Source organism: Ranitomeya imitator, chromosome 4 (assembly GCF_032444005.1).
Source record: "Ranitomeya imitator isolate aRanImi1 chromosome 4, aRanImi1.pri, whole genome shotgun sequence".
NCBI lineage: Eukaryota > Metazoa > Chordata > Amphibia > Anura > Dendrobatidae > Ranitomeya > Ranitomeya imitator.
Window position 1 is genome coordinate 322,268,773 of NC_091285.1, and position 144,179 is coordinate 322,412,951.

At 43.8% G+C, this 144,179-nt stretch overlaps 1 protein-coding gene across 1 annotated transcript; it reads right to left on the reverse strand.

The window, feature by feature from the left end:
* Positions 1 to 29,399: 29,399 nt before the first annotated feature.
* Positions 29,400 to 93,792, reverse strand: SLC13A1 (solute carrier family 13 member 1). The gene is made up of 16 exons (XM_069764896.1): positions 93,666 to 93,792; positions 56,288 to 56,416; positions 54,681 to 54,817; positions 54,332 to 54,519; positions 53,960 to 54,011; positions 53,823 to 53,868; positions 51,910 to 51,957; positions 46,636 to 46,790; positions 45,765 to 45,884; positions 38,653 to 38,751; positions 38,466 to 38,567; positions 37,500 to 37,603; positions 34,623 to 34,732; positions 33,240 to 33,401; positions 32,607 to 32,744; positions 29,400 to 30,938 (listed from the first exon to the last, which is right to left on the reverse strand). Exons 1-16 carry the CDS (start codon positions 93,765 to 93,767, stop codon positions 30,768 to 30,770), a joined length of 1,863 nt encoding a protein of 620 aa, XP_069620997.1. The 5' UTR covers positions 93,768 to 93,792; the 3' UTR covers positions 29,400 to 30,767.
* Between the last annotated feature and the right edge of the window lie 50,387 nt (positions 93,793 to 144,179).

Below are 144,179 nucleotides of genomic sequence, written 5' to 3' on the forward strand. Positions count from 1 at the left end.
TCCACACAGCACCGTGGCTTTCTGGTGCAATCGTGGACATCACACATTCAGTATTTTTTTGCATTGTCTCTGGCTATTACTTACTTTATTACTTACATTATACTTCCAATCCTTTTGCGGTATCACGGATACTCTGTTTTGCCTATATGCACATGCACTTTACCGCCACTTTGCTTTTCATATATGAAGCTTACATGTTTTATACTTTGAGGTTTTATGCCAGGATTATATTCTACCATATAGACATCTTTGTACTGACACACACGTATTTCTCTTTAGTATCAAATGCCTGTTGTTTACAACATCTGCAAATTATGTGATCTAGTGTTATTCATTGTTGATTATTTCTGCTATATAATACACCTGTAAAGCATTGCTGTCAGTGATACATTGGTTGTTCCTCTGGTCTGTTGTGTTTACGACAGATATACACTTCGTGTTGTCACTATCATGGTACCATCCTATGCTTCCTTGTTTTGTCTTAATTACTAAACAACGTTTTTTGTACTACATACATTTATTGTTTTTCATTTCTTCATACATTGGACCTTACAGTACGTTTTTTTCGAATGGTCTGCCATTCACTTTACAAGCAGGCATCTGGCCACCTTTGTTGTGTACCGTTATTGGATATCAACCATTCTCACACATGCTTGCTGCTTGCTAAGTCTGTAATCTCTTCTGATGCAGAAGATTGCGCCTTTGCGAGAGGTACCCCACCAATGACCCCAATCTGTTCGGAGGCCTGGTGCAAAGTCCGATCAGCGCTGAGGAAGATGGGTCCTGAGGATGATATGGAGTCTTTCCTCACCGTGTTCGAGCGCACTGCAGAGCAGAAGAGCTTGTCATTTTCCCAGTGGGATGAAGTGGTGGCCCCCTTCCTGATGGGAGATGCCCAGAAGGCCTACTTTGACCTTAGTCGGGACAATGCCATGGACTATGGGGAAATTGAGAGGTGAGATCCTTGGACAACTGGTGGATACTTATGTACAGGCTCAACGGGTGTTCAGTGGTCCTTTGTGGAAACTCGCCCTGCCAGGTCTCAGTCATATAACTTGGTACAGCTGGCAAAAAAAATGGCTTCAGCAGGAGACCTTAACCCCTTATCAGATGATGGAGAGGGTGGTGGTCGACCAGCTAGTAAGAACTCTGCCAACAGCTATTCAGTGTTGGGTAGGCCAAGGGGATCCCGACACTCTAGACCAGTTGGTCAGCCTGATTGAACAGTATAAGGCCTCTCAGCACTTTATATGGGACTCTGCTCTACTAAGGTTAACACGTCGGGCCCCACCAGCCCAGGAGCCCGGGAAAGGTCCATGAACCTCTGCTGCGGCCAATTAGGCCTGAGCCGGTACTGAGTGGGTACCATGAAGTGAGAGTGGCCAACGACCTGGTACACCTAAATCAGCACCAAGGTCCAGTCATGCCTCCACTCTCAAGCATTGCCAAGGGCCAGAACATGTAGCTGCCAACTGCCCCCTGACAGTTGAACCCATGGACTGCGGGTATACTTACAGTATGTCGATGTATGCCAGGCCATTTTCACTGCGGCTCAGTTTGTCCTAGCAGGTGATCTGCATCTGTGCCTGTTGCGCATCAATGGATAGCAGGCCGAGGTCTTCCTGGGCTCGGCGAACCTGGTGACACTTGTGCACGGTTCATTAATCTCAGGCTTAGAACCCACTATGAATAATGTGGCTGTTGTGTATATACAGTTAGGTCCATATATATTTGGACAGAGACAACATTTTTCTAATTTTGGTTATAGACATTACCACAATGAGTTTTAAACAAAACAATTCAGATGCAGTTGAAGTTCAGACTTTCAGCTTTCATTTGAGGGTATCCACATTAAAATTGGATGAAGGGTTTAGGAGTTTCAGATCCTTAATATGTGCCACCCTGTTTTTAAAGGGACCAAAAGTTATTGGACAGATTCAATAATTTTCAATAAAATGTTCATTTTTAGTACTTGGGTTGAAAACCCTTTGTTGGCAATGACTGCCTGAAGTATTGAACTCATTGACATCACCAGACGCTGTGTTTCATCCTTTTTGATGCTCGGCCAGGCCTTCACTGCAGTGGTTTTCAGTTGCTGTTTGTTCGTGGGCCTTTCTGTCTGAAGTTTAGTCTTTAACAAGTGAAATGCATGCTCAATTGGGTTGGGATCAGGTGACTGACTTGGCCATTCAAGAATATTCCACTTCTTTGCTTTAATAAACTCCTGGGTTGCTTTGGCTTTATGTTTTGGCTCATTGTCCAACTGTAGTATGAAACGATGACCAATCAGTTTGGCTGCATTTGGCTGGATCTGAGCACAAATTATGGCTCTGAATACCTCAGAATTAATTCGGCTGCTTCTGTCCTGTGTCACATCATCAATAAACACAAGTGACCCAGTGCCACTGGCAGCCATGCATGCCCAAGCCATCACACTGCCTCCGCCGTGTTTTACAGATGATGTGGTATGCTTTGGATCATGAGCTGTACCACGCCTTCGCCATACTTTTCTCTTTCCATCATTCTGGTAGAGGTTGATGTTGGTTTCATCTGTCTAAAGAATGTTCTTCCAGAACTGTGCTGGCTTTTTTAGATGTTTTTTAGCAAAGTCCAGTCTAGCCTTTTTATTCTTGATGCTTATGAGTGGCTTGCACCGTGCAGTGAACCCTCTGTATTTACTTTCATGCAGTCTTCTCTTTATGGTAGATTTGGATATTGATACGCCGACCTCCTGGAGAGTGTTATTCACTTGTTTGGCTGTTGTGAAGGGGTTTCTCTTCACCATGGAGATTATTCTGCGATCATCCACCACTGTTGTCTTCCGTGGGCGCCCAGATCTTTTTGCATTGATGAGTTCACCAGTGCTTTCTTTCTTTCTCAGGAAGAACCAAACTGTAGATTTTGCCACTCCTAAAATTGCAGCAATTTCTCGGATGGTTTTTTTCTGTTTTCGCAGCTTAAGGATGGCTTGTTTCACCTGCATGGGGAGCTCCTTTGACCACATGTTTACTTCACAGCAAAACCTTCCAAATGCATGCACCACACCTCAAATCAACTTCAAGCCTTTTATCTGTTTCATTGAGAATGACATAACGAAGGGATTGCCCACACCTGTCCATGAAATAGCCTTGGAGTCAATTGTCCAATTACTTTTGGTCCCTTTAAAAACAGGGTGGCACATGTTAAGGAGCTGAAACTCCTAAACCCTTCATCCAATTTTAATGTGGATACCCTCAAATGAAAGCTGAAAGTCTGAACTTCAACTGCATCTGAATTGTTTTGTTTACAATTCATTGTGGTAATGTCTATAACCAAAATTAGAAAAAATGTTGTCTCTGTCCAAATATATATGGACCTAACTGTACATGGTGAACTTTGTGAGTATCCAGCAGTGGAGGTCTCATTTGTTATGCCCTGCAGGGAGATTAAACATGTGGTGGGGGTAGTGAAGACCCTTCCTTACGGGACTGTGCTGGGAAGTGATTTGCCCTCTTCTGGTCTCTGTGGAAAAATAAAATTAACCCTCCCAGGGTAAATGTCATTCTGGGCGTTGAACCCGAAGATCCCGAGTCAGGGATACCTACCGCAGGGGTTGAAAACCTAGGGACAGAGTGTAACCCCGATAGGTTTCCCCTAGAGGTGATGGCGGGAGAGATCGAGGAGACCCTGAAAATCTCCGAGCTGGAAGTTCTCCAGGGAATCTTTGGGACCACCCAGTTACAGGACCCAACACTGACCCAGGCATGGGAAAGAGTAATTGAGGTAAACAGGGTGGCTCAGCAACCGGTTGTAGAGATGGTGTTCCCACATATGGCGATCAACCAGGAGTTACTTTACAGGGTTGATGAAATCTGAGACGAGGTGGTAGAACAACTGATAGTGCCCCAATCCTACCGTCAGGTGGTATTCGAACTGGCTCACACCCATATGCTGGAAAGGCGCTGAAGTACAGAGGTATTGTGAAATGTGTCCTTCGTGCCAACTAACTTAACCCACTGCAAACTATCGGAGTCCAGTATAGAGGTATCTTTTGAGCGGATTGTGATAGATCTTGTAGGGCCGATAGTAAAATCCACTCAGGGACACCAACACATATTAATGGTCGTAGACTATACCACCCGGTGCCCAGAGGCCATTCTGCTTCGGCACACTTCGGCTAAGCTTATCGCCTTGGAGTTTTTTGTCATGTTCTGTCACCTTGGGCTCCCTTACTGATCAGGGGACTCCTTTTATGTCCAAGGTGACGAAGGAACTGTGCTTCTCAAAATAAAGCAGTTTCACACGTCATTGTATCACCCCCAGACTGACGGATTAGTTGAGTGCTTCAACAAAACCCTCAAGTCCATGTTGAAAAGGCTAGTTTCCAAGGATGGAAGGGACAGGGACATGTTGCTGTCCTACTTGATGTTTGCCATTCGTGAGGTACCGCAGACTTCCACAGGATTTTCACCCTTTGAGGTACTGTATGGCAGGCATTCTAAGGGTCTGCTGGACGTAGCCAAAGAGACATGGGAGCAGGAACCTACACCACATAAGAGTGTAATTGAGCACATGGCCAATATGCAGAACTGGATCACAGCAGTCATGCCTATCTTAAAAGAACATTAGGTGGATGCTCAGGTGGCACAGAGCCATGCATATAACAGAAAGGCTATGATATGCTCCTTTAAAGCCGAAGATCGAGTTTTAGTCCTGGTACCCACTGTACGCTTTTGGCCAAGTGGCAAGGGCCATATGAAGTTTGGGAAAAGGTTGAAGAGGTGAACTAACGATTCAACCTATAAAACTGTGCCACTAGTTAACCCTTTAGTGAACCTCATAAAAAAATAAGCAAGGCAAAAAAACAATGCTTTATCATCATACTGCCAAAAAAAAAGTGGAATAACACGCGATCAAAAAGATGGATATAAATAAACATGGTACCGCTGAAAATGTTATCTTGTCCCACAAAAACAAGCCGCCATACAATGTCATCAGCGAAAGAGTAAAAAAGTTATAGTTCTCAGAATAAAGCAATGCAAAACTAATTATTTTTCATTTAAAATAGTTTTGATTGGATATAAGCGCCAAAACATAAAAAAAATATTAATGAGGTATTGCTGTAATTATACTGACCCAAAGAATAAAACTGCTTTATAAATTTTACCACACGCAGAACGGTATAAATGCCCAAGCCAAAATAAATTCATGAGTTGCTGCTTTTTGTTCATTCTGCCTCCTAAAAATCATAATAAAAAGCGATCAAAAAATGTCATGTGCCTGAAAATGGTACCAGTAAAAGCGTCAACTCCTCCCACAAAAAACAAGACCTCTCATGACTCTGTGGGCCAAAATATGGAAAAATTATAGCTCTCAAAATGTGGTGATGCAAAAGCTATTTTTTGCAATAAAAAGCGTCTTTTAGCGTGTGACAGCTGCCAAACATAAAAACCCGCTATAAATAGTAAATCAAACCCCCCTTTATCACCTCCTTAGTTAGGGAAAAATAATAACATGAAAAAATGTATTTATTTCCATTTTCCCATTAGTGTTAGGGCTAAAGTTAGGGTTAGGGTTGGGGCTAAAGTTAGGGTAAGGGTTAGTGTTGGGGCTAAAGTTAGAGTTAGGGTTGAGGCTAAAGTTATGGTTAGGGTTGGGGCTAAAGTTAGGGTTAGGGTTGGGGCTAAAGTTAGGGTTAGGGTTGGGGAAAAAGTTAGGGTTAGGGTTGAGGCTAAAGTTAATGTTAGGATTTGAATTAGGGCTAGGGTTTGGATTGCGTTTACGGTTGGGATTAGGCTTAGGGGTGTGTCATTGTTAGTGGTGTGTCAGGGTTAGGTTTGTAGCTAGGGTTAGGGTTAGGGGTATATTTGGGTTAGGGTTATGGTTAGGGTTGGGATTAGGGTTAGGGGTGTGTTAGGATTAGGGATGGAGTTAGAATTGTGGGGTTCCCACTGTTCATGGGCTCTCCAAACGCGACATGGCATCTGATCTTGATTCCAGCCAATTCTGCGTTGAAAAAGTCAAATGGCTCTCCTTCCCTTCCGAGCTCTGCCGTATGCCCAAACAAGTGGTTTACCTCCACATTTGGGGTATCAGCATACTCAGGACAAATTGGACAACAACTTTTGTGGTCCAATTTCTCCTGTTTCCCTTGTGAAAATAAAAATTTGGGGGCTAAAAAATCATTTTTGTGGGAAAATAAATTATTTTTTATTTTCCCGGCTCTGTGCTATAAACTTTAGTGACACTCTTGGGGGTTCAAACTTCTCACAACACATCTAGATAAGTTCCTTAGGGGGTCTAGTTTCCAAAATGGTGTCAATTGTGGGGGGTTTCTATTGTTTGGGCACAGACCATTGCATCAAAGTCTGCATTCCAAAACGGCGCTCCTACCCTTCATAGCTCTGGCATGCACCCAAACGGTGGTTTTCCCCATATGTGGTGTATCAACGTACTCAGGACAAATTGCACAACAACAATTGTGGTCCAATTTCTCCAAATACCTTGGAGAAAATAAACAATTGTGGGCTAAAAGATAATTTTTGTGGAAAAATAAATTATTTTTTTATTTTCATGGCTCTACTCTATAAACTTTAGTGAAACAATTGGGGGTTTAAAGTGCTCACCACACATCTAGATAAGTTCCTTGGGTGGTCTTGTTTCTAAAATGGGGTCACTTGTGGGGGTTTCCGCTGTTTAGGCACATCAGGGGCTCTCCAAACACGACATAGCATCCAATCTCAATTCCAGTCAATTTTGCATTGAAAAGTCAAGCGGCGCTCCTTCCCTTCCGAGCTATTTTATGTGCCCAAACAGTGGTTTACCTGCATATATGGGGTATCAGCATACTCTGGACAAACTGAACAACGTTTGGGGTCCAATTTATTCTGTTACCCTTGGTAAAATAAAAAAATTTGCTCTAAAGTACATTTTTTGTGAAAATAAGTTAAATGTTGATTTTTTTTTTAAACATTCCAAAAATTCCTGTAAAGCACCTGGAGGGTTAATAAACTTCTTGAAAGTGGTTTTGAGCACCTTCAGGGGTGCAGATTTTAGAATGGTGTCCCTTTTGGGTATTTTCTATCATATAAACCCCTCAAAGTGACTTTAAATGTTATGTGGTCCCTAAAAAAAATGGTGTTGTAAAAATAAGAAATCGCTGGTCAACTTTTAACCCTTACAACTTCCTAACAAAAAAATGTTGATTTCAAAATTGTGCTGATGTAAAGTAGACATGTGGGAAATGTTACCCAATAAGTATTTTGTGTGACATATCTCTGTAATTTATTGGCATGAAAATTCAAATTTGTAAAATTGTGAAATTTTCTAAATTTTTGCTAAATTTCCATTTTTTGCACAAATAAATGCAAGTAATATCAAAGAAATTTTACCACTATCATGAAGTACAATATGTCATGAGAAAATAAAGTCAGAATCACCATGATCCATGGAAACGTTCCAGAGTTATAACCTCATAAAGGACAGTGGTCAGAATTGTAAAAATTGGCTTGGTCATTAACATGCAAACCACCCTTGGGGGTAAGAAGGTTAAGGGAAAAAGAAATCCAAACCTACAGGACCCAGTGGGAAAAAGTGATTACCTTACCTTAAAACATAAGTTAACTGTGGTTTATCACGTGTTTGGGAAGCTGATTTCAAATTCCCTATCCACACATAGGCCTGATTACTGCCACACCTGTTCTCAATCAAGAAATCACTTAAATAGGACCTGCCAGACAAAGTGAACTAGACCAAAAAATCATCAAAAGCTACACATTATGCCATGTTCAAAGGAAATTCTGGAACAAATGAGAAACAAAGTAATTGAGATTTATCAGTCTAGAAAAGGTTATAAAGCCATTTTCAGGCTCTTGGACTTCAGTAAACCACAGTGAGAGCCATTATCAACAAATGGAGAAAACATGGAACAGTGGTGATCTTTCCAAAATTACTCCAAAAGCGCAGGGAAGACTCATTCAAGAGGCCACAAATGACCCCACAACAACATCCAAAGGACTGCAGGCTTTACTTGTTTCAGTTAATGTCAGTGTTCCTGACTCCACCATAACAAAGAGACTGGGCAAAAATGGCCTGCATCGCAGAATTCCAAGACTAAAACTACTGCTGAGCAATAAGAACATTTAGACTCATCTCTCTTTTGCCAAAAGACACTTTGATGATCCATCAGAGTTTTGGGAGAATACTCTGTGCCTGACGAGACAAAAGTTGAACTTTTTGGAAGATATATGTTCCGCCATATACCAGCAATAAAATATGGTGGTAGTAGTGTGATGGTCTGGGCCTATTTTGCTGCTTCAGGACCTGGAAGACTTGCTGTGTTAAATACAACCATGAATTCTGGTGTTTACCAAAAAATCCCGAAGGATATGGTCCGGTCATCTGTTCATGACCTCAAGCTAAAGTACACTTGGGTTATACAGCAGGGCAATGATCCAAAGCACACCAGCAAGGCCACCTCTAAATGGCTTAAGAAAAACAAAATTATGTCTTTGGAGTGGGCTAGTTAAAGTCCTGACATTAATATGTTCGAGATGCTGTGGCATTACCTTAAAAACCCTCCAATGTGGCTTAATTACAACAATTCTGCAAAAGTGAGCAGGCCAAAATTCCTTCAGAGCGTTGTAAAAGAATCTGCCAGTTATTGCAAACTCCTGATTGCAGGTGTTGCTGCTAAGGGTGGCCCAACCATCTATTAGGTTTAGGGGGCAATCACTTTTTCACACAGGGCCCTGTAGGTCTGGATATTTTTTGTTCTTTAATAATAAAGACCTTCATTTATAAACTGCATTTTGTGTTTACTTGTGTTATCTTTGTCAAATATTTAATTTTGTTTGATAACGTCAAAAGTTAAAGATAAACAAACATGCAAAAGTATAGGAAATCAGGAAAGAGGCAAACACTTTTTCTCACAACTGTATAAGGTACTGTACGTCCAGGCTATAAGATGTACACCCTACTTGCACACTGCAGGGTTGTATTCATACTAAGTAATCCCTAAACAACACCTTAAACAACACACAGTGTGTACTCCAAAACAACAACACCAGAAAGTAGTGCACACAAGCAGAGGGAGAGAAGCAGGGCTAAGGCTCTGTCCTAGGACCCCTTCTCTTCTCAATCTATACACTCGGCTTGGGACAACTCACAAAGTCCTATCGCTTCCAGTACCACCTATATGCTGATGACACTCAGATCTACCTCTCTGGCTCAGATGTCACCTCTCTGCTGTCCAGAATCCCAGAGTGTCTACCAGCCATATCCTCCTTCTCCTCTCGCTTCCTGCAGCTCAATGTGGACAAATCTGAACTAATTGTCTTTCCTCCGTCTTGCATATCTTCCCTTCCTGATCTATCTATCAAAATAAATGAAATCACACTTTCCCCTGTCCCGGATATCCGCTGCCTCGGAGTAACTCTTGACTCTGCCCTGTCCTTCAAACCACACATTCAAACTCTCGCCACCTCCTGTCACCTCCAGCTCAAAAATATTTCCAGGATCCGTCATTTCCTCAACCCTCACTCTACCAAAATGCTTGTGCATGCCCTAATCATCTCCCGCCTCGACTACTGCAACATCCTCCTCTGTGGCCTACCTTCTAACAATCTCTCACCCCTCCAGTCTGTCCTTAACTCTGCTGCCCAACTAATTAATCTCTCTCTTCGCTACACTCCTGCTTCTCCTCTTTGCAAATCCCTTCAATGGCTCCCAATTTCCCAGCGGATCTAGTTTAAACTACTAACACTGACCTACAAAGCCATTCATAACCTTTCTCTTCTGTATATTTCTGAACTAATCTCCACTATATATTCCCTCTTGTAATCTCCGGTCCTCCCAAGATCTCCTTCTCTATTCCATGCTTATTCGCTCCTCACCCAATCACCTCCAAGATATCTCCTGAATATCCTCCATCCTCTGGAATTCTGGGTCCCAACACGTCCTGTTATCCACCACATTTGTATCCTTCAGATGGAACCTGAAAACCCATCTCTTAAAAAAGCTTACAACCTGTAATGACCACGCGGCCACCTGAACACCATCGGAGCTACTCCAATCCCGACCTACTGACGCCTTCCGTATAATCCTATAGAATGTAAGCCCACAATGGCATGGTCCTCTTCCCTCTGTACCAGTCTGTCATTGTTTGTTTGTTTACTGTAAGTGATATTTGTATTTTGATATAACCCCTTCTCATGTACAGCACCATGGAATTAATGGTGCTATATAAATAAATAATAATAAGAATGTGTTCACAAAGCCACACAAGATAGACAGAAGAAAATAAAAAAACAAACAACAAATGGAATACATGGAAAACCTCCCAAACAATAAAAGTAAACAAAAGGAAAGGGTACTAGGGAGGAAGACCCAAAAACAAACTATAGAAAAAGCAACAGAGATTAGTCAGAAAGATAATCTCTAGCTGAGAAGCTGGATCTGTAAACACAATCAAGCTTATAGCCAGCAAAGACTGCTAGTTCAAGGTGAGTATAAATAGTCACTTCTAAAATGTAATAGGACAAACTAAATGAGAAAGTGAAAACACCTTCATAGAACAAATAGAGCATGTCAAAGCAAAGACAAGAGTATTATCAGCAGTTGGACAGAAAACAACACAAGCTGTGGTCCAATTACTAGCCGGAGGACACCGATTTGAGCCTTGGAGCTGAGCCATCCACTGATGGTAGTTCTGATCCTGTACACATGTATTAATCAAAGACATGCTTTATGGCTATGTTAAAACTTTAAAAAAAATCTTCAAAACTTAGCGATTTCTGATTATAAGGAAGATTTGGCAAGTTTCTCCTTCAAAAACTCAGTTTAAGACAGTGTCTGTCCATGTAAGGTTCTAGCAGGAACGAGGGATGCAGTGACAGGCAGGAGACAGAGCAAGAGTTAACAGGTTCTTTATAACTAACAAATTCAGCAGTTACTCTCCACACAGGGAGAATGGGGGAACAAAATGTAAACAACACATAAACGGTAACGACAACAGGGTAATAGCAGAGGGTCAAGTAACGGGTTAACTTATCAGTCTCTTGTTCCTGGACGGTGGAGGCTGGAAAATCAAACGGGTGTAGGTGACACCAGAAGTCTCTGATCCGGTCCTGGATCTCTGCACGGCAGTTAAGTACCCAGTTCAGTTCTTCCAGCACGTGGTCTCCTTGTCTTTGAACGGGGAGCTGTCCACGAGCAAGTTTGTGGCACCGCTGGTGAAGTGCACAGTCGAGGAGGGTAGGCCGCAATCTCACTTCTGTACTCAGCGCGCACTGCTGGATCAGAACTGTGCGGTTTGTCTGCGGTTGTCAGAGGCGCAGTCCGGTAAGCACTCTCGGGGTCAGAGGGTGACGTGTAAATGTCCCTTTTGGAGACAAGGTCTTTCGGAGCCGAGACCGTAGTTGGATCATGCGGCCCCATCAATTGGCCTTGGTCAGCAGAGAGGGAGTCAACCTTCTCTTGTCGCACACGCTGGGTACTAGCCAAAAGCCCCGTCTTCCCGGGCTCAGTCCCTTTTTTACCCGATCCGCCCCCATCAGGCAGGTGCAAAGGTCTGCTCCAGTCAGAAAGTCTTTCCCCTGGCAACAATGATGACAGCCCCGATAGTTCCGGCCCAGACACACAAGAGGGACCCCTAGCCCATTCCTTCTTCCTGCATTCACACTGATTTTTTTAATATAACCTCTCCAAATACTCCTCAAATGCTCAAAACTTGGTTCTGGTGATTAATTAATGTACTAACGGTGGTCTTAATGATGTGTTCATGTAATTAGCCTTTAACTTTTTTTTTTTTTTTGCAGCCCTTGGGTTTCGTTCAGTATGGCAATGTGGCCCAAGGACCAAAAATATTGTGTACCCCTGATATAGACCATAAAAATATATAATTTCTTCATTCTTCAGTCAGTCCTTAGGCTGAATCCCTATCAATTTGAATGGTCTATCTTCTTTTTACAGTTTAACTTCATACTTATCTACTGCCATGCCAAGAAAGAATGCAAAGCTGACACTCTATCCAGGTCCTTAGTCGTATCTGATGCCTCTGAAGATGCACCCTCACATGTAATTGAACCTGAACATATCCTTGCACTGAGATATTGAACTGATAAACTTCTTTCTACTGTCTCTACTGGTGGCCCAAATGAATGCAAGATGTCACAGAATTAGGGACATCTTACCCTCAATGTGCATAATTCAAACCCTCACGTCAGGTACCTCTCTACAAAAGCTTTGGGCTGATATTTCTATGGACTTTATTACAGAAATTCCTGAGGTGCAAATATTCACTACTGTTTGGGTTGCAGTGGAAGTGCTCTACAGTTTGCCAAAGCGTTTTTCACAGACTTTTTTCAAATGCTATGGTCTTGGAGCTTGTATAGTGTCCAACCATAGTGATTATAGCAATTGTTTACAGGTTCTGCAGGGTGCTCTGCAAAAAATCTATACATCTCCTCAGACTTTTCCTCAGCGAATCACTCACCCTCTAAGGAACAAACTAAAAGAATCAATTAGTCAATAGAACAGTATCTGTAAATTTTCCTTCAAGATAATTGGACAGACTTGCCGATCTTCTGCGAAATCCTTGTTTGTTGCAGTGTTTGGCCTGGAACCTCATTTTCCTATGTCAATGTCATCTTAAAGTCATGTTCCTGCTGTGAACAGTGACTCTCAGGATATTCATAACATCTGGACTAAGGTGTAATCCAATATGGCTGGATGTGTGGCTAAAACAAAGAGTACAGATAGACACTTAACACCTTTCCCAGCCATGACATTTGGATTTCCACCTAAAACCTATATTTAATGACTTGTTGTTTAATTCCAGATTGTTCATGAAATTAGTCCTATCACTTTTTGTCCAAGGTTATCTTCCAAGATAAAAATTCCAAATATTTTTATTATCTGCTTACTACATTCTTTGGTCCTCAACAAATGGACTTCTACTCTTGAGACAGATCCTGCTAGTGTCTTTGATACTGAGTAGGGTTGAGCGAAACGGGTCGTTCATTTTCAAAAGTCGCCGACTTTTGGCAAAGTCGGGTTTCATGAAACCCGATCCGACCCCTGTGCGGGGTCGGCCATGCGGTACGCGACTTTTGCGCCAAAGTCGCGTTTCAATGACGTGAAAAGCGCCATTTCTCAGCCAATGAAGGTAAACGCAGAGTGTGGGCAGCGTGATGACATAGGTCCTGGTCCCCACCATCTTAGAGAAGGGCATTGCAGTGATTGGCTTGCTGTCTGCGGCGTCACAGGGGCTATAAAGGGGAGTTCCCACCGACCGCCATGTTACTGCTGCTGATCTGAGCTTAGGGAGAGGTTGCTGCCGCTTCGTCAGAAGCAGGGATAGCGTTAGGCAGGGTCCATTAACCACCAAACCGCTTGTGCTGTAGCGATTTCCACTGCCCAACACCACCTTCGGTGTGCAGGGACAGTGGAAGCTACATTTTTTTTTTTTTCCCCTCAGCGCTGTAGCTCATTGGGCTGCCCTAGAAGGCTCCCTGATAGCTGCATTGCTGTGTGTACGCCGCTGTGCAAACCAACTGCTTTTTTCAAAGCACAAATCCTCTTGTTCCTTCCTTTCTGCACAGCTATCTTTTTTGTTTGTACACACTTTTTATTTAATTTGTGCATCAGTCCACTCCTTATTGCTGCCTGCCATACCTGGCTGAGATTACTGCAGGGAGATAGTAATTGAAGGACACTCCCTGTTTTTTTTTTTTTTTTTTGTGGGAGATTAAGATTGACATTTCTGCTAGAGTGCCATCCCTGTCTGTGTCATCTCTCACTCAGTGGGCCATAGAAAGCCTATTTATTTTTTTGCTTGATTTGGGTTATAAAATCTACCTGAAAAAATCACTACATCAATCAGTGGGAGAAAAATATTGGCCTCAGGGCTTGTGTGCCACTCTTGACTCCTGTGTGTGCCATCTCTCACTCAGTGGGCCATAGAAAGCCTATTTATTTTTTTGCTTGATTTTGGTTCTAAAATCTACCTGAAAAAATCACTACATCAATCAGTGGGAGAAAAATATTGGTCTCAGGGCTTGTGTGCCACTCCTGACTCCTGTGTGCATCATCACTCACTCAGTGGGCCATAGAAAGCCCATTTTTTTTTTTTTTTTGCTTTATTTGGGTTCTAAATTCTACCTGAAAAAATCAATAAATCAATCAGTGGGAGATTAATATTGGCCTTTGGGCTTGTGTGCCAGTCCTAAGCGTGCCATCTCTCTCTCTCAGATAGTGGGCCATAGAAAGCCTATTTTTTTTTTTTTTATTGGGTTTATAAATTTTCCCTGGAACCAAAAAAAAAAAGTGGGAGATTAATATTGGCCTCAGGGCTTGTGTGCCAGTCCTGAGCGTGCCATCTCTCTCACAAATAGTGGGCCATAGAAAGCCTATTTATTTTTTTGCTTGATTTGGGTTCTAAAATGTACCTGAAAAAATCACTACATCAATCAGTGGGAGAAAAATATTGGCCTCAGGGCTTGTGTGCCACTCCTGACTCCTGTGTGCATCATCACTCACTCAGTGGGCCATAGAAAGCCCATTTTTGTTTTTTTTTGCTTTATTTGGGTTCTAAATTCTACCTGAAAAAATCAATAAATCAATCAGTGGGAGATTAATATTGGCCTTTGGGCTTGTGTGCCAGTCCTAAGCGTGCCATCTCTCTCTCTCAGATAGTGGGCCATAGAAAGCCTATTTATTTATTTTTTTTTTATTGGGTTTATAAATTTTCCCTGGAAAAAAAAAAAAAAGTGGGAGATTAATATTGGCCTCTGGGCTTGTGTGCCAGTCCTGAGCGTGCCATCTCTCTCACAAATAGTGGGCCATAGAAAGCCTATTTATTTATTTTTTTTTGGTATTATAAATTCTCCCTTAAAAAAAAAAGGGAGATTAATATTGGCCTTTGGGCTTGTGTGCCAGTCCTAAGCGTGCCATCTCTCTCTCTCTCTCAGATAGTGGGCCATAGAAAGTCTATTTATTATTTTTTTTATTGGGTTTATAAATTTTCCCTGGAACAAAAAAAAAAAAGTGGGAGATAAATATTGGCCTCTGGGCTTGTGTGCCACTCCTGACTCCTGTGTGCGTCATCTCTCACTCAGTGGGCCATAGAAAGCCTTTTTTTGTTTTATTTGTTTTCTAAATTCTCCCTGAAAAAATCATTTTATTTTATTTGGTTTCTAAATTCTTCCTGAAAAAATCATGTTATTCTATTTTTTTTTTTCCTAAAGTCTCCCTGAAAAAAAACCAAAAAAAAACAAATCAGTGGGAGATTAATATTGCCCTTTCTGCTTGTGTGCCAGTCTTGACTCCTGGGTGTGCCATCTCTCTCTCTCTCTCCAATTGTGGGCCATAGAAAGCCTATTATTTTTTTAGCTTGATTTGGGTTCCAAAATCTACCTGAAAAAATCACTACATCAATCAGTGGGAGATAAATATTGGCCTCTGGGCTTGTGTGCCACTCCTGACTCCTGTGTGCGTCATCTCTCACTCAGTGGGCCATAGAAAGCCTTTTTTTGTTTTATTTGTTTTCTAAATTCTCCCTGAAAAAATCATTTTATTTTATTTGGTTTCTAAATTCTTCCTGAAAAAATCATTTTATTCTATTTTTTTTTTCCTAAAGTCTCCCTGAAAAAAAAACAAAAAAAAACAAATCAGTGGGAGATTAATATTGCCCTTTCTGCTTGTGTGCCAGTCTTGACTCCTGGGTGTGCCATCTCTCTCTCTCTCTCCAATTGTGGGCCATAGAAAGCCTATTATTTTTTTAGCTTGATTTGGGTTTCAAAATCTACCTGAAAAAATCACTACATCAATCAGTGGGAGATAAATATTGGACTCTGGGCTTGTGTGCCACTCCTGACTCCTGTGTGCGTCATCTCTCACTCAGTGGGCCATAGAAAGCCTTTTTTTGTTTTATTTGTTTTCTAAATTCTCCCTGAAAAAATCATTTTATTTTATTTGGTTTCTAAATTCTTCCTGAAAAAATCATTTTATTCTATTTTTTTTTTCCTAAAGTCTCCCTGAAAAAAAAACAAAACAAAAACAAATCAGTGGGAGATTAATATTGCCCTTTCTGCTTGTGTGCCAGTCTTGACTCCTGGGTGTGCCATCTCTCTCTCTCTCTCCAATTGTGGGCCATAGAAAGCCTATTATTTTTTTAGCTTGATTTGGGTTCCAAAATCTACCTGAAAAAATCACTACATCAATCAGTGGGAGATAAATATTGGCCTCTGGGCTTGTGTGCCACTCCTGACTCCTGTGTGCGTCATCTCTCACTCAGTGGGCCATAGAAAGCCTTTTTTTGTTTTATTTGTTTTCTAAATTCTCCCTGAAAAAATCATTTTATTTTATTTGGTTTCTAATTTCTTCCTGAAAAAATCATTTTATTCTATTTTTTTTTCCTAAAGTCTCCCTTAAAAAAAAAAAAAATCAAATCAGTGGGAGATTAATATTTACATTTGTGCTTCAGTGACAGTCCTGCGTGTGTGGCATCTCTCTCATTTGTTGCCACCAACAACAGAGTGTGGAACATTGTGCCTGATTTTCGTTGTGGTCTGACTCACCTGTAAAGGGGTAGCTAAATCATACTGAAGTTATAGCTCACCGTGTAATTTGTGTGACAGCAACAAATACCGTTAGTTTGTTTACGTTTTTAAAACAATGAGGAAGTATGGTGGAAGAGGTCGTGGCCGGGGGCGTTCATTGTCAGCTGGTAATGAGGGTAGTGGTAGTGGTGGAGCATCAGCTGGTCGTGGGAAAAAAAATATTGCACCTAAGTCTGGAGCTGTGGAGCCAGGTTCGTCGTCAGGCTACACAAGGCCTCGAACGCTCCCTTTTCTGGGAGTAGGAAAACCGCTTTTAAAGCCGGAGCAGCAAGAGCAAGTTTTGGCTTATCTTGCTGACTCAGCCTCTAGCTCTTTTGCCTCCTCTCGTGAAACTGGTAAATGTCAAAGCAGCGCGTCGTTAGTGGATGTTCACGGTCAGGGACAAGTCGCTTCCTTGTCCTCTTCAGCAAAAACAACAACAGAGAAGAATGCAGCAGGCGACACAACGGGTTACTCCATGGAGCTCTTTACACATACCGTCCCTGGCTTAGAAAGTGAAGCAGTTAACAGTCCATGCCCATTACAAGTTGAATCTGACATGGAGTGCACTGATGCACAGCCACAGCCAGACTACTATGCTGGTCCTTTGACTCAGACCACAACATTGCCCTCGCAGGGTGCTGATCAAGAATCAGACCCTGATGAGACTATGTTGCCCCATCACGAACGCTATACCACCGACCGACACGGTGACACAGACGAAGTTGCACACGAGCTACAAGAAGAGGTAATAGATGACCCAGTTCTTGACCCCGATTGGCAGCCATTGGGGGAACAGGGTGCAGGCGGCAGCAGTTCTGAAGCGGAGGAGGAGGGGCCGCAGCAGGCATCAACATCGCAACAGGTTCCATCTTCCGGGCCCGTATCTTGCCCAAAACGCGTGGCAAAGCCAAAACCTGTTGGAGGACAGCGTGGCCATCCGGTTAAAGCTCAGTCTGCAATGCCTGAAAAGGTATCCGATGCTAGAAAGAGTGCAGTCTGGCATTTTTTTAAACAACATCCAATTGATCAGCGCAAAGTCATAAAAATGTTCAACTACCTTAAGCAGAGGACAGAATCTGAAAATTCTCAATACAAGTTGCATGCATAGACATTTAACCACCATGCATTTGCAAGCCTGGACTAACTACCAAACGTCCCTTAAGGTTGTAGCACCCTCGGCCAATGAAGCTAGTCAGCAACGCAACATCCCTTCCGGCAGTGTAGGGCCACCATTTTCCGCACCACCTGCAGTATCTGTGCAGGTTTCTTTGCCAGGCCAAAGCAGTCAGGGTCAGGGAATCACCAGTTTCGTAGTAGGAAACACTGCATCTAGGGCACCGGCGGCAACAATACCATCTCCCACCGTCTCTCAGTCTGCCATGTCCACCGGCACCCCCGCTAGTTCCACGATCTCCAGCTCTCCAGTCCAGCTCACCCTACATGAGACTATGGTTAGAAAAAGGAAGTACTTAGCCTCGCATCCGCGTACACAGGGTTTGAACGCACACATAGCTAGACTAATCTCGTTAGAGATGATGCCCTACCGGTTAGTTGAAAGCGAAGCTTTCAAAGCCCTGATGGACTACGCTGTACCACGCTACGAGCTACCCAGTCGACACTTTTTTTCCAGAAAAGCCATCCCAGCCCTCCACCAGCATGTTAAAGAGCGCATCGTCCATGCACTCAGGCAATCTGTGAGCACAAAGGTGCACCTGACAACAGATGCATGGACCAGTAGGCATGGCCAGGGACGTTACGTGTCCATCACGGCACACTGGGTAAATGTGGTGGATGCAGGGTCCACAGGGGACAGCAAGTTTGGGACAGTTCTGCCTAGCCCACGGTCTAGGAAACAATTGGCTGTAGCCGTTCGCACCCCCTCCTCCTCCTCTTCGTACTCCTGCAGAAGCGAGAGCTCGTCCACAGACCGCAGTCGCACAACCACTCCATCCGCAGCTGCCACTGTTGCACACCAGGTCTCCCATTATGGGGCAGCTACTGGCAAACGTCAGCAGCTGTATTGGCTATGAAGTGTTTGGGCGACAACAGACACACCGCGGAAGTTCTGTCCGAGTTCTTGCAGAAAGAAACGCAGTCGTGGCTGGGCACTGTAGATCTTGAGGCAGGCAAGGTAGTGAGTGATAACGGAAGGAATTTCATGGCTGCCATCTCCCTTTCCCAACTGAAACACATTCCTTGCCTGGCTCACACCTTAAACCTGGTGGTGCAGTGCTTCCTGAAAAGTTATCCGGGGTTATCCGACCTGCTCCTCAAAGTGCGTGGACTTTGCTCACATATCCGCCGTTCGCCCGTACACTCCAGCCGTATGCAGACCTATCAGCGTTCTTTGAACCTTCCCCAGCATCGCCTAATCATAGACGTTGCAACAAGGTGGAACTCAACACTGCACGTGCTTCAGAGACTGTGTGAACAGAGGCGGGCTGTTATGTTTTTGTGGGAGGATACACATACACGGGCAGGCAGTAGGATGGCAGACATGGAGTTGTCAGGTGTGCAGTGGTCGAAGATTCAAGACATGTGTCAAGTCCTTCAGTGTTTTGAGGAATGCACACGGCTGGTTAGTGCAGACAACGCCATAATAAGCATGAGCATCCCCCTAATGCGTCTGCTGATGCAAAGTTTGACGCACATAAAGGATCAGGCGTCTGCAGCTGAGGAAGAGGAAAGCCTTGATGACAGTCAGCCATTGTCTGGCCAGGGCAGTGTACAGGACGAGGTAGCGGGCGAAGAGGAGGAGGAGGACGAGGAGGATGATGGGGATGATTATATTTTTAATGAGGAAGCTTTTCCGGGGCCACTGGAAATTGGTGGCGCGGCAAGGCCGGGTTCTGGTTTTTTGAGGGACACAAATGACGTGGATTTGCCTGAAACTGCCCCTCAACCAAGCACAACCGCAGATTTGAGAACTGGAACTTTGGCCCACATGGCGGATTATGCCTTACGTATCCTCAAAAGGGACACACGCATAACTAAAATGATGAATGATGACGATTACTGGTTGGCCTGCCTCCTTGATCCTCGCTATAAAGGCAAATTGCAAAATATAATGCCACATGAGAACTTGGAACTAATATTAGCAACCAAACAATCAACTCTTGTTGACCGTTTGCTTCTGGCATTCCCTGCACACAGCGCCCGTGATCGTTCTCACACGAGCTGCAGGGGCCAGCAGACCAGAGGAGTTAGAGGGGCAGATATCAGAAGTGGCGTTGGCCAGAGGGGTTTTCTGACCAGGTTGTGGAGTGATTTTGCTATGACCGCAGACAGGACAGGTACTGCAGCATCAATTCAAAGTGACAGGAGACAACATTTGTCCAGTATGGTTACAAACTATTTTTCATCCCTTATCGATGTTCTCCCTCAACCGTCATTCCCATTTGATTACTGGGCATGAAAATTAGACACCTGGCCGGAATTGGCAGAATATGCATTGCAGGAGCTTGCTTGCCCGACAGCTAGTGTCCTATCAGAAAGAGTATTCAGTGCTGCAGGTTCAATACTAACAGAAAAAAGGACTCGTCTGGCTACCCAAAATGTAGATGATCTAACCTTCATTAAAATGAACCACAACTGGATTTCGAAATCTTTTGCCCCACCTTGCCCGGCTGACACCTAGCTTTCCTATGAAAAGGTCTTGCCTGTGGACTATTCTGAATGCCTTTTCCAATCTCGTAATTTTCTGCACCTGATTGTCCAGCATACGACATGTTTACACCTCACTAAATGGCCAAACTCCCCACACGGGGCCGTGGTATCGACACTTGGCGACAGCACCCGTGAGAGTGCAGTTTGTCTGAAGAGGTGGGTGAGCCCGCTTTTGGTCGACGGCACTGCCACTGGGTCCCTCCTAGTACAATAAAGTGTCTCTGGCGGTGGTGGTGCGCACCCAACGTCAGACACACCGTTGTAATATGAGGGGCCCTGGGCCTGTACCGCCGGCCAAAAGACAGTTCCCCCCCCAGCTCAAACAGTGCTCTACCACTTGCAAAATTATCTCACAGCTCCACCAATGTTTAGTCTATGCGCTGACATCCTTCAATGCCTGCCACTGACAATACCATTGTATTGACATTTTTGTTATGTTAGGCCTTCGATGCCTGTCTGTGGTCACTCCTTCCACTAGGCCTCCACTGACCACACCACTGCTGCCCGTGTACCCCTGGAACCAATTTAAAATTGCCTACAGCCATGTGTTATTATTTTAGGCCTTCGATGCCTGTCTGCGGTCACTCCTTCCACTAGGCCTCCACTGACCACACCACTGCTGCCCGTGTACCCCTGGAACCAATTTAAAATTGCCTACAGCCATGTGTTATTATTTTAGGCCTTCGATGCCTGTCTGCGGTCACTCCTTCCACTAGGCCTCCACTGACCACACCACTGCTGCCCGTGTACCCCTGGAACCAATTTAAAATTGCCTACAGCCATGTGTTATTATTTTAGGCCTTCGATGCCTGTCTGCGGTCACTCCTTCCACTAGGCCTCCACTGACCACACCACTGCTGCCCGTGTACCCCTGGAACCAATTTAAAATTGCCTACAGCCATGTGTTATTATTTTAGGCCTTCGATGCCTGTCTGCGGTCACTCCTTCCACTAGGCCTCCACTGACCACACCACTGCTGCCCGTGTAACCCTGGAACCAATTTAAAATTGCCTACAGCCATGTGTTATTATTTTAGGCCTTCGATGCCTGTCTGCGGTCACTCCTTCCACTAGGCCTCCACTGACCACACCACTGCTGCCCGTGTACCCCTGGAACCAATTTAAAATTGCCTACAGCCATGTGTTATTATTTTAGGCCTTCGATGCCTGTCTGCGGTCACTCCTTCCACTAGGCCTCCACTGACCACACCACTGCTGCCCGTGTACCCCTGGAACCAATTTAAAATTGCCTACAGCCATGTGTTATTATTTTAGGCCTTCGATGCCTGTCTGCGGTCACTCCTTCCACTAGGCCTCCACTGACCACACCACTGCTGCCCGTGTAACCCTGGAACCAATTTAAAATTGCCTACAGCCATGTGTTATTATTTTAGGCCTTCGATGCCTGTCTGCGGTCACTCCTTCCACTAGGCCTCCACTGACCACACCACTGCTGCCCGTGTACCCCTGGAACCAATTTAAAATTGCCTACAGCCATGTGTTATTATTTTAGGCCTTCGATGCCTGTCTGCGGTCACTCCTTCCACTAGGCCTCCACTGACCACACCACTGCTGCCCGTGTACCCCTGGAACCAATTTAAAATTGCCTACAGCCATGTGTTATTATTTTAGGCCTTCGATGCCTGTCTGCGGTCACTCCTTCCACTAGGCCTCCACTGACCACACCACTGCTGCCCATGTACCCCTGGAACCAATTTAAAATTGCCTACAGCCATGTGTTATTATTTTAGGCCTTCGATGCCTGTCTGCGGTCACTCCTTCCACTAGGCCTCCACTGACCACACCACTGCTGCCCGTGTACCCCTGGAACCAATTTAAAATTGCCTACAGCCATGTGTTATTATTTTAGGCCTTCGATGCCTGTCTGCGGTCACTCCTTCCACTAGGCCTCCACTGACCACACCACTGCTGCCCGTGTACCCCTGGAACCAATTTAAAATTGCCTACAGCCATGTGTTATTATTTTAGGCCTTCGATGCCTGTCTGCGGTCACTCCTTCCACTAGGCCTCCACTGACCACACCACTGCTGCCCGTGTACCCCTGGAACCAATTTAAAATTGCCTACAGCCATGTGTTATTATTTTAGGCCTTCGATGCCTGTCTGCGGTCACTCCTTCCACTAGGCCTCCACTGACCACACCACTGCTGCCCGTGTACCCCTGGAACCAATTTAAAATTGCCTACAGCCATGTGTTATTATTTTAGGCCTTCGATGCCTGTCTGCGGTCACTCCTTCCACTAGGCCTCCACTGACCACACCACTGCTGCCCATGTACCCCTGGAACCAATTTAAAATTGCCTACAGCCATGTGTTATTATTTTAGGCCTTCGATGCCTGTCTGCGGTCACTCCTTCCACTAGGCCTCCACTGACCACACCACTGCTGCCCGTGTACCCCTGGAACCAATTTAAAATTGCCTACAGCCATGTGTTATTATTTTAGGCCTTCGATGCCTGTCTGCGGTCACTCCTTCCACTAGGCCTCCACTGACCACACCACTGCTGCCCGTGTACCCCTGGAACCAATTTAAAATTGCCTACAGCCATGTGTTATTATTTTAGGCCTTCGATGCCTGTCTGCGGTCACTCCTTCCACTAGGCCTCCACTGACCACACCACTGCTGCCCGTGTACCCCTGGAACCAATTTAAAATTGCCTACAGCCATGTGTTATTATTTTAGGCCTTCGATGCCTGTCTGCGGTCACTCCTTCCACTAGGCCTCCACTGACCACACCACTGCTGCCCGTGTACCCCTGGAACCAATTTAAAATTGCCTACAGCCATGTGTTATTATTTTAGGCCTTCGATGCCTGTCTGCGGTCACTCCTTCCACTAGGCCTCCACTGACCACACCACTGCTGCCCGTGTACCCCTGGAACCAATTTAAAATTGCCTACAGCCATGTGTTATTATTTTAGGCCTTCGATGCCTGTCTGCGGTCACTCCTTCCACTAGGCCTCCACTGACCACACCACTGCTGCCCGTGTACCCCTGGAACCAATTTAAAATTGCCTACAGCCATGTGTTATTATTTTAGGCCTTCGATGCCTGTCTGCGGTCACTCCTTCCACTAGGCCTCTACTGACCACACCACTGCTGCCCGTGTACCCCTGGAACCAACATCAGAAAATATAAAAATAAGTATTTTGCTTATAAAAAAGAAAATACTGGAGAGATATCAAATGCAGACATTTTAACATTAAAAACAAACACATACAACAAAAATCTGGTACAGTACTAAAAATGGCCACCAGCTACAATAACTTTCTCCTGCAAGTAGTTAACTGAAAGGTTTTTTCAATTTTAAACACAGATATGGCATCCACCGAGTATTGTCCTGTCGCGTCTTCTTTATATTATTGCCAAGAAGATGCAAAACAATGAAAATAATAAAATCATTATTTACCAAAAAAATAGAGTAAGTCAAAACCACATTGCAAATAAACATTCATTATAAATAGAAGCAGGGCACGTCCGAGGGTGAGTATATACCTAATAAGAATATAATCACCCTCGGACGCGCCCTGCATCTTTCCGACAGCCTTCCTTCCTAAGAATCAGCCCTTCCGTGGTGTAGAGAGAGGGTTTGTTACACTCCAAGGTGTTCCCCAGGTTGCCTTTCCTGAGCTTCGATCTTCCGGCTCTCATTTAGTAGTTGTTGGAAACTACGCTGCATTAGGCCTACAAATTGGGTATGGGGTGTAGAGAGATGGTGTGTTCCACTCCAAGGTGTTCTCCAGGTTGCCTTTCCTGAGCTTCGATCTTCCGGCTCTCGTTTAGTAGTTGTTGGAAACTACGCTGCATTAGGCCTACAAATTGGGTATGGGGTGTAGAGAGATGGTGTGTTCCACTGTAGAGAGATGGTGTGTTCCACTCCAAGGTGTTCCCCAGGTTTCCTCGCCAATGCTTCGATCATCATGCTCTCGTTTAGTAGTTGTTGGAAACTACGCTGCATTAGGCCTACAAATTGGGTATGGGGTGTAGAGAGATGGTGTGTTCCACTCCAAGGTGTTCCCCAGGTTTCCTCGCCAATGCTTCGATCATCATGCTCTCGTTTAGTAGTTGTTGGAAACTACGCTGCATTGGGCCTACAAATTGGGTATGTGGTGTAGAGAGATGGTGTGTTCCACTGTAGAGAGATGGTGTGTTCCACTCCAAGGTGTTCCCCAGGTTTCCTCGCCAATGCTTCGATCATCATGCTCTCGTTTAGTAGTTGTTGGAAACTACGCTGCATTGGGCCTACAAATTGGGTATGGGGTGTAGAGAGATGGTGTGTTCCACTCCAAGGTGTTCCCCAGGTTGCCTTTCCTGAGCTTCGATCTTCCGGCTCTCGTTTAGTAGTTGTTGGAAACTACGCTGCATTAGGCCTACAAATTGGGTATGGGGTGTAGAGAGATGGTGTGTTCCACTCCAAGGTGTTCTCCAGGTTGCCTTTCCTGAGCTTCGATCTTCCGGCTCTCGTTTAGTTGTTGTTGGAAACTACGCTGCATTAGGCCTACAAATTGGGTATGGGGTGTAGAGAGATGGTGTGTTCCACTGTAGAGAGATGGTGTGTTCCACTCCAAGGTGTTCCCCAGGTTTCCTCGCCAATGCTTCGATCATCATGCTCTCGTTTAGTAGTTGTTGGAAACTACGCTGCATTAGGCCTACAAATTGGGTATGGGGTGTAGAGAGATGGTGTGTTCCACTCCAAGGTGTTCCCCAGGTTGCCTTTCCTGAGCTTCGATCTTCCGGCTCTCGTTTAGTAGTTGTTGGAAACTACGCTGCATTAGGCCTACAAATTGGGTATGGGGTGTAGAGAGATGGTGTGTTCCACTCCAAGGTGTTCTCCAGGTTGCCTTTCCTGAGCTTCCATCTTCCGGCTCTCGTTTAGTAGTTGTTGGAAACTACGCTGCATTAGGCCTACAAATTGGGTATGGGGTGTAGAGAGATGGTGTGTTCCACTCCAAGGTGTTCCCCAGGTTGCCTTTCCTGAGCTTCGATCTTCCGGCTCTCGTTTAGTAGTTGTTGGAAACTACGCTGCATTAGGCCTACAAATTGGGTATGGGGTGTAGAGAGATGGTGTGTTCCACTCCAAGGTGTTCTCCAGGTTGCCTTTCCTGAGCTTCGATCTTCCGGCTCTCGTTTAGTAGTTGTTGGAAACTACGCTGCATTAGGCCTACAAATTGGGTATGGGGTGTAGAGAGATGGTGTGTTCCACTGTAGAGAGATGGTGTGTTCCACTCCAAGGTGTTCCCCAGGTTTCCTCGCCAATGCTTCGATCATCATGCTCTCGTTTAGTAGTTGTTGGAAACTACGCTGCATTAGGCCTACAAATTGGGTATGGGGTGTAGAGAGATGGTGTGTTCCACTCCAAGGTGTTCCCCAGGTTGCCTTTCCTGAGCTTCGATCTTCCGGCTCTCGTTTAGTAGTTGTTGGAAACTACGCTGCATTAGGCCTACAAATTGGGTATGGGGTGTAGAGAGATGGTGTGTTCCACTCCAAGGTGTTCTCCAGGTTGCCTTTCCTGAGCTTCCATCTTCCGGCTCTCGTTTAGTAGTTGTTGGAAACTACGCTGCATTAGGCCTACAAATTGGGTATGGGGTGTAGAGAGATGGTGTGTTCCACTGTAGAGAGATGGTGTGTTCCACTCCAAGGTGTTCCCCAGGTTTCCTCGCCAATGCTTCGATCATCATGCTCTCGTTTAGTAGTTGTTGGAAACTACGCTGCATTAGGCCTACAAATTGGGTATGGGGTGTAGAGAGATGGTGTGTTCCACTCCAAGGTGTTCCCCAGGTTTCCTCGCCAATGCTTCGATCATCATGCTCTCGTTTAGTAGTTGTTGGAAACTACGCTGCATTAGGCCTACAAATTGGGTATGGGGTGTAGAGAGATGGTGTGTTCCACTCCAAGGTGTTCCCCAGGTTTCCTCGTCAATGCTTCGATCATCATGCTCTCGTTTAGTAGTTGTTGGAAACTACGCTGCATTAGACCTACAAATTGGGTATGGGGTGTAGAGAGATGGTGTGTTCCACTCCAAGGTGTTCTCCAGGTTGCCTTTCCTGAACTTCTATCTTCAGGCTCTCATTAAATTGTGGTTAAACGGAACAACTGCATTTGGCGTACTAGTTGGTTTGGGGCCTACTATCGGTGTCTGCCGCTCCTTGCTGTTCTCCTGGTTTCCTCTCCTGAAATTCCGTTTTCAGGCGCTCGTTAAGTAGTTGTTAATGTTAGACTGCATTTGGCCTACTAGTTGGGTTGGGGCCTACTATCGGTGTCTGCCACTCCTTGCTGTTCTCCTCCACTGAACAAAGCTGTGCCGGCTGTTTACTACTGTTGCCAATTTTGAACTGCATTTCGACTACTTACTGATTTGGGCCTACTCTCTGTGTCAGCCTCTCATTCCAGTTGTCCTCCACTGCAATGCCCCCTGATTAGTCCTGTGTTACCAATTTTGAACTGCATTTAGCCCACTTTATTCTTTGGGCCTATATCTGTGTTTCCTCCTCATCCTGCCCATTGCCCAGCCAGTGATAGATGAGTCTGCTGGTACATTGACCCATAACGCAACATTTCCCGTGCACGCTACACTGCAAGATTGTGACCCTGCTGAAAGTCAGGTCCCCCTTCCCGCATACCATACCACCTTACACGGGGACAAACAGGAAGGTGCAGATGAAAGTGCAGGTTCCTTCATCAGGTGGGGGGAGGAATACTAGTTGGCGACGTCACTGGCACAGGGCCTCTCATAGTACGCAAAAGTGTTGCTGCCGGTGGGAGGCGCCCCCGCCGTGCAAACACACCACTGTACTTTGAGGGGCCCTGTGCCAGTGCCAATGCCAATGCCAACGAGTGGGCCCCCCCTGCTTGCTCAGGTTCACAGCACTTGCAAAGTTGAAATACTTACCTCTCCCCGCTCCACTGCCGTGACGTGGTCCAGATTTCCTGGGCCCACTAATTACTTGAACCAGCCCTACCCACCACAACTTTAGCCAAATGACCCCCAATTTCAAATGCCTTCCAATTATTATAAGGTAAATTACGCTTGACAAGCTTCATTAAGAAGAATGGATGGTTTTGACATTAAAATGGGCACTCTAGGTGTTTTCCTGGCCCCCACTCACTGCCGACTATGCTGCCCCATTGACTTGCATTGGGTTTCGTGTTTCGGTCGATCCCGACTTTACGTCATAATCGGCCGATTTCACTCGACCCGACTTTTGAGATAGTCGGGTTTCGCGAAACCCGGCTCGACTCTAAAAAGGTCAAGGTCGCTCAACTCTAATACTGAGTATGTATGTACTGAGTACATGGAGTATGAGATCAACCAAATTCTGCACTACAGGAAGGTTCACGGGAACCTCTTTTACTTGATAGACAAAAAGGGATATAGTTCTGAAGAGAGATGCTGGGTCTCTAAGAAGGATATTAATGCCCAAGAGATTTCATACTTATCAATCTATTTTTTTTTCTGTTACAGACTTTTCTGAGGGGCTAAAAATAAAGGGATACTGTTCCTGTTATTCACCAGTCTTGTCTCCAGGGCCGGGCTTGCTCTGTTTTATTATGGCTGCCTTCTAGTGTTCTGGTCCATGTCAGGTTCCGCAGGAAGCCTTGTGAACCTATGTAAGATCATCATGCAAGGCCTTTTTAAGGCTGCCTCACTAAGCTGTGTGTATCTGAGTATTCAGTAAGTTTTGGATTCAGTTACTATGTGCTTTGGAGTTTGCCTTACTATCCATTTATTTCAGGTAGCAATCATCTCTTTATCATACTCCTGCTAATCAATTATCTGCATTACTTCTTGACTCGGGGCTGCTAATTAATTAATCCTTCATCTGCTGTAAGCATAACACACTGTTCTCTGGTCCTATCGACACTACAGCCGCTACTGTAACAGTGTGTATCTTCTCAAAAAGCAAGTGTTCAGGTTGCCTGCCCATCAGTGCTGCTTATGTCCTTGCAAAGGACCATCTGTCTGCTAATAGGATACAACTTTGTTTTAACCACTTGTTTGCTGCAAGTCTTGTACTGTATGGATAAGTACAATTGCTTTGCTTGGCTGCACACCTGCCTCTGTCATTTCTGAGGTTTCCTGTTCCCCTTGTCTGTCTGACATCCAGAATACCATGTTGCCCTGGTCCTCACTGATCCACATCACTTCTGGCAAGTCCTGACCCCTGTGCCATCACCTTCAGTACATGTTGCTTTCCCGACCGTTCAGTTAGACAATCTATTTGACCAGGTGAGCATATAACAATAATCATATTATATTATAACATTGAGTCTAAATGTGTCATTGCTAGTCTCAAGGATCACTTTGGTTCGCTCTCTGGTCTTGAGTTTTAGTACTATCTGTGCAAAAGTTCTACATTTTAGTCTAAGTTTTAATTATGTTGCAAGCTGATTAATTAGATCCATGACATTACATAGGTAACGGCTTGGCTTCGCATCTTGTTTTTGTCATTTCTGATTGGTGGCAGTTCCAGTTAGGTTGCAAGCTGATGAACTATATAATTGACCATATATAGGGAATGATATGTATCGACTCATCTCATTTTTCTCATTTCAGGTTGGTGGTTAAATGTCGTTAAACTCAAATGTCGTTAGTGACTGGCCACATCTATGTGATGCTCTTCCAACGGTTCTTCGTATAAATAAAGGGAAAGGCTCTTTTGGACCTCGCCATAACCACACAACTTGTCTATGTGCTTTTGTCTACACTAGCGAGTATTTACAGGGTATTGCTACATTAAGATAAGAATCATGTATAGGGTTTTGCCTATTCATCCCAAATTGAGAAGCATTATTCCAATACTATCCATATAAATCAAAACACTTCTTTTACCCGATGTGCCAAAAGAGTGTAGAATAACTTATGATTCAGAATTATTACATCAGTGATTTACATTTATAAATGAAATCACAGTTTATAGTCACGCATCATTTTACATGTGTTTAGTATAAAATGTTGCCATCATTTTCTCATGTGGTATATAGACGTGAGATTAATTCCGTTACATCGAAGGCCCAGCAAACAACAAAAATAATCTAAATGAACTCAGTTACGATGAATATAAACATTAATAGTAACAATACTGTCAAGCTACATATCAATAAAAGAAAGCTAACAAATATAATACAAGTTCTTTGATTTGTTAAACTGTTTATTTTTGTGCTTTTATATTTACTTACTAGCAATTATTCTGCCAATGGAAATTAGCATTCATCTACTACATTTTTAGATTGTGATAGAAAATACAGTATGTCATCTTAACATGAGAAGGCACATGCTATATAATCACATGATAGGTATGTAGCAATATTGGAGTATGCGGTATGCAAAATACAGAAATGTCTAGTATATGAATAGAGTATTATAACATGTGTGGTACATTACTAAATATGCACACAAATATTCAATAATTATCATGAAAAGTATGTACTTAAAAATATCTTGTTGACAATAATTCAAATATAATTATACTTTATAAAAGTAGGATTTATATAAAAATAAAAAAAAATTGTACACTAACATTATTTCTTGCATTAAACGTCAGCACCTTACTGATATCATCTGCTGTTTTACTTTTTTTTTTAATAATAATGTTTTTATACATTTTTGTAATTTATTATTCTAAAGTGACTTTGCCCTGAGTGCTTTAAAAACATGGCTTTTATATTTACATTAGCTTTATTTTACATGGTTTATGCTAAATTATAATAAATCCCTCCTCTATGTACATATATACATTATACACTATGTATTTTATAGGCAGTAAAAAGTCTATTTATTGGGGTTCTTAAACTACACTTGTATGAGTGTCTACGAACAAAATATCTATGAGGTAACCTACTGAGTTCATTGTGAAGCCCTCTCAACCATAGTTTGGGTTATGTGATGAATAACTGAATGTTAATGTTGTTTTCGGTTCCCTAAACCTTATAATTCAGGAAAATATAGGGGTTCTCTATATCTAACTATTTTGTCCAATAACCTAGCAGGAGCAAAAATAAGACTTATTTTCTACTGCTAGCATTGAGGTTGACTGAGGATGAGAAGTTCCAAGCTTCTGATTCTCTCTTTGGTTTACTTGTCAGAGGCCACTTGGTGAAAAAATATTTACCAGGAAGACGTGTTATAAGAGGTAGAAATAGAAGGCACGAGTATCTTGCATATACTTCACGAGGCATAGCAAATAATTTTTTCCTAATGTGTCTGGCAAGTTATAAGTTGAGCATAACTTACAGAGGTCACATACATATTTCCTTTTTATCAATAAATGCAAGATTTCAATAATATTTTTGTAGAAAATCTTCATAATAGACAAATTCCAGTTGACCAGCAGGCATCCAACAAAGAAAAATGGCTGATCTGGTCTTGTAGATTATCAATGAGGATAAGGCTCCCAAGGTTATAAGCTTCTCCTCAATGACTATTAAATTAACCAGTGTGGTATTTTCAGAATGTTGTAAAGATCGCAGTTCTTTTGTCGGTTTAAACTGGGTCACTTTTCATTTCACATTCCTGTCGTAAGAGCTGTGGCAACCAGCGCTGTAGTGTTTGTAGCCTCAATGATCGGAGCCCAGGATGGATAAATATTAAGTTTGAACATTGGGATCGCCCATGTTGATATACACAGCATTACTACAAGGACTCCTAAAATATTGATGCCTAGACCAGCTTTTACCTAGAATGAAAAACAAATAAAAACAATGGGTAAAAATCACAAGAAGTTGAAGGAAATGCTGAGAATATATTTTGGAAAATAAAATGAATAAAAAATGTTTTCTTTATAAAGATTTGCAAACTTATGACAACTCCTCCCTAAGTGTCTTTTCATTCTGTGGTTCTTCCCCATATTCGGTGACGGTGACTCAATTGGGGCTTACGTACGAAACCCCCTGAAAAATGGGATACAGGCGTAAGGCCATTGACTATGATGATTCAGAATGAATCACCAATTCTGTATTATTCTGTTTGAATGGGGCCATGCATTCCAGGATGGAGATAGGGGTCCTGCATACCAGGATACGGATAAAGGGGCCATGCATATCAGGATAGGGATGAGGGGGCCATGCGCAGCAGAATGGGGATGAGGGGGCAATGCCTACCAGGATAGGGATGAGGGGGTCATGCGTAGCAGAATGGGGATGGGGGGGACATATATACACCAGGATGTAGGATTTTAGTAAATAATTGACCACATTTTTTGCTTCAATTCTTTTCTATTTTCCTTTTTTAAAAATTAGGTGCGTCTTATGGTCCAAAAAATATGGCAGTTTAGTTATACAAAAATGTTCAGATTTTTGGAATGTATGCACCAATATTTTGAGAATAGAGTGGAGCTTTGTGGGAGTGAGTGTGTTCTAGTACAGCTCAACAAATTCATAATCTATGTAACAAAAGTGTAAATCACAGCAAAAATTGACTACAGTCCATAACTGCGGTACATTTTTAACTACAGCACATGGCAGCTCCAGCAGAATGTGCCTAAGTCTGGCATGCAAACACTACTCTTGAGAAAATGGCCTTACAGACTTACAGTGTCTAATGATTTTGATTACATGAACTGATTTTTATCAGTGTTTTGGATCTAAGTTTCAACCGTCTTTGGTCATTGTCCGTTTTTACAATCAATGTTTCATTAGGGATTTTCTCCAATACATTACAATGTTAACCATGGACAGCTCACGGTTTGCACACGCATGCCACCCACGGAAGATTTGTGGTTTTAATGGACCCATAGACTTTTGAGGGTAATCTCGAGCTGTGGCTCGGATCAAGCACAGACATGCCAGTGTGATACTCTTGCGGACAACTGAGTCTGCAAGACAAGACGTGTGAGCAGTTCCATGGATTATAATGCTTACGTGAAAAGCACAGATAAAACACGTACATGACTCATGGACATCTGAATAGAGCCTAAGTGTTTGTATTTGTTGTATTTTTTTACGCCTAATGTTTTCTATGGTCCCAAAATTTGGCCCAAGATAAATGTGTTGCACAAATGTTTTCTATCATTTCATAGTCATGCCAACCTTCCTCTTGAAGATGTAAGATTTGCAAAGTGAAATGGTACAATTGTAAATTAAATAACATGATTTTTGTTATTACTTATGATTTGTGAGATATAGGAACTAGCTGAAAAAAATAATTTGCCATTTTTTACTCGAAAGCTATATAAACTTTCTTCAAACCTTTCCACTGAACCTTCTTTTGCCGACATCACCATTGCTTCTACATACATAGCATGACGCACCAAATAGTTTTAGACATTTTGGGGTTGAGTACAATTATTGGATTTTGTTTTCCTTTTTTTACACATCATGAACACCACAGTGAAATATCTACTTACCATGTCTATGACTTTTAGATGACCATAAGAAAAGACAATTGCATTTGGTGGGTTTGCCACTGGAAGTAGGAATGCGAAAGAGGTGCAGAGAGTTGTGGGAATAAGGATATAGAGGGGATTCACAGATATTGCTTCAGCCTGTGCAAGAAACATTGAAAGAACAATCATTAATATGCCTGTTGTCATTACTCACATTTTTTTAAATCACATTAAGGAGGGCTCGCTCACTCCGCCGTATACATCGGACAAGTGTTATCCGATATAATTATCGGATAGCACTCGGACCAATGTTATGCAATGGGGCAGTGCTGACAGAAGCATGCTACAATTTCACTCTGCAATCGGATGGCGCTCACCCATTCAAGTCTATGGGTGCATGGAAAACATCACACTGCACTCAGATGACATTCAAGTGCCGTCCAATTTTCGCGCACTCACAAAATGGACAAGATGGAGAAATCTTGTTCTCCATCTTCTCCGACCAGTCTACTATGGTTCTCTCATCAGAGAGAATCAGATCACACCATGCTAACACTCTGTGCAGAGTTTGATCAGAATGTCATTAGGATAATCGCCCGATTCTCTGGGATGAGAGAAGGTACAGTCGTGGGACCCTGCCCTAATTATACTCACCAGGGGTGCTAATATAGGTAGGAATATTGTGATTGTTGCTGGATTGCTGGCTACTTCGGTCACTGACGTCACAATTACACAAGCAATGAGCACAATAGCCCATATGGGGAATGAGCCAAGTGGAGTCATCTTGTTCCCTATCCACTTGGACAGTCCAGAGACCTGAAAATGACGCACAGGTTACTATCATGCAATTTAAAGCGAATGTAGTAGGAAATATGTTTTTACTAATTAAAACAACATAATGAAACACATTTTTCTAATCTGTCTCAATTTTCTTTACATGAAGGCATAAAAAAGGGTCATCTTCATACAGTTTAAAGCATTTTTAGAGATGTTTTAGACACTCTCATGGACTTTAGGAGTCTGTAGCATGAGATATTCATTAACTTCTATGGGAGAACATAGAACATACTCCTTGATCTTTTCATAGCTTATTGTATGGGGAGAGGAATAATTAAGCCGTGACGATCAACTATTGTAAATGGTAAGCTACTGCGTTATCTAATGATATATGGAGGCATTTTCGATCATTGTAATTTTGTCTGTGGTGATAATAAAATAACTACTGAAAAGTGATCTGTACAGGACAGAAAGTGGCAGCCTAACCAAAGAAGAGAAGCATGCGAATTGAGGGATACGCCAAGCAATATAAAATATTACATATTTATTGAAATACAAATAAGCAAGCCAAGGTTTGTTTGTTGGTATTTCAACAAATATGCACTCTTTTATATTGCTTGATGTATACGTAATTCACATGCTTCTTCTATTCTTTCTTAATGCCTTATTTACTGGCATGAGAGAGGTTGATCCCAGTAGTTATTTATTTGAGCGGTGCCCTCCTACTTCTTCTTTGTTGTGCAGAAATGCTGAAGAAAATCTGCAACCTCAAAAACGCATCAAATTCTCATTGTGGGAACACAGCCTTACGCAGTTGTGAGAGTTAATGATCAGAGCATGAGACTAAAACGTATCAGTGCAGTAAGGCTTCTTTTACACATACCGGGTTTTTTGCGGCCCGTTATTGCTGGCTGTATTGCCGAAATTTTCAAGGTCTACGGATTGCGGAATCGCCATTTTTCAGGTTTCCAATACTACAGCATTCTGCAAAACCGGAAGCCATGGTGCACCACAAAAACAAGCTTCCGTTGTTTTTGCAGGCCCATTGATTTTCAATGGGGCCGTGTCCGTAAGTCGGGAAAAAGACCGAGCAGGCTCGATCTTTTATCACGGCCGTAAATACAGCCCTCACGGTCATCCGGCACATGGCGCACCATGAAATTATTGCAGCCCGCAAAAAACGGGCTGCAAAACAACGGTATGTGTAAAAGAAGCCTAACAAGCATATTTCTCCAATAAGATATTACACTGTTTCTTCACCTCACATCCTTCAGCCAGTGCAAATCCACCACCAACAAGAATTCCAATATCCCATGGCATGCAAGCTTGAAATTCCTTCCATGTAATCAGTGGCGCATAATCGAAAGAATCTATTACAAAAAAGTAATAAAAAAAAGTTCAGATATCTTTTGGATCATTTTGGCTTATCTTCACCACTAAGTTTGTTATTTTAACTTTGCAAATAGTCTTTATTATCTTTTTATAGAAAAAAACAAACTGGCCAGCAACACCGAACTGAATAAAGCAAGTGTGAACAGATGCCAGCTGCTATGGCTACATAATATACAAAAAGAAGAATACAGCAGCACTCTGTAAGCACTAAGATGTATGCAGAGATTGAATATATGAAATTTGGACTACATAATTGCAGGTTCGGCGGAGCTCTGTAGTGCGAGGGGCTCCGCTGTCATTTTGTGAAAGCCCGGAGCCCCCTGCACATCCATTACTGCGATGTAGTGGCATCCAGAAAACTGGCCGCCGGGGTCGGCACATGATCATATTGAGATCTCAGCAACAAAATCTTAACAAGATCTCGGGTACTAAGATCTCGTCTCAATTTTCCCGGAAGCCACCGCATCGGGGTATTGGATGAGCATGGTGGGGCTCCTGGAAAAGGGCAGGCGCATCCTCAGATTGAGATCTTGGCAACGAGATCTCGAGTGCCAAGATCTCGTCTCCTGAGATCTCGTTAGCAAGATCTCTATTTAAGCATGTGCCGCCCCCGGTGGCCATTTTCCCAGAGGCCACCGCATCGCAGTTATGGATGTGAGGGAAACTTCGGGCTTTCACAAAATGCCGGTGGAGCCCCCCGCACCACAGAGCACCGCTGAACTTGCCGTACCAGCCTGGGAATGGAGTGTGATCATTGCCCTCCAGCGTCAGACCACCGCAGAATTACCTGACTCCTGCTGCCACCACGCTACTTGTAAGTATATTCCGACTATAAGACACATCCCCATTTTCCCCAAAAAAAATATTGGGAAAAAAGTGCGTCTTATAGTCTGAAAAATACGGTATCTGCAGTGACTTCACTGAATGCCAGAAAACTGCTTGTTTTATAATGCAGTCATGAGTTTCAAGCCAACCTTGAAACATTCCATAGAACAGGTTGAATTAGATGGTCTTATATCTATTAACCCTGCTGTTCTGTTGGTCAAAAATGACCGACTTTGAACTTCAATATTCTTTAAAATATTCAAGATGCGGCTCTGAAACCCGTGGCCGACCGACCCATCCTCATTTAAGTCAATCAACCACAAGTTTCAGAACCGCATCTTGAACACCCCAAAAAATACCAAAGTTCAAAATAGGTCTCCCCAGACCGAACAGAACAGCAGGGTTAAACCATACTATATTACTAAAAGGACAAAAAACAAATTAACAAGGGAATTATCCCATCCCTATTGGCCAGAGCACCTTCAAATAGCTGCCATCATTTTGATGGACTTGATATATCTTCTACTTCATGTTTGGCAGGTCCATCTGACTAGTACAACAGTTGGACCCCTGACATTTAGCTTATCATTGCGGCATAAACCAAAAGTTTTTTTGTTATGTAAGAATTCCTGAAGCATACAACAGTGGCCTCATTCAGACATCCATGTTTTTCGTACATGTTCTTTTCTAGTTCTTTTACGCTCAGGTCACATACTTATTATACTCTAAGTGGCCTTATATATATGCGAGCATCCACAAAAAAAATTGTCATGTCCATTTTAGATCCAGGACACGGCTCAAACTTGCCAAAGTAATCTATACATGCATCTATACATACATGAACAACTCAAGACAAGATATGGATGAATTCTAGTTGCATCATACTTTCATCTTTCACTGTTTGACACAAGAGATGTTGTGAAGTCTTCAGCAGTTTTTTTTGCACATGAGAAAAACTGATGAAACACATAAAAAAACTGTACAATTTGACACAATGAAATGTGATACAAAGCACTGATGAAAATTGGTCAGTTTTTCATATAAGAAAAAAAACAGATCTCTGAATGAGGCCATAAATGGGACAACCCCTTCTAAATTTGAGATTTTGTCACTGTTAAAATAATGACACTCATTCTCCTCTCCAGTGCCAACACCATTTTAGCTACCTCGGCACTCGCTCTCCCAGGGCTTGCACAAGGTTATTATGACATGTGAGCCCTTCACGCAATCAGTGTTTGCTTCACTATTCCCTCCTTCAGTATTGACCATAAATAGGAAGTCAGGGCTGCGGTTGCGTTCTTACTTCCTCTTGATGTTCAATACGTCCAAACTTGGGGACACTGAAGCCATCGCTGATTAGATGCAGGGTTCAAGTCACATAACAACCTCATGTGAGCTCCCGGAGAGTGAGTGCCGACACCGCTGGATCAGCGATGGAGCCAAAGGTGGGTGTAGTTGTTTTTATTTTAACAGGGGCAAACACTAAGATTGAGAAGGGACTGTACAAATAGTGGACAACCCCTTTAATATGTGGATTGTCCACTGTATACATAATTGTGTATAAACCTAAACATGCTGTCCATGCAGCCCCATTGACACGAGGTCTTAGATTAAACAGAAAATATATAAAGTATATTGCAAAGTATTTGCGGCTGTAATTTTAAGCCCAATGTATTTTAAAATCTAAAATCCCAACAACAAGCCCTATAGATGCCTTATAACTAGAAACACCGCAATATCATAGCGGTGCATGGTTTCTAACAAAAAGATAATCAGCACTATAAATGTCATTTTCCTTTATTTACTTTTCTAATTGCTGCAAATTAACATATTTTAAAGTATATAAAGAGACCTGTTGTGTGTAATTGCTCAGCGCTACCCCAGGATTCAACGCAGTGAATTGTGCAGAGAATACTCAACTGATTTTTCCAGCAGTCTTTCTTTTCCAGGGATATGCAGGGATGATAAAGAAAAGAATGCCCAAAAGCAAAGCCGCTGTTGAATCAGTAGCAAAGCCCTTGTACCTAGAAATACAGATAGATATGATGTGGTTTTGACATTCCATACATCTACAGCACAATAAATGTTATGGGAAGTTTCAGTTGGGCTCCTCTTATATCACGTTAGGAGGAACACTTCTAATGTGTCTCTTTTATTAAAGCTCTATTCCTGTGGGGGGTTTTATTGCCGAGCTGGAGAGTTGCAAGTAACCTAAGTTCCCTGCCCCAAGACTCATACTTACCACCCGCCGTCTTCATTTGTTATCTGCACCACTCCAGTCAGCCTTCTGCAGATTGTGACCTGTTAGATCTCTCCAGTGTTTGCTGTGCGATACGGAAGTCACTACTCAATGTAAGTCTATCTGAGCCAGAATGAGACTGTCATGGACTTACATTGAGAGCTTGGGACCGTTACCTCTGACTTCCGGTCATTCAGAAGTTGAATTAAAAAAAATGGCAGACAGGGATTGGAATGACGCCGGGAACAGCTGAAGATGGTGGCTGGTAAGTATAATAGTAGGGTCAGGGAACTTAGATTAGTTGCACAACTTCAGCCCTGAAAATGTGGAGAAGGTGGCGAACAGTGAGTATGTTACTTTCTTCATGACACAAGGGGCAAATACAAAGTAGTCACTGGACTAGTCTTTTAAAATAGAAAGGGAATCTCCAACTTCCAGCAGCTCCTCTTGTCTTCTATATGTAATGATTTGCCTCATCTGCATTAGATATTTGCTATTTTCCTTTTATCTTAATTTTGTGGAGGTGACAGAGTATACCTCATGTTTTAAGTGGACAAATGTCAACTGTCTTCTGTAGCATGACATGTGATATACTGTATATTTAACATAAGGAAATAAGCTACTTCGTGGAAGAAGGTCATACTTACTGAGGAAATAGTTCAGACCATCCGGGTATAAATCCAGGGTCTCTGGTAAACCATAGCAGAGCCATCAGAAGGAAAAGGATGAAGGTCATAATTTCTTGATAGCTATAAAAGAATAACGTCATGTAATTTGAACTCTTCGTTTTTATAGACTTTATATTTGAACAAATAGTAATTTTTTTTGTCTTACCTCAGTGGGCCAAGTCTTTTGTATTCATCCACGATGACTTTAGCAGAAGCAATTTCTCTTTCGGTTTTAGTCTTGCCACATTTAAACAGTTCCTTAAAGCTTAAATAAAACAAAAAGATATAGATATTTTTTTTTTCAAGTAGTGTACTAACTTGTCTGTTATCTTCTAAAAGATCATTGAAATTAAACTAAGTCGGAAATGTACTCACTCAATACCTAACCATACCTGTTATAGAACTTCTAACATGCACATGCACTATTTGTTACACCTTGTCTTAACTGTCTTTTTCTCATGTTTTGTAAAAGAAATAAAGAAAGAAAACAGTCATTTTTTTGAGAATTTGATGATTAAAGGCAACCTAACAGTATATTCATGCTGCCTGTGGTGCAGAAAACATCTACTATGCATTTTACCATTAATATCTTCTGTACTGGCAATGTAAATCCCAAGTTACACTGTTTTTACACCAGGTATTTAATAAAAGGGTTTGTGACTTGATACATTGCTAGGACTTTGCAATATCTGTTTTATTTTAAGTGCAAGTATACAAAACAACAGTTTTGCTTCAAAAGAATATCTGAAACTAATTTCCTTGACCAGTGCCTTCAGCTGTTTTTTTGCATAATTCTTCACATACACTAGGTATTATAAAAAAATCTACATATTAACCCCTTCATGACCCAGCCTATTTTGACCTTAAAGACCTTGCCGTTTTTTGCAATTCTGACCAGTGTCCCTTTATGAGGTAATAACTCAGGAACGCTTCAACGGATCCTAGCGGTTCTGAGATTGTTTTTTCGTGACATATTGGGCTTCATGTTAGTGGTAAATTTAGGTCAATAAATTATGCGTTTATTTGTGATAAAAACGGAAATTTTTACATCAGCACAATTTTGGAAACAAAATTTTTTTTTGCTAGGAAGTTATAAGGGTTAAAATTTGACCAGCGATTTCCTCATTTTTACAACGAAATTTACAAAACCATTTTTTTAGGGAACACCTCACATTTGAAGTCAGTTTGAGGGGTCTATATGGCTGAAAATACCCAAAAGTGACACCATTCTAAAAACTGCACCCCTCAAGGTACTCAAAACCACATTCCAGAAGTTTATTAACCCTTCAGGTGCTTCACAGCAGCAGAAGCAACATGGAAGGAAAAAATGAACATTTAACTTTTTAGTCACAAAAATTATTTTTTAGCAACAATTTTTTTATTTTCCCAATGGTAAAAGGAGAAACTGAACCACGTAAGTTGTTGACCAATTTGTCCTGAGTATGCTGATACCTCATATGTGGGGGTAAACCACTGTTTGGGCGCACGGCAGGGCTTGGAAGGGAAGGAGCGCCATTTGACTTTTTGAATCAAAAATTGGCTCCACTCTTTAGCGGACACCATGTCACGTTTGGAGAGCCCCCGTGTGCCTAAAAATTGGAGCTCCCCCACAAGTGACCCCATTTTGGAAACTAGACGCCCCAGGGAACTTATATAGATGCATAGTGAGCACTTTGAACCCCCAGGTGCTTCACAAATTGATCCATAAAAATGAAAAAGTACTTTTTTTCACAAAAAAATTCTTTTAGCCTCAATTTTTTCATTTTCACATGGGCAACAGGATAAAATGGATCCTAAAATTTGTTTGGCAATTTCTCCTGAGTACACTGATACCTCATATGTGGGGGTAAACCACTGTTTGGGCACATGGTAAGGCTCGGAAGGGAAGGAGCGCCATTTGACTTTTTGAATGAAAAATTATCTCCATCGTTAGCGGACACCATGTCGTGTTTGGAGAGCCCCTGTGTGCCTAAACATTGGAGCTCCCCCACAAGTGACCCCATTTTGGAAACTAGACCCCCCAAGGAACTTATTTAGATGCCTAGTGAGCACTTTAAACCCTCAGGTGCTTCACAAATTGATCTGTAAAAATGAAAAAGTACTTTTTTTTCACAAAAAAATTCTTTTCGCCTCAATTTTTTCATTATCACATGGGCAATAGGATAAAATGGATCATAAAATTTGTTAGGCAATTTCTCCTGAGTACACCGATACCTCATATGTGGGGGTAAACCACTGTTTGGGCACTCGGCAGGGCTCGGAAGGGAAGGCGCGCCATTTGACTTTTTGAATGGAAAATTAGCTCCAATTGTTAGCGGACACCATGTCGCGTTTGGAGAGCCCCTGTGTGCCTAAACATTGGAGCTCCCCCACAAGTGACCCCATTTTGGAAACTAGACCCCCCAAGGAACTTATCTAGATGCATGTTGAGCACTTTAAACCCCCAGGTGCTTCACAGAAGTTTATAACGCAGAGCCATGAAAATAAAAAATAATTTTTCTATCCTCAAAAATGATTTTTTAGCCTGGAATTTCCAATTTTGCCAAGGGTAATAGGAGAAATTGGACCCCAAATGTTGTTGTCCAGTTTGTCCTGAGTACGCTGATACCCCATATGTGGGGGTAAACCACTGTTTGGGCGCACGGCAGGGCTCGGAAGGGAAGGCATGCCATTTGGCTTTTTAAATGGAAAATTAGCTCCAATCATTAGCGGACACCATGTCACGTTTGGAGAGCCCCTGTGTGCCTAAACATTGGAGATCCCCCAGAAATGACCCCATTTTGGAAACTAGTCCACCAAAGGAACTAATCTAGATGTGTGGTGAGGACTTTGAACCCCCAAGTGCTTCACAGAAGTTTATAACGCAGAGCCATGAAAATAAAAAAAAAAAATTATTTTCTCAAAAATGATCTTTTAGCCTGCAATTTTTTATTTTCCCAAGGGTATCAGGAGAAATTTGACCCCAAAAGTTGTTGTCCAGTTTCTCCTGAGTACGCTGATACCCCATATGTGGGGGTAAACCACTGTTTGGGCACATGCCGAGGCTCGGAAGTGAAGTAGTGACGTTTTGAAATGCAGACTTTGATGGAATGCTCTGTGGGCGTCACGTTGCGTTTACAGAGCCCCTGATGTGGCTTAACAGTAGAAACCCCCCACAAGTGACCCCATTTTGGAAACTAGACCCCGAAAGGAACTTATCTAGATGTGTGGTGAGCACTTTCAACCCCCAAGTGCTTCACAGAAGTTTATAATGCAGAGCCGTGAAAATAATAAATACGTTTTCTTTCCTCAAAAATAATTATTTAGCCCAGAATTTTTTAATTTTCCCAAGAGTAACAGGAGAAATTTGACCCCAATATTTGTTGTCCAGTTTCTCCTGAGTACGGTGATACCCCATATGTGGGGGTAAACTACTGTTTGGGCACATGCCGGGGCTCGGAATTGAAGTAGTGACGTTTTGAAATGCAGACTTTGATGGAATGCTCTGCGGGCGTCACGTTGCGTTTGCAGAGCCCCTGATGTGGCTGAACAGTAGAAACCCCCCACAAGTGACCCCATTTTGGAAACTAGACCCCGAAAGGAACTTATCTAGATGTGTGGTGAGCACTTTGAACCCCCAAGTGCTTCATAGAAGTATATAATGCAGAGCCGTGAAAATAATAAATACGTTTTCTGTCCTCAAAAATAATTATTTAGCCCAGAATTTTTTATTTTCCCAAGGGTTACAGGAGAAATTGGACCCGAAAAGTTGTTGTTCAGTTTCTCCTGAGTACGCTGATACCCCATGTGTGGAGGTAAACCACTGTTTGGGCACACGTCGGGGCTCAGAAGGGAAGTAGTGACTTTTGAAATGCAGACTTTGATGGAATGGTCTGCGGGCGTCACGTTGCGTTTGCAGAGCCCCTGGTGTGCCTAAACAGTAGAAACCCCCCACAAGTGACCCCATTTTAGAAACTAGACCCCCCAAGGAACTTATCTAGATATGTGGTGAGCACTTTGAACCCCCAAGTGCTTCACAGACGTTTACAACGTAGAGCCGTGAAAATAATAAATCATTTTTCTTTCCTCAAAAATGATGTTTTAGCAAGCATTTTTTTATTTTCACAAGGGTAACAGGAGAAATTGGACCCCAGTAATTGTTGCGCAGTTTATCCTGAGTATGCTGGTACCCCATATGTGGGGGTAAACCACTGTTTGGGCACACGTCAGGGCTCGGAATTGAGGGAGCACCATTTGACTTTTTGAATATGAGATTGGCTGGAATCAATGGTGGCGCCATGTTGCGTTTGGAGACCCCTGATGTGCCTAAACAGTGGTAACCCCTCAATTCTACCTCCAACACTAACCCCAACACACCCCTAACCCTAATCCCAACTGTAGCCATAACCCTAATCACAACCCTAACCCCAACACACCCCTAACCAAAACCCTAACCCCAACACATCCCTAACCCTAACCACAACCCTAATTCCAACTGTAGCCATAACCCTAATCACAGCCCTACCCCTAACCCTAACCCCAACACATCCCTAACCCTAATCCCAACTGTAGCCATAACCCTAATCACAGCCCTAACCCCAACACACCCCTAACCCTAATCCCAACTGTAGCCATAACCCTAACCACAACCCTAACCACAACACACCCCTAACCACAACCCTAATTCCAACCCTAACCCTAAGGCTATGTGCCCACGTTGCGGATTCGTGTGAGATTTTTCAGCATTTTTAAAAATCCGCGTGTAAAAGGCACTGCGTTTTACCTGCGGATTTTCCGCGGATTTCCAGTGTTTTTTGTGCGGATTTCACCTGCGGATTCCTATTGAGGAACAGGTGTAAAACGCTGCGGAATCCGCACAAAGAATTGACATGCTGCGGAAAATACAACGCAGCGTTCCCGCGCGGTATTTTCCGCACCATGGACACAGCGGATTTGGTTTCCATATGTTTACATGGTACTGTAAACCTGATGGAACACTGCTGCGAATCCGCAGCGGCCAATCCGCTGCGGATGCGCAGCCAAATCCGCACCGTGTGCACATGGCCTAATTCTAAAGGTATGTGCACACGCTGCGGAAAACGCTGCGGATCCGCAGCAGTTTCCCATGAGTTTACAGTTCAATGTAAACCTATGGGAAACAAAAATCGCTGTACACACGCTGCGGAAAAACTGCACGGAAATGCAGCGGTTTACATTCCGCAGCATGTCACTTCTTTGTGCGGATTCCGCAGCGGTTTTACAACTGCTCAAATAGAAAATCGCAGTTGTAAAACCGCAGTGAAATGCGCAGAAAAAACGCGGTAAATCCGCCATAAATCCGCAGCGGTTTAGCACTGCGGATTTATCAAATCCGCAGCGGAAAAATCCGCAGAGGACCAGAATACGTGTGCACATACCGAAACCCTAACCCTACCCCTAACCCTACCCCTAGCCCTACCCCTAACCCTACCCCTAACCCTAGCCCTAACCCTACCCCTAACCCTACCCCTAACCCTAGCCCTAACCCTACCCCTAACCCTAACCCTACCCCTAACCCTACCCCTAACCCTAGCCCTAACCCTACCCCTAACCCTACCCCTAACCCTAGCCCTAACCCTACCCCTAACCCTACCCCTAACCCTAACCCTATTCTAACATTAGTGGAAAAAAAAATTCTTTATTTTTTTTATTGTCCCTACCTATGGGACCTATTTTGATCACTGAGATAGATTATATCTCAGTGATCAAAATGCACTTTGGAACGAATCTGCCGGCCGGCAGATTCGGCGGGCGCACTGCGCATGCGCCCGCCATCTTGGAAGATGGCGGCGCCCGGGGAGAAGACGGACGGACCCCGGCAGGATCGGTAAGTATGATAGGGTGGGGGGAGCACGGGGGGGGGATCGGAGCATGGGGGGGTGAATCGGAGCGCGGGAGGGGTGGAACGGAGCACGGGGGGTAGAACGGAGCACGGGGGGGTGGAACGGAGCATGGGGGGGTGGAACGGAGCACGGAGGGGGGTGGATCGGAGTGCAGGGGGGGTGATCGGAGCACGGGGGGGTGATTGAAGCACGGGGGGAGCGGACAAGAGCACGGGGGGGAGCGGAGCACAGGACAGAGGGGAGCCGGAGCAGTGTACCGGACAGATCGGGGGGCTGGAGGGGCGATCGGTGGGGTGGGGTGGAGGCACATTAATGTTTCCAGCCATGGCCGATGATATTGCAGCATCGGCCATGGCTGGATTATAATATTTCACCCATTATAATAGGTGAAATATTACAAATCGCTCTGATTGGCAGTTTCACTTTCAACAGCCAATCAGAGCGATCGTAGCCACGAGGGGGTGAAGCCACCCCCCCTGGGCTAAACTACCACTCCCCCTGTCCCTGCAGATCGGGTGAAATGGGAGTTAACCCTCTCACCCGGCCTGCAGGGACGCGATCTTTCCATGACGCCACATAGGCGTCATGGGTCGGATTGGCACCGACTTTCATGACGCCTACGTGGCGTCAAAGGTCGGGAAGGGGTTAATAAATAAAATTAAAAATATAGGAGATGTAGCAAAGCCAGGTAGGCTAAGGTTGAAACTTAGCACTACAGGCTCTGAGTAGATGCACCTGGCTACCTCTGTACGTATACCGGCTAGATGTTCACCTTAGTCAGTAAGCTGGGGAAGCTGACCAGACTGGATTTGTGTTGGCACTAGAGAGAACGATAAGCCAGAATCTCTCTCTGAGAAGAGACTGCTCAGACTTGTGTGCACCAAACTGCAAGTGTCAGTGGTTGCTATGGACAATAGCCATTTTGTTTGACCAAACTGGGGCTAGCTCAGCTGTGTATGAATAGCCGGGGTCTATTTTGTTGAGTTAGTGCCTGGGCAAGGGTAGGGATTTGTGTTTATGGTTTTGTTTTGGTGCTGTGCAACCTGTGGAAATAACCGTCACACTGTATTGACACAAGAATTCAGCGCCTGTGTGAATGCTGCCTACTGCTGAACGTAAATCCTTACAGAGCCCATAACAGGTCAACTACAATGACCTTGTCTGTGAATTCTAATATTACTACAATGTACACTAACAGTTATATTACCTTAGCACAGTCACCTGAGCATATCTCACAGCACCAAAGTGGGGATGTCGGCACTCCCTGTAGAGCTAATTAATAGTAATTTAATACCTCCGCCTGCTATAATCAATTTTGTTGTAAGCCAGTTAGCCTAAGAATTCTCCTGAACTGTGGAATAAAAGTGGCTGAGTGACATTTAAATATTTTTCGACATAATAAAAATGGTCTCCTTACTTGAATCCCAGGAAGAGCCATTGAATCCATATCCAAGATAGTATCATCAAAATGATAGTGATTGGAATGCAGAGAAGAAACCATGTTCCAAAATTAATCTCTGTGCTCTTTGGATAGCGCCTAAAAGAAAAATCCATCATACTTACTGCAATGAGCCTAGTCTTAATAAGCAGACTTGTTGAATTATGATTTCCTAGTTCATTCAAGAGGCGCACGCCCCTTCATTAGTTAGGAGCATCTTTTAACTAGTATGTGCCAAAATGGTACTAGAAGGACTGGAGTGCATTTCAGGAGTAAGATACACCACTAAGGTTGTATAGGTTTTCATTAATTTGACGGGCGGGCATAGCTGCCCTCTGTCTCGCCCATGCCACGCTCATGCCCAGCCCAGATTGGTGTAGCTGGCTGATACTAGATTGTAAATGCCAAAAGTCAGGATAGTTTTGCAAACCAGTAGGTGATCTGCTGTTGTTCTTTATTACTTCTGGTTGGCTTGTGCAAACAGATGCTGTATTTGGATGAAAAGCTACGGCTGTGTGCCAACGATCAGGAATGGTAGCGTTTTGGACATAGCGTATTTTTGCTGGGTCAAAAACGCTGCGTTCTACATGACCAGCACAGTTGATGGGATTTATGGAAATACCATGCCCGCTGTGCTTTTTTTCACGCTGCGTAAACTGACCTGTGGTTTCCGAGCCACAGCATGTCAATTTCTGTGTATATTCCCCAATAGACTGTCATTCGATGCGGTAAATACGCATAGGTCCAAAGACAAGTGCGTAATGTAGAATGCAGTGAAAATATGCTGCTTCCAAACGCTACTATTCCTGATCGTGGGCACGTACCATTAGATGAATGCAACAGGTCTTACGTTTGAAACTGTTCTGCAAAAATCAAGTTAGTTGATGTTCCAGTTATGGTGGTCAGTCCTCCGATTGTTGATGAATATGCAATGCACAAACACATGGCTTTGCACATCATGTGGTCCTTTTTATTTCTGTATCTTTTTTCTGAAGCTGGCTGAATCTGCAACAAAACAAAAAGAGGTTAACATACGCCATGGTAAATGATAGTTGTTGCATTACTAATTTTTACTCACAATGCTGGAACATGGCAATAGGCTCTGCCAGCATTGCAAAAGTTGGAAAAAATATGGATTTACAAGTGGCTAAAAGTATGAGTATTTTTCAGACTCCATTGATTTTGGGAAGAAAATACAATACGAACAGTACAATAGTGAATCCTGTTTAGTATTTTTAACATCCAAAAATACAGCCATAGCAACACTCTGGACTGATAACAGCATTACTTACTAAGGAAGATGGCAGTGAAATAAGGATTGCAGATAGACACACTGTATGAGCCCAGTATAAGACTACTGGAGAACTGCACGCTATTTTTTGTGGGCACTGCATGTACTCTTTTTAAGTGCTGCCTAATATAAAGTGCACTATATGACACTATTTATCTTGGCATCATGTACCACTGCTCAAACTGTGTATGACACCATTTATAAGAATACCTTGGCAATATCTTAGTATTGCAGGTACTATTTTTCTGAGGACTGGCATTATGGTGTCATGTACTGTTTGTGGCACTATCATTTAGCTGGCTGTTGTGTAGTGCCATATGGATACTAAATAGCAATATTTATTTGAACTCTATTTAGCACCATTCAGTCATTGTATGAAATTATATGGGCACTAAGTGGCATCATTTTGTCAATGTATTTACTATTTTACTAATCTACTACTACTACACCTTTTTTTCACTACGACCTCTTATTTGTGACAGTTGTTTTGCCTGTAATACAATATATTTCAATATTGTTAACATCATTTAATGACCCTTACTTATTCTATGTAATTATTTTATTATTCTCCATTTTATTCAGGGAACATAATATCTGTAAAAATCTGTGTAATTGTAAAGAAATGTGTGAAGAATTTTTGAAAAAATACCAATGGATACAAGTGATATATTACATGCACAGCTTGTTATTGTTGTAAAAAATATATTTTTTTCTTTTTGGAAACATAAATAAAAATCTATTGAAACTAAAAAAAACAAACACCAATGCATTTATGTGCATATTTAAGGATATGATGATTTATCTGTAAAGTTCAGGCTCTCTGTATACTTACATATCATGTGTTTAATAATAAGTATTAAGTCAATTATCATGTAATACAGTAGCAGTGAAAGAATCATCTACCTGAAAGTCTGAATGTATATGAACTTGGTTAAGGTCTTAAAGGTCAATAACTCATACATGGACTTTGTCTATGACAGTAATGTTAAGGAAATTTAGTAATTGATAAAATGAGTTCATCATTAACATGTAATCTGCTTGTTAATACTGTCATAAAATAGCAGTTCACACGTGGAATATGTGCCAGCAAAATAAGCCTATCGTAAAGATAAGAAAACACTTCATAGGTCCCTCTAAAATATCCAATCCAGAATGTAAAATGAACAGTCTTTGGCCATCAAAATGCTATTTGTGAGTGTTTTGAGCGCAATCAATTTAGAATGGTTTGTTAAATATACTTTGTAGATTTTGCACCCGTGACAATAAGAAGTGTCATGTTAAAGTGAAATATCACTGCAGCCTGTAAGTGACAACTTTATGACAGCATAGTTGTCACATTAGTGACTCCACTAGTAACTGAGCCTGATATTCCACTTTCACAGTGAACATATCACTGATATATCAGAGGAGGAACCCAAAATAGAAGCTCCTAAAGATAACATAGGCGAAAACCGTGCACTGCATCCTACATGATCAGCACATGGCAAAACGGGAAATGGGTTTTATAACTGCTTGAAAAAATGAAAAGCAAATGTTCCACGTCAACAAAAATATTAATTTTACACATACAGTGCAAAGTGTCTGAAAAAGAGAACAGAACTGTTACGTCAAGTGGAACTATTTAGGTTGGAGAGATGAAGCCGTACAATATTAAGTGTCTGCAGACAGCAGTGAGGCATGAGAGAGATCGCGTGCAGGTTCGTGGCTGCATTTCTGCAAATGGTGTATGCAATGCTGAGAAATATAGGCAAATTCTTATCCATCAGGAAGCCTCTGATTGGCTTCAAATTTATTCTGCAGCAGGAAAGCAATCCAACACATTCAGCCAATGTCATTAAAGGGAACCTGTCACCCCCAAAATCGATGGTGAGGTAAGCTCACCGTCATCAGGGGCTTATCTACAGCATTCTGTAATGCTGTAGATAAGCCGCCGATGTTACCTGAAAGAGGAGAAAAAGACGTTAGATTATACTCACTTATCTATCTATCTATCTATCCAATCTATTTCTCTCTATCGATCTATCTATATCTATCTATGTAGTTCTTTATAAGTAGATAGCATTAATCTTAAAGAAACCCTCCCATCAAAATTTGTATCCTCCTAAAATATTGCAGTCATCATAATATACAGCACTGTGTACTTACAATTGCTCAATTTTCCCTTCTACCCAGTTAATTCATCTTTTTTTCATTAGGTCTTTGACATCACGTGATTAAATACTGACTGGCTGAATCCTTCTAAGTTCTAAGTAGAAATAGGGGGTCCCTGTCAGTTGGGTCAGAAGCTGAAGATGGGGATGACTCACGCAGGGAATAGAGACTTCCTGTTACTAAGTAGAGCAGAGAAAAGAGGAGAACTAGCCTGGTAGAAAGGCAACATGAGCAATTCAAAGTATACAGTGCTGTATAATATGATGACTGTATATTTAGAAGATAAAATCTTTTATGGGAGGGCTTCTTTAAAATAATTAAATAGCAGTTATTCTGGGACTATTATAGGCCTGTATCAGCTGCCTTATACTAGCAGTAAAATCTTCAGAACTATTGGAAAAAGATTACACATTTATGGTTATTGCTGATAAACATCTTATAAAGTGACTTTCTGTATTCTGCGTTCATCACTCTCACAGATAATCCAGTGTCATTCTCTTAGAAATGGCTTCTAGGTGATTGTGCTACTTTGCACTCAGCAGAGGTTATTCACTGTTAGGTCATGGGCCTGAAGTTCAAAGCTATCTATTTCTGGTCAGCTAGGTTCGTATGTCAGCAAAGAAAATGGTGAGAGTGGTGCCAATCTTTATGACGTCACCAGAGAACATTAACTCATGAACAGGTGCTTCAGACTCTAATACCAATTAGCTACTATATATGTCGAGACCCCAAATAATGGACAAAATAGTCAATAGATCTCTGCCTCAAACATTTCACATATCATATCAAATACCACTTTAAGTGTTGGATCGCCCTATTCTAGTCAAGTCCAATAAACATGTTGTATCACAACCTTAAAGAAAGTCTTTCACATACTTTTTGTCCATGAAATCAATACCAGCACTTGGCAGTAGAATGGAAATGATGTAAAAGTGTACTTGTGTGATCAAGGACATTTGTCTAATAGACAAGAAAATGAATTTTTAGGACCTTACAAAGTCCCATGGGAGGTGTCAAGTTCGGCAGGTGCTCTGGCTTATGTCAACAAATCCTACTCCATGCCTTCCCCTTTGTTTTAATTGATGGATCAAATGTTGTCAAACTTACTATCAGTAGTACTGAAATTTTGCATGTTTTATGTGAGCCAAAAATGGAGCATGACCTGTACTTTATCTACTGTTGTTCCAGCAGCAACAAAAGTACTGATCTACACTAAAGATTTAAGTTCTGAAGAGTTTAGGTAGGACAACTCCTAAGCCACAATCATGACCAAGGGTGAGACACTGGGTAAAGTTTGCTGATGAGAGGCTGAGCACTTTCCAGGAGTGGGACCACCCACGTGACACTTGCCCACCCAATAGCATATGCCATCAAAGTTCATTGTCTCTTCGACTAGCCCTTTCTCACCAGTCACTAAAGTATGTTACTACATCTGTACCAGTCCACATTGTATACCGCTGCAAGACCAGCTCTACCCTCACCTACTGTATCCTCACCCATCCCTTGTAGATTGTGAGCCCTCGCAGGCAGGGTCTTCTATATTACTGTACCCGTCGTGACTTGTATTGTTTAAGATTATTGTATTTGCTTTTGTTATGTATACCCCTCCTCACATGTAAAGTGCCATGGAATAAATGGCGCTATAACAATAAATAATAATAATAATAATTGTTATAAATATAAGAGTGGTTTAAACAACTGAAAATAGAATTACAAAAGAGCTTGGTAGGACTGCACTCAGCCGCACTTGGCTGTTTCTGCCATGGTTGAAACCAATGAAACTGCACATCCAATCTGAACGCATAGATATGTACTTGTTATTATTTTTCACCAATTTTTAATAACTTAAGAGTATATTTACACATAGAGCTATAGCACCATTGTTATGCTTTGCTGCATTTTTGTAAAAAATAAATTACTCCCCATTTTCTTTAAATAATTGATGCCAAATAAGTCCAAAACCGCATTTTAAAAGTAACACCTTTAAAAAGCACTTGCATCATCTAAATCCAAGTAAGGGAAAATCAAATCCCTGTATTTACCACAAGTTGAGTAGTTTTAGCAAATTTGAAGCAGATGCTATTTTACTGGGGTTAGAAGATACTAAGGCTATCACGACCAGAGACACTGGACTTTGTCAATGGACTTTACACATTAACCTGTTTGGAAAAATGCAATCAGAAATGTCATGCTCACTTAAGAACATGCTATAGTCTACTTTGACTGACTATTGCTGCTTGGTGATAAAAGCTGAAGTTTATGATGGGTGCCCTCTAGGGATGAGCGAATAGCTTCGGATAACTCCTTATCCGAATAGCTATAGTGCTTCATCGGTAACCAGGATACTTGGATCGCTCCCGATAATCAGCTGTCTGTGTCGCGGCTGTGTGACAGTCACAACATATGCATGGAGAGCTTGTTTGTTGTGACTGTCACACAGTCACGACACATGTAGCTGTGAAGCCGAACAGCTGATCAGCCGGAGCGATCCAAGTATCCAAGTTACCGATGAAGCTCATGCATGAAGTATGAATGATACTGCTTATCTCTATAGTAGATAATTAATAATCAGACAGATGGAATTAACCTTTGCCTGGTCCATATATTCCTTATTCGTGGGATTTTCTTATCCACCAATAGAGTGAGGAAAGGATTCCATTCCTAGTTAAAGTTAGATTTTACCTCTTTTTCTTGTTGACTGTAGGTTTCAGCTTGATGTTCTTCATCAGCCTTGTTAAAGAATAACAGTTGTTAATTTTATTCTGATCTGAATTATTCACAGATGTACAGTATATATCATTTTGAAAATAAACTAATAAAAAATAGGATGAGCTGTAAAACAATGGATCAGTAGCCTAAAAAACGTAATGATCAGGTCATAGATATTATAAAGGTATACCAAAAAGATCCTCTTTTGACATCAGTCTGTGCACTAGCAATACATGGATGCAGTGCACATCTGACTGACCAAAACGGTGCTATGAAGACGTACGGTAAATTCCATTTTTATAGTCCTGCTATCTGAAATTTTAGGTACAGTGTGAGTAGTGGCCCAAAAAATAATTACTTTTCTACATGTATAAATGGTGCAGCATTCATAAAAATTAACATGTAGTACAGTGTTCAAGTAGACAAATACACAATGAGGAATTATTAACACAAGACCTATTTCTCAAAGACAATTATGGCAATTACACGTGTTTTCTTATACACATGTGGAACAACACAAAAAAGTAGAGAAAAAAAGGAAAATTGGACATAATTTCATGCAAAACCCCAAAAATGGGTAGGATAAAATTGTTGGCACCCTCAACTTATCATTAGGTTGCACACCCGTTGGAATAAATAATTTCAACCAATCGCTTCCTAAAACCATCAACAAGCTTCTTAAACCTCTCAACTGGAGTTTTGGAACAATCCTTGTTTACAAACTGCTCCAGGTCTATCATTTTTGAAGGATGCCTTCTCCCAAAAGCAATTTTAAGATCTCTCTCCACAGGTGTTCAATGGGATTTAGATCTGTACTCGTTGCTGGCCACTTCAGAACTCTCCAGTGTTTTGTTTCCATCTATTTCTGGATGCTTCTTGAAGCATGTTTGGAGTCATTGTCCTTCTGGAAGACCCAAGACCTAAGATGCAAACCCAGGTTTCTGACACTGGGCACTACATTGTGACCTAAAATCCTTTGTTGATCTTCAGATTTCATGATGGCTTGCACACAGTCAAGGCACCTAGTGCTAAAGGCACCGAAGCAACCCCAAAACATGTTTGAACCTTTACAATATTTGCCGGTAGGCATTGTGTTATTTTCTTTGCAGTACTCATTCCGTTGTTGGTAAACAGTAGAATGAAGTCTACAAGTCTGAAGTCAAAATAGTCTATCTTGGTCTTATCTGTCCACAAGATGCTTTCCCAGAAGTATTTTGTCTTACGTACATTTTGGCAAACTGTAGTCTAGCTTTTTATTTCTGGGTCAGCAGTGGGGTCCTACTCAGTCTCCTGCCATAGTGTTTCATTTCATTTAAATATTGATGGATAGTTCGCGATGAGACTGATGCACCGTAAGGCTGCAAGATAACTTGAATTTCTTTGGCACTTGATTGGGGCTGCTTATCCACCATATGGACTATCATGTGTTGCAACATTTCATCAATTTCTCTCTGCCGTCCATGTCAAGGGAGATTAGGTACAGCGCCTTTGGTTGTAAACTTCTTGATGATATTGTGCACTGTGGATATAGGAACATCCAGATCTCCGGAGATTGACCTGTAATCTTGAGATTGTTTATATTGTTCAACAATTTTGGTTCTCAAGTCTCATATAATTCTCTTCTCCTCTTTCTGTTCTCCATGATTAGTGTGGCACACACAGACACACAATGTAAAGATTGAGTCAACGTCCCAATTGCCCATAGCAAGTGTCCCCTAAAAGCTTTGTGCAGGGTGCACAGCACAATGCCTATAGGTAAGCTTTCTTGCCCTTTGTACACTTTAGCTGAAGATTGCTTCCAGGTCAGGAATTGACATCATTGTTTGACTGATCCATATATAGGAGGACATTTTTGAACCATGGCTAGTATAGAAATATATACTCACCATGCATTTTTCATGATTATACGTTGCCATTGTGCCATTACCATACCTGTAAGAAATATTTAGCATTAATATAAGTCGTATTAGACAGAAATAAAGAGCAACTAATGTACTTGGAGCTGTGAAATTCTGACCCTTACCCATTAATATATTTCTCTGGATCACATTTTGCATTCTTTTCGGTGCAGTTCTCTGTAAGTCATTAACACAAAGGATAATATTGTGAATCACATAGAAAGTGATTTCTTTCGCACAAGCTGTGTGACTATAAAATAACTGTGCTTTGTTAGTTGGCGTCAGGTGGGTATTTAACATTGGTTTCTCGAAAATGTCATCAGCGAACAGCGAAGGCTGCGATCATCTTACATTAATCTAAACCTGTCATTTTAGAGCCAAAGTAGGAATATGTTGAAAAGCTCGCAATCCAGCGAAAAAATAAGAAATAGAGTGAATTAGATGCAACATAATGGTCACACATGCATACACTTATCTAAGTGGGAAATAGTATGTACCGTCAAGTTCAAATACTTCATTGTGAATTCCGTCTGATGAATTAATTTGCATGGCATCAACTTCAGCCTCGGCATTAATGATTTGCTGAGCTACAGCTTCTACTATTGGCATCACCATAGCAGCTGTAGAGGTGTTGCTAAGCCACATGGAAAGGAAGCCGGTGCTGAACATAAATCCCAGCATTAACCTACAGACAAGGTATAAATAAAAATGATTTACCGATCATTTCATATATTAGGTAGATAGTGGACTGAAAATGTGCTACAACTTGTGACCATCAAATAACAGGGAGGACAAGTGACCACCAGTCTCCATATCTAAATATATGACAGAGTAGTCTACACATACCATGCAGGATTTACTCCCACCAGCATCACCATCCTTAAGGCAATTCTTTTGTGTAAATTCCATTTTTCTATCGAGGTTGCCAAACAAATCACCCCCGTCAGCAAAAGATGAAAATCTTTAAAATATGTAGAGGCAATCTGAAGACAAAATACATACAAAATGATCTTCATGTAGACTTTACTTGATCTAATAAATCACTGCAGTGCATTTGTAAATTGGTGCTCTATATTTTGTTCAATCTTTGTGTGATTTCTTCTGTTTCCTTTTGCTTCCGCTGGGTAGGTCTGTGTCAGGAAGCCCGGTATAATTTTCCAATTTTTTTAACGAAATATTGTAATTAGTGCAGCAACTTTCCTATTGCATACAGATGCATCCAATGGAAAAAAAAAAACTTAGAAACCAGATCAGAGCAGGGAAGTGATGCTATAGTGGTTTTCAGTTTTAATATTGTTTGCCACCAACTGATTACAAACTCTTATTATTTATTTATTTTATTATTTTTATTTTTACTCACTTAGGCTAGTTTCACACTAGCATTTTGCTGATCTGCGGAGGGCTGCGGACTTCCTCCATGAAGCCCCGCCCTCAGCCGCACTTCTGCCACTAGCTCCGCCTACTTCTGCATGCGGCCGGCATGCGGCCTGCGTACCTATCTTTAACATTAGGTATGCAGGTCGTGCGGCTGTATGCGGATGCTTCTGCATGCGTCATTTTGACAAAAAAAAATTGCTACAAGTTGCGTCCTGCGCTGGTCGCCGCATCGTCAAAACGACGCATGCGGAAGCATCCACATATAGCGGCACGACCTTCGTACCTAATGTTAAAGATAGGTACGCAGGCCACATGCATGCCGCATGCAAAAGTAGGTGGAGCTAGCGGCGGAGGTGCGGCCAAGGGCGGGGCTTCACGGAGGAAGTCCACAGCCCTCCGCAGATCAGCAAAACGCGAATGTGAAACCGGCCTTATATAGCACCATTAATTTCACAGCCCTTTACAGACATTATCGGCTCTTACATAGTTATTGCTTCAGGAAAGTGACAGCATGACAGTTAATAGTTAGTTTCTGAAACTTTCTGTACTTTCTGTTTTCAATTTTGCAAATCATAGCCCTCTACAAACCGTAAAAACACCAACACATGGGTAAATTAAAAAATAAATTGGCAAATATTAGTATTGCTTTTCTTTCTGCTTTCTTGTATATGGTATAAATGTGTGTGAACATGGCCAGGAAGAATCAGTGAACTACCGGATCCTCTACTGGGCCTAGACTGGAACACAACACTAGGACTCTTGAAATCCAGTACAAGACAAAGGGCCCAATTCATCAATATTTTCAAACCAGAATTCTGGTGTAAAAGCTTTGAAAAATAGAAAAATGTAGGCGCAACTTGGAGTTGCACTTAAATTGGCAACTTATGGGGCTTTCACGACAGTTTCTCCCAATTTTGACAAAACGGAACAAAATGGGCAGAGCTGGGGTGGGATGCTACCGCTTGTCTAATTCATGACTTGGTATTATTTCTTTCTGTGGCTTCAAAGTAACTCAGCCCAACTGACTGTCAATATCAACTCATAGACAGTATAATCAATGCAAGTTGTGCACTTACTGTTTTAGATGGTAGGATCCCAAACAATGGAAACATTAAAGCTGGAATAAATGCAGTCACTGAAAGAGGCAAAGCTTCGGACAGCCAGAACACAGCTACTACAAAGAGCACAAACGCGCATTCTGCTTCCTGCAATCAGAACACAATATTTAAATTAATACCATGGAATGTAGATGTGTATGTTATATTGTATCTGTCATTTCAGGTAAGCTTTCATAATACGTCTTCATGAATGTATACAAGTATAATAACACCATTTCTAGCCATTATCTGACTTCTATCCAGCATTTTACACCATCTCTAATTTTAAGCGCTGTCTGAAATTGTGACTGGAGACCAGCTACGATGCTGTCTTCCATACACAGAGCAAAGAAGAGGGGTTTCTGCACTTCCTTTTCTATAAAACAAATGTTCAGAACTAGTAGTAGTAGCAGCATAGAAGAGATTATGCATTAGTACCAAGCTGTGCTGCTGTGAATCCAGCTCTGAGATAAGCCAACTCATTAAATAACTGCTGGACATCTGTTGTTCCTGTCAGGCATGTGTCCTCATTCTGCTTCTCACGCCTACATCTGTCCTCTTTCCATTGGCTGTAGATTGTAAGCTTATGAGCAGGACCCTTACTCCTCTTGGTTTCTGTTGAATGATGTGTTACTCTGTAATGTCTGATATTGTCTGTGCATGTCCCTTCTGAATTGTAAAGTGCTGCAGAATATGGTGAGATATATAGTTTTGAAGTAAGCAGTAGTGGTGATTAGTAGAGTTGAGCGACCTTGACCTTTTTAGAGTCGAGCCGGGTTTCGCGAAACCCGACTATCTCAAAAGTCGGGTCGAGTGAAATCGGCCTATTATGACGTAAAGTCGGGATCGACCGAAACACGAAACCCAATGCAAGTCAATGGGGCAGCATAGTCGGCAGTGAGTGGGGGCCAGGAAAACACCTAGAGTGCCCATTTTAATGTCAAAACCATCCATTCTTCTTAATGAAGCTTGTCAAGCGTAATTTACCTTATAATAATTGGAAGGCATTTGAAATTGGGGGTCATTTGGCTAAAGTTGTGGTGGGTAGGGCTGGTTCAAGTAATTAGTGGGCCCAGGAAATCTGGACCACGTCATGGCAGTGGAGCAGGGAGAGGTAAGTATTTCAACTTTGCAAGTGCTGTGAACCTGAGCAAGCAGGGGGGCCCACTCGTTGGCATTGGCACTGGCACAGGGCCCCTCAAAGTACAGCGGTGTGTTTGCACGGCGGGGGCGCCTCCCACCGGCAGCAACACTTTTGCGTACCATGAGAGGCCCTGTGCCAGTGACGTCGCCAACTAGTATTTCTCCCCCCACCTGATGAAGGAACCTGCACTTTCATCTGCACCTTCCTGTTTGTCCCCGTGTAAGGTGGTATGGTATGCGGGAAGGGGGACCTGACTTTCAGCAGGGTCACAATCTTGCAGTGTAGCGTGCACGGGAAATGTTGCGTTATGGGTCATTGGAACCAGCAGACTCATCTATCACTGGCTGGGCAATGGGCAGGATGAGGAGGAAACACAGATATAGGCCCAAAGAATAAAGTGGGCTAAATGCAGTTCAAAATTGGTAACACAGGACTAATCAGGGGGCATTGCAGTGGAGGACAACTGGAATGAGAGGCTGACACAGAGAGTAGGCCCAAATCAGTAAGTAGTCGAAATGCAGTTCAAAATTGGCAACAGTAGTAAACAGGCGGCACAGCTTTGTTCAGTGGAGGAGAACAGCAAGGAGTGGCAGACACCGATAGTAGGCCCCAACCCAACTAGTAGGCCAAATGCAGTTGTTCCGTTTAACCACAATTTAATGAGAGCCTGAAGATAGAAGTTCAGGAAAGGCAACCTGGAGAACACCTTGGAGTGGAACACACCATCTCTCTACACCCCATACCCAATTTGTAGGTCTAATGCAGCGTAGTTTCCAACAACTACTAAACGAGAGCATGATGATCGAAGCATTGGCGAGGAAACCTGGGGAACACCTTGGAGTGGAACACACCATCTCTCTACACCCCATACCCAATTTGTAGGCCTAATGCAGCGTAGTTTCCAACAACTACTAAACGAGAGCATGATGATCGAAGCATTGGCGAGGAAACCTGGGGAACACCTTGGAGTGGAACACACCATCTCTCTACAGTGGAACACACCATCTCTCTACACCCCATACCCAATTTGTAGGCCTAATGCAGCGTAGTTTCCAACAACTACTAAACGAGAGCCGGAAGATCGAAGCTCAGGAAAGGCAACCTGGAGAACACCTTGGAGTGGAACACACCATCTCTCTACACCCCATACCCAATTTGTAGGCCCAATGCAGCGTAGTTTCCAACAACTACTAAACGAAAGCCGGAAGATCGAAGCAATGGAGAGGAAACCTGGGGAACACCTTGGAGTGTAACACACAATCTCTCTACACCCCATACCCAATTTGTAGGCCTAATGCAGCGTAGTTTCCAACAACTACTAAACGAGAGCCGGAAGATCGAAGCAATGGAGAGGAAACCTGGGGAACACCTTGGAGTGTAACACACCATCTCTCTACACCCCATACCCAATTTGTAGGCCTAATGCGGCGTAGTTTCCAACAACTACTAAACGAGAGCATGAAGATCGAAGCAATGGAGAGGAAACCTGGGGAACACCTTGGAGTGGAACACACCATCTCTCTACACCTCATACCCAATTTGTAGGCCTAATGCAGCGTAGTTTCCAACAACTACTAAACGAGAGCATGATGATCGAAGCATTGGCGAGGAAACCTGGGGAACACCTTGGAGTGGAACACACCATCTCTCTACAGTGGAACACACCATCTCTCTACACCCCATACCCAATTTGTAGGCCTAATGCAGCGTAGTTTCCAACAACTACTAAACGAGAGCCGGAAGATCGAAGCTCAGGAAAGGCAACCTGGGGAACACCTTGGAGTGGAACACATCATCTCTCTACACCCCATACCCAATTTGTAGGCCTAATGCAGCGTAGTTTCCAACAACTACTAAACGAGAGCCGGAAGATCGAAGCAATGGAGAGGAAACCTGGGGAACACCTTGGAGTGTAACACACCATCTCTCTACACCCCATACCCAATTTGTAGGCCTAATGCAGCGTAGTTTCCAACAACTACTAAACGAGAGCCGGAAGATCGAAGCAATGGAGAGGAAACCTGGGGAACACCTTGGAGTGTAACACACCATCTCTCTACACCCCATACCCAATTTGTAGGCCTAATGCAGCGTAGTTTCCAACAACTACTAAACGAGAGCCGGAAGATCGAAGCTCAGGAAAGGCAACCTGGAGAACACCTTGGAGTGGAACACACCATCTCTCTACACCCCATACCCAATTTGTAGGCCCAATGCAGCGTAGTTTCCAACAACTACTAAACGAAAGCCGGAAGATCGAAGCAATGGAGAGGAAACCTGGGGAACACCTTGGAGTGTAACACACCATCTCTCTACACCCCATACCCAATTTGTAGGCCTAATGCGGCGTAGTTTCCAACAACTACTAAACGAGAGCCGGAAGATCGAAGCAATGGAGAGGAAACCTGGGGAACACCTTGGAGTGGAACACACCATCTCTCTACACCCCATACCCAATTTGTAGGCCTAATGCAGCGTAGTTTCCAACAACTACTAAACGAGAGCATGATGATCGAAGCATTGGCGAGGAAACCTGGGGAACACCTTGGAGTGGAACACACCATCTCTCTACAGTGGAACACACCATCTCTCTACACCCCATACCCAATTTGTAGGCCTAATGCAGCGTAGTTTCCAACAACTACTAAACGAGAGCATGAAGATCGAAGCAATGGAGAGGAAACCTGGGGAACACCTTGGAGTGGAACACACCATCTCTCTACACCCCATACCCAATTTGTAGGCCTAATGCAGCGTAGTTTCCAACAACTACTAAACGAGAGCATGATGATCAAAGCATTGGCGAGGAAACCTGGGGAACACCTTGGAGTGGAACACACCATCTCTCTACAGTGGAACACACCATCTCTCTACACCCCATACCCAATTTGTAGGCCTAATGCAGCGTAGTTTCCAACAACTACTAAACGAGAGCCGGAAGATCGAAGCTCAGGAAAGGCAACCTGGGGAACACCTTGGAGTGGAACACACCATCTCTCTACACCCCATACTGTTGTGAGTTCTGTTTTTGGGCTCCCTCTGGTGGTTACTGATGGTACTGGGTGACTTGTCTTTCCTGGGTTTCTGAGTTCCACCTGTTCCATCAGCATATGGGAGTTTCCTATTTAACCTGGCTTTGCTGGCATTTCCTCGCCGGTTATCAATGTATCCAGTGTGTCTTGTTACCTCTGCTCCCTGCTCCTAGAACCTTCTGGTCAAGCTAAGTTTGGATTTTCCTGTTTTGGTGTTTTGCTTTATTTGGTTTTTAGTCCAGCCTGCAGATATGTGATTCTTGCTGCTGGTTGCTCTAGTGGGCTGAAATTGCTCCTCATGTACCATGAGTTGGCACATGAGTTCAAGTAATTTCAGGATGGGTTTTTGAAGGGTTTTTCGCTGACCGCGCAGTTCACTTTTGTATCCTCTGCTATCTAGCTTTAGCGGGCCTCATTTTGCTGAAACTGTTTTCATACTGCGTATGTGCTTTCCTCTCATTTCACCGTCATTATATGTGGGGGGCTGCTATTTCTGTGGGGAATTTCTCTGGAGGCAAGAGAGGTCTGTGTTTCTTCTAATAGGGGAAGTTAGATCTTCGACTGGAGCGAGACGTGTAGGATCATCGTAGGCACGTTCCCCGGCTACTTTTATTTGTGTGTTAGGTTCAGGGTCGCGGTCAGCTCAGGTTCCATCGCCCTAGAGCTTGTTTGTATCTGTGCTTGTCCTTTAGTGATCCCCTGCCATTGGGATCATGACAGTATAACCGGCCCACAAAGTGTTAATTGTATTGGCTGAAGTAGGAGGATAAGTAGTCTGAGGAAGTTTTTTTTTTTTTTTTTTTTCTCTTTCTCTTTCCCTCAGAGTTTGCTGCCTAGCCTTATTGCAGCCTGGCTACTTCCTCCTCCTCTTAATCTTTGAATGGCTCTGATCCCAGCTGTTTATCATGGACGTCAAGAGTTTGGCTTCCAGCCTGAATAATCTTGCCACTAAGGTTCAAAATATACAGGATTTTGTTGTACATGCTCCTATGTCTGAACCTAGAATTCCTGTCCCAGAGTTTTTTTCTGGAGATAGATCTCGTTTTCTGAATTTTAGGAACAATTGCAAGTTGTTTCTTTCTTTGAAATCTCGCTCCTCTGGAGACCCTGCTCAGCAAGTCAAGATAATTATATCTTTCCTGCGGGGTGACCCTCAGGATTGGGAATTTGCATTGGCACCAGGGGACCCTGCGTTGCTTAATGCGGATGCGTTTTTTCTGGCATTGGGTTTGCTCTATGAGGAACCTAACCAAGAGATTCAGGCTGAAAAAGCTTTGTTGGCCCTCTCTCAGGGGCAAGATGAAGCAGAAATTTATTGTCAAAAATTTCGGAAGTCGTCGGTGCTTACTCAGTGGAATGAGTGCGCTCTGGCTGCAAAGTTTAGAGATGGCCTTTCTGAGGCCATTAAAGATGTTATGGTGGGGTTCCCTGCGCCTGCTGGTCTGAATGAGTCTATGACTATGGCTGTTCAGATTGATCGGCGTTTACGGGAGCGCAAACCTGTGCATCATTTGGCGGTGTCGTCTGAACCGTCACCTGAGATAATGCAATGTGATAGAATTCAGTCCAGAAGTGAACGGCAAAAGTATAGGCAGAAAAAAGGGTTGTGCTTTTATTGTGGTGATTCAGCTCATGTTATATCAGCATGCTCTAAACGCACAAAAAAGGTTGATAAGTCTGTTGCCATTAGTACTTTACAGTCTAAGTTCATTCTGTCTGTGACTCTGATTTGTTCATTATCATCCATTTCCGTCGATGCCTATGTGGATTCAGGCGCTGCCCTGAGTCTTATGGATTGGTCATTTGCCAATCGCTGTGGGTTTAGTCTGGAGCCTCTGGAAGTCCCTATTCCTTTGAAGGGAATTGACTCTACACCTTTGGCTATGAATAAACCTCAGTACTGGACACAAGTGACCATGTGTATGACTCCCGTTCATCAGGAGGTGATTCGCTTCCTGGTACTGTATAATTTGCATGATGTTCTAGTACTTGGTCTGCCATGGTTACAAACTCATAATCCAGTCCTTGACTGGAAATCAATGTCTGTGTTAAGCTGGGGTTGTCAGGGGGTTCATGATGATGCACCTCCGATTTCTATCGCTTCATCTACTCCTTCTGAGATTCCTGTGTTTTTGTCTGACTATCGGGATGTTTTTGAGGAGCCTAAGCTCAGTTCGCTTCCTCCTCACAGGGATTGCGATTGTGCTATAAATTTAATTCCAGGCAGTAAATTTCCTAAAGGTCGTTTGTTCAATCTGTCAGTGCCAGAGCATACTGCTATGCGGGATTATGTTAAGGAGTCCTTGGAAAAGGGACATATCCGTCCATCTTTGTCCCCTTTGGGAGCAGGTTTTTTTTTCGTGGCCAAAAAAGATGGTTCCTTGAGGCCTTGTATAGATTATCGTCTTTTGAATAAGATTACCGTAAAATATCAGTATCCTTTGCCATTGTTGACTGATTTGTTTGCTCGCATTAAGGGGGCTAAATGGTTCACTAAGATTGATCTTCGGGGTGCGTATAATCTTATACGAATAAAGCAAGGTGATGAGTGGAAAACCGCATTTAATACGCCTGAGGGCTATTTTGAGTATTTGGCAATGCCTTTTGGACTTTCTAATGCTCCTTCAGTCTTCCAGTCCTTTATGCACGATATTTTCCGTGAATATCTGGATAAATTTATGATTGTGTATTTGGATGATATTTTGGTTTTTTCTGATGTCTGGGAGTCTCATGTTCAGCAGGTCAGGAAGGTGTTTCAGGTCCTGCGGGCCAATTCCTTGTTTGTAAAAGGCTCAAAGTGTCTCTTTGGAGTCCAGAAGATTTCTTTCTTGGGGTATATTTTTTCCCCTTCTACTATTGAGATGGATCCCGTCAAGGTTCAGGCTATTTGTGACTGGACGCAGCCTACATCTCTTAAGAGTCTACAGAAGTTCTTGGGCTTTGCTAATTTCTATCGTCGTTTTATAACTAATTTTTCTAGTGTTGTTAAGCCTTTGACGGATTTGACTAAGAAGGGTGCTGATGTTGCTAATTGGTCTCCTGCGGCTGTGGAGGCCTTTCAGGAACTTAAGCGCCGGTTTTCTTCTGCTCCTGTGTTGCGTCAGCCAGATGTTTCGCTCCCTTTTCAGGTTGAGGTTGATGCTTCCGAGATTGGAGCGGGGGCGGTTTTGTCACAGAGAAGCTCCGATGGCTCAGTGATGAAGCCATGCGCGTTTTTTTCTAGAAAGTTTTCGCCGGCTGAGCGGCATTATGATGTTGGTAATCGGGAACTTTTGGCCATGAAGTGGGCATTTGAGGAGTGGCGTCATTGGCTAGAGGGTGCTAGACATCGTGTGGTGGTCTTGACTGATCACAAAAATTTGATTTACCTTGAGTCTGCCAGGCGTCTGAATCCTAGACAGGCTCGTTGGTCACTGTTTTTCTCTCGTTTCAATTTTGTGGTTTCATACCTGCCAGGTTCAAAGAATGTGAAGGCGGATGCTCTTTCTAGGAGTTTTGTGCCTGACTCCCTTGGAAATTCTGAGCCCTCTGGTATCCTTAGGGATGGGGTGATTTTGTCTGCTGTCTCCCCAGACTTGCGACGTGCTTTGCAGGAGTTTCAGGCGGGTAAACCTGATCGTTGTCCGCCTGAGAGACTGTTTGTTCCGGATAATTGGACCAGTAGAGTCATCTCCGAGGTCCATTTTTCTGCGTTGGCAGGTCATCCTGGAATATTTGGTACTAGAGACTTGGTGGCCAGGTCTTTTTGGTGGCCTTCCTTGTCGAGGGATGTGCGTTCTTTTGTGCAGTCTTGTGAGGTTTGTGCTCGGGCTAAGCCTTGCTGTTCTCGGGCCAGTGGATTGTTGTCGCCTTTGCCTATCCCGAAGAGGCCTTGGACGCACATTTCCATGGACTTTATTTCGGATTTCCCTGTCTCTCAAAAAATGTCCGTCATCTGGGTTGTGTGTGATCGCTTTTCTAAAATGGTTCATCTGGTACCCTTGCCTAAGTTGCCTTCCTCCTCTGAGTTGGTCCCTCTGTTTTTTCAGAATGTGGTTCGTTTGCATGGGATTCCTGAGAACATCGTTTCTGACAGGGGATCCCAGTTTGTGTCTAGATTTTGGCGGACGTTCTGTGCTAAGATGGGCATTGATTTGTCCTTTTCGTCTGCATTCCATCCTCAGACGAATGGCCAGACTGAACGAACTAATCAGACCTTGGAAACTTATTTAAGGTGTTTTGTTTCTGCTGATCAGGATGACTGGGTTACCTTTTTGCCGCTGGCCGAGTTTGCCCTTAATAATCGGGCTAGTTCTGCTACCTTGGTTTCTCCTTTCTTTTGTAATTCGGGGTTTCATCCTCGTTTTTCCTCTGGTCAGGTGGAACCTTCTGATTGTCCTGGAGTGGACATGGTGGTGGATAGGTTGCATCGGATTTGGAGTCATGTGGTGGACAATTTGAAGTTGTCCCAGGAGAAGGCTCAGCAGTTTGCTAATCGCCGTCGCCGCGTGGGTCCTCGACTTCTTGTTGGTGACTTGGTGTGGTTGTCTTCTCGTTTTGTTCCTATGAAGGTCTCTTCTCCTAAGTTCAAGCCTCGGTTCATCGGTCCCTATAGGATCTTGGAAATTCTTAACCCTGTGTCGTTTCGTTTGGATCTCCCGGCATCGTTTGCTATTCATAATGTGTTCCATCGGTCGTTGTTGCGGAGGTATGAGGTACCTGTTGTTCCTTCGCTTGAGCCTCCTGCTCCAGTGCTGGTGGAGGGAGAATTGGAGTATGTTGTGGAGAAGATCTTGGATTCTCGTGTTTCCAGACGGAAACTCCAGTATTTGGTCAAGTGGAAGGGTTATGGTCAGGAGGATAATTCTTGGGTGGTTGCCTCGGATGTTCATGCTGATGATTTGGTTCGCGCTTTTCATAGGGCTCATCCTGGTCGCCCTGGTGGTTCTCGTGAGGGTTCGGTGACCCCTCCTCAAGGGGGGGGTACTGTTGTGAGTTCTGTTTTTGGGCTCCCTCTGGTGGTTACTGATGGTACTGGGTGACTTGTCTTTCCTGGGTTTCTGAGTTTCACCTGTTCCATCAGCATATGGGAGTTTCCTATTTAACCTGGCTTTGCTGGCATTTCCTCGCCGGTTATCAATGTATCCAGTGTGTCTTGTTACCTCTGCTCCCTGCTCCTAGAACCTTCTGGTCAAGCTAAGTTTGGATTTTCCTGTTTTGGTGTTTTGCTTTATTTGGTTTTCAGTCCAGCCTGCAGATATGTGATTCTTGCTGCTGGTTGCTCTAGTGGGCTGAAATTGCTCCTCATGTACCATGAGTTGGCACATGAGTTCAAGTAATTTCAGGATGGGTTTTTGAAGGGTTTTTCGCTGACCGCGCAGTTCACTTTTGTATCCTCTGCTATCTAGCTTTAGCGGGCCTCATTTTGCTGAAACTGTTTTCATACTGCATATGTGCTTTCCTCTCATTTCACCGTCATTATATGTGGGGGGCTGCTATTTCTGTGGGGAATTTCTCTGGAGGCAAGAGAGGTCTGTGTTTCTTCTAATAGGGGAAGTTAGATCTTCGGCTGGAGCGAGACGTCTAGGATCATCGTAGGCACGTTCCCCGGCTACTTTTATTTGTGTGTTAGGTTCAGGGTCGCGGTCAGCTCAGGTTCCATCGCCCTAGAGCTTGTTTGTATCTGTGCTTGTCCTTTAGTGATCCCCTGCCATTGGGATCATGACACCATACCCAATTTGTAGGCCCAATGCAGCGTAGTTTCCAACAACTACTAAACGAGAGCCGGAAGATCGAAGCTCAGGAAAGGCAACCTGGGGAACACCTTGGAGTGTAACAAACCCTCTCTCTACACCATGGAAGGGCTGATTCTTAGGAAGGAAGGCTGTCGGAAAGAAGCAGGGCGCGTCCGAGGGTGATTATATTCTTATTAGGTATATACTCACCCTCGGACGCGCCCTGCTTCTTTATTTGTAATGAATGTTTATTTGCAATGTGGTTTTGACTTACTCTATTTTTTTGGTAAATAATGATTTTATTATTTTCATTGTTTTGCATCTTCTTGGCAATAATATAAAGAAGACGCGACAGGACAACACTCGGTGGATGACATATCTGTGTTTAAAATTGAAAAAACCTTTCAGTTAACTACTTGCAGGAGAAAGTTATTGTAGCTGGTGGCCATTTTTAGTACTGTACCAGATTTTTGTTGTATGTGTTTGTTTTTAATGTTAAAATGTCTGCATTTGATATCTCTCCAGTATTTTCTTTTTTATAAGCAAAATACTTATTTTTATATTTTCTGATGTTGGTTCCAGGGGTACACGGGCAGCAGTGGTGTGGTCAGTGGAGGCCTAGTGGTACGAGTGACCGCAGACAGGCATCGAAGGCCTAAAATAATAACACATGGCTGTAGGCAATTTTAAATTGGTTACAGGGGTACACGGGCAGCAGTGGTGTGGTCAGTGGAGGCCTAGTGGAAGGAGTGACCGCAGACAGGCATCGAAAGCCTAAAATAATAACACATGGCTGTAGGCAATTTTAAATTGGTTCCAGGGGTACACGGGCAGCAGTGGTGTGGTCAGTGGAGGCCTAGTGGAAGGAGTGACCGCAGACAGGCATCGAAGGCCTAAAATAATAACACATGGCTGTAGGCAATTTTAAATTGGTTCCAGGGGTACACGGGCAGCAGTGGTGTGGTCAGTGGAGGCCTAGTGGAAGGAGTGACCGCAGACAGGCATCGAAGGCCTAAAATAATAACACATGGCTGTAGGCAATTTTAAATTGGTTCCAGGGGTACACGGGCAGCAGTGGTGTGGTCAGTGGAGGCCTAGTGGAAGGAGTCACCACAGACAGGCATCGAAGGCCTAAAATAATAACACATGGCTGTAGGCAATTTTAAATTGGTTACAGGGGTACACGGGCAGCAGTGGTGTGGTCAGTGGAGGCCTAGTGGAAGGAGTGACCGCAGACAGGCATCGAAAGCCTAAAATAATAACACATGGCTGTAGGCAATTTTAAATTGGTTCCAGGGGTACACGGGCAGCAGTGGTGTGGTCAGTGGAGGCCTAGTGGAAGGAGTGACCGCAGACAGGCATCGAAGGCCTAAAATAATAACACATGGCTGTAGGCAATTTTAAATTGGTTCCAGGGGTACACGGGCAGCAGTGGTGTGGTCAGTGGAGGCCTAGTGGAAGGAGTGACCGCAGACAGGCATCGAAGGCCTAAAATAATAACACATGGCTGTAGGCAATTTTAAATTGGTTCCAGGGGTACACGGGCAGCAGTGGTGTGGTCAGTGGAGGCCTAGTGGAAGGAGTCACCACAGACAGGCATCGAAGGCCTAAAATAATAACACATGGCTGTAGGCAATTTTAAATTGGTTACAGGGGTACACGGGCAGCAGTGGTGTGGTCAGTGGAGGCCTAGTGGAAGGAGTGACCACAGACAGGCATCGAAGGCCTAACATAACAAAAATGTCAATACAATGGTATTGTCAGTGGCAGGCATTGAAGGATGTCAGCGCATAGACTAAACATTGGTGGAGCTGTGAGATAATTTTGCAAGTGGTAGAGCACTGTTTGAGCTGGGGTGGGGGGAACCTGTCTTGTGGCCGGCGGTACAGGCCCAGGGCCCCTCATATTACAACGGTGTGTCTGACGTTGGGTGCGCACCACCACCGCCAGAGACACTTTATTGTACTAGGAGGGACCCAGTGGCAGTGCCGTCGACCAAAAGCGGGCTCACCCACCTCTTCAGACAAACTGCACTCTCACGGGTGCTGTCGCCAAGTGTCGATACCACGGCCCCGTGTGGGGAGTTTGGCCATTTAGTGAGGTGTAAACATGTCGTATGCTGGACAATCAGGTGCAGAAAATTACGAGATTGGAAAAGGCATTCAGAATAGTCCACAGGCAAGACCTTTTCATAGGAAAGCTAGGTGTCAGCCGGGCAAGGTGGGGCAAAAGATTTCGAAATCCAGTTGTGGTTCATTTTAATGAAGGTTAGATCATCTACATTTTGGGTAGCCAGACGAGTCCTTTTTTCTGTTAGTATTGAACCTGCAGCACTGAATACTCTTTCTGATAGGACACTAGCTGCCGGGCAAGCAAGCTCCTGCAATGCATATTCTGCCAATTCTGGCCAGGTGTCTAATTTTGATGCCCAGTAATCAAATGGGAATGACGGTTGAGGGAGAACATCGATAAGGGATGAAAAATAGTTTGTAACCATACTGGACAAATGTTGTCTCCTGTCACTTTGAATTGATGCTGCAGTACCTGTCCTGTCTGCGGTCATAGCAAAATCACTCCACAACCTGGTCAGAAAACCCCTCTGGCCAACGCCACTTCTGATTTCTGCCCCTCTAACTCCTCTGGTCTGCTGGCCCCTGCAGCTCGTGTGAGAACGATCACGGGCGCTGTGTGCAGGGAATGCCAGAAGCAAACGGTCAACAAGAGTTGATTGTTTGGTTGCTAATATTAGTTCCAAGTTCTCATGTGGCATTATATTTTGCAATTTGCCTTTATAGCGAGGATCAAGGAGGCAGGCCAACCAGTAATCGTCATCATTCATCATTTTAGTTATGCGTGTGTCCCTTTTGAGGATACGTAAGGCATAATCCGCCATGTGGGCCAAAGTTCCAGTTCTCAAATCTGCGGTTGTGCTTGGTTGAGGGGCAGTTTCAGGCAAATCCACGTCACTTGTGTCCCTCAAAAAACCAGAACCCGGCCTTGCCGCGCCACCAATTTCCAGTGGCCCCGGAAAAGCTTCCTCATTAAAAATATAATCATCCCCATCATCCTCCTCATCCTCCTCCTCCTCTTCGCCCGCTACCTCGTCCTGTACACTGCCCTGGCCAGACAATGGCTGACTGTCATCAAGGCTTTCCTCTTCCTCAGCTGCAGACGCCTGATCCTTTATGTGCGTCAAACTTTGCATCAGCAGACGCATTAGGGGGATGCTCATGCTTATTATGGCGTTGTCTGCACTAACCAGCCGTGTGCATTCCTCAAAACACTGAAGGACTTGACACATGTCTTGAATCTTCGACCACTGCACACCTGACAACTCCATGTCTGCCATCCTACTGCCTGCCCGTGTATGTGTATCCTCCCACAAAAACATAACAGCCCGCCTCTGTTCAAACAGTCTCTGAAGCATGTGCAGTGTTGAGTTCCACCTTGTTGCAACGTCTATGATTAGGCGATGCTGGGGAAGGTTCAAAGAACGCTGATAGGTCTGCATACGGCTGGAGTGTACGGGCGAACGGCGGATATGTGAGCAAAGTCCACGCACTTTGAGGAGCAGGTCGGATAACCCCGGATAACTTTTCAGGAAGCACTGCACCACCAGGTTTAAGGTGTGAGCCAGGCAAGGAATGTGTTTCAGTTGGGAAAGGGAGATGGCAGCCATGAAATTCCTTCCGTTATCACTCACTACCTTGCCTGCCTCAAGATCTACAGTGCCCAGCCACGACTGCGTTTCTTTCTGCAAGAACTCGGACAGAACTTCCGCGGTGTGTCTGTTGTCGCCCAAACACTTCATAGCCAATACAGCCTGCTGACGTTTGCCAGTAGCTGCCCCATAATGGGAGACCTGGTGTGCAACAGTGGCAGCTGCGGATGGAGTGGTTGTGCAACTGCGGTCTGTGGACGAGCTCTCGCTTCTGCAGGAGGACGAAGAGGAGGAGGAGGGGGTGCGAATGGCTACAGCCAATTGTTTCCTAGACCGTGGGCTAGGCAGAACTGTCCCAAACTTGCTGTCCCCTGTGGACCCTGCATCCACCACATTTACCCAGTGTGCCGTGATGGACACGTAACGTCCCTGGCCATGCCTACTGGTCCATGCATCTGTTGTCAGGTGCACCTTTGTGCTCACAGATTGCCTGAGTGCATGGACGATGCACTCTTTAACATGCTGGTGGAGGGCTGGGATGGCTTTTCTGGAAAAAAAGTGTCGACTGGGTAGCTCGTAGCGTGGTACAGCGTAGTCCATCAGGGCTTTGAAAGCTTCGCTTTCAACTAACCGGTAGGGCATCATCTCTAACGAGATTAGTCTAGCTATGTGTGCGTTCAAACCCTGTGTACGCGGATGCGAGGCTAAGTACTTCCTTTTTCTAACCATAGTCTCATGTAGGGTGAGCTGGACTGGAGAGCTGGAGATCGTGGAACTAGCGGGGGTGCCGGTGGACATGGCAGACTGAGAGACGGTGGGAGATGGTATTGTTGCCACCGGTGCCCTAGATGCAGTGTTTCCTACTACGAAACTGGTGATTCCCTGACCCTGACTGCTTTGGCCTGGCAAAGAAACCTGCACAGATACTGCAGGTGGTGCGGAAAATGGTGGCCCTACACTGCCGGAAGGGATGTTGCGTTGCTGACTAGCTTCATTGGCCGAGGGTGCTACAACCTTAAGGGACGTTTGGTAGTTAGTCCAGGCTTGCAAATGCATGGTGGTTAATTGTCTATGCATGCAACTTGTATTGAGACTTTTCAGATTCTGTCCTCTGCTTAAGGTAGTTGAACATTTTTGACAGATGACTTTGCGCTGATCAATTGGATGTTGTTTAAAAAAATGCCAGACTGCACTCTTTCTAGCATCGGATACCTTTTCAGGCATTGCAGACTGAGCTTTAACCGGATGGCCACGCTGTCCTCCAACAGGTTTTGGCTTTGCCACGCGTTTTGTGCAAGATACGGGCCCGGCAGATGGAACCTGTTGCGATGTTGATGCCTGCTGCGGCCCCTCCTCCTCCGCTTCAGAACTGCTGCCGCCTGCACCCTGTTCCCCCAATGGCTGCCAATCGGGGTCAAGAACTGGGTCATCAATTACCTCTTCTTGTAGCTCGTGTGCAACTTCGTCTGTGTCACCGTGTCGGTCGGTGGTATAGCGTTCGTGATGGGGCAACATAGTCTCATCAGGGTCTGATTCTTGATCAGCACCCTGCGAGGGCAATGTTGTGGTCTGAGTCAAAGGACCAGCATAGTAGTCTGGCTGTGGCTGTGCATCAGTGCACTCCATGTCAGATTCAACTTGTAATGGGCATGGACTGTTAACTGCTTCACTTTCTAAGCCAGGGACGGTATGTGTAAAGAGCTCCATGGAGTAACCCGTTGTGTCGCCTGCTGCATTCTTCTCTGTTGTTGTTTTTGCTGAAGAGGACAAGGAAGCGACTTGTCCCTGACCGTGAACATCCACTAACGACGCGCTGCTTTGACATTTACCAGTTTCACGAGAGGAGGCAAAAGAGCTAGAGGCTGAGTCAGCAAGATAAGCCAAAACTTGCTCTTGCTGCTCCGGCTTTAAAAGCGGTTTTCCTACTCCCAGAAAAGGGAGCGTTCGAGGCCTTGTGTAGCCAGACGACGAACCTGGCTCCACAGCTCCAGACTTAGGTGCAATATTTTTTTTCCCACGACCAGCTGATGCTCCACCACTACCACTACCCTCATTACCAGCTGACAATGAACGCCCCCGGCCACGACCTCTTCCACCATACTTCCTCATTGTTTTAAAAACATAAACAAACTAACGGTATTTGTTGCTGTCACACAAATTACACGGTGAGCTATAACTTCAGTATGATTTAGCTACCCCTTTACAGGTGAGTGAGACCACAACGAAAATCAGGCACAATGTTACACACTCTGTTGTTGGTGGCAACAAATGAGAGAGATGCCACACACGCAGGACTGTCACTGAAGCACAAATGTAAATATTAATCTCCCACTGATTTGTTTTTTTTTTTTTTTTCTTTCAGGGAGACTTTAGGAAAAAAAAAATTGAATAAAATGATTTTTTCAGGAAGAATTTAGAAACCAAAGAAAATAAAATGATTTTTTCAGGGAGAATTTAGAAAACAAATAAAACAAAAAAAGGCTTTCTATGGCCCACTGAGTGAGAGATGACGCACACAGGAGTCAGGAGTGGCACACAAGCCCAGAGGCCAATATTTATCTCCCACCTTTTTTTTTTTGTTCCAGGGAAAATTTATAAACCCAATAAAAAAAATAATAAATAGGCCTTCTATGGCCCACTATCTGAGAGACAGAGAGAGATGGCACGCTTAGGACTGGCACACAAGCCCAAAGGCCAATATTAATCTCCCTTTTTTTTTTAAGGGAGAATTTATAAAACCAAAAAAAAATAAATAAATAGGCTTTCTATGGCCCACTATTTGTGAGAGAGATGGCACGCTCAGGACTGGCACACAAGCCCAGAGGCCAATATTAATCTCCCACTTTTTTTTTTTTTTCCAGGGAAAATTTAAAAAACCCAATAAAAAAAATAAAAAATAAATAGGCTTTCTATGGCCCACTATCTGAGAGAGAGAGATGGCACGCTTAGGACTGGCACACAAGCCCAAAGGCCAATATTAATCTCCCACTGATTGATTTATTGATTTTTTCAGGTAGAATTTAGAACCCAAATAAAGCAAAAAAAAAACAAAAACGGGCTTTCTATGGCCCACTGAGTGAGTGATGATGCACACAGGAGTCAGGAGTGGCACACAAGCCCTGAGGCCAATATTTTTCTCCCACTGATTGATGTAGTGATTTTTTCAGGTAGATTTTAGAACCAAAATCAAGCAAAAAAATAAATAGGCTTTCTATGGCCCACTGAGTGAGTGATGATGCACACAGGAGTCAAGAGTGGCACACAAGCCCTGAGGCCAATATTTTTCTCCCACTGATTGATGTAGTGATTTTTTCAGGTAGATTTTATAACCCAAATCAAGCAAAAAAAAAATAAATAGGCTTTCTATGGCCCACTGAGTGAGAGATGACACAGACAGGGATGGCACTCTAGCAGAAATGTCAATCTTAATCTCCCACAAAAAAAAACAAAAAAAAACAGGGAGTGTCCTTCAATTACTATCTCCCTGCAGTAATCTCAGCCAGGTATGGCAGGCAGCAATAAGGAGTGGACTGATGCACAAATTAAATAAAAAGTGTGTACAAACCAAAAAGATAGCTGTGCAGAAAGGAAGGAACAAGAGGATTTGTGCTTTGAAAAAAGCAGTTGGTTTGCACAGCGGCGTACACACAGCAATGCAGCTATCAGGGAGCCTTCTAAGGCAGCCCAATGAGCTACAGCGCTGAGGGGGAAAAAAAAAAAATGTAGCTTCCACTGTCCCTGCACACCGAAGGTGGTGTTGGGCAGTGGAAATCGCTACAGCACAAGCGGTTTGGTGGTTAATGGACCCTGCCTAACGCTATCCCTGCTTCTGACGAAGCGGCAGCAACCTCTCCCTAAGCTCAGATCAGCAGCAGTAACATGGCGGTCGGCGGGAACTCCCCTTTATAGCCCCTGTGACGCCGCAGACAGCAAGCCAATCACTGCAATGCCCTTCTCTAAGATGGTGGGGACCAGGACCTATGTCATCACGCTGCCCACACTCTGCGTTTACCTTCATTGGCTGAGAAATGGCGCTTTTCGCGTCATTGAAACGCGACTTTCGCGCGAAAGTCGCGTACCGCATGGCCGACCCCGCACAGGGGTCGGATCGGGTTTCATGAAACCCGACTTTGCCAAAAGTCGGCGACTTTTGAAAATGAACGACCCGTTTCGCTCAACCCTAGTGATTAGAGTTGAGCGACCTTGACCTTTTTAGAGTCGAGCCGGGTTTCGCGAAACCCGACTATCTCAAAAGTCGGGTCGAGTGAAATCGGCCGATTATGACGTAAAGTCGGGATCGACCGAAACACGAAACCCAATGCAAGTCAATGGGGCAGCATAGTCGGCAGTGAGTGGGGGCCAGGAAAACACCTAGAGTGCCCATTTTAATGTCAAAACCATCCATTCTTCTTAATGAAGCTTGTCAAGCGTAATTTACCTTATAATAATTGGAATGCATTTGAAATTGGGGGTCATTTGGCTAAAGTTGTGGTGGGTAGGGCTGGTTCAAGTAATTAGTGGGCCCAGGAAATCTGGACCACGTCACGGCAGTGGAGCAGGGAGAGGTAAGTATTTCAACTTTGCAAGTGCTGTGAACCTGAGCAAGCAGGGGGGGCCCACTCGTTGGCATTGGCACTGGCACAGGGCCCCTCAAAGTACAGCGGTGTGTTTGCACGGCGGGGGCGCCTCCCACCGGCAGCAACACTTTTGCATACCATGAGAGGCTCTGTGCCAGTGACGTCGCCAACTAGTATTCCTCCCCCCACCTGATGAAGGAACCTGCACTTTCATCTGCACCTTCCTGTTTGTCCCCGTGTAAGGTGGTATGGTATGCGGGAAGGGGGACCTGACTTTCAGCAGGGTCACAATCTTGCAGTGTAGCGTGCACGGGAAATGTTGCGTTATGGGTCAATGTACCAGCAGACTCATCTATCACTGGCTGGGCAATGGGCAGGATGAGGAGGAAACATATATAGGCCCAAAGAATAAAGTGGGCTAAATGCAGTTCAAAATTGGTAACACAGGACTAATCAGGGGGCATTGCAGTGGAGGACAACTGGAATGAGAGGCTGACACAGAGAGTAGGCCCAAATCAGTAAGTAGTCGAAATGCAGTTCAAAATTGGCAACAGTAGTAAACAGGCGGCACAGCTTTGTTCAGTGGAGGAGAACAGCAAGGAGTGGCAGACACCGATAGTAGGCCCCAACCCAACTAGTAGGCCAAATGCAGTCTAACATTAACAACTACTTAACGAGCGCCTGAAAACGGAATTTCAGGACAGGAAACCAGGAGAACAGCAAGGAGCGGCAGACACCGATAGTAGGCCCCAAACCAACTAGTACGCCAAATGCAGTTGTTCCGTTTAACCACAATTTAATGAGAGCCTGAAGATAGAAGTTCAGGAAAGGCAACCTGGAGAACACCTTGGAGTGGAACACACCATCTCTCTACACCCCATACCCAATTTGTAGGTCTAATGCAGCGTAGTTTCCAACAACTATTAAACGAGAGCATGATGATCGAAGCATTGGCGAGGAAATCTGGGGAACACCTTGGAGTGGAACACACCATCTCTCTACACCCCATACCCAATTTGTAGGCCTAATGCAGCGTAGTTTCCAACAACTACTAAACGAGAGCATGATGATCGAAGCATTGGCGAGGAAACCTGGGGAACACCTTGGAGTGGAACACACCATCTCTCTACAGTGGAACACACCATCTCTCTACACCCCATACCCAATTTGTAGGCCTAATGCAGCGTAGTTTCCAACAACTACTAAACGAGAGCCGGAAGATCGAAGCTCAGGAAAGGCAACCTGGAGAACACCTTGGAGTGGAACACACCATCTCTCTACACCCCATACCCAATTTGTAGGCCCAATGCAGCGTAGTTTCCAACAACTACTAAACGAGAGCCGGAAGATCGAAGCAATGGAGAGGAAACCTGGGGAACACCTTGTAGTGTAACACACCATCTCTCTACACCCCATACCCAATTTGTAGGCCTAATGCAGCGTAGTTTCCAACAACTACTAAACGAGAGCCGGAAGATCGAAGCAATGGAGAGGAAACCTGGGGAACACTTTGGAGTGTAACACACCATCTCTCTACACCCCATACCCAATTTGTAGGCCTAATGCAGCGTAGTTTCCAACAACTACTAAACGCGAGCCGGAAGATCGAAGCAATGGAGAGGAAACCTGGGGAACACCTTGGAGTGTAACACACCATCTCTCTACACCCCATACCCAATTTGTAGGCCTAATGCAGCGTAGTTTCCAACAACTACTAAACGAGAGCATGATGATCGAAGCATTGGCGAGGAAACCTGGGGAACACCTTGGAGTGGAACACACCATCTCTCTACAGTGGAACACACCATCTCTCTACACCCCATACCCAATTTGTAGGCCTAATGCAGTGTAGTTTCCAACAACTACTAAACGAGAGCCGGAAGATCGAAGCTCAGGAAAGGCAACCTGGAGAACACCTTGGAGTGGAACACACCATCTCTCTACACCCCATACCCAATTTGTAGGCCCAATGCAGCGTAGTTTCCAACAACTACTAAACGAGAGCCGGAAGATCGAAGCAATGGAGAGGAAACCTGGGGAACACCTTGGAGTGTAACACACCATCTCTCTACACCCCATACCCAATTTGTAGGCCTAATGCAGCGTAGATTCCAACAACTACTAAACGAGAGCATGAAGATCGAAGCAATGGAGAGGAAACCTGGGGAACACCTTGGAGTGTAACACACCATCTCTCTACACCCCATACCCAATTTGTAGGCCTAATGCAGCGTAGTTTCCAACAACTACTAAACGAGAGCCGGAAGATCGAAGCAATGGAGAGGAAACCTGGGGAACACCTTGGAGTGTAACACACCATCTCTCTACACCCCATACCCAATTTGTAGGCCTAATGCAGCGTAGTTTCCAACAACTACTAAACGAGAGCATGAAGATCGAAGCAATGGAGAGGAAACCTGGGGAACACTTTGGAGTGTAACACACCATCTCTCTACACCCCATACCCAATTTGTAGGCCTAATGCAGCGTAGTTTCCAACAACTACTAAACGAGAGCCGGAAGATCGAAGCAATGGAGAGGAAACCTGGGGAACACCTTGGAGTGTAACACACCATCTCTCTACACCCCATACCCAATTTGTAGGCCTAATGCAGCGTAGTTTCCAACAACTACTAAACGAGAGCATGAAGATCGAAGCAATGGAGAGGAAACCTGGGGAACACCTTGGAGTGGAACACACCATCTCTCTACACCCCATACCAAATTTGTAGGCCTAATGCAGCGTAGTTTCCAACAACTACTAAACGAGAGCATGATGATCGAAGCATTGGCGAGGAAACCTGGGGAACACCTTGGAGCGGAACACACCATCTCTCTACAGTGGAACACACCATCTCTCTACACCCCATACCCAATTTGTAGGCCTAATGCAGCGTAGTTTCCAACAACTACTAAACGAGAGCCGGAAGATCGAAGCTCAGGAAAGGCAACCTGGGGAACACCTTGGAGTGGAACACACCATCTCTCTACACCCCATACCCAATTTGTAGGCCTAATGCAGCGTAGTTTCCAACAACTACTAAACGATAGCCGGAAGATCGAAGCAATGGAGAGGAAACCTGGGGAACACCTTGGAGTGTAACACACCATCTCTCTACACCCCATACCCAATTTGTAGGCCTAATGCAGCGTAGTTTCCAACAACTACTAAACGAGAGCCGGAAGATCGAAGCAATGGAGAGGAAACCTGGGGAACACCTTGGAGTGTAACACACCATCTCTCTACACCCCATACCCAATTTGTAGGCCTAATGCAGCGTAGTTTCCAACAACTACTAAACGAGAGCATGAAGATCGAAGCAATGGAGAGGAAACCTGGGGAACACCTTGGAGTGGAACACACCATCTCTCTACACCCCATACCCAATTTGTAGGCCTAATGCAGCGTAGTTTCCAACAACTACTAAACGAGAGCCGGAAGATCGAAGCTCAGGAAAGGCAACCTGGGGAACACCTTGGAGTGGAACACACCATCTCTCTACAGTGGAACACACAATCTCTCTACACCCCATACCCAATTTGTAGGCCTAATGCAGCGTAGTTTCCAACAACTACTAAACGAGAGCTGGAAGATCGAAGCAATGGAGAGGAAACCTGGGGAACACCTTGGAGTGGAACACACCATCTCTCTACACCCCATACCCAATTTGTAGGCCTAATGCAGCGTAGTTTCCAACAACTACTAAACGAGAGCCGGAAGATCGAAGCAATGGAGAGGAAACCTGGGGAACACCTTGGAGTGGAACACACCATCTCTCTACACCCCATACCCAATTTGTAGGCCTAATGCAGCGTAGTTTCCAACAACTACTAAACGAGAGCCGGAAGATCGAAGCAATGGAGAGGAAACCTGGGGAACACCTTGGAGTGTAACACACCATCTCTCTACACCCCATACCCAATTTGTAGGCCTAATGCAGCGTAGTTTCCAACAACTACTAAACGAGAGCATGAAGATCGAAGCAATGGAGAGGAAACCTGGGGAACACCTTGGAGTGGAACACACCATCTCTCTACACCCCATACCCAATTTGTAGGCCTAATGCAGTGTAGTTTCCAACAACTACTAAACGAGAGCATGATGATCGAAGCATTGGCGAGGAAACCTGGGGAACACCTTGGAGTGGAACACACCATCTCTCTACAGTGGAACACACCATCTCTCTACACCCCATACCCAATTTGTAGGCCTAATGCAGCGTAGTTTCCAACAACTACTAAACGAGAGCCGGAAGATCGAAGCTCAGGAAAGGCAACCTGGGGAACACCTTGGAGTGGAACACACCATCTCTCTACACCCCATACCCAATTTGTAGGCCCAATGCAGCGTAGTTTCCAACAACTACTAAACGAGAGCCGGAAGATCGAAGCTCAGGAAAGGCAACCTGGGGAACACCTTGGAGTGTAACAAACCCTCTCTCTACACCACGGAAGGGCTGATTCTTAGGAAGGAAGGCTGTCGGAAAGAAGCAGGGCGCGTCCGAGGGTGATTATATTCTTATTAGGTATATACTCACCCTCGGACGCGCCCTGCTTCTTTATTTGTAATGAATGTTTATTTGCAATGTGGTTTTGACTTACTCTATTTTTTTGGTAAATAATGATTTTATTATTTTCATTGTTTTGCATCTTCTTGGCAATAATATAAAGAAGACGCGACAGGACAACACTCGGTGGATGCCATATCTGTGTTTAAAATTGAAAAAACCTTTCAGTTAACTACTTGCAGGAGAAAGTTATTGTAGCTGGTGGCCATTTTTAGTACTGTACCAGATTTTTGTTGAATGTGTTTGTTTTTAATGTTAAAATGTCTGCATTTGATATCTCTCCAGTATTTTCTTTTTTATAAGCAAAATACTTATTTTTATATTTTCTGATGTTGGTTCCAGGGGTACACGGGCAGCAGTGGTGTGGTCAGTGGAGGCCTAGTGGAAGGAGTGACCGCAGACAGGCATCGAAGGCCTAAAATAATAACACATGGCTGTAGGCAATTTTAAATTGGTTCCAGGGGTACACGGGCAGCAGTGGTGTGGTCAGTGGAGGCCTAGTGGAAGGAGTGACCGCAGACAGGCATCGAAGGCCTAAAATAATAACACATGGCTGTAGGCAATTTTAAATTGTTTCCAGGGGTACACGGGCAGCAGTGGTGTGGTCAGTGGAGGCCTAATGGAAGGAGTGACCGCAGACAGGCATCGAAGGCCTAAAATAATAACACATGGCTGTAGGCAATTTTAAATTGGTTCCAGGGGTACACGGGCAGCAGTGGTGTGGTCAGTGGAGGCCTAGTGGAAGGAGTGACCGCAGACAGGCATCGAAGGCCTAAAATAATAACACATGGCTGTAGGCAATTTTAAATTGGTTCCAGGGGTACACGGGCAGCAGTGGTGTGGTCAGTGGAGGCCTAGTGGAAGGAGTGACCGCAGACAGGCATCGAAGGCCTAAAATAATAACACATGGCTGTAGGCAATTTTAAATTGGTTCCAGGGGTACACGGGCAGCAGTGGTGTGGTCAGTGGAGGCCTAGTGGAAGGAGTCACCGCAGACAGGCATCGAAGGCCTAAAATAATAACACATGGCTGTAGGCAATTTTAAATTGGTTACAGGGGTACACGGGCAGCAGTGGTGTGGTCAGTGGAGGCCTAGTGGAAGGAGTGACCACAGACAGGCATCGAAGGCCTAACATAACAAAAATGTCAATACAATGGTATTGTCAGTGGCAGGCATTGAAGGATGTCAGCGCATAGACTAAACATTGGTGGAGCTGTGAGATAATTTTGCAAGTGGTAGAGCACTGTTTGAGCTGGGGTGGGGGGAAACTGTCTTGTGGCCGGCGGTACAGGCCCAGGGCCCCTCATATTACAACGGTGTGTCTGACGTTGGGTGCGCACCACCACCGCCAGAGACACTTTATTGTACTAGGAGGGACCCAGTGGCAGTGCCGTCGACCAAAAGCGGGCTCACCCACCTCTTCAGACAAACTGCACTCTCACGGGTGCTGTCGCCAAGTGTCGATACCACGGCCCCGTGTGGGGAGTTTGGCCATTTAGTGAGGTGTAAACATGTCGTATGCTGGACAATCAGGTGCAGAAAATTACGAGATTGGAAAAGGCATTCAGAATAGTCCACAGGCAAGACCTTTTCATAGGAAAGCTAGGTGTCAGCCGGGCAAGGTGGGGCAAAAGATTTCGAAATCCAGTTGTGGTTCATTTTAATGAAGGTTAGATCATCTACATTTTGGGTAGCCAGACGAGTCCTTTTTTCTGTTAGTATTGAACCTGCAGCACTGAATACTCTTTCTGATAGGACACTAGCTGCCGGGCAAGCAAGCTCCTGCAATGCATATTCTGCCAATTCTGTCCAGGTGTCTAATTTTGATGCCCAGTAATCAAATGGGAATGACGGTTGAGGGAGAACATCGATAAGGGATGAAAAATAGTTTGTAACCATACTGGACAAATGTTGTCTCCCGGCACTTTGAATTGATGCTGCAGTACCTGTCCTGTCTGCGGTCATAGCAAAATCACTCCACAACCTGGTCAGAAAACCCCTCTGGCCAACGCCACTTCTGATTTCTGCCCCTCTAACTCCTCTGGTCTGCTGGCCCCTGCAGCTCGTGTGAGAACGATCACGGGCGCTGTGTGCAGGGAATGCCAGAAGCAAACGGTCAACAAGAGTTGATTGTTTGGTTGCTAATATTAGTTCCAAGTTCTCATGTGGCATTATATTTTGCAATTTGCCTTTATAGCGAGGATCAAGGAGGCAGGCCAACCAGTAATCGTCATCATTCATCATTTTAGTTATGCGTGTGTCCCTTTTGAGGATACGTAAGGCATAATCCGCCATGTGGGCCAAAGTTCCAGTTCTCAAATCTGCGGTTGTGCTTGGTTGAGGGGCAGTTTCAGGCAAATCCACGTCACTTGTGTCCCTCAAAAAACCAGAACCCGGCCTTGCCGCGCCACCAATTTTCAGTGGCCCCGGAAAAGCTTCCTCATTAAAAATATAATCATCCCCATCATCCTCCTCGTCCTCCTCCTCCTCTTCGCCCGCTACCTCGTCCTGTACACTGCCCTGGCCAGACAATGGCTGACTGTCATCAAGGCTTTCCTCTTCCTCAGCTGCAGACGCCTGATCCTTTATGTGCGTCAAACTTTGCATCAGCAGACGCATTAGGGGGATGCTCATGCTTATTATGGCGTTGTCTGCACTAACCAGCCGTGTGCATTCCTCAAAACACTGAAGGACTTGACACATGTCTTGAATCTTCGACCACTGCACACCTGACAACTCCATGTCTGCCATCCTACTGCCTGCCCGTGTATGTGTATCCTCCCACAAAAACATAACAGCCCGCCTCTGTTCACACAGTCTCTGAGGCATGTGCAGTGTTGAGTTCCACCTTGTTGCAACGTCTATGATTAGGCGATGCTGGGGAAGGTTCAAAGAACGCTGATAGGTCTGCATACGGCTGGAGTGTACGGGCGAACGGCAGATATGTGAGCAAAGTCCACGCACTTTGAGGAGCAGGTCGGATAACCCCGGATAACTTTTCAGGAAGCACTGCACCACCAGGTTTAAGGTGTGAGCCAGGCAAGGAATGTGTTTCAGTTGGGAAAGGGAGATGGCAGCCATGAAATTCCTTCCGTTATCACTCACTACCTTGCCTGCCTCAAGATCTACAGTGCCCAGCCACGACTGCGTTTCTTTCTGCAAGAACTCGGACAGAACTTCCGCGGTGTGTCTGTTGTCGCCCAAACACTTCATAGCCAATACAGCCTGCTGACGTTTGCCAGTAGCTGCCCCATAATGGGAGACCTGGTGTGCAACAGTGGCAGCTGCGGATGGAGTGGTTGTGCGACTGCGGTCTGTGGACGAGCTCTCGCTTCTGCAGGAGGACGAAGAGGAGGAGGAGGGGGTGCGAACGGCTACAGCCAATTGTTTCCTAGACCGTGGGCTAGGCAGAACTGTCCCAAACTTGCTGTCCCCTGTGGACCCTGCATCCACCACATTTACCCAGTGTGCCGTGATGGACACGTAACGTCCCTGGCCATGCCTACTGGTCCATGCATCTGTTGTCAGGTGCACCTTTGTGCTCACAGATTGCCTGAGTGCATGGACGATGCGCTCTTTAACATGCTGGTGGAGGGCTGGGATGGCTTTTCTGGAAAAAAAGTGTCGACTGGGTAGCTCGTAGCGTGGTACAGCGTAGTCCATCAGGGCTTTGAAAGCTTTGCTTTCAACTAACCGGTAGGGCATCATCTCTAACGAGATTAGTCTAGCTATGTGTGCGTTCAAACCCTGTGTACGCGGATGTGAGGCTAAGTACTTCCTTTTTCTAACCATAGTCTCATGTAGGGTGAGCTGGACTGGAGAGCTGGAGATCGTGGAACTAGCGGGGGTGCCGGTGGACATGGCAGACTGAGAGACGGTGGGAGATGGTATTGTTGCCACCGGTGCCCTAGATGCAGTGTTTCCTACTACGAAACTGGTGATTCCCTGACCCTGACTGCTTTGGCCTGGCAAAGAAACCTGCACAGATACTGCAGGTGGTGCGGAAAATGGTGGCCCTACACTGCCGGAAGGGATGTTGCGTTGCTGACTAGCTTCATTGGCCGAGGGTGCTACAACCTTAAGGGACGTTTGGTAGTTAGTCCAGGCTTGCAAATGCATGGTGGTTAAATGTCTATGCATGCAACTTGTATTGAGACTTTTCAGATTCTGTCCTCTGCTTAAGGTAGTTGAACATTTTTGACAGATGACTTTGCGCTGATCAATTGGATGTTGTTTAAAAAAATGCCAGACTGCACTCTTTCTAGCATCGGATACCTTTTCAGGCATTGCAGACTGAGCTTTAACCGGATGGCCACGCTGTCCTCCAACAGGTTTTGGCTTTGCCACGCGTCTTGGGCAAGATACGGGCCCGGCAGATGGAACCTGTTGCGATGTTGATGCCTGCTGCGGCCCCTCCTCCTCCGCTTCAGAACTGCTGCCGCCTGCACCCTGTTCCCCCAATGGCTGCCAATCGGGGTCAAGAACTGGGTCATCTATTACCTCTTCTTGTAGCTCATGTGCAACTTCGTCTGTGTCACCGTGTCGGTCGGTGGTATAGCGTTCGTGATGGGGCAACATAGTCTCATCAGGGTCTGATTCTTGATCAGCACCCTGCGAGGGCAATGTTGTGGTCTGAGTCAAAGGACCAGCATAGTAGTCTGGCTGTGGCTGTGCATCAGTGCACTCCATGTCAGATTCAACTTGTAATGGGCATGGACTGTTAACTGCTTCACTTTCTAAGCCAGGGACGGTATGTGTAAAGAGCTCCATGGAGTAACCTGTTGTGTCGCCTGCTGCATTCTTCTCTGTTGTTGTTTTTGCTGAAGAGGACAAGGAAGCGACTTGTCCCTGACCGTGAACATCCACTAACGACGCGCTGCTTTGACATTTACCAGTTTCACGAGAGGAGGCAAAAGAGCTAGAGGCTGAGTCAGCAAGATAAGCCAAAACTTGCTCTTGCTGCTCCGGCTTTAAAAGCGGTTTTCCTACTCCCAGAAAAGGGAGCGTTCGAGGCCTTGTGTAGCCAGACGACGAACCTGGCTCCACAGCTCCAGACTTAGGTGCAATATTTTTTTCCCACGACCAGCTGATGCTCCACCACTACCACTACCCTCATTACCAGCTGACAATGAACGCCCCCGGCCACGACCTCTTCCACCATACTTCCTCATTGTTTTAAAAACGTAAACAAACTAACGGTATTTGTTGCTGTCACACAAATTACACGGTGAGCTATAACTTCAGTATGATTTAGCTACCCCTTTACAGGTGAGTGAGACCACAACGAAAATCAGGCACAATGTTACACACTCTGTTGTTGGTGGCAACAAATGAGAGAGATGCCACACACGCAGGACTGTCACTGAAGCACAAATGTAAATATTAATCTCCCACTGATTTGATTTTTTTTTTTTTTAAGGGAGACTTTAGGAAAAAAAAATAATAGAATAAAATGATTTTTTCAGGAAGAATTTAGAAACCAAATAAAATAAAATGATTTTTTCAGGGAGAATTTAGAAAACAAATAAAACAAAAAAAGGCTTTCTATGGCCCACTGAGTGAGAGATGACGCACACAGGAGTCAGGAGTGGCACACAAGCCCAGAGGCCAATATTTATCTCCCACTGATTGATGTAGTGATTTTTTCAGGTAGATTTTGGAACCCAAATCAAGCTAAAAAAAATAATAGGCTTTCTATGGCCCACAATTGGAGAGAGAGAGAGAGATGGCACACCCAGGAGTCAAGACTGGCACACAAGCAGAAAGGGCAATATTAATCTCCCACTGATTTGTTTTTTTTTTTTTTTTCAGGGAGACTTTAGGAAAAAAAAAAATAGAATAAAATGATTTTTTCAGGAAGAATTTAGAAACCAAATAAAATAAAATGATTTTTTCAGGGAGAATTTAGAAAACAAATAAAACAAAAAAAGGCTTTCTATGGCCCACTGAGTGAGAGATGACGCACACAGGAGTCAGGAGTGGCACACAAGCCCAGAGGCCAATATTTATCTCCCACTTATTGATGTAGTGATTTTTTCAGGTAGATTTTGGAACCCAAATCAAGCTAAAAAAATAATAGGCTTTCTATGGCCCACAATTGGAGAGAGAGAGAGAGAGAGATGGCACACCCAGGAGTCAAGACTGGCACACAAGCAGAAAGGGCAATGTTAATCTCCCACTGATTTGTTTTTTTTTGTTGTTTTTTTCAGGGAGACTTTAGAAAAAAAAAAAATAGAATAAAATGATTTTTTCAGGAAGAATTTAGAAAACAAATAAAACAAAAAAAGGCTTTCTATGGCCCACTGAGTGAGAGATGACGCACACAGGAGTCAGGAGTGGCACACAAGCCCAGAGGCCAATATTTATCTCCCACTTTTTTTTTTTTGTTCCAGGGAAAATTTATAAACCCAATAAAAAAAATAATAAATAGGCTTTCTATGGCCCACTATCTGAGAGACAGAGAGAGATGGCACGCTTAGGACTGGCACACAAGCCCAAAGGCCAATATTAATCTCCCTTTTTTTTTAAGGGAGAATTTATAAAACCCAAAAAAAATAAATAAATAGGCTTTCTATGGCCCACTATTTGTGAGAGAGATGGCACGCTCAGGACTGGCACACAAGCCCAGAGGCCAATATTAATCTCCCACTTTTTTTTTTTTTTTCCAGGGAAAATTTATAAACCCAATAAAAAAAAAAAAAATAAGTAGGCTTTCTATGGCCCACTATCTGAGAGAGAGAGATGGCACGCTTAGGACTGGCACACAAGCCCAAAGGCCAATATTAATCTCCCACTGATTGATTTATTGATTTTTTCAGGTAGAATTTAGAACCCAAATAAAGCAAAAAAAAAAAAAAAAATGGGTTTTCTATGGCCCACTGAGTGAGTGATGATGCACACAGGAGTCAGGAGTGGCACACAAGCCCTGAGGCCAATATTTTTCTCCCACTGATTGATGTAGTGATTTTTTCAGGTAGATTTTAGAACCAAAATCAAGCAAAAAAATAAATAGGCTTTCTATGGCCCACTGAGTGAGTGATGATGCACACAGGAGTCAAGAGTGGCACACAAGCCCTGAGGCCAATATTTTTCTCCCACTGATTGATGTAGTGATTTTTTCAGGTAGATTTTATAACCCAAATCAAGCAAAAAAATAAATAGGCTTTCTATGGCCCACTGAGTGAGAGATGACACAGACAGGGATGGCACTCTAGCAGAAATGTCAATCTTAATCTCCCACAAAAAAAAAAAAAAAAAAACAGGGAGTGTCCTTCAATTACTATCTCCCTGCAGTAATCTCAGCCAGGTATGGCAGGCAGCAATAAGGAGTGGACTGATGCACAAATTAAATAAAAAGTGTGTACAAACCAAAAAGATAGCTGTGCAGAAAGGAAGGAACAAGAGGATTTGTGCTTTGAAAAAAGCAGTTGGTTTGCACAGCGGCGTACACACAGCAATGCAGCTATCAGGGAGCCTTCTAGGGCAGCCCAATGAGCTACAGCGCTGAGGGGAAAAAAAAAAAATGTAGCTTCCACTGTCCCTGCACACCGAAGGTGGTGTTGGGCAGTGGAAATCGCTGCAGCACAAGCGGTTTGGTGGTTAATGGACCCTGCCTAACGCTATCCCTGCTTCTGACGAAGCGGCAGCAACCTCTCCCTAAGCTCAGATCAGCAGCAGTAACATGGCGGTCGGCGGGAACTCCCCTTTATAGCCCCTGTGACGCCGCAGACAGCAAGCCAATCACTGCAATGCCCTTCTCTAAGATGGTGGGGACCAGGACCTATGTCATCACGCTGCCCACACTCTGCGTTTACCTTCATTGGCTGAGAAATGGCGCTTTTCGCGTCATTGAAACGCGACTTTGGCGCGAAAGTCGCGTACCGCATGGCCGACCCCGCACAGGGGTCGGATCGGGTTTCATGAAACCCGACTTTGCCAAAAGTCGGCGACTTTTGAAAATGAACGACCCGTTTCGCTCAACCCTAGTGATTAGAGTTGAGCGACCTTGACCTTTTTAGAGTCGAGCCGGGTTTCGCGAAACCCGACTATCTCAAAAGTCGGGTCGAGTGAAATCGGCCGATTATGACGTAAAGTCGGGATCGACCGAAACACGAAACCCAATGCAAGTCAATGGGGCAGCATAGTCGGCAGTGAGTGGGGGCCAGGAAAACACCTAGAGTGCCCATTTTAATGTCAAAACCATCCATTCTTCTTAATGAAGCTTGTCAAGCGTAATTTACCTTATAATAATTGGAATGCATTTGAAATTGGGGGTCATTTGGCTAAAGTTGTGGTGGGTAGGGCTGGTTCAAGTAATTAGTGGGCCCAGGAAATCTGGACCACGTCACGGTAGAGACATAATTGGTATTTTTTGTGTTACAGGAGCATCAGACTACCAGTCCATGGGCAACTGTTAGCATTGCATCTACTAGAGTTATATACCTGAGCCTAAAGTTGCAAGTCTTTCTCCATGTTCGTATTTTAAAGCTTTTTAAGATATTTAGAAATTACGCAGTGGATTGTCTAAATAAGGGGAGTGCAAGGCAAGTTTAGAAAAGTGTCTAGAAAATGGGCACAATTAAGATGACCTATGTAATGCACCAAATTGAAAATATAAGGTTCATGCATAACAGTGGGGCAAATGTCTGTTGGCCTAACAGACTTAGTGACGCTTACCAGATATAATTTTTTTGCGCCATATTGATAATTCGATAAGTTTAGTTCAATGAAAATTATTTTCACCTTGTGATAAAACCGTTGCATCCTATGACACTAGAGCTTAATCTCAGTCACATGCAACATACCCCATTTTACTATTCAGTATGGGCTGGAAAATGAAGGCCTGAATTCAGATAACCTGTATGGATGCACTTACAGTATGAACTATATTACGTATATTCACATGTGGTGCGAGAGGAACAATACAAGGGCATAGCGTGGATGTTTCACAGCATGAAATAAATATTTCTATAATTTTGAAGCCATAAGTCATGTCGGATTTACAAATGTAAATAAGATATAATCTTCACCTCATATTCCACAGAAATGAAATTGGCTCTGTGAGGAAATACATAATGGAACATTACACAACCACCTACTGAAATTAAACAACTACCGTAGTTTATTAAGATTAAGAGATTAACATTTTCATAAGGTCACTAATCTGGTTTAGGCATTCTGGACATTAAAAAAGGCTACAATAAAACTTTCATGTTAAGTAGTTTCCTGTGAGATGCTGTGAGGGAATCTGACACTGATGGAAGCTGTGAGTTGGCCATAGCTGAGCGTTACGTCTTGTCACCAGGCAACGATAAAGCAATGATAAATCCCGACCTTGTACGCTGAGAAAAATCAACTTTTAACACATTATATTTAGGTCTGATATTCAGTGGTTTGGGATGGAAAATTACAGAAAGTTCATTAAAGCAAATGTCAGCAATACATATAAGGCTGTCAGATACCTAGTCAGAATGTAAGCTGCTGTAATATAATATTTGCTTCATTGATATTCAGAATATTATTAAAGTTTTGAGAATTCACAATACACATGTAGCAAAAATATGTAAGACGCGGAATCAACAAAATATTGTAATGACTGACTCACATCGGCACTGATTCTTAATTATTTACATTTTGGACTAAATGTGAGACTGATTAAGCAATTGAAGAGATAGGTCTGTGCTGGATTTGCTGAATATGAATCATGTGAGCTGACTGGCTTGGGGTTATGTTTGACTCAGATCTTAACTTCAGTCATCTAATCACTCATATGCTCCTCAAAAACATCTCCAGAATTCCATTTTTACTATAGAATTGGCAAAGTTCTCATTGTTGCTCTGATTTATTCACATCTTGATTATTACAAATCACTATTAGTCTGTCTTCTTAGTAATCACTAAACTTTCCACTCTCCAAACTATATCCTGAATGTATCGGCCAGGCTCATATTTCTGTCCAGCCACTACACCGATGCCTCCCCTCTTTGCCAGTCATTGCACTGGTTACCCATCCCCTACAAGTGTTTGCTCCACTAATGCTCACTCTCCTTTGCTATCCCCAAACCCCAGCACCCTCTAACCAAATAATCATCTCCCTTTCCCTTTTTCCTCCCCACCTGACCTCCTTTGTAACCTTCTCCTCCACCTTAGATCTCTCCAAGTAAAACATAAAACAAGCAGGTCACTTTCTTTCTTGCACCTGTTCTCCCTTTCTCTGCTTCTCCTCACTGCTGGCGACATATCTGCCAATCCTGGACCCCCACAGCTAATACTTCCCATTAATACCCCCTCCTACCGTTCCCTATCTAATAAGAACTACCGCAATCTCTCCAACGTAAAACACGTGCCCTTGATGCCCACCCCCCTGCTCCCTCTCTCTGGAACACTCTGGAATGCCGGCTCCATCTGCAATAAGCTTCATGTGATTCATGACATCTTTCTCTCTCACAAGCTTGCCTTCCTCAGCCTCACAGAAACACCTTCCTCACCCTCTGACACCACCTCCCCTGCTGCGCTGTGTTACAGTGGCCTCCATTGCACCCACACTCCTCGCCCCGGCAACAGACACGCTTTCGTTTCTGCTGCAATTTCACTCCAAAATCGGATGGGTGCAAGAAAAAAATCAGATGCCATTGAAGTTGCATCTGATTTTTACAGATACATTGCAATTCTGTAACATAGGAAACTGCAAATGGTCCTGTAAATGATTAATAACTACTGAGTACAAAAAATGGATTGCACACCTATAGCACACGGACAACACACAAATGAGAAAAAAACATCCCTCTTTTCTGGATGAAAATCGGACTGTTTTTTTTTTTTTAAATACGCACGTGTGACCCCAGCCTAAAACTAACATCCTCCATAACCTCAGCCTTCATGTTGCCCTCGTCTACTCTTGAGTCAGTATTTCCTAATTCCAACTCTCTTGACTTGTTGTAAGATAAATTACTCTATAATTCGAACTTCCCACTTTCATCTTCCGGAGTATTCTCAAGCTGCAGCAGTTCTCTTTAGTGCACTACCCCAGACAATCAGGTTATTTCTGAACATTCCCAGCACATCATTTAATCGAGCTCTCCTACATTTATCCTCCCTAATCCTTTTTTCATTAGTCCCCGATCCCTTTAATCAACAGTCTATCATACACTAAGGGTATGTGCACACGTTGTGGATTCTCTGCGGATCCGCAGCGTTTTTTGAGGCGCAGAAACGCTGCAGATTCGCAATTGATTTACAGTATAATGTAAATCAATGAGAAAAAAAATGCTGTGCACACTTTGCGGAAATCCACTGCAGAAATGCTGCGGTTTAAAAGAAGTAGCATGTCACTTCTTTTTTTGTGAATCTGCAGCGTTTTTGTACCCATTCCATTATAGAAAACCGCAGGGGTAAAAACCGCAGCAAATCCGCAAGAAAACCGCAGCCAAAACGCACAAAAAATGCTGCGGAACCGCACAAAAAGCGCGACAAATCCGCAGTTGCGTTTTCTGCCAGGAGAGGCAGAATCTGCACCAGAAATTCCTAAGCCTAATCCGCAACGTGTGCACATAGCCTAAATGCCCTCATATACATTTCATATCTGTACAGACACAAACTAGTTGGTGTTGGTCTCTTACAGCTTTATATGTAATACCAATTTTTTTATTAAAGGGAACCTTTCGTTCCCCCAGGCGTTTGAAACTAAAAGAGCCACCTTGTGCAGCAGTAATGCTGCATTCTGACAAGGTGGCTCTTTTAGTTATTGGTGCTGTAAATGCAGAAATAATCCGTTGTGTAATTTGTCCGAAATACCTTTCTTCAGTCCTGGAGGCGGGTCTTTCCCCCCTGCTGCAGACGCCTCACAGCCGTCACTCAAGTCTTCTTGTCGCCGGGCACCGCCTCCTCAGCGCTGTTTGCTTTGAAATCTGCCGGCGCCTGCGCTCTTTTGTCTTGCCTGGGGCAAGCGCAGTGAGTGCTGCCCGTCTGTCCTCATATGCAGTCTCGCTGACTGCGCCTGTGCGGACGCCCTGCCTGTGAATCCCAGCCCCTCAGTGTCTTATGATTTATGCACACTGCGGGGCTGGGATTCCTGGGCATGCGCACTGCGACCTGGGTGAGTGGCTTAGACATGCAGTGCGCATGCCCAGGAATCCCAGCCCCGCAGTGTGTTATGCATTATGCACAGTGCGGGGCTGGGATTCACAAGTTGGGTGGCCACACAGGCGCAGTCAACAAGACTGCATATGAGGACAGACGGGCAGCGCTCACTGCGCCTGCCCCAGTCAAGACAAAAGAGCGCAGGCGCCGGCAGATTTCAAAACAAACAGCGCTGAGGAGGCAGCGCCCGGCGACAAGAAGACTTGAGTGACGGCTGTGAGGCGTCTGCAGCAGGGGGGAAAGACCTGCCTCCAGAACTGAAGAAAGGTATTTCGGACAAATTACAAAACGGATTATTTCTGCATTTACAGCACCAATAACTAAAAGAGCCACCTTGTCAGAATGCAGCATTACTGCTGCACAAGGTGGCTCTTTTAGTTTCTAACGCCTGGGGGGGTGACAGGTTCCCTTTAAAAGATCTGGACAGCTGTTAAAAAATCCTTTTCTTTTATTACTATTTCCGCTTTGATAGTAAGCTGTTGTGAGCAGTGCCCTCACCCCTATTGTTGACTTTTTTATATATATTTCTGTGTAATGGCTGATATTGTTTGTACATATATCCTCTAATATGTGCTTGGAAATTAATATATTGGCACTGTATAAATAAAGATAATGATTAATATCATGACATTTTCTATATTAATAAATATGTCCTTGCTTACTGAGTAAATACAGTATTTACCTTGTAAATGAATATCTTGGCCCGTTGTAAATAACTATTATTATTATTATTATTATTATTATTTTTATTATGACACATACTATATTAATAAATGTTACCTTGGTTACTTAGTAACTGATATTACAGTTTACCATTTTGTATTGCTCTTTGAGTTTTCAAGATCTTACTGAGATCAACCTTTGACCATTTACAAAAAGTTTTCTAGATGTTTTCCTAGTTCATTCTTCAGTTTCTTATTTTACATATGCCACCTTTGGAACATTTGTACAAGGGGCTGATCTCCAGGTTAATTTGAAAGCCATTAAATTAATGGAATCATCATAATTTCTTTTAGCAAAATACATGTTAATCAGCATCAAAATGCCAGAGTGCCCTTGGGACCCTAGGAGCTGATTTATTAAGCCTGTAACTCCAGAAAATTGTACTAAACTGCATTAAATCAAATTTTTGCGCAACTTTCAGGGTTTTTTCATGCCACCCATGCCAATCTATTGGAAAGTGGGCATATCCGAATGGAAGCAGGCATGGCATAGCACAGCCCGGCATATTCAACATAATTTATGTCTCACAAGTGGCAAAGACCTACCTCTGGCTTCCCCAATCTTACTGTAAGAGCTCACTCACACTAGCGTATAGCACAGCCGAGTGCTGTGAGATGTTTGATCGGATAGCACTTGGCTCAGTGTTTTACTCTGGGGTAGTGCAGATCTGCGATTATTTTCTCATACTGATTCAGCATGAGAGAACAATCGCAAAATGCTGCGAGTGCTTCTAAGAATCAGATCACACTCATCCATTGAAGTCTGTGGGTGCATGTGAAACATCAGACTGCACTTTTATGTCAACTGAGTGCAGTCCAATATACGTGCACAATGGAGAAGATGGAGAAATTAATTTCTCCATCTTTTCCACACCTGTGCTGCCATTCTCTCAGACAATTGGATCACACTAAGCTGACACTGTGCTCAAACTCAGACAGGAAGAAAATACGCTGTGTGACCTCGGCCTTAGCAATAAAACTGACTCGTTAAAAATAGATTATGGGATAACCTTAGTTTGTTTGTTTTTTAAATTAGTATTTTGACAACCTAAGGTGAAGCCCATGCACCATCCTATACTGGTTGTATGGGTCCAGTAGAATAATATTGAGAAGCATTGTGCCATTTTATACCATATAGAGATATTGTCCCCTAGATGCATATATTTCATACATTCCTGTGTGCACAAACCCTTTGTTGTTTGAATTCTAAAGTAAGAAGTATAGACAAAACCTAAAGTGGACGTCCATCTTCAGAGCTGTTTTAGAAAAATGTGATGGAAACACATAAGTAGCAGCAATTCTACATCTATTGTTCCAGTAGTGGTCCTAGCGGAACGTTAATAGAATAAAGTGGGAAAATGTATGTTCATTTTTCCTGTACCTGCTCCAGGTTTTTGCTTACCAATTCAAATTAGTGGCCAATAAGTTTCCTTGTGAAAGTAGGGTTACACTCCAGGAACACTTAGATACTTTCCTCTTGCTTGTATTCCAACCCCACAAGCACCGATGTCACTGACGGATCTTCAGGTAATGTTGCGCTCAGTCATTTAAAATCTGACTTTACATTACTTTGGGAAGTTGCTAGTTATGTGATTCTTTCAAATACTGTCTCATTGATCTTTGCTGAAATCTAAGTACCTAGACCCTACAGGCAAAGTGTACACTCCTCTGATATAAGGTTTCCTTTGTAAAAAGTGAAATAATATGTCTTATATCTGACTTTTGAAGAACCACTATGTATCTACCATAAATGAATGAATAAAGGAAAAAAGCAGAAATGATGAAATAGAAAAATACTTACTTTTGTTTGTATGATGAGCGGTACAGGTAAAAGAAGTAGCGGAGTTAACACAATCACTAAAAGCCTGCGGTACATCCATATGTAATTGAGAAAAAGACGCATGGTTCTCGCGTGCTGGTTCAGCTTACCTATGAACAAAAAAGGCTTAGATGACCCTTAAATAATGGAGCTTGATTAATGTTTCTCTACAGAATCACCTTTAACCACTCACACAGGCATTTCTCAGACACAGTAACCAATAAAGTTTTATTGTTTTACTACAGGAATTTCAGTATTGATCAAGTGAAAAATATTTCCTAATAATGGATATAGACTTTCTTGTTAATCAAATATTGCAGTAAGGAAATCATTTAGAAGATCTGAATGGTGTTATAATCCTATTGAAAAAAAGAGAAACATAAAAGGGAAACATCAGTAAGGCTACATGGCCACGATCAGGAATTGGAGCGTTTTGGATGCAGCGTATCTTAGCTGAAATCCAATTACCACACTTGTGTTTAGCTACTTGCTGAATTACTGCCTGTAATGACATTCTATTGCTGAAAATATGTGGCGTCTCTGCTACAGAATTTCACATGCTGTGGCTCGTAAACCCGCACTGCCGGTGAGTTTCGGCAGCGGCAGATAGAAGCATAGTGGGCATGGGATTTCTATAAATCTGACCCACTGTGCTTGCAATGTAGAGCGCAGCATTTTCCAAAATGCTATTATTCTTGATCATGGACACCTAGCCTAAAAGAGGTTTTCAGGGCTAATACTGTCCTTAAGATACATCATCGATGAAACACCGGTAGGGATCTGACCTCAAGCACCGCTGCTACGCAGTTGACTGAAGAGGACATGGCTTTCCATCACATGCTTAATGCTAATTCTAAATATACAAGGTCGGATGACTCCTTTTGTTGACCCCATAATATTTTGAGGTGATGGAGTTGTGATTTTCCAGGTATTTCGGCAGCAAAATCCATGGCAGTCATATAACAATACATGTGAAGTGAACTCAATAGCTTTCAAGATGTTTAATTTCTGACCCTTTGGGATAGACTCATGCTAATCCTGGGTAACAGTTAAGCAGAGGGGGCATCCTCTGCGTTTGGAGGAAAAAAGGTTTAAGCATAATAACAGACGTGGATTCTTTACTGTAAGAGCAGTGAGACTATGGAACTCTCTGCCGTATGATGTTGTAATGAGTGATTCATTACTTAAATTTAAGAGGGGACTGGATACCTTTCTGGAAAAGTATAATGTTACAGGGTATATACACTAGATTCCTTGATAGGGCGTTGATCCAGGGAACTAGTCTGATTGCCGTATGTGGAGTCGGGAAGGAATTTTTTTCCCCAAGGTGCAGCTTACTCTTTGCCACATGGTTTTTTTTTGCCTTCCTCTGGATCAACATTTTAGAGCATGTTAGGTTAGGCTATAGGTTGAACTAGATGGACATATAGTCTTCCTTCAACCTTAATAACTATGTATCAGTTAAGCAGTTTAAAATATGGCAGATTTATTATGGGGGCTCATGTGGATCCTAAATTTTGGTGCATCTTTTAACTGTCTAGTCTGTGACCGAACCTCTTGGCTGGTTTACTGTCAAACCAATTTACAAGCCAAATACTGTCAGACATCATTAAAACATTTTGCAAATGTTCTCAGTCACACTTTTCTAGATATTGTCTAAAAGTCTAGTGAGGGGTAAGAAACTGTCTAAATCTGTTAATAAGTGTTGTATATAGCATGTGTGCCAAAATTCTTGCTCATTTTAGTTATCTCCCTCACTGTTTTAAATTTGAGATTAAAAGTCTGCCCTTATAGTTTGCTATTTGCAAAATAAATAAACCTCAAAGAGTATAAGTGGATTTTTCCCTTCGCTAACAGTTGGCAAGCATTTATAAAATAAAAAAAACAAAATACACAGTATTTCTATGAGATTGTATAACTTTATATGCAAAGATTTTCCTTTTTCTTTTTGGAATGTGCACATTGTTGATTTAGACTGAGGCCAGCAAAACCACAAAGATACAGATTGTGACAGAAAACCAGAATATGTATTAATGCTTAGATTCCTCAAAGTACCCTCCTTTACTGGATTGCAGCTTTACGTAGCCTTGGCTTTCTATAACATGTATATGAGGTAATCACTGGAATGGCTTTAAACAGTCTTAAATATATTCCCCAAGCTGCTGAATACTGGGCTGACTGTCTTCATTTTGTGGTCCAACTTATCCCAGAGCGTCTCAATTTGGCTGAGGTTGGATAACTGTGTATACCAAGTCAGCTGACGCTGCACTCTATCCCTCTCCTTATTGGTCACATAGCCTTTACATAGCCTGGAGATGTGTTTTTGGTCATTATGTTGTAACACAAATGATGGTCCCACCAAGTACAAATGGGATGGTATGGCATTGCAGAATGCTGGGTAAATGTGCCTTTATCTGGAAAATAACCACCTTTAGTGCCACCTGTAAAACACACCTCCCTGCCATGTTTCACAGTTTGGACTACACATGTAGAATTCATCTGCTCACCTTTGCTGCATCTAACATGATGGTTATGATGGTTGGTACGAAAAATCCCAAATTTTGACTCATCAGACTACAACACAGATCTTCACTGATCTAATGTCAAGTCCTTGTATTTCTTGACCCAAACAAGTCTCTTGTTATTATTTAGGATCCTCAGTAGTGACTTCTTTGTATATTCAACCATAAAGGCTTGATTCTTGCATTTTCATTTGGACACTTTTTGGATGTTGAGATGTGTTTGCTACTTCATATCTGCGTATCATCTATGTGGGTTGCTATTTGAAGCGCTGTAAATTTACAGTTTCGAAGTCTGGTAAAGCTGATGAATTTATCCTCTGGGCCAGAGGTAATTTTTGGTCTTCATTTCCTGGGGCAGTACTTTAGATATCAACTTTCATGATCTTTTCATGACTGCAGTTGAGGATACCTTCAAGGTTCTAACGATTTTTTTGGATTGACTGACCTTCATGTCTTAAAGTAATGATGGACTGTTGTTTATCTTTCCTTAGTTAATTTTTTTTGTCATATTCTGACTTAGAACAATTGTGGAATAGGAGTTGCACTGTACAGAAGTGTATACCAACCATACCTCTGCAAATCACACCTGATTGTTGCAAACACTTTCTGAAGGCTGGTAAATCCACAAATGATCACTTGATGAGGCATTCCTGTTCACTAGAAGATATTCCTGGTGACTACATGATGAAGTTGCGGGAGAGAATGCCAAGGCGGTGTAAAACTGGCATCAGCCTAAAATGAGGATAGGGTAAGGAATCTAAGATTTAATACACATTTTGGTCTGTTTCACACATTTCTTTTATCCTTATTTCCATTTGTGTTCCTTCATGGTTCTGCTGCCTTCAATCAGAATCTGCAAAGGGCACATTCCATTAAGAACAAGGAAAAGAGCTGCATGAACAGTTGTGCCCAAACTTTCTACTGGCCCTGTACATAAAACCAGAAAACCCCCTTATTTACCTCAGAAATAAATGCTGCCTAAAATATTTAATTTTAACTGACCGTTAAAAGGGAGTCTGTCAGCAGAAAATAACTGTTCAAGCTAAACACAACACCTTGCAGGAGACATAGCCCTAATAAAAATCATACCTTTTCATACCTCTTCTTATGCTTTGCTGCACTTGCCAGAAATTGCCTCTTTATTCAAATCTGCTAATATGAGATGCTCAGTGCAACCTTTGAATGGCCAAGCAATTCACTGCACCTTCCCACCTACCGGTACTTGTCTTCCATCTGTCTCTGCTGTCATTTTCATTGATTGACAACTCTATATTTACAAGAACCCAATCATGCCAAGAGTGTATTGAGCACCTCATTAGCATATTCGAATAAAGATCAATGCAGCAATTAACTAGGTCACCATGGGTGTTATTTTTAGTAGTTCTTGGTTTACACAGTCCTTTTGTGCTGACGGACTCATTTTAATTTAAACTTATGATATACCTAAAATTATTGTATAATATTTTATCAAGTCTACATTTAACCTAAATGATAATTACAGATGTACTAAACTTAACTTAACCATATATATTTACATATACTGCATGTATATACAGTATATATATATATGTATATTTAATTAGATAGATAGATAATAGATGACACCATAGAAAATGTGATGTGAGTAAGAAGAGTGCTGTACTCACTCAGATGATGAAGAATTAGCAACAGCTCTGTTGGAGTGAAATGCTGCTTATGTACAGTAACCCTTATAATATAAAGGAAGTACAAGGAAACTGGCAACAGTTATTGCCCATGGGTGTGTTCAAGTGAAAGCAAATAAACTCTTTCTCTAAACTGTAATGAATACAATACTAATACAATGCAAAATCTACAAATATAACATAATGGAAGCAAAGAAATTCTATTATATAAATATATATATATTGTATATATATATATGTGTGTATGTGCCACATATTAATATTGTTTTGTCAGCATCCTACTTGGTCTTGCTGAACCTAAAAATCCATACGATACTGCTGTGCAGAGTAAGATAGTGGTATATTGGATACTCGATCCACAATGTGAAAAGTGTCCACAGTCAAGCTCCGCATCACCATTTGCATGCACAAATTGCGGGGTGCAATAAACCTACCAAGTAAATTCATTTTCTCAATACAATATATGGGGAACATATATATATATATATATATATATATATATATATATATACTATATCCCTAAATATATCCCTAAAATCTTCTATGTAACAGATGGCCCAGCCTACAGATACTGTATATAGGAGAACACGATGGAACCATATTAGACCACACTTCCCCAGAATAAATCAGACATATTAGTTTTCAAGAAATAGAACTGTACATACCTGCACCTCTAAACTATAAAGTGTAGTGAATCCAGCAGTGCTCTTTTGAGGCCAGTATTTATTCCAGAGTGCCTTTGGTTCATTGTTCTGAGAATTAAGCTTCAAATTCCCTCCTGTAATCTTCCAACAATGAATGCTTTCATGCTGACAAATATTCCAGGTAAGGAAAGGACAACTAAATGAAACATTTTAGAACTAATGTAATTTTCATTCTGGCCCATTAAAGCTAGAGTTTCGGCTAAAATAATAGACAATTTCCCTGTCAGCAGCCAGCATTGTAATTGTTGGATTCCTCCTGACAAAACTACAAAGCTAATAAATATGCATTTTTCATCTTCTCATCATGGCATAATACCTTCTTCCATGACACCTATATTCAATACAGGAAAAATATAAGATTTCAGAATTACAAATGTCCAATGTTATATATTATTCACGTTGAACTAGATGGACTTAAAGTCTTCCTTCAACCTTAATAACTATGTTACTATGTTACATTAAGAGATAACAATGGTTTGGGAGAGTTGGTCCAGAACATGGATATTTCTCTATTGCCTGTTATTTTTAATGGTAACCGGTCAGCTGATTGATGCCGCAGGAATCACAGGTAGAACGAATCAGTCATTGACCGAGTTACTGCATCCGTATATGTTTTACCTGAAATGTTGTGACAGTTCAGAGGAAGCACTGTAAAAAAGTTAACTGTAGACAACGTGTCTTGGCCGATTTGCCAATGCCTGGCGGCTTCTCCTTGCCCCTTTCCTCTAGACTCACATGTGTGTATAAACAGAAACGTTTCAATCTTTTTAGATTGGGTGTAAAAAAAGTCAACAGAGACCTGCCTCAGGCTGTTCAGCCAAGACACTTTGGATGTCTTTTCAAAGCTTATTTTCTAAGAAGTGCAGCAGCATTTCAGAGTAAATCATGTATGGCTGAAATAGTGCCGCTAGACTTTAATTAATGCTGCCCATAGTTTTAGCAGCATGAACAGATGACAGGTTCCCTTAGAAACAGATATTTATAAAATGACCTCAAGTCTTGATAGAGAAAACCATTCCCGTAATACAAAATTACTTTGCTTGGGCCCATCTCCTAACTTTCATATGCTATGGAACAGTGTTGACAACTAAATGGTCATCATTAAAATTTAATTTATTGCATGGTATACATTTTTAGGCATTGGCAGTCTATGTGTCATGAATGCCACTGTATGGCATATGTGTCAAACAAAAGCCTAGTTTAGCCCTTTTTTTCTGTGGTGGAGGAGCTCTTAGATCTTTTCAGGTATCAGAGTCTGGACGCATATTCATCCTCTGTGGCTGTACAGCTGCGCCCCTGAGTATTCAACATGTTCTCCATGCATAACCAGGATGGAGGTTGATTTAAAAATGCTATTGAAACTTCTACGATTCCACAACATGGTAAAGAGGAAGATAAAACTGAGTGTAAAAAGCACATTTTTAGAATCCTGTAAGAACGACAGGATGTAGCAGACAGTGCTGAAGCCTGGGGTGGTGAGTAAACCTCCTACCTTAGACTTCCTGAGAAACAAGAATTGGTTCCAGGATTAGATAAATCACAGAAGAAATGGACATTAAACCATTCACTATAACAGACCACCAGAAACATTTGTATTAACCCTTCTACCCTAGAGCACAAGGGTTGCCAACGTTAACATCTCAACCAAACTAGATAATCAGTTATGCAGACATTAAAGGGGTATTTCCATCTCAAATATCCTATTTCAATATGTACTAGGTGTAATATTAATAATATTAGTAATTACCTCCGATTAGATATTCTGTATAGTTTTTTTTACTTGTATTGCTTACTCCATGTGCAGAGTATCACAGTCACTCAGGTATCCAAAGTTACGGCCACTATGGAGTTCCTGGCCACACTTGCGCTGTTAGTAAGGAGTTTATCATTATCACTGGGTTCTTGGTAGTGCGCATAGTTGGAGCATGCACAGTAGCTCCCTGCCCGGCCATCTCACTCCTGCTGTCATGGTGTGACCTGACCCAATGGGTGGTTGGTCAACAGACAGCACAACTCACATACAACAGGGATGGTATAGGCGAGAGGAAGGCCCTACCAGTACGGAATGGGGAATGGTCACCACTTGAGCTCAAATCTGAGGCTGTCCCTGCACTCCCCTAATGCCCTATGCGGCTCCTTCTTCCGCCGCCATCAGGATACCTCACCCCTAGTAGTCACCTAATACTGCCCTGGCTAGTGCACTGGCCGGCAAGGAGCACTAGCCTCACCTCTGCGGATAATACACACGGGGAAGTGACAAACACCAAAGGGACAAGGTAACAAAAACACCACACTTAGGTTATGAACACCGCTGCTAAGCTCCGCAGATAACAACAGTAACTGGACTCCAATAACCAGATGTGGCTGACACCAGAGAACTGCTAGGCTGGTCTCCAGAAAGAAACTATCACAAACAGTCAGTTGATGCATCAGGTGGCCTTTTAAAGGATGGTGGGAGTGGTCACCACCTGCACTATAGAACTGCTGTAGTGCATGCGTAAGGAGTTTATCATTATCAATTGCCAAGTTCTCATGAGCGTGCATAGTTAGTTAGAGCCTGCGCACCCTGCCCGGCCTCCTCACTCCTCCACTGCACATTGTCAATGGCCGGTGTCTATGCACATTGACTGCATAGCTGTCCTGTCCTGTCTGGAAGCTCTATATGCACATTCATATTCATATTCAAGAACAATGAATGTGATCATAATTTTTTCATGTATACATGTCTCATCTTTGCTTCTGCTCTTTGTTCTTGCTCTGTTTTCCTTTATAATTGGCTCAACAAAAAGTTTTGATTAGAAAAATTAATAAATAACCAAGCTCACCAAATAGATCCCATAACAGAACCAAGTTCACCACATAGATCTGATAGCAGAACCAAGCCGGTTACATTGATCCATTGACAGAACGAAGCTTATCACATAGATCTGATGACAAAGCCGAGCTTATCACATAGATCTGATAACAGAACCCAGCTTATCACATAGATCTGATAACAGAGCCCAGCTTATCACATAGATCTGATAATTGAACCAAGCTTATCACATAGATCTGATAACAGAACCCAGCTTATCACATAGATCTGATAACAGAGCCCAGCTTATCACATAGATCTGATAATAGAACCAAGCTTATCACATAGATCTGATAACAGAACCAAGCTTATCACATAGATGTGATAACAGAACCAAGCTTATCACATAGATCCGATAACAGAGCCAAGCTTATCACATACAGTGGGGAAAATAAGTATTTAATACACTGCCAATTTTGCAAGTTTTCCCTGTCCCTACCACTAGGGGGCGCCTTAGATTGCCCTATTTCCCGGCATACTTCTAAAGGTGAAGACACCAGGGTCACCACCCTTGCCTTATCTCCTGAGTTAGCCCTCCATATGTTCTCTTCCCCAACCCAGGGAAGAGGGGCACTACTGTGCACCGCAGTACACCAACCCAACAAACAAGGCTACACAAACAAGGGGGTAACTGAAAATACCAGGCATACAAATATACAAATATCCAATCAATGAAGAGAAAAAAAAGTATTGCTGCACAGCCTGAATGTAACGTACTGGTAAGAACACAGTCACTTGTGGGTGTAGGGCTTCAGTAACTGGAGGTGCTCGCATACGAAAAAACAAACAATCCAGTATAAATATGAAAAAAGAAGAACTGCGGCAGCACTCACCAGATTGCGTAGATCAAACCTTTATTGAAGGTAAAAAATCCATCATGACGTGTTCACGGCTCGGGGGAGTGCGGACATAGTGGAAGTGAGCAGGGGAAGACAACAGCTGTTTTGCGCTCTACCAGCGCTTCTACAGGTCTAGCAAACTGGGAAGTGACGCCGGCTGAAGTAGGTGAGTCACAAATGGACCCTCCCACTCAAACCATGCACACCAGATCCAGTAATTGCCAGGTACACCTTTGTGAAAAGACAAACACATGACTACATCAATTACATCATGTTACAAAACACATTTACAATAAAAACAAATGTACAGAAGACACCTGAATAAAATTAGTACAACCAATAAGAGGACCAACTGATGAAAAATCATCTTTCCCTATAAAACAGTCTGGAACTAATCCAAAATAATTATAAGCATTAGAAGGGATAATAATGAACCTGAATACAAAGGACAACCTTCCTCCTGACTAGCCTAGTTTCAACGAATATTCTATGAAAATGCTGCGCAGAGACACTATGCATTTGGTAGCAGTCATTTGTGTTTGTATTTATCTGCTCACACACAAGAGGCAAACTAAACAACATGAAGCGGCCAGGAAAAAAAAAAAAAAAACCTTTTTCCAGCAAAGTAGCAATGTACAGCACCAATCATAAGAACACCGACAGGTCAGTTCTTTCATTCAGCCCGGCAGCACCTGCTGCTTGTGTCTGTAGGATCCACCATGCTTCACGTCTCAGGAGAAGTCTATGGAGGTCACCACCTCGAGCAGGTAATTTAACCCTTTCTATCCCCGCAAAAGTGAGGACCTCAGACTTACCATCATGTGTGTTCCTAATATGGTCAATCAGCCGAGGTACCCCCTTACCTGTCCGGATAGATCTAAGGTGCTCTCTAAAGCGCACAAACATCGGGCGTTTAGTTTTTCCCACATAAAATCTCCTGCAAGGACAGAACATGACGTAAACAACATAGTCCGTCCTGCATGAGATGAATTGTTGAACTGTGTGTTGTACCGGACCCACACTAATAGTACGCCCAGTAATATGGCAACTGCAATAGTTGCAATGGCCGCAACGAAAATTGCCTTTAGGAGGCAATTGTTCCAACCAATTAGACCGTGTATCTGACAACCGATTATGGACCAATATATCCCTGATCCGAGTGCTCCTTCTGTTAGAGATCAAAGGACCCCCTACAGCCTTCCCCGCAAGATCTTTATCTCGTTCTAAAATGTGCCAATGCCTACGGAACGAGGCTCGTAGTGCTTGATCTAATGGGCCATACCTAAAACAAAAATTGAACCGTGGTTCATTACTTTTTTTATGAATGTGGGCTTGTGAGCCCTCTTGCACCCGGCTCCTAGCATCTTGTAACAAAGACTCCGGATAACCTCTTTCTCGGAATCTTTGGCACAATTCCTCAGACTGTTGTTCGAAACCTTCTTGTGTGCTATTTATTCTCCGTGTCCGGAGTAGTTGACTAAAGGGTAAGGCACGTTTAGTGTGGGCAGGATGATAACTGTTAAAATGCAGGAGGGCATTAGAGGCAGTTGGTTTTCGATAGATGGATGTACATAAATCCCCATCCTGAATTGTGACCGACACATCTAGAAATTCTAATTTATCTACCCCAAACACGGAGGTGAAACGCATCCCCATATTGTTGGTGACATTAAGATAATCCACAAACTCTCCAAAAACCTCCTCGGTCCCGTCCCACACCAGGAACACGTCGTCGACATATCTTAAGAAAAGTTTTATGTGATTCAGGAAGGCATTCCTTTCAGAGTAAACAAAATCTTCCTCAAAAACCGCCAAATATAAATTAGCGAAAGTGCACGCAACCGGGGTCCCCATGGCAGTCCCAGTGGTCTGGAGATACCAATTCTCCAAAAAAGTAAAAGCATTGTGAGTGAGGATGAAGGTTAACCCCCCACACACAAAGTCATTAAAGGCACCACTCCTATCAGTCGTGTTCAGAACACGCCTGATAGTGTCCACCCCCAGACGCTGTGGAATGCTAGTGTACAAATTGACCACATCAATGGACGCCATGGAGAACCCCGGCTGCCATGCAAAATCGCGGATATGTTTCAAAAACGAGTCAGTGTCCCTGATGTAGGACGGGACAGAGTGAAGCAAAGGATGCAAAATCCATTCTAAATATTGGGAGAGTGGTTCGGTCAGGGAACCCAGACCCGACACAATAGGTCTGCCTGGGGGTTGGGTGACTGATTTGTGTACCTTTGGGAGGTAATACCAGTACGGTTTGGTAGGGAATTGTGGAAAAAGTTTTTCAGCTTTTTTCTGGGTTATAATTCTCTTTTCAACAGATACCCTAAGAAAAGACTGTAGTTCTTTTTTGAATTTGTTAATAGGGTCGCTAGGCAATCTTTGGTAGATATCACCATCCGAGAGTTGCCGACCAGCTTCCATTAAGTATGCCTCCCTTGGTAACAAAACTGTCTTTCCACCCTTGTCGGCCGGACGTATAATGGTATCGGACCAACTTGCCATCTCCTTCAATGCTGCCCTTTCTGCACCATCCAGATTATGTGGTGCTCTTTTATACACTAATGCCTCCATATCCTTCAGAACTAGAGTCTCAAACAGGTCTATCATATTGCCTGGAGATGTCTGTGGCATATATGTGGATGGAACCCCCCCTAAAAACGGGGTCGAAGTTTCAGGCAAAACTACACTAGATGGAATGACCTGCTCCCCCAAGCTCATAAGTAAAGCGGCATCCTCATGAAAATCAGCGAGTGCTTCTTCAGTAGATCCTGCAAGGAAGCCTAAAGGTCCTATTTTACACGGTTGTTCCCCTTCTAACACAGTGTTATTACTAGTACCATTAAGAAAAGCCTTATACAAATGTATTTTTCTAATGCCTTTAAATAGATCTATCCGAAATTCTGAGAAATTAAATTTCTCAGGGACACAATAATTTAAGCCTTTTGCTAATAAGTCTGATTGCGCTGGTGTTAAAACGCGGTCCGTTAAATTGATGATACATTCCTCCACTGGTATGGATACTACTGCCCCTGTCTCCAGGAGACGTTCTTTCTTTTGTACCTCCCGGTGGGAACATAATCTCTGTTTTCTCTTCCCCCGACGAGTGCGCCTCCTAAAGGGAGGGCCGTAGTTGCTGAAGCCTCTGTGGTAGATCCTTCTGTTTGTTCCAAACCCGTAGCTCCTCCTTCGCTCAGACTGGAGTCCGACTCTGTTGTTAAATAATCTTTGCGGCGATATTGATTCCGCTTTTTGTGTCTACGTCTCTTGTTGTTTGATTGACTTATATTAGAGGAAAAAGTCCGACTCTCCCTTTGTTGCTTATGCCAAGAAAAGACTTGTCCTGCATCATAGTCACTTTTATCTCTTAAGAATTTGTCTCTTTTTTTCTGCTTAATCTCCGCTTGGAGTGGAATGAGTTTCCCATCCAGTTTCTTTGTAAATGACGCCCATTGACTCTCAGTAAGTCTGCTTTTCAATTCAGACTGAGTTTTCACAATCTCTGTATTCAAAACCTCATAGTTCTGGATGTTAGATTTCAAGACTAACGCCAGTAACTCCTGAGAGCTCTTTAACATTATCTGCTCCCATTCAGACTTGAAAGTGGCATCGTGATTGAAGTGGGATATCTCCTTCCACACCCGAAGTCCTCTAGGGACCCGGTCATTGTCCACATAAGACTGCAGAGAATTGTTGGTCCAAAAAAGCCGAATTTCTCTTTCAGATAAATTAATTAATTTGTATTCCAGGGCCTTGGTACTTAGCATCTGTACCTGATCCGCCTGCTCACATTCCTTAAAATAACCGGCTACATCCTCCCGGCCGGCTAATAGACCCACATACACTGAAGAAACATCAGGGTCCATGACACAGCAATCACTGTATATCAATGGACACACAACCCACTCAGTTCAAAACCAGGCGTGCTAGCCCAAAAACAGCATGAAAATCCAATCAATGAAGAGAAAAAAAAGTATTGCTGCACAGCCTGAATGTAACGTACTGGTAAGAACACAGTCACTTGTGGGTGTAGGGCTTCAGTAACTGGAGGTGCTCGCATACGAAAAAACAAACAATCCAGTATAAATATGAAAAAAGAAGAACTGCGGCAGCACTCACCAGATTGCGTAGATCAAACCTTTATTGAAGGTAAAAAATCCATCATGACGTGTTCACGGCTCGGGGGAGTGCGGACATAGTGGAAGTGAGCAGGGGAAGACAACAGCTGTTTTGCGCTCTACCAGCTCTTCTACAGGTCTAGCAAACTGGGAAGTGACGCCGGCTGAAGTAGGTGAGTCACAAATGGACCCTCCCACTCAAACCATGCACACCAGATCCAGTAATTGCCAGGTACACCTTTGTGAAAAGACAAACACATGACTACATCAATTACATCATGTTACAAAACACATTTACAATAAAAACAAATGTACAGAAGACACCTGAATAAAATTAGTACAACCAATAAGAGGACCAACTGATGAAAAATCATCTTTCCCTATAAAACAGTCTGGAACTAATCCAAAATAATTATAAGCATTAGAAGGGATAATAATGAACCTGAATACAAAGGACAACCTTCCTCCTGACTAGCCTAGTTTCAACGAATATTCTATGAAAATGCTGCGCAGAGACACTATGCATTTGGTAGCAGTCATTTGTGTTTGTATTTATCTGCTCACACACAAGAGGCAAACTAAACAACATGAAGCGGCCAGGAAAAAAAAAAGAAAAAAAGAAAAAAAAAAAAAAAAAAAAACCTTTTTCCAGCAAAGTAGCAATGTACGGCACCAATCATAAGAACACCGACAGGTCAGTTCTTTCATTCAGCCCGGCAGCACCTGCTGCTTGTGTCTGTAGGATCCACCATGCTTCACGTCTCAGGAGAAGTCTATGGAGGTCACCACCTCGAGCAGGTAATTTAACCCTTTCTATTCCCGCAAAAGTGAGGACCTCAGACTTACCATCATGTGTGTTCCTAATATGGTCAATCAGCCGAGGTACCCCCTTACCTGTCCGGATAGATCTAAGGTGCTCTCTAAAGCGCACAAACATTGGGCGTTTAGTTTTTCCCACATAAAATCTCCTGCAAGGACAGAACATGATGTAAACAACATAGTCCGTCCTGCATGAGATGAATTGTTGAACTGTGTGTTGTACCGGACCCACACTAATAGTACGCCCAGTAATATGGCAACTGCAATAGTTGCAATGGCCGCAACGAAAATTGCCTTTAGGAGGCAATTGTTCCAACCAATTAGACCGTGTATCTGACAACCGATTATGGACCAATATATCCCTGATCCGAGTGCTCCTTCTGTTAGAGATCAAAGGACCCCCTACAGCCTTCCCTTCAATAAAGGTTTGATCTACGCAATCTGGTGAGTGCTGCTGCAGTTCTTCTTTTTTCATATTTATACCAAATATACAAATATACTATGTCCCGGAATACAGAGAAATACTTCCGGAACATAGTGCGCCTGTGCATTAGCAGTAATGCTTTTTGGCTTTACCTGCAGATGGGCAAAGCATACTGCGCATGCGCAAGACAAGATTGCATTGCGCACAAATGAACTATGGAGGACACCTACTCCAATTCCGGAAAATATTGCGGACAGCGGGGAAGGATGGGGTGGAGGAAAAAAGAAGAAACACCGCCCATCGGACCGGACACAGGGCACTTACATAGCCCGCCAAATTCAGGTAACAGAGTCGCTTTAAAGGGGCCCAATAATATTCCACGCCCCCTACTTTTCAGTTTTGGAATTTCCACAAAATTTATAATAACCAATCAATTTCATTCAACTTCACAATTGTGTTCCACTTGTTGTTGATTCTTCACCAAAAATTTACATTTGGTATCTTTATGTTTGAAGCGTGATATGTGGGAAAAGGTTGAAAAGTTCTAGGGAGCCGAATACTTTCACAAGGCACTGTACATATGGACAGAGATGTTCATGATACAATGCCTTTCACCATTTTGTGTATTTATTCAATTAATTTGAATCTTATTAAACTTTTTTAACAAGATTAAATGTAAATGTGTTTCTACATTTTAGAATAATATACAGTATGAGTGACATGCAGAAAAGTCTGCTTTCCCCATATGTTTCAATTCACTTGATACAAACACTTTGAAGGCTGATAACTTATTATTGCATTTCATAAATTTGCCAAATGTGATGCAAATAATTTTCTCTTACTAATCTGTTTAGAGATCTGTAAAACATGAATGCTTTGTAAAATACTTCTTGACATTTACAGGAAATTATTTTACAAATAATCTAAAGCCTTAAAGCCAATAATAACCTGAATAACTGAATTCATTTACACCTCTTAATTCCTGAAGTGCTTAGCAATGCTCCATAATTACAAGGCCACCTTAGGGTCTTAGTCCCTAAGTGTGCAGTCAAAGATGATGGACAGTTTACAGATGTGCCAGAAATAAGAAAACAAAGTGTTCTAAAAAAATACATGATACAGCTTGTAATTTGGAGAGATGCTGAGTGTAATCTTAGGATGTAATATTAACATTTTAACTTCAAAGATCCACTACTTAAATTTTAACCCTAAATCAATGAACTTTGACCGTTCTCTACTATGATAAAATTGTGTGGCAAGGATTAAATAATGCTTCTTAAATAGGTAATTGTTTCTAAGACAGGCCCTGATTCATCAATGTGCTTACATGAGAATTCTGCTGTAAAACACTTAAAAGTTCAAAAATTATTGTACATCATGAAGGTGTGCAAGAAAATAGGGGGTTTTGGGGTTTTAACTCCACTTTTTTGGTCAGCTCCTCCAAACTTGTACACTAAAATGATGAAAAGTGAGGGCATGTTTTATTCCAGAAATGTTAATCTAGTCCGTGACTGGATTAGTTTTTCTAGCTAGGTGCCCGGAGGGGCAAGCCACTGAGTGGCCTGTACCTCTTAATTAATTCATCTTATTCCCGTACACCCCCTTATTTAGACTGGCATTCGAAACCTTAGTCTTAATGAATCATTTCAATTATTTAATGAATCATTTCATTAAGAAATTTCATTAAAACCTGATTCTTAAGACTGGCATTTCTTATGTTAGTCTTAATGTGGGGACGAGCTGGAGTGAGACGTGCCAATTCATTTAGAGGCGCACGCCACTTAATGAATCTGGTACATCTTACTCCTGTATGCCCCTCATTAAAACTAGCATACAAAATGCTAATATTAATAAATTGGGCAATATTAGAGAATTCATCTCCTTTAACTTACATACATGCTCATCATACAGGAGAGGTTGTAAATTTGTTTTACACTGTCTTTTGTATTTAATGTATATTACTGACTAAATCTAAAACTACTTTTATTACACATGTAGAGATTTAAGAACCCTTTTGTAACACATAACGAGGTTGTCCTAATTGTAAAACTCTAACCCCGCCTTAGTTTATACGTGCAGGTTTGGCGGCTGAAACTTAAGGGTCAAACACATTGTGGGACTGAGTCAACAACTCTTTATAGTAGCAATCTAATTTAGATATTAGAGGATTGTCCCAAAGTTGTGACCTTCCCCTTTATCACTCAATAAAAAGAACTTTTAGAACATGCATACTTGTCAACCATACCAATTTCGCAAAGGGTTTCCTGAGAAGCAGATTGCAGGGCTCAATGAAACCACGTCCCAAACATGGTACAGTATGTTCAAAGCTGGTCAGAGTCATAGTTTTAAGGTTCAACAAAACAAAATTCAGACATCACATATCATAATTTAAGGAATAGGGCTAGAGTTTAACGTCCCCCTTTGGTATGTCATTATGCAATAAAGTGGTGAAATACTCCAAACTGTATACACTGAAGAAAAAGAACCAAAAAAGAGTGTAATGCAACTGCAAGGCAGTTGAACGTAACCTCCACCAGGGGGTGCAGGTAAGGGGGAAAAGGTAGCACCACAGTGCAAAGCACAGAGCGCCACTAGGAGGCGGCAGAGAAGTCAGACAGGCCGGTCAACACCAAACAGGAAGATGAAGTACCAGAGACCAGAGCATTGCACGTGGTCAGAGACAAGCCAGAAATTGGAACTAGATGGGAGCACGGGATTCAAAACGTGAGACAGAAGACATACCCCAGCCACCACTACACCGAGCTGAAGAATGGAGGAAGGAGGTTCAGGAGATGATATCGGGTCCAGACTATGAGACAAGGCATCAGCCTTGACATTTTTAGAACTGGGTTGAAAGGTAATAGAGAATTGAAACCATGAGAAGAAATTCGGGTCAAATCAGTGAAAGTCCACAATGGATTGAACCTTTCTGGGGTCCATACGAAACCTCTCAGCAGATAAGATGAACCCCAGAAAGGACAATTCCTGAACCAAAACCAAATATTTCTCTGGTTTAGCAAAAAGAAAGTTCTCGCTGACCCTCTGGAGAACAGCACGCAGATGACTTATGTGGGCCTGCTTCTCCGCATAGTACACCAGAATGTCATCTAGATAAACTACCATGAAGCGCCCAAGGAAGTTAGAAAAGACATGGTTGATAAAATTCTGGAAAACTGCTGGGGCATTAATCAGACTGAAAGGCATAACCACATTTTCAAACAACCCTCCAGAGGTGAGGAATGCAGTTTTCCACTCATCCGCCTCACATATACAGATAAGATTGTATGCCCCCTGGAGATCCAATTTGTAAAACCACTTGGCCCCAGACATTTGGTTATATAAATGAGGGCTAAGTGGGAGGAGGGTAAGTGTTCCTCACAGTAATTTTATCTACCTCTCGGAAATCGAGGCATGGACGCAAACCACCATCTTTTTTTTTTACAAAAAAGAACCCAGCTGCCACAGGTGACACCGAAGGGCGAATATGCCCTTTACGGAGACTCTCAGAGATTTATTCTTTCATGGCGGCTATCTCAGGACCAGACAGATTTTTCAAACGGGCCTTCGGCAATTTAGCACCGGGAATAAGGTCAACAGTACAATCAAATGGGCCGTGTGGTGGTAAAATCTCAGCCTCTTTTTCAGAGAACATATCCTCAAAGTCCTTCAGGTACTCCGGAATACCCTCCAGACTGACGGATGACATAGACATAGTAGTAAGACAATTTTCAGAACAATTAGGTCCCCACTTTACAATATCCCAGGACCCCAGTGAACAATCAGGTTATGCAGTAGTAACCAAGGAAATCCTAACACCAGACCAGCAGGGAGATTACCCAAAACAAAACATGACATATGCTCCTGTTGTAGGGCCCCCACCTTGAGGATGAATTCTTCAGAAATAAAGTGGACACCGTCCTTGGTGAGGGGTGTAGAATCAACGGCAACAATCTTTATGGGAGTCTCCAACCTAACTGTCCCTAAATTACAGCTGGCCACCAGTTTAGAGTCAATTAGGTTCAGGGATGACCCACAGTCCACAAAAGTCGAAGTGGAAGTAAAACAGTTCTCAATACCAAGTTCCACTTTTAACAGTACTTTAAGGAATGAATAAAAAGGTACCTGTGAGTCTGGGCAACCTCCTCGGTAGTTACCCAGACTTTGGTGTTTTCCGACACCTTAGGAGTAGGAGGGAAGGAGGGACAGTCCTTCTTCCAATGTCCTGAGGCACCTCAGTAAAAACAAAGTTTACCCTCCTGTCAATGTCTCCTCTCCTTCTCCGTGATGGTGATGGCCCCTACTTCCATGGGCTCAGAAGGTTTTGAGGGTTCCAGCTTAACCAGAAGGAAAGGAGGCTCCTGATGCACCACTCCTCTCTCACATAATCTCTGATCCATGCGAACGGCCTGAGTCATGGCCTCTTCCAGGGAGCAGGGAGGAGGATGGAGAGCCAGAGCGTCCTTTAAATGATCAGACAGTCCTCTCCGGAACTGACACCTGAGTGCTGAGTCATTCCAGGATACCTCTGGGGACCATCGCCGAAACTCTGAACAGTACCATTCGGCAGAGAGCTTTCCTTGAGATAGACCCATAATAGTGTCCTCTGCCTATCTAACTCAGTCTAGTTCATCATAGATGAGGCCCAGAGCCTCAACGAACCTGTCCACAGACAATCTCTCAGGGGCGGTAAGGGTAAGGAAAAAGCCCAAGACTGTGGACCCTCACTCGATAAAGACATAATTATCCCCACCCGCTGACTCTCATCCCCTGGAGATCGGGGTCTAAGGGAAAATAGTAGATTGCAGCTCTCCCTGAACATGCGGAACTTATCCTTCTCGACAGAGAAGGTGTCAGGGAGTTTCACCAAATGTTCAGGAGAGTGCAAAGACACGTCATTCACCTCACCAGACTTACTGACGGAGGGAGGCTATCTTAACTGTCTCAGCTATTTCCCTCTGCACCTGCTTCTAGGACGTAACCAAAGCCCTGTGCTCCACAGATAACTCCTACATCATCTGAGTAAGGTTGGCCACTTGGTCCACCAGAGTACAGAGCGGATCCATACCAGAGAAAGGAAAAAAGAAGTGCAAAATCCCCTTTAAATGCTTGGGTCAGTGATAATGTAATGTAACTGCAAGGCAGTTGCACGCAACCTCCACCAGGGGATGAAGGTAAGGGGAAAACGGCAGCACTCACCGTGTAGCACCACAGTGCAATGCGCAGAGCGCCACTAGGAGGCGGCAGCGAAGTCAGACAAGCTGGTCAACAACAAACAGGAAGACGAAGTACCAGAGGGCACAGAAATGCACGGGGTCAGAGACAAGCCAGAAATCGGAACCAGACGGGAGCGAGGGATCCAAAATGTGAGACAGAAGACGTAGTTGGGGTACGAGCCAAAAAGTCAAAGCCAGACGGAAAAGTAGTAACAGAGACTGAAAGCAGGAGACAGGGTTCAGAATACAAGCCGAGTCATACACTGTAGGGAACCACCAAACACACACTAAGTCAGGGATAGGGAACGGGACAGGCAAAAATACGCGTAGGTAAAGACAGAAGGATCTCTAGGGTATATGGGTTAGCTGCTCAAGCCAGAGACTGGAACTATCACTGACAAATGCTACCAGAAATGGCAACAATAAATAGCCACCCACGAATTAAAGAGAGGCAGGAAAGGTTAACCCCACCATAACCAGGCCGGGGAAAGAAAAGCAAGAAGCAAACCCCGACCTGGATCATGACAAAGAGTAGCCATAAACCACTAATAAACAAGTCAATATTAGAACATTACATTATGGTACCTCCCATTGAGAAAGCAACACACAAAATGCGTGTCGGGGCTGCTTCAGTTTATATAGTTTTAATGTTGTAGAGAATATAATGGGGGGAGACAAGCATACATAGGTTTATACTGAAAGGTACAGATGAGAAGGGAGTTATGGTGTTGCTCACCTGCAATGGTTGTGATTGTCACTACTCCAATAAATACCATGAATATTACAGTTGCTGCAGTCTTTTCGGCAAATGAAGTTAACCCTCTTTTGCATATTGACTAGTAGAAATAGGAGATTGACGTTTTAGAGGAGACCGGGCTGCTGTAGGAAGGAAGCAGTTCCAGAATGGAAAAGTAATTTCATAGTTCTTATTTTGATGCTATTTATTTTTCTGCGCTTCATGCTCACACCGAGCCTTTTATCAAAAACAAATTACATAGCACAATTCAGACTAGTTCCCTGGAAGAATATCTTAATAAAGAATCTTGTGGGTACCAGTGATATTATATGTATCAAGAAAAGTATCCATGCCCTCCTTGGACTGGATTATAGATGTAGATTCCATTAATTGCTTTAAAGATGAATCTTTATGATTAAATAAAAATGTCGAATACTATATCATAAGCACATTGAAATGACTAGAAATTTTCAGAGAATCCATCACTGCTTTTGTAATGGGCTTTTCATTTGGATTATGACTTATAAAATACGGAATTCAAACAGCATTTTTATGCACAGCTTGCATTTCCATTGCTTATACTGCATTACTTCATTTCATTGTAAATATTTACTGGCATGAAGGTAATTTCAGGTAGTGCCAAAAAAAAGGAGCCAAGCACAACATAAGCATAACAAAGTAATCTTTCAAGAAGCATAGACACTGCAAAATGAATCATAAACTGGAGTCACACTTAACGTATGAAAATTCGGTCCGATTCTCACAGCCGAGAGTAGCACGAGTGTTCTCCGTATGGTCATTCATGTGTAATCCGTTTGCAAAGCGATGATGCGATTTTCTCACACCTATGTATCCGTATGACATCCGTATGGCATGCGTATGCTGGGTTTTTCTCGCAGATTTGCAAAATGAACATAAAATGGATAAATGGCCTGAAAGGAATTAAAATTTAATCAGGAACCCTATTTAGTGGCTCATCAACAAGTTCCCTCCTCCCATCTTTTCATTTGAGTCCTTGCTGGTGTTTTGGTATTGCTGTGTCAAACATGTCAGACAGGCTTACCTTCAACACAACTGAGCGGGTAATTTTCCACTGGGTTTTGTCCCAACGTTTTGGGGAGCCTTCCCCAGTGATTGTGGATCCGAAGAGGCGGAGAAGAATGTAGGTACATCCGCTTTTGAGGCGCCAGCTGACTAAACGTCATTTCACCCGTCTGAATGCTTCTTTACGCAGCCATCCCTACAAGTTCTACCAGTATTGTCAGATGAGCGTACCAACATTTTACCTTCTTCTTGAGATTGTGCGCCCTGGGATCACATTCAAGGACACCAAGATGCGCAAGTGTATTTCCTCAGAGGAGCGCCTTCTACTTACATTACGGTATAATTCATCCTCTATGTTGCTTATGTTTTTTTTTTTTTTTTTTTGGGGGGGGGGTTACCTAAATACATTGTTCCCTTCCTTCCTTTGTTCCCTTCCCTTCCTTCCTTTGGTTTGTTCCCTTTTTTCAAATTTAATTTGTTCCGTACATTTTGCATTTCACATTCCCTGCTGTTTGTAATTTAGATCTGTTCCGTAGCCAAATAAGACTGTTGACACTTGTTGAGCCAGGACTTAGTTTGCACTGTCCATAACCTTTATGATGTCCTAAACTTTTAACATAATGCATGGATATGTCCTTTAATCTTTTTTTTAACCCCTTCCCGACCTTTGACGCCACGTAGGCGTCATGAAAGTCGGTGCCAATCCGACCTGTGACGCCTATGTGGTGTCATGGTCGGATCGGGTCCCTGCAGGCCGGGTGAAAGGGTTAACTCCAATTTCACCCGATCTGCAGGGACAGGGGGAGTGGTAGTACAGCCCAGGGGGGTGGCTTCGCCCCCCGTGGCTACGATCGCTCTGATTGGCTGTTGAAAGTGCCAATCAGAGCAATCTGTAATATTTCACCTATGAAAATTAGTGAAATATTACAATCCAGCCATGGCCGATGCTGCACTAGCATCAGCCATGGCTGGAGACCCTGATCTGGCCCCCCCACGACTGACGGCGGCGATCTGCAGCCGCCGTCAGTGTTCCGTACCCCTCTGTTATGTCCTCAGCGCCATCCTCTCCCCTCCGCCCTTCCCCCGTCCTCCCCTCCGCCCCCCCCCCCCCGCTGTCCGATTGCACCCCTCATACTTACCTAGTCCCGGTGTCCCTCCTGGTGTCCTCAGTCTTCTCGCATGGGGGCCGCCATCTTGGAAAATGGCGGGCGCATGCACAGTGCGCCCGCCGAATCTGCCGGCCGGCAGATTCATTCGTTCCCTGTACATTTTGATCGCTGTGATTGGTTCTATCACAGCGATCAAAATAAAAAAATAGTAAATAACCCCCCCTCTATCCCCCCCATAGGTAGGGAAAATAATAAAATATAGAAAATATATTTATTTTTGTTTTTCCGTTAGGATTAGGGTTAGGGGTAGGGTTAGGGTTGCACTTATGGTTAGGGTTGCACTTAGGGTTACGGTTGCACTTAGGGTTAGGGTTGCACTTAGGGCTAGGGTTGCACTTAGGGTTAGGGTTGCACTTAGGATTAGGGTTGCACTTAGGGTTGCACTTAGGGTTAGGGTTGCACTTAGGGTTAGGGTTGCACTTAGAGATAGGGTTGCACTTAGCGTTGCACTTAGGGTTGCACTTAGTGTTAGTATTGCACTTAGGGTTAGGGTTGCACTTAGGGTTAGGATTGCACTTAGGGTTAGGGTTGCACTTAGGGTTAGGGTTGCATTTAGGGTTAGGGTTGCACTTAGAGATAGGGTTGCACTTAGCATTGCACTTAGGGTTGCACTTAGGGTTAGGATTGCACTTAGGGTTAGGGTTGCACTTAGGGTTAGGGTTGCACTTAGGGTTGCACTTATGGTTAGGGTTGCACTTAGGGTTAGGGTTGCACTTAGGGTTGCACTTAGGGCTAGGATTGCACTTAGGGCTGGGGTTGCACTTAGTGTTGCACTTAGGGTTAGGGTCGCACTTATGGTTAGGGTTGCACTTAGGGTTGCACTTAGGGTTAGGGTTGCACTTAGGGTTAGGGTTGCACTTAGGGTTGCACTTAGAGATAGGGTTGCACTTAGGGTTGCACTTAGAGATAGGGTTGCACTTAAAGTTGCACTTAGAGTAGGGTTGCACTTAGGGTTGCACTTAGAGATAGGGTTGCACTTAGGGTTGCACTTAGGGTTAGGGTTGCACTTAGGGATTGGGTTGCACTTAGGGATAGGGTTGCACTTAGGGTTGCACTTAGGGTTAAGGTTGCACTTAGGGTTAGGGTTGCACTTAGGGATTGGTTGCACTTAGGGATAGGGTTGCACTTAGGGCTAGGGTTGCACTTAGGGCTAGGGTTGCACTTAGGGCTAGGGTTAGAATTAGGGTTAGAATTAGGCTATGTTCACACGGTGCGGATTTGGCTGCAGATCCGAGGCGGATTGGTCGCTGCGGATTCGTAGCAGTTTTCCATCATGTTTACAGTACCACGTAAACCTATGGAAAACAAAATCCGCTGTGCCCATGGTGCGGAAAGTACAGCGCGGAAACGTTGCATTTGTATTTTCCGCAGCAAGTCAATTCTTTGTGTGGATTCCGCAGCGTTTTACACCTGCTCCATAATAGGAATCCGCAGGTGAAATCCACACAAAAAACACTGGAAATCCGCGGTAAATGCGCAGGTAAAGCGCAGTGCGTTTTACCTGCAGATTTTTCAAAAATGGTGCGGAAAAATCCCCACACAAATACGCAACGTGGGTACATAGCCTTAGGGTTAGGTTTGGAATTAGAGTTAGGGTTGGAATTAGGGTTAAGACTAGGGTTAGGGGTGTGTGGGGTTAGGGTTGTGGTTAGGGTTGGGATTAGGGTTAGGGGTGTGTTGGGGTTAGTGTTGGAGTTAGAATTGAGGGGTTTCCACTGTTTAGGCACATCAGGGGGTCTCCAAACGCGACATGGCGCCACCATTGATTCCAGCCAATCTTGTGTTGAAAAAGTCAAATGGTGCTCTCTCCCTTCCGAACCCCGACGTGTGCCCAAACAGTGGTTTACACCCACATATGGAGTACTAGCGTACTCAGCAGAAACTGGACAACAACTTTTGGGGTCCAATTTCTCCTGTAAACCTTGGGAAAATAAAAAATTGCGGGCTAAATAATTATTTTTGAGGAAAGAAAAATTATTTTTTATTTTCACGGCTCTACGTTATAAACTTCTGTGAAGCACTTGGGGGTTCAAAGTGCTCACCACACATCTAGATAAGTTCCTTTGGGGGTTTAGTTTCCAAAATGGGGTCACATGTGGGGGGTTTCCACTGTTTAGCCACATCAGGGGCTCTGCAAACGCAACGTGACGCCCGCAGAGCATTCCAAAACGACACTACTTCACTTCCGAGCTCCGGCATGTGCCCAAACAGTGGTTTACCCCCACATATGAGGTATCAGCGGACTCAGGAGAAACTGGACAACAACTTTTGGGGTCAAATTTCTCCTGTTACCCCTGGGAAAATAAAAAAATGTGGGCTAAAAATCATTTTTGAGAAAAGAAAAAATATTTTTTATTTTCATTGGCTCTGCGTTATAAACTTCTGTGAAGCACCTGGGGGTTTAAAGTGCTCACTAGGGTTGAGCGAAATGGGTCGTTCATTTTCAAAAGTCGCCGACTTTTGGCAAAGTCGGGTTTCATGAAACCCGATCCGACCCCTGTGCGGGGTCGGCCATGCGGTACGCGACTTTCGCGCCAAAGTCGCGTTTCAATGACGCGAAAAGCGCCATTTCTCAGCCAATGAAGGTAAACGCAGAGTGTGGGCAGCGTGATGACATAGGTCCTGGTCCCCACCATCTTAGAGAAGGGCATTGCAGTGATTGGCTTGCTGTCCGCGGCGTCACAGGGGCTATAAAGGGGCATTCCCGCCGACCGCCATGTTACTGCTGCTGATCTGAGCTTAGGGAGAGGTTGCTGCCGCTTCGTCAGAAGCAGGGATAGCGTTAGGCAGGGTCCATTAACCACCAAACCGCTTGTGCTGTAGCGATTTCCACAGCCCAACACCACCTTCGGTGTGCAGGGACAGTGGAAGCTACATTTTTTTTTTTTTCCTCAGCGCTGTAGCTCATTGGGCTGCCCTAGAAGGCTCCCTGATAGCTGCATTGCTGTGTGTACGCCGCTGTGCAAACCAACTGCTTTTTTCAAAGCACAAATCCTCTTGTTCCTTCCTTTCTGCACAGCTATCTTGTTTGTTTGTCCACACTTTTTATTTAATTTGTGCATCAGTCCACTCCTTATTGCTGCCTGCCATACCTGGCTGAGATTACTGCAGGGAGATAGTAATTGAAGGACAGTTCCTTTTCTTTTCTTTTTTTTGTGGGAGATTAAGATTGGCATTTCTGCTAGAGTGCCATCCCTGTCTGTGTCATCTCTCACTCAGTGGGCCATAGAAAGCCTATTTATTTTTTTGCTTGATTTGGGTTCTAAAATCTACCTGAAAAAATCACTACATCAATCAGTGGGAGAAAAATATTGGCCTCAGGGCTTGTGTGCCACTCCTTACTCCTGTGTGTGCCATCTCTCACTCAGTGGGCCATAGAAAGCCTATTTATTTTTTTGCTTGATTTGGGTTCCAAAATCTACCTGAAAAAATCACAACATCAATCAGTGGGAGAAAAATATTGGCCTCAGGGCTTGTGTGCCACTCCTGACTCCTGTGTGTGCCATCTCTCACTCAGTGGGCCATAGAAAGCCTATTAATTTTTTTGCTTGATTTGGGTTCTAAATTCTACCTGAAAAAATCAATAAATCAATCAGTGGGAGATTAATATTGGCCTTTGGGCTTGTGTGCCAGTCCTAAGCGTGCCATCTCTCTCTCTCAGATAGTGGGCCATAGAAAGCCTATTTATTATTTTTTTTATTGGGTTTATAAATTTTCCATGGAAAAAAAAAAAAAAGTGGGAGATTAATATTGGCCTCTGGGCTTGTGTGCCAGTCCTGAGCGTGCCATCTCTCTCACAAATAGTGGGCCATAGAAAGCCTATTTATTTTTTTGGTTGATTTGGGTTCTAAATTCTACCTGAAAAAATCAATAAATCAATCAGTGGGAGATTAATATTGGCCTTTGGGCTTGTGTGCCAGTCCTAAGCGTGCCATCTCTCTCTCAGATAGTGGGCCATAGAAAGCCTATTTATTTTTTGGGTTGATTTGGGTTCTAAATTCTACCTGAAAAAATCAATAAATCAATCAGTGGGAGATAAATATTGGCCTCTGGGCTTGTGTGCCACTCCTGACTCCTGTGTGCGTCAACTCTCACTCAGTGGGCCCTAGAAAGCCTATTTTTTGTTTTATTTGTTTTCTAAATTCTCCCTGAAAAAATCATTTTATTTTATTTGGTTTCTAAATTATTCCTGAAAAAATCATTTTTTTTGTATTTTTTTTTTTCTAAAGTCTCCCTGAAAAAAAAAAAAAAATCAAATCAGTGGGAGATTAATATTGCCCTTTCTGCTTGTGTGCCAGTCTTGACTCCTGGGTGTGCCATCTCTCTCTCTCCAATTGTGGGCCATAGAAAGCCTATTAATTTTTTTGCTTGATTTGGGTTCCAAAATCTACCTGAAAAAATCACTAAATCAATCAGTGGGAGATAAATATTGGCCTCTGGGCTTGTGTGCCACTCCTGACTCCTGTGTGCGTCCTCTCTCACTCAGTGGGCCCTACAAAGCCTATTTTTTTTTATTTGTTTTCTAAATTCTCCCTGAAACAATCATTTTATTTTATTTTGTTTCTAAATTCTTCCTGAAAAATTCATTTTTTTGTATTTTTTTTTTCTAAAGTCTCCCTGAAAAAAAAAAAAATCAAATCAGTGGGAGATTAATATTGCCCTTTCTGCTTGTGTGCCAGTCTTGACTCCTGGGTGTGCCATCTCTCTCTCTCTCCAATTGTGGGCCATAGAAAGCCTATTTATTTTTTTGCTTGATTTGGGTTCCAAAATCTACCTGAAAAAATCACTAAATCAATCAGTGGGAGATAAATATTGGCCTCTGGGCTTGTGTGCCACTCCTGACTCCTGTGTGCGTCCTCTCTCACTCAGTGGGCCATAGAAAGCCTATTTTTTTTTTATTTGTTTTCTAAATTCTCCCTGAAACAATCATTTCATTTTATTTGGTTTATAAATTCTTCCTTAAAAAATCATTTTTTTTTATTATTTTTTTTTTTCTAAAGTCTCCCTTTTAAAAAAAAAACAACAAATCAGTGGGAGATTAATATTTACATTTGCGCTTCAGTGACAGTCCTGCGTGTGTGGCATCTCTCTCATTTGTTGCCACCAACAACAGAGTGTGTAACATTGTGCCTGATTTTCGTTGTGGTCTCACCCACCTGTAAAGGGGTAGCTAAATCAAACTGAAGTTATAGCTCACCGTGTAAGTTGTGTGACAGCAACAAATACCGTTAGTTTGCTTACGTTTTTAAAACAATGAGGAAGTCTGGTGGAAGAGGTCGTGGCCGGGGGCGTTCATTGTCAGCTGGTAATGAGGGTAGTGGTAGTGGTGGAGCATCAGGTGGTCATGGGAAAAAAAATATTGCACCTAAGTCTGGAGCTGTGGAGCCAGGTTCGTCGTCTGGCTACACAAGGCCTCGAACGCTCCCTTTTCTGGGAGTAGGAAAACCGCTTTTAAAGCCGGAGCAGCAAGAGCAAGTTTTGGCTTATCTTGCTGACTCAGCCTCTAGCTCTTTTGCCTCCTCTCGTGAAACTGGTAAATGTCAAAGCAGCGCGTCGTTAGTGGATGTTCACGGTCAGGGACAAGTCGCTTCCTTGTCCTCTTCAGCAAAAACAACAACAGAGAAGAATGCAGCAGGCGACACAACGGGTTACTCCATGGAGCTCTTTACACATACCGTCCCTGGCTTAGAAAGTGAAGCAGTTAACAGTCCATGCCCATTACAAGTTGAATCTGACATGGAGTGCACTGATGCACAGCCACAGCCAGACTACTATGCTGGTCCTTTGACTCAGACCACAACATTGCCCTCGCAGGGTGCTGATCAAGAATCAGACCCTGATGAGACTATGTTGCCCCATCACGAACGCTATACCACCGACCGACACGGTGACACAGACGAAGTTGCACACGAGCTACAAGAAGAGGTAATAGATGACCCAGTTCTTGACCCCGATTGGCAGCCATTGGGGGAACAGGGTGCAGGCGGCAGCAGTTCTGAAGCGGAGGAGGAGGGGCCGCAGCAGGCATCAACATCGCAACAGGTTCCATCTGCCGGGCCCGTATCTTGCCCAAAACGCGTGGCAAAGTCAAAACCTGTTGGAGGACAGCGTGGCCATCCGGTTAAAGCTCAGTCTGCAATGCCTGAAAAGGTATCCGATGCTAGAAAGAGTGCAGTCTGGCATTTTTTTAAACAACATCCAATTGATCAGCGCAAAGTCATCTGTCAAAAATGTTCAACTACTTTAAGCAGAGGGCAGAATCTGAAAAGTCTCAATACAAGTTGCATGCATAGACATTTAACCACCATGCATTTGCAAGCTTGGACTAACTACCAAACGTCCCTTAAGGTTGTAGCACCCTCGGCCAATGAAGCTAGTCATCAACGCAACATCTCTTCCGGCAGTGTAGGGCCACCATTTTCTGCACCACCTGCAGTATCTGTGCAGGTTTCTTTGCCAGGCCAAAGCAGTCAGGGTCAGGGAATCACCAGTTTCGTAGTAGGAAACACTGCATCTAGGGCACCGGCGGCAACAATACCATCTCCCACCGTCTCTCAGTCTGCCATGTCCACCGGCACCCCCGCTAGTTCCACGATCTCCAGCTCTCCAGTCCAGCTCACCCTACATGAGACTATGGTTAGAAAAAGGAAGTACTTAGCCTCGCATCCGCGTACACAGGGTTTGAACGCCCACATAGCTAGACTAATCTCGTTAGAGATGATGCCCTACCGGTTAGTTGAAAGCGAAGCTTTCAAAGCCCTGATGGACTACGCTGTACCACGCTACGAGCTACCCAGTCGACACTTTTTTTCCAGAAAAGCCATCCCAGCCCTCTACCAGCATGTTAAAGAGCGCATCGTCCATGCACTCAGGCAATCTGTGAGCACAAAGGTGCACCTGACAACAGATGCATGGACCAGTAGGCATGGCCAGGGACGTTACGTGTCCATCACGGCACACTGGGTAAATGTGGTGGATGCAGGGTCCACAGGGGACAGCAAGTTTGGGACAGTTCTGCCTAGCCCACGGTCTAGGAAACAGTTGGCTGTAGCCGTTCGCACCCCCTCCTCCTCCTCCTCGTCCTCCTGCAGAAGCGAGACCTCGTCCACAGACCGCAGTCGCACAACCACTCCATCCGCAGCTGCCACTGTTGCACACCAGGTCTCCCATTATGGGGCAGCTACTGGCAAACGTCAGCAGGCTGTATTGGCTATGAAGTGTTTGGGCGACAACAGACACACTGCTGAAGTTCTGTCCGAGTTCTTGCAGAAATTAACGCAGTCGTGGCTGGGCACTGTAGATCTTGAGGCAGGCAAGGTAGTGAGTGATAACGGAAGGAATTTCATGGCTGCCATCTCCCTTTCCCAACTGAAACACATTCCTTGCCTGGCTCACACCTTAAACCTGGTGGTGCAGTGCTTCCTGAAAAGTTATCCGGGGTTATCCGACCTGCTCCTCAAAGTGCGTGGACTTTGCTCACATATCCGCCGTTCGCCCGTACACTCCAGCCGTATGCAGACCTATCAGCGTTCTTTGAACCTTCCCCAGCATCGCCTAATCATAGACGTTGCAACAAGGTGGAACTCAACACTGCACATGCTTCAGAGACTGTGTGAACAGAGGTGGGCTGTTATGTTTTTGTGGGAGGATACACATACACGGGCAGGCAGTAGGATGGCAGACATGGAGTTGTCAGGTGTGCAGTGGTCGAAGATTCAAGACATGTGTCAAGTCCTTCAGTGTTTTGAGGAATGCACACGGCTGGTTAGTGCAGACAACGCCATAATAAGCATGAGCATCCCCCTAATGCGTCTGCTGATGCAAAGTTTGACGCACATAAAGGATCAGGCGTCTGCAGCTGAGGAAGAGGAAAGCCTTGATGACAGTCAGCCATTGTCTGGCCAGGGCAGTGTACAGGACGAGGTAGCGGGCGAACAGGAGGAGGAGGACGAGGAGGATGATGGGGATGATTATATTTTTAATGAGGAAGCTTTTCCGGGGCCAGTGGAAATTGTTGGCGCGGCAAGGCCGGGTTCTGGTTTTTGGAGGGACACAAGTGACGTGGATTTGCCTGAAACTGCCCCTCAACCAAGCACAACCACAGATTTGAGAACTGGAACTTTGGGCCACATGGCGGATTATGCCTTACGTATCCTCAAAAGGGACACACGCATAACAAAAATGATGAACGATGACGATTACTGGTTGGCCTGCCTCCTTGATCCTCGCTATAAAGGCAAATTGCAAAATATAATGCCACATGAGAACTTGGAACTAATATTAGCAACCAAACAATCAACTCTTATTGACCGTTTGCTTCTGGCATTCCCTGCACACAGCGCCCGTGATCGTTCTAACACGAGCTGCAGGGGCCAGCAGACCAGAGGTGTTAGAGGGGCAGAAATCAGAAGTGGCGTTGGCCAGAGGGGTTTTCTGACCAGGTTGTGGAGTGATTTTGCTATGACCGCAGACAGGACAGGTACTGCAGCATCAATTCAAAGTGACAGGAGACAACATTTGTCCAGTATGGTTACTAACTATTTTTCATCCCTTATCGACGTTCTCCCTCAACCGTCATTCCCATTTGATTACTGGGCATCAAAATTAGACACCTGGCCAGAATTGGCAGAATATGCATTGCAGGAGCTTGCTTGCCCGGCAGCTAGTGTCCTATCAGAAAGAGTATTCAGTGCTGCAGGTTCAATACTAACAGAAAAAAGGACTCGTCTGGCTACCCAAAATGTAGATGATCTAACCTTCATTAAAATGAACCACAACTGGATTTCGAAATCTTTTGCCCCACCTTGCCCGGCTGACACCTAGCTTTCCTATGTAAAGGTCTTGCCTGTGGACTATTCTGAACGACTTTTCCAATCTCGTAATTTGCAGCACCTGATTGTCCAGCATCCGACATGTTAACACCTCCCTAAATGGCCAAAGTCCCCACACGGGGCCGTGGTATCGCCACTTGGCGCCAGCACCCGTGAGAGTACTGTTTGTCTGAAGAGGTGGGTGTGCCCGCTTTTGGTCGACGGCACTGCCACTAGGTCCCTCATAGTACAATAAAGTGTCTGGCGGTGGTGGTGCGCACCCAACGTCAGACACACCGTTGTAATATGAGGGGCCCTGGGCCTGTACCGCCGGCCACAAGACAGTCCCCCCCCCCCAGGTCAAACAGTGCTCTACGACTTGCAAAATTTTATCTCACAGCTCCACCAATGTTTAGTCTATGCGCTGACATCCTTCAATGCCTGGCACTGTCAATACCATTGTATTGACATTTTTCTTATGTTAGGCCTTCGAAGCCTGTCTGCGGTCACTCCTTCCACTAGGCCTCCACTGACCTGTCTACTGCTGCCCGTGTTCCCCTGGAACCAATTTTAAATTGCCTACAGCCAGCCCAATTTATTATGTTAGGTGTTGTGAATTCTGTGGCTGAATTCACTCCTGTGGTCACAAGTGGTACTGCAGCTTCTGAGCTTCCTCCCTCAGGTGTTCTGGTGAGCTCGTTAACTGCTTCATTACTTAACTCCGCCTGATGCTGCTATCCTTGCTCCTTGTCAATGTTTCAGTGTTGGATCTGAGCTTCTCCTGATTGTTCCTGTGACCCGCTGCTCTGTATAGCTAAGTGCTTTTTGCTTTTTTGTTGCTTTTTTTCTGTCCAGCTTGTCTTTTGTTTTGCTGGAAGCTCTGAGACGCAAAGGGTGTACCGCCGTGCCGTTAGTTCGGCACGGTGGGTTTTTTTTGCCCCCTTTGCGTGGTTTTGCTTTAGGGTTTTTTTGTAGACTGCAAAGTTCGCTTTACTATCCTCGCTCTGTCCTAGAATATCGGGCCCCACTTTGCTGAATCTATTTCATCCCTACGTTTTGTCTTTTCATCTTACTCTCAGTCATTATATGTGGGGGGCTGCCTTTTCCTTTGGGGAATTTCTCTGGGGCAAGTCAGGCCTATTTTTCTATCTTCAGGCTAGCTAGTTTCTTAGGCTGTGCCGAGTTGCCTAGGTAGTTGTTAGGCGCAATCCACAGCCGCTTTTAGTTGTGTTTAGGATAGGATCAGGTGTGCAGTCTACAGAGTTTCCACGTCTCAGAGCTCGTTCTTGTATTTTTGGGTATTTGTCAGATCACTGTGTGCGCTCTGATCGCTAAGCACACTGTGTTTCTGGATTGCCTTCATAACACCTGTCATTAGCAAACATAACAGTACAAGGAGCCCAACTAATGATTCTCAATAGAGGGAAAGAAAAAGTTCCGACATCATTTTTTTTTTTTTTTCTGCTCTGTGTTCACTTTTTTTTTTCCCCTAGACATTTGGGTGATTCTGGACACAGGTGTGGACATGGATATTCAGGGTCTGTGCTCTTCAATGGATAATCTCGTTATAAATGTACAAAAAATTCAAGATACTATTGATCAGAAATCTATGTTAGAACCAAGAATTCCTATTCCTGATTTGTTTTTTGGAGATAGAACTAAGTTTCTAAGTTTCAAAAATAATTGTAAGCTATTTCTGGCCTTGAAACCTCATTCTTCTGGTAATCCTATTCAACAGGTTTTGATTATTATTTCTTTTTTGCGCGGCGACCCTCAAGACTGGGCATTTTCTCTTGCGCCAGGAGACCCTGCATTGAGTAGTGTCGATGCGTTTTTCCTGGCGCTCGGATTGCTGTACGATGAGCCTAATTCAGTGGATCAGGCTGAGAAAAATTTGCTGGCTTTGTGCCAGGGTCAGGATGATATAGAAGTATATTGTCAGAAATTTAGGAAATGGTCAGTACTCACTCAGTGGAATGAATCTGCGCTGGCAGCTTTGTTCAGAAAGGGTCTCTCTGAGGCTCTTAAGGATGTCATGGTGGGATTTCCTATGCCTGCTGGTTTGAATGAGTCTTTGTCTTTGGCCATTCAGATCGGTCGACGCTTGCGCGAGCGTAAATCTGTGCACCATTTGGCGGTACTGCCTGAGGTTAAACCTGAGCCTATGCAGTGCGATAGGACTATGACTAGAGTTGAACGGCAGGAATACAGACGTCTGAATGGTCTGTGTTTCTACTGTGGTGATTCCACTCATGCTATTTCTGATTGTCCTAAGCGCACTAAGCGGTCCGCTAGGTCTGCCGTCATTGGTACTGTACAGTCCAAATTCCTTCTGTCCATTACCTTGATATGCTCTTTGTCATCGTTTTCTGTCATGGCGTTTGTGGATTCGGGCGCTGCCCTGAATCTGATGGATTTGGATTATGCTAAACGTTGTGGGTTTTTCTTGGAGCCTTTGCGGTGTCCTATTCCATTGAGAGGAATTGATGCTACACCTTTGGCCAAGAATAAACCTCAATACTGGGCCCAGCTGACCATGTGCATGGCTCCTGCACATCAGGAAGTTATTCACTTTCTGGTGTTGTATAATCTGCATGATGTGGTCGTGTTGGGGTTGCCATGGCTACAAACCCATAATCCAGTATTGGATTGGAATTCCATGTCGGTATCCAGCTGGGGTTGTCAGGGGGTACATGGTGATGTTCCATTTTTGTCGATTTCGTCATCCACCCCTTCTGAGGTCCCAGAGTTCTTGTCTGATTATCAGGATGTATTTGAAGAGCCCAAGTCCGATGCTCTACGTCCGCATAGGGATTGTGATTGTGCTATCAATTTGATTCCTGGTAGTAAATTCCCTAAAGGTCGATTATTTAATTTATCCGTGCCCGAACACGCCGCTATGCGCAGTTATGTGAAGGAATCCCTGGAGAAGGGACATATTCGCCCATCGTCATCACCACTGGGAGCAGGGTTCTTCTTTGTAGCCAAGAAGGATGGTTCGCTGAGACCGTGTATTGATTACCGCCTTCTTAATAAGATCACTGTTAAATTTCAGTATCCCTTGCCATTGTTATCTGACTTGTTTGCTCGGATTAAGGGGGCTAGTTGGTTCACTAAGATAGATCTTCGTGGTGCGTATAATCTGGTGAGAATCAGGCAAGGAGATGAATGGAAAACTGCATTCAATACGCCCGAGGGTCATTTTGAGTATCTAGTGATGCCGTTCGGACTTGCCAATGCTCCATCTGTGTTTCAGTCTTTTATGCATGACATCTTCCGTGAGTATCTGGATAAATTCCTGATTGTTTACTTGGATGACATTTTGATCTTCTCAGATGATTGGGAGTCTCATGTGAAGCAGGTCAGAATGGTTTTTCAGGTCCTGCGTGCTAACTCTTTGTTTGTGAAGGGATCAAAGTGTCTCTTCGGTGTGCAGAAAGTTTCATTTTTGGGGTTCATCTTTACCCCTTCTACTATCGAGATGGATCCAGTTAAGGTCCAAGCCATCCAGGATTGGATTCAGCCGACATCTCTGAAAAGTCTGCAAAAGTTCCTGGGCTTTGCTAATTTTTATCGTCGCTTCATCTGTAATTTTTCTAGCATTGCCAAACCATTGACCGATTTGACCAAGAAGGGTGCTGATTTGGTTAATTGGTCTTCTGCTGCTGTGGAAGCTTTTCAGGAGTTGAAGCGTCGTTTTTGTTCTGCCCCTGTGTTGTGTCAGCCAGATGTTTCTCTTCCGTTCCAGGTCGAGGTTGATGCTTCTGAGATTGGAGCAGGGGCGGTTTTGTCACAGAGAGGTTCTGATTGCTCAGTGATGAAACCATGTGCTTTCTTTTCCAGGAAGTTTTCGCCCGCTGAGCGTAATTATGATGTGGGCAATCGAGAGTTGCTGGCCATGAAGTGGGCATTCGAGGAGTGGCGTCATTGGCTTGAAGGAGCTAAGCATCGCGTGGTGGTATTGACTGATCATAAGAACTTGACTTATCTCGAGTCTGCCAAGCGCTTGAATCCTAGACAGGCCCGTTGGTCGTTATTTTTTGCCCGCTTCGACTTTGTGATTTCGTACCTTCCGGGCTCTAAAAATGTGAAGGCGGATGCTCTGTCTAGGAGTTTTGTGCCCGACTCTCCGGGTTTATCTGAGCCAGCGGGTATCCTCAAGGAAGAAGTCATTGTGTCTGCCATCTCCCCTGATTTGCGGCGGGTGCTGCAAAAATTTCAGGCGAATAAACCTGATCGTTGTCCAGCAGAGAAACTGTTCGTCCCTGATAGGTGGACTAATAAACTTATCTCTGAACTTCATTGTTCGGTGTTGGCTGGTCATCCTGGAATCTTTGGTACCAGAGAGTTGGTGGCTAGATCCTTCTGGTGGCCATCTCTGTCACGGGATGTACGTACTTTTGTGCAGTCCTGTGGGATTTGTGCTAGGGCTAAGCCCTGCTGTTCTCGTGCCAGTGGGTTGCTTTTGCCCTTGCCGGTCCCAAAGAGGCCTTGGACACATATTTCGATGGATTTCATTTCTGACCTTCCCGTTTCTCAAAAGATGTCAGTCATTTGGGTGGTCTGTGATCGCTTTTCTAAAATGGTCCATCTGGTGCCCTTGGCTAAATTGCCTTCCTCCTCTGATTTGGTACCTTTGTTCTTTCAGCATGTGGTTCGGTTGCATGGCATTCCTGAGAATATTGTTTCTGACAGAGGTTCCCAGTTTGTTTCAAGGTTCTGGCGAGCCTTTTGTGGTAGGATGGGCATTGACCTATCCTTTTCCTCGGCTTTCCATCCTCAGACTAATGGCCAGACCGAACGAACCAATCAGACCTTGGAAACATATCTGAGATGTTTTGTTTCTGCAGACCAGGATGATTGGGTGTCCTTTTTGCCGTTGGCTGAGTTCGCCCTTAATAATCGGGCCAGCTCGGCTACCTTGGTTTCTCCATTTTTTTGCAATTCTGGGTTCCATCCTCGTTTCTCTTCAGGACAGGTTGAGTCTTCGGACTGTCCTGGTGTGGATTCTGTGGTGGATAGGTTGCAGCAGATCTGGACTCAGGTAGTGGACAATTTGATCTTGTCCCAGGAGAAAGCTCAACTTTTCGCTAATCGCAGACGCCGTGTGGGTCCCCGACTTCGTGTTGGGGATCTGGTTTGGTTATCTTCTCGTCATATTCCTATGAAGGTTTCCTCTCCTAAATTTAAACCTCGTTTTATTGGTCCGTATAGGATTTCTGAGGTTCTCAATCCTGTGTCTTTTCGTTTGACCCTCCCAGACTCCTTTTCCATACATAATGTATTCCATAGGTCGTTGTTGCGGAGATATGTGGCACCTATGGTTCCATCTGTTGAGCCTCCTGCCCCGGTTTTGGTGGAGGGGGAATTGGAGTATATTGTGGAGAAGATTTTGGATTCTCGTGTTTCTAGACGGAAACTCCAGTATCTGGTTAAATGGAAGGGTTGAGCTCAGGAAGATAATTCCTGGGTTTTTGCCTCTGATGTTCATGCTTCCGATCTTGTTCGTGCCTTTCATGCGGCTCATCCTGGTCGGCCTGGGGGCTCTGGTGAGGGTTCGGTGACCCCTTCTCAAGGGGGGGGTACTGTTGTGAATTCTGTGGCTGAATTCACTCCTGTGGTCACAAGTGGTACTGCAGCTTCTGAGCTTCCTCCCTCAGGTGTTCTGGTGAGCTCGTTAACTGCTTCATTACTTAACTCCGCCTGATGCTGCTATCCTTGCTCCTTGTCAATGTTTCAGTGTTGGATCTGAGCTTCTCCTGATTGTTCCTGTGACCCGCTGCTCTGTATAGCTTTTTGCTTTTTTGTTGCTTTTTTTCTGTCCAGCTTGTCTTTTGTTTTGCTGGAAGCTCTGAGACGCAAAGGGTGTACCGCCGTGCCGTTAGCCTGTCTGCGGTCCCTCCTTCCACTAGGCCTCCACTGACCTGTCTACTGCCGCCCGTGTTCCCCTGGAACCAATTTTAAATTGCCTACAGCCAGCCCAATTTATTATGTTAGGGCTTCGAAGCCTGTCTGCGGTCCCTCCTTCCACTAGGCCTCCACTGACCTGTCTACTGCTGCCCGTGTTCCCCTGGAACCAATTTTAAATTGCCTACAGCCAGCCCAATTTATTATGTTAGGGCTTCAAAGCCTGTCTGCGGTCCCTCCTTCCACTAGGCCTCCACTGACCTGTCTACTGCTGCCCGTGTTCCCCTGGAACCAATTTTAAATTGCCTACAGCCAGCCCAATTTATTATGTTAGGGCTTCGAAGCCTGTCTGCGGTCCTCCTTCCACTAGGCCTCCACTGACCTGTCTACTGCCGCCCGTGTTCCCCTGGAACCAATTTTAAATTACCTACAGCCAGCCCAATTTATTATGTTAGGGCTTCGAAGCCTGTCTGCGGTCCCTCCTTCCACTACGCCTCCACTGACCTGTCTACTGCTGCCCGTGTTCCCCTGGAACCAATTTTAAATTGCCTACAGCCAGCCCAATTTATTATGTTAGGGCTTCGAAGCCTGTCTGCGGTCCCTCCTTCCACTAGGCCTCCACTGACCTGTCTACTGCCGCCCGTGTTCCCCTGGAACCAATTTTAAATTGCCTACAGCCAGCCCAATTTATTATGTTAGGGCTTCGAAGCCTGTCTGCGGTCCCTCCTTCCACTAGGCCTCCACTGACCTGTCTACTGCTGTCCGTGTTCCCCTGGAACCAATTGTAAATTGCCTACATCCCAATTTTTGTTATGTTAGGCCTTCGAAGCCTGTCTGCGGCCCGTTCTTTCCACTACTACTACACTGACCAGGCCACTGCTGCCCGTGTTCCCCTGGAACCAATTTTAAATTGCCTACAGCCAGCCCAATTTATTATGTTAGGCCTTCAAAGCCTGTCTGCGGTCCCTCCTTCCACTAGGCCTCCACTGACCTGTCTACTGCTGCCCGTGTACCCCTTGAACCAACATCAGAAAATATAAAAATAAGTATTTTGCTTATAAAAAATAAAATACTGGAGAGATATCAAATGCAGACATTTTAACATTAAAAACAAATACATACAACAATAATCTGGTACAGTACTAAAAATGGCCACCAGCTACAATAACTTTCTCCTGCAAGTAGTTAACTGAAAGTCTTTTTCAATTTAAAACACAGATATGGCATCCACCGAGTGTTGTCCTGTCGCGTCTTCTTTATATTATTGCCAAGAAGATGCAAAACAATGAAAATAATAAAATAATTATTTACCAAAAAAATAGAGTAAGTCAAAACCACATTGCAAATAAACATTCATTACAAATAAAGAAGCAGGGCGCGTCCGAGGGTGAGTATATACCTAATAAGAATATAATCACCCTCGGACGCGCCCTGCTTCTTTCCGACAGCCTTCCTTCCTAAGAATCAGCCCTTCCGTGGTGTAGAGAGAGGGTGTGTTACACTCCAAGGTGTTCCCCAGGTTGCCTTTCCTGAGCTTCGATCTTCATGCTCTCGTTTAGTAGTTGTCGGAAAGTAGGCTGCATTAGGCCTACAAAATGGGTATCGGGTGGAGAGAGATGGTGTGTTACACTCCAAGGTGTTCCCCAGGTTTCCTTGCCATTGCTTCGGTCTTCCGACTCTCGTTTAGTAGTTGTAGAAAACTACACTGCATTAGGCCTACAAAATGGGTATCGGGTGGAGAGAGATGGTGTGTTACACTCCAAGGTGTTCCCCAGGTTTCCTTGCCATTGCTTCGGTCTTCCGACTCTCGTTTAGTAATTGTAGAAAACTACACTGCATTAGGCCTACAAAATGGGTATCGGGTGGAGAGAGATGGTGTGTTACACTCCAAGGTGTTCCCCAGGTTTCCTTGCCATTGCTTCGGTCTTCCGACTCTCGTTTAGTAGTTGTAGAAAACTACACTGCATTAGGCCTACAAAATGGGTATCGGGTGGAGAGAGATGGTGTGTTACACTCCAAGGTGTTCCCCAGGTTTCCTTGCCATTGCTTCGGTCTTCCGACTCTCGTTTAGTAGTTGTAGAAAACTACACTGCATTAGGCCTACAAAATGGGTATGGGGTGGAGAGAGATGGTGTGTTCCACTCCAAGGTGTTCTCCAGGTTGCCTTTCCTGAGCTTCTATCTTCAGGCTCTCGTTAAATTGTGGTTAAATGGAACAACTGCATTTGGCGTACTAGTTGGTTTGGGGCCTACTAACAGTGTCTGCCGCTCCTTGCTGTTCTCCTGGTTTCCTGTCCTGAAATTCCGTTTTCAGGCGCTCGTTAAGTAGTTGTTAATGTTAGACTGCATTTGGCCTACTAGTTGGGTTGGGGCCTACTATCGGTGTCTGCCACTCCTTGCTGGTCTCCTCCACTGAACAAAGCTGTGCCGCCTGTTTACTACGGTTGCCAATTTTGAACTGCATTTCGACTACTTACTGATTTGGGCCTACTCTCTGTGTCAGCCTCTCATTCCAGTTGTCCTCCACTGCAATGCCCCCTGGTTATTCCTGTGTTACCAATTTTGAACTGCATTTAGCCAACTTTATTCTTTGGGCCTATATCTGTGTTTCCTCCTCATCCTGCCCATTGCCCAGCCAGTGATAGATGAGTCTGCTGGTACATTGACCCATAACGCAACATTCCCCGTGCACGCTACACAACAACATTGTGACCCTGCTGAAAGTCAGGTTGCTCTTCCCGCATACCATACCACCTTACACGGGGACAAAGAGGAAGGTGCAGATGAAAGTGCAGGTTCCTTCATCAGGTGGGGGGAGGAATACTAGTTGGCGACGTCACTGGCACAGGGCCTCTCATAGTACGCAAAAGTGTTGCTGCCGGTGGGAGGCGCCCCCTCCGTGCAAACACACCACTGTACTTTGAGGGGCCCTGTGCCAGTGCCAATGCCAACGAGTGGGCCCCCCCTGCTTGCTCAGGTTCACAGCACTTGCAAAGTTGAAATACTTACCTCTCCCTGCTCCACTGCCGTGACGTGGTCCAGATTTCCTGGGCCCACTAATTACTTGAACCAGCCCTACCCACCACAACTTTAGCCAAATGACCCCCAATTTCAAATGCCTTCCAATTATTATAAGGTAAATTACGCTTGACAAGCTTCATTAAGAAGAATGGATGGTTTTGACATTAAAATGGGCACTCTAGGTGTTTTCCTGGCCCCCACTCACTACCGACTATGCTGCCCCATTGACTTGCATTGGGTTTCGTGTTTCGGTCGATCCCGACTTTACGTCATAATCGGCCGATTTCACTCGACCCGACTTTTGAGATAGTCGGGTTTCGCGAAACCCGGCTCGACTCTAAAAAGGTCAAGGTCGCTCAACTCTAGTGCTCACTATGCATCTAGATAAGTTCCTTGGGGGGTCTAGTTTCCAAAATGGGGTCACTTGTGGGGGAGCTCCAATGTTTAGGCACACAGGGGCTCTCCAAACGTGACATGGTGTCCGCTAACGATGGAGATAATTTTTCATTCAAAAAGTCAAATGGCGCTCCTTCCCTTCCGAGCCCTGTCGTGTGCCCAAACAGTGGTTTATCCCCACATGTGAGGTATCGGTGTACTCAGGAGAATTTGCCCAACAAATTTTAGGATCCATTTTATCCTGTTGCCCATGTGAAAATGAAAAAATTGAGGCTAAAAGAATTTTTTTGTGAAAAAAAGTACTTTTTCATTTTCACGGATCAATTTGTGAAGCACCTGGGGGTTTAAAGTGCTCACTATGCATCTAGATAAGTTCCTTGGGGTGTCTAGTTTCCAAAATGGGGTCACTTGTGGGGGAGTGTTATGATCTGGTGGTTTAGGAACAACATGAGACAAGCTCTGAAGGAGGTGGTATCTGTACTGACCGCAACCCTGAACCTAGCAGCGCAACTAAAAATAGCCGTGGGGGGTACCTGACGCTCCCTAGACCCCTCGGCACAGCCTAAGATCTAACTTCCCCTAAAGATGGAAACAGGAAACCTATCTTGCCTCAGAGAAAATCCCCAAAGGAAAGATAGCCCCCCACAAATATTGACGGTGAGAGGAGGGGAAAATAACATATGCAGAAATGAAATCAGATTTTAGCATAGGAGGCCAGTCTAGCTTGATAGATAGGACAGGAAAGGATACTGTGCGGTCAGTATAAAAACTACAAAACAATCCACACAGAGTTTACAAAATCTCCACACCTGACTAAAGGTGTGGAGGGTAAATCTGCTTCCCAGAGCTTCCAGCTAACAGAAATAATCCATACTGACAAGCTGGACAAATATAGAATGCACAGAACAATAAGTCCACAACATGTGGACTGAAATGAGCAAAGCCAGAACTTATCTTTGCAGAAATGGTCAGGAAACCAGGAGAATCCAAGCAGAGATGTGAATCCAGCCAGGAAACATTGACAAGTGGCACAGGCTGAAGAAAGAGCCAGACTTAAATAGCGGAGCAGAAGAGACGATAAGTGGAGGCAGCTGATGACAGCTAACTCCAAGGAGCAGCCATACCACTAGAAACCACAAGAGGGAGCCCAAGAGCAGAACTCACAAAAGTGCCACTTACAACCACCGGAGGGAGCCCGAGAGCGGAATTCACAACAGGGGAGCTCCAATGTTTAGGCACACGGGGGCTCTCCAAACGCGACATGGTGTCCGCTAAAGAGTGGAGCCATTTTTCATTTAAAAAGTCAAATGGTGCTCCTTCCCTTCCGAGCCCTGTCGTGCGCCCAGACAGTGGTTCCCCCCCACATATGGGGTATCAGCATACTCAGGACAAATTGTACAATAACTTTCGTGGTTCAGTTTCTCCTTTTACCATTGGGAAAATAAAAAAATTGTTGCTAAAAGATCATTTTTGTGACTAAAAAGTTAAATGTTTATTTTTTCCTTCCATGCTGCTTCTGCTGCTGTGAAGCACCTGAAGGTTAATAAACTTCTTGAATGTGGTTTTGAGCACCTTGAGGGGTGCAGTTTTTGGAATGGTGTCACTTGGGTATTTTCAGCCATAAAGACCCCTCAAACTGACTTCAAATGTGAGGTGGTCCCTAAAAAAAATGGTTTTGTAAATTTCGTTGTAAAAATGAGAAATTGCTGGTCAAATTTTAACCCTTATAATTTCCTAGCAAAAAAAAAATTTTGTTTCCAAAATTGTGCTGATGTAAAGTAGACATGTGGGTAATGTTATTTATTAACTATTTTGTGTCACATAACTCTCTGGTTTAACAGAATAAAAATTCAAAATGTGAAAATTGCGAAATTTTCAAAATATTCACCAAGTTTCCATTTTTATCACAAATAAACGCAGTATTTATTGACCTAAATTTACCACTACCATGAAGCCCAATATGTCACGAAAAAAACAATCTCAGAACCGCTAGGATCCGTTGAAGCGTTTCTAAGTTATTACCTCATAAAGGGACATTTGTCAGAATTGCAAAAAATGGCCAGGTCTTTAAGGTCAAAATAGGCTGGGTCATGAAGGGGTTAAAGATTCCTATCCACTGGGCTCGCATATGCGGCTCTTCATCTTGAGTTGTTGGGAAATCCACCGTCTCAGGCATTGTCCATTCAACTTGCTCTTGCTACTGAGCCTAAAAAAGAAGACTGGCTGCGGATATCCCGTGGCTTTGAGGAAACGTGACAGTTTCCAAACTGCATTGGATCCCTGGATGGGAAGCATGCTTGTGTTCGTAAGCTGCCCAACTCAGGGTCCCAATATTACAATTACAAACAATTTTTTTCTGTAGTTCTGTTGGCTCTGGTTGACAGCACCTACAAGTTTATAATAGTAGATATTGGGGCCTATGGAAGAACTGGGGACTCCAGGCTCTTCAATTCCTCCATAATGGGTCGGCGGCTGGCTGTAATGACTTGGACCTCCCATCCCCATGTCAGCTACCGGGGCCTACAATGGAAGTGGTGCCTTATGTGATGGTTGCTGTTGAGGCCTTTCAATTGAACTGTAATGTCACGAGGCCCTATCCACGTAGAGCCCTGGACCACTGGCGCAGAGTCTTTAGTTTTCGCCTATACAGCGCACGACAATTGGTGGTGTGTGTGTTTGGCATTCTCAGTGCCAAATATCAGGTCCTGCAGTCAGCCATTAAACTTAGTGAAGGAACTGTGAATGAGATTATTAAAGCCTGAGTGATACTTCACAACTTCACCAGAATCCATGACTGTACATCAAGTGATGGTGATGAGGGTGCAGGATGGAAATAATGGCATGACTACTACACATGTACATCATCCATGTCGTCAGGCAACTGGACTTAAAGTGCGTGATGAGTTTACTAATTATTTTGTTTCACCAGAGGAATATACTCCATGGCAAGACAATGCAGTCTCTATGTTGTAATTTTAATAATGTTCTAATAGTGATATTAAGAACATCATCTATCTAGTTGTTACAGCAGAAACCACACACATTGACTTAACTTTGTTACTGAAAACATGTTTGGTAAACACAAAAATACCATATTTGAAGCATATTTGGCCACTATTACAGGGCCAACAACAACTTTAAAACAAAGCAAAACGTTTAGTTCTGATGACACTTTGGTTCACATATTATGGTATGTAGGTGGAGGTGATGGTGGGAGGAGTGCTTTGGGCACTTTGTGTGCCAACTTGATTGTGACTCTGAGAGGTGGCTGAGGGAGAATTACGGACCCAGGAAGAGACCTGTTGTGTAGCATGGTTCTGGGCATTTTGGTAAGGATTTCCATAATTGGAAACCCCCAAAATGGCCATGTCGAGCATACCCATGTTGTGACCACTCTCCTACAGTGGGTATGTTCAAGTGGCCATATTGGGAATGTGCAGCTAGAGCTGGGAATTGCACATGTTGTGGGTGGTGTTGGTTTGGGGCTTGATATGACTGTGGCAATGGCGTACATGTGGGAGGTGGTTCAGCGACTGATAAGCCTGCTCATCCTGGATTGAAGGCATTTGAACTTTGTTGGCGCTGGACATCTGCCATCTTTCTAGGTACCAAAATACCGGATTTGGATTATTTGGTGGGGTGCATGCATCAATTAAAATTTGTATGGCACCTCTGGCCCACAGCCTCACTTCACAGGGAATTGGGCACAGATAGCATGGAAGACTCCATGAATATGCCTCCTCACTGTCATCGTTCACAGTGCGTGAAAGATAATCCAAAACCCAAGTGTCCACATGGCGCCTGTTACCAGTGGTGGCAAGCTCCTTCCTGCACCAGCTACGGCGTGGGATGGCTGCAGCTTGGGGTGAAATATTCAGGGGTACTGTAGGAATACTATTGTGGCCTCGGTCCTCATCTTCTTGATTGGCCTTCCGTTCTGCAGAAGGCCCTGGTGGTGGTGGTGGTTGGTTTGTTGCTGCGATTTCACACACACGCTGAATACGCCCGAGAAAAAAATCGGTGATGTGAGCTTCCCCATAGATTAACACTGGTTTGAATGCTATGCGATGTTTTCTCACATAGCACTCATTCGTATTCTACGCTAGTGTGACTCCAGCCGTAGGTGCATACTTCTGTACCCTGAAGCCCATATTTTTTTATTTAAAAAGAACATTATATTTGAATAGTATAGGAATACCACTTAAGTTCATTTTTTTATATGAATATTTTTACGAATGAGACATCTTTGCCAAACATAGCACCCAAACCTTTTATAACAGAGCATAGCAACCCCCTCAGATCTTTACCATTTGAATTTAAGAGAGCATTTAGTCATTTTGAGAAGAAACCTATCATCATGGTACATCTAGAATTGGCAAAATTGTTTTTCTTACTATCATGCTACCTAAAGCAGGCTGCATTTAATCTTTTTATTCTTTGGTGTAGATATTGTTTTCCATACAGGATGTGACAGGTTCACTGGCACGGTATATGAGGGGAGATATGTGCCCCGGCGCATATTGGCATCAGTGATGTAAAACCAGAGTAGTTTCCTCCAGCACACTACGTATTGTGAGGGTTAAATTAAAGTTGCATTCATGGGCTGGTTTTAGGTGGATTTCTACAGAGTGGGTGGGAAGATGTCCACCATATCTCCACCTGCAGAGTTAGCACAGCCCTGTGCTAACAGAACCTGTGTGATGTCACCATCATGTGATCAGTCACATGGTCTGGGTTTAAATGGCTGGACTTGAGAGGCAGTCTGTGTATTGTGTTTGGAGAGTAAAGACACGGGATTTGGATGTTTCAAACCCCTGCAGTTTGCTCCAGGTACATTTACTTCACCTGTGGGAAGATATACCATCCAGCTGCCATACCATCAAACTAGAGGACCCCTTTAAGCAGCGTTGGTCCCTACTGACCGAATACAACAGGTGGTGTCACGAACACAAACTTTATTCACCAAACCCTTAAAAGACTTTTCCCTTTTATTTGAGTGCCCAGGGCCATGGACCAGGTCACAGCCACCGTGACGTCCCCTCCAAGTACCTCACTGCCCTGGCGGGCAACTCAACTTGGCGTCACGAACAAGATGTACCCGGGGCAAACTGCTTGGGGCGAACTGCGGGGGGGGGGGGGGGGCGAGGTGAACTGCTGGGGGTGAAACATCCTATAACCGAAGACACATGGTGGTCTGAAAGGGTGAATCCCTCAGACAATTGGACTTTGCTATACGTTATCTATTTGTTTTGCCATTATGCCAGAAAGGCTCTGTTTACTTTGCTGAACCCTGCTATGGTTCATGCTGTTTTATGCTGTTCCACAATAAACCAGCAGATGATTTACCACAAGAAGCATTTTTTGTGCTCAGATTCTGCTGTATCTAAGGCCTGTCCACAGTAAAAAAAAAAACTATTTTTTTCTGTTACTACCATGCTGCATAAAGCAGGCCACATTTTATCTTTTAATTATTTTGGGCTGCTATTGTGCTCCAGCCAGGGGTCCACATTTCACAATATAAATTCTTTGTGCTAATAGCGTGGTCCTTAAAACCATGCCAAATTTAAGCATTGGACAGGGCTTGGAGCAGTATTTCTTCCTTAAAGTTTGTTCAGTAAGTGGTGGATGAGTGACAGATGAAGGCTTGGTGCTCTGAGAGCTGTGCCAAATTCAGACAACACAAATGAAGGAGACACAATTTGGAGACCAAACATTCTCCAAATTATGGGCAGATACCACTAAAATCTGACATCAATTTCTGTATATACATTTTTTTTGCTCACTTATATAGCGTCAATAATTCCACAGCGCTTTACAGACATTTACAGAAATTAGTGGCACTGTACCCATTGGGACTTACAATCTAAATTTCCATTCAGTATGTCTTTGTGGTGTGGAAAGAAAAATGAGTACTCGGACGAAACTCTTGCAAACACAGGGAGAACATACAAACTCTTTGCAGATGCTGTCCTTGGTGGGGTTGGAACCCAGGACTCAAGCCCTGCAAGGCTATTAATGTTTTTTGCATTGAGGTTGGGTTGAAAGCCTATCACTGCGATGCACACTGTGTGCCTCACTGCTGTCTTGGGGAAAACCACTGTCAAGATTGTCTTCAATCATGTTTTGATACTGAAGCATGGGCGCTTACCTTTCAAGGGGGGAACAACTGGCAAAATTGACTTTTGTATAGTGGATAGAACAGATTGGCAACCCAATAGTCAGCACTATTACGAATCCTAAAAATATGGGCAACAATCATGGTGCAGATAGTGCTGCAAGAAGGTGCTCATGGGTCAGTCTCTTTCATGAGGTACAAGTCCATGGTGTGTTGGTGGTGGGATAACATTCAAGATTGCTACCTCAATTCCCTCCTGGCAACCACAGACAACAGGGAGGTAATTATTATTCTCTTCTTCTCCAAACTGTTGCGCGCCCATCACCTCTTCCTTGTCGTTCTTCTCCTTGTCCTTCTCCATTTGTTCCATCCATGGCTACCACCTATGAGATGACAGACCTAAACTTATAGATATTGCTAACCCTAAAGGCATCCTCTTCTGCTTCTTCCTCTTTCCCCGGGACCACCACCACCACCTCCTCACCCAGAATATTTAAGGTATACTCCAGCATGAAGATGACAGTAATAGTGATGCTGATGATGGCATTGTCACTGCTAACCATCTTAATAGTCATTTTGAAAACGTACAGAAGGGTGCAGAGGTCCTTCATCTGTGTCCACGCATTAAGTGTGAACTGCCCATATTCGTACTGCATTGGGCCAGGCTATGCAAACTGTCATACTGCACCAGGTCTTGGCACTGCTGCCACAGTCGCTGTAACATGTGCAGGGTTGAATTACATGGTGTAGTCACATCGCATATCAACTGGTCAACCGATAGGCCAAAAGATCTCCATACCAACTTAAGTGGAATGGTGGAAGTGAGCACACAATGACAGTGAGCATCAGCGCATCCAGGCTGGGACAGTGGCAGAGGAATTGCTGTACCATCAGTATGAAGATGTGAGCCATGCAAGGCACGTGTGTGAGGTTGCCCCGGCATAGGGCTGCCACCAGGTTTGCAGCGTTATCACACACGGCCTTCCCTGGCTCCAGGTTCAGTGGAGACAGCCATTGCTCAAACTCATCACGGATAGCTGTCCACAATTCTTGATCTGTATGACTGCGATCTCCAAAGCATATTAAGTTAAACCCTGCCTGACTATGGTGAGCCCTGGCTGCACAGTACGGAGGTGGGGGAGGATTCTCTCTGCAGTGTTGGAACATGTGAATCATTAAGGCAGAGGTTTAAGGTGCAGGAAGAGGCCCTAAAGGAGGTGATGAGGCAGAAGCACTGGAAGAAGTGTTAGAGGGCTTCCCCTTGACTCGACTTTCCCCTCTCCAGTCCATTTTTAACACCTTCACCCCAAAGCCTGTTTTCACCTTCCTGACCGGGCCAATTTTTACCACTCTGACCACTGTCATTTTATGAGGTCATAACTCTGGAACGCTTCAACAGATCCTGGTGATTCTGAGTTTGTTTTCTCGCGACATATTGTATTTATTATAGTGGTAAAATTTCTTTGATATGACTTGGATTTATTTGTGAGAAAAAAAAAAATTTTCAAACTTTTAATTTTTATGCCCATCAGAGCTTCCTATTGCACAAAAAAGTTAATAATAACATATCTACTTTACATAAGCACAACTTTTGAAACAAATTTTTTTTAGTTAGGAAGTTATAAGGGTTAAAAGTTGACCAGCGAGTTCTCATTTTTACAACAAAATTTGCAAAACCATTTTTTTAAGGGCCACATCACATTTGAAGTGACTTTGAGGAGCCTATATGATAGAGAATACCCAAAAGTGACACCATTCTAAAAACTGCACCCCTCAAGGTACTCAAAACCAGATTCAAGAAGTTTATTAACCCTTCAGGTGATTCACAGGAATTTTTGGAATGTGGAAGAAAAAAATAAACATTTACTTTTCTTTCACAAAAATTTTCCTTTAGACCTATTTTTTTTTTTACTTTCACAAGGGTAACAGGAGAAAATGGACCATACAATTTTCTGTGCAATTTCTCTTGAGCATGACAATACCCCATATGTGGGGAAAATCTACTGTTTGGGCACACAGCAGGGCTTGGAAGGGAAGGAGCACCATTTCACTTTTTGAATGTAAAATTTGCTGGCATAATTAGAGGACGCCATGTCATGTTTGGAGAGCCCCTGATGTGCCTATACAGTGGAAACCCCCAACAAGTGACACAATTTTGGAAACTAGATCCCTTAGGGGATGTGCTGAGCACCTTGATCCCACAGGTGATTCACAGAAGTTTGTAATGTTAAAAAAAAATTCACATTTTTCCCAGATAAATCTTTTCTAGCTCCAAAATTTGAATTTCCATAAAGGTAACAGGAGAAATTGCTCCATACAATTTCTTGTGAAATTTCTCCTGAGTGCGCAGACACCCAATATGTGGAGGATAACAACTGTTTGGGTGCACGGCAGGGCTTGGAAAGAAAGGAGCGCCATTTGACTTTTTGAATGTAAATTTGCTGGACTAATCAGCGAATGCCATGTCGCGTTTGGAAAACACCTGATGTGCCTAAAGAGTGAAAAAAAAAACAAAAGGGAGACCATTTTTGAAACTAGACCCCTTAGGGAACTTATTTAGAAGTGTATTGAGCACTTTGAACCTACAGGGGCTTCACAGAAGTTTGTAACGTAGAGCCGTGGAAATTAAAAAATCAAATTTTTCCCAAATAAATATTTTTTAGCTTCATATTTTGCATTTTCATAAGGGTAACAGGAGAAATTGCTCCATACGATTTGTTGTGCAATTTCTCCTGAGTATGTTGATTCCCCATATGCGGGGAAGGTACTGTTTGGGAGCAAGGCAGGGCTTGGAAGGGAAGGAGCACATTTGACTTTTTGAATGCAAAATTTGATGGAATAAATAGCAATTGCCATGTCGCGTTTGGAGAGCCCCTGATGTGCCTAAACAGTGGAACCCCCCCACAAATGACACTCTTTTGGAAACTAGACCCCTTTGAGAACTTGTCTAGATGTGTCCAACAAAAAGAAAAAGAAAAAATACCCACACTGCCGCCTATTGTGATCACCTATCAGCGTGTCCTATGCTGCTATGCCAATACCAATACCAACTACTCCACATACGGGCGCTCAGGGTGCAAAAACCAAAAAAGTGCATGAAATCCCCCCAAAAAAGAGAAAAAAAAACGGTTTGCACTCACCCAGCCCGATAAAACAATGAAGTCTTTATTAGGACATATGCCAAATGGACAAGGAGATCATGTTGACCACAGGATGACAGCTGTATCGCGCACACAGCGCTTCCACAGATCCCGATGCCAGAACGGGAATTGAGGTAACAATTTATACAAATGCAACCCCTCCCCAGACATGACATCATATAAGAAAACTCCCCCTACCCCAAAATGTGAAACAAAAAAAGAGAAGGAAAAAGAAAAACACATTAATCAATCATATAAAAGATAATACCCACATATTAAAAAGGAACACAAGCAAATTTTAACATAATACGGACAGCAAAAAAATCAAATAAACTACAAAAAAACAAAAAAAATCAAATAATGAAAAAACTTACAGGAAGACGGACATATTGATTTTCTCATTAAGGCCCATTGGGCCCAATGCGTAAGTACGCAATATCCATATCGCCTCCCTTCTTAGAAGGAGCCTATTCAGATCCCCGCCCCATTGCGGTAAAAAAACTCTTTCCAAACCAACGAATACAAGTGACTTAATATCTCCATTATGCATCTCTCTAACATGGTTAATGAGACGAGGAACACCCTTACCCGTGCGAACCGAACTGAAGTGCTCCACAAAAAGAGGACGAAAAGTTTTTCCAATATAGTAAAAACCGCAAGGGCACAAAATAGCATACACCACATGCGTGGTTTTACAAGAAATAAAATCGCAAACCACATGATCTATGGGGCCAATTTAAGTCCTACCAATCAAATGAAAAGAACAAAAATTACACTGCCCGCACTTGAAGTTACCTCTAGGGACATATTCCGTTAACCAATTCCTACCCTTAGACCGTACCTGATTGTGCACCAATAGGTCTCTAATATTTTTTCCACGGCGGCATGCAAACAGAGGACCATTACCAGCTCTATCCTTAAGGTCGCTATCCCTGCACAAAATGTCCCAATTTTTTCTAATGACTGTCATGATTCCATTATCCATGGGGCCAA

Excerpts from the sequence above, each read along its gene's own strand:
- SLC13A1 (XM_069764896.1), bottom strand. The coding sequence starts at position 93,767 with ATGCGTCTTTTTCTCAATTACATATGGATGTACCGCAGGCTTTTAGTG. Across the intron at positions 54,818-56,287 it reads GGATCCTACCATCTAAAACA|ATTGCCTCTACATATTTTAA; the intron begins GTAAGTGCACAA and ends TTTTGTCTTCAG. Across the intron at positions 30,939-32,606 it reads ATCTAAAAGTCATAGACATG|GTAAAAGCTGGTCTAGGCAT; the intron begins GTAAGTAGATAT and ends TTTTCATTCTAG.